This window comes from Suillus fuscotomentosus (assembly GCF_016647785.1).
Source record: "Suillus fuscotomentosus strain FC203 chromosome Unknown F5891scaffold_22, whole genome shotgun sequence".
Lineage (NCBI taxonomy): Eukaryota > Fungi > Basidiomycota > Agaricomycetes > Boletales > Suillaceae > Suillus > Suillus fuscotomentosus.
In genome coordinates this window covers 1-102,299 of record NW_024539534.1, presented here as the reverse complement: position 1 = coordinate 102,299, position 102,299 = coordinate 1, and the positions used below count along the sequence as shown (strand labels likewise).

Genomic DNA, 102,299 nt, shown 5'->3' with positions numbered 1-102,299 from the left:
CTTCGGTTATTAATATTCAAATCATACTAACTACGAATCATGTAGACTAATGTTGGCGTCAAGCACAAAGCTCCTGCGGCTAAGCGGACAAAGTCTTCCGTCACACATACTCGCAGTCTTTCCAGTATCTCGAGTGCTACTTCTGGCGCCGTGTCGAACTCTGTCGAGGTGGAGATTCTCCCCCGTTCTGCTTACAGGATCAAGAACCTTCCTGGAGGTGCTCGGGCAGTGGCTAGATGGAGTGCAGTATTCATCCCCACTCTCATTTTTGCGATCGGAGATCAAGATGAGGTCTGGGCTTGGGCTCTTCCCAAGTTGGAGGCAGTTCTCTGCACTACTGTGCAGGACACCTGGGACGCGGTGTACAAGGACATACCGCACAAGGTGACTACTGATGGGCCTGTCATGGCATTAGTAAGTGATCTTTGATGCAATTCGTATCTGATCGTTCTTGTTTCTTCTTAGGCCACCCAGCGGCTATCAGAATGGCGCAATGGCATGGGCACTACCGCTGTCACCGCACTCACACACTTCATGTCATTACAGGATGATGTCCAGACCGACCAAGACCGCGAAGATTTCGCAAACAACTTACTTTTCAAACTAGGGTTCTTATATGGTAGCATCACGGAGGACGGACAATTCAAGAAACCCTTTCAGTCGGAACTCCTTGTTCAAGTCCTCGTACAGCACAGGTGTGCTACCTGGGGCGCCATTGAGAGCCACAGGAAGGTCACGCATGCGAAGGGCGCTCTTAGCCTCGCCACTGCGGCGGCATGTACATTTACCCCCTCATCATATCGTGACTGACGTATTTATCAGATGGAACGCGCCCTCAAGATTATCGGCCGTGACAAGACGCTCATCAGTGAACTGGAGGTCAACAGTAAAGGCAATGCTGTCAAAGTCCCCCACAGTATGAACAAAGCCTCAGGCAAGATCAGCAACTCTCGAAAGGCCTTTTCCGACACCAACTTTGGTGCGGCAACCAGGGGCTATATGAATTCCATCAATCGCCTCGACGAGTCGATCCTCCAGGACGTCTGGGGCCGCACGAAGGAGATCGCTGCGAGGAGGCGTGGTGCGCCCCCCACTGTGGAAGAAGATTCTGAGGATGAGCGCGCACTCATCTTTGATACCTGGTACTGTCCTTTTCTGTCACTTTCTAGTGTCCCAACTGACGGATTTCGGTGCTACTTTCTGTTTTATAGAGTTGTACTGCCCCTTCCTCTCGTCATTCATCATCGCTGTTCCCTGCTTGTTTGTTCACTGTTGCCCGCCGCGCGCATGTTAAATGTCTCGTTTTCGCTACTTACCAGTACTTTCATATTGCTTTCTCTCCTTTTTGTCTCGCTTAATATACAAATGCAATGATATACGGTTATTTTTGTCTTGAACAAGTGCACAATGAGTGAAATAAGTGAAATAAGTTGCTACAATTTACACTGCTTGCACAACTTGCACTGCTTGTATTGTAGGAATAATTGAAAATAATTGCTCAAAAAGCGAAAATAAAGGTAGAAAAGTAAAATTCAAGAGGAGGCATCTACTTATCCAACTTATATGCCTTGTGGCAAGTGGATGGCAAGTGGGTGTCGCCATTTTTGCGAGTGACTTTTCCGCTCCTTTTTGGGATTTTGACCGGCGGCAAGTCTCGAAAAAGGAAGTTAAGAAATGTGGGAATTTACTGATGCGTCCCCAGAAGTTGGAACACGGTCAGGGTGTACACGGCCACTGATCGTGTCCGTGGAATAAAAAGCAAGCTTTTGCACTGATACCATGAAACTTGGGTACCACAGTTTCAGGACAGACACTATGGAGTATTCTCCTCATCTTGTTGTCTGCCGCAATCCTGGTTGACGGGAGGTTGATATGACCAGGGGGATGGAGTTGCAAGACAAATAGGGGCTGGCACTGCAGTGTAACAGCAATGAAAGAGACTGTTTCAGTAGCAGGATCTTCTTCATCGAGGGGATAATGTAGCCAAATCATATATGGTTCTAATAAGGTCAGATGGAACATGGTGCAGAGAAGTGCGGTGTATGCCCCGCCGTATTCATTCTCATTGGTCGTATCAGCCGGAACATGAGCAAATTTATCAAGCACATGCTGAGGCAACATTGTCGACAACAGAAGATAGTGGGCAAACTGCGATAACGCGTGATGGTTGTGGTAGAACGTTTGAACGTTGAGACAGGGGTCCACGAGCGCGGTAATCTACCAAAATAGATGTAAACATACACAGATGGGTGAACTCGATCAGCGCAATCAAGACCATCTTTCCATGCTGCAAGCGCGGCAAGCTAAAGACGAGCCCCCCACTGAGTCACGGGAAAAGGATGAGTGATCTAAGCGTGAGACATGCATCAACAAGGAATGGCGAAGTACGAAGGAAAATATCAGGCTACTGCCAAAAAACTGATTCGGGTTCCGAAAAGAAGGCCATCCTCATGGCTGCAGCATTCTCGGCTGAACAAAAATAAAGGAATTATTAGAGATTTTGTGTCCATGGGTGCTCATAGGACGCGTACTCATCGGAAATTCTACAACGTGCGTGTACAAAGTGTCTCACAAATGACACGGCTCGAGGACATCACATCTAGTGTTCGTAGTAGAAGAATCAGCCGGTTCTACCTGGTGCATGACAAGTTACAGGGAATCACTGAATCAGATGATCGATCACAGCGAAATATCCAAACTTCCAGTGACCTTCGTCACCTTTAAGTTATGGCCTTCTCTGAGTCGATGTGACTTAGAGCAAGCGCACCTCCTTACCTGTAGCGTAGAAAGAGTTTTCAGTTATACAGCTTGTACCAGATGGATAATCATTTACGATCGCGTAATGCCTGCCGCTGCACTCACCGGACGCCCTGTCTTATCTTTCATAATCAACAATGTCAATGCGAGGCGAGAAGGTCGACGACAAATATGGATGCGACTACTGCCCAGCAGTAGTCCCACGAACATTGTCCAGATGGTCTTTGCATCCAAGGTCGTGACAACTAATTCCAAAACTACCTTATTCACAAGTGTAAAACTCGGTTTTGCGCACCTCAAACTCAGATAATCTTGCAGGTCCTGAATCTATATCACTTGGTAAGATCGGCGCGGCCATGGCGCTATTGGGATGTGAGCAAGAAACCATGGAACGGCGAGTCGGTGCATTCGAACAACGACTAGCTCGGTAGTACTATGTATTAGTAAGACCTTAGTAATACTAGGACCTCTGACACCTCAGATGCCCCTATCTGGAACATTGACTACAAGCCCCTGACCTAGCTTCCTGCGCAACAGGAATGGGTGCCGGTTGACGGAAATGAAGTGTTGGAAGACTAATTCGAAGAATTGGAGCATATTGACCGAGGTCTTCCATCGTTTCGCCACTTCTGCTAGTCGTGCCGGCTTGCAAACAATTCTACCCCAGCACTACCGACAGCCACTGAAATTCCTGTCTTTTCATTCCGAACTTCCATTGGTCTGCACTCTTTACTTAAGTTTTAAATCATTTTAATATGACATCTCGCTCGTAGATCTCTGGAGTCTGGGCCGCCTTCTGTCAAAGTGCGCCACAGTCCCAAACTCGTGTTTGCCCTCAAGGCTGCGACAGCGCTGAGTAGCAGAGTGATTTTCCCTCCTTATCGCGGTGGCCGTACGGTTTGAAATGCAGAGTCGTTTTGTACATGCGAGGTGGTGATGTGATCAAGACAGAATTCCGCGCTGTTGAGGTGAATACTGTAACTAGCGCTTGTTTCTGTGATACTGATAGTTCGACGAAGGAACAAAAAACGGCAACGCTAAGTACGATGGCTCATGCTAAAGAAACCTACACTCATCATGCAATAAATCTGTGCATGAATTTCGTTTGTGTAGCTGAACTACAATATTTGCCATCATAAGCTACATCATGGTCGGGTATACGAATTCCCTGTGATGGTTCCCGGAGACACACCGTGAGTCAAACATGATGCCAGTCGCACATTCTTTTCCTTACGCATACAGAGAAAGGCTGCCAGAATCTTGAAATCTCTCCAAAGATAGTCTACATAAACTTATACACATTCATGTGTTCACAGAGCACATACTAATCGAGATCTTCCGAGTCGCTGGTGCTCCGATCCGCCATGTGTCTGATTCACGTTGGTTGTGGAGATGCCTCTTATAATGTGAAGCCATTCATCCATTTGAACAGAGAAAGTTTCCAACCTCCCCCTCGTCAGCTGATCGCTCCTGAACTAACGGTTCAGTGTCTTGTTTATAATTTTCTGGTGCAATGCTGCCTCCCTCCCCGGCTGAAACGGTGGTCGATCATGAACCCCACATTTATTCTCGTACTCGCAGAATCATCTTACTGTTCCTGTTCTGTCTAGCTCAGTTCTTAGATTCCTTCAATAATTCAGCTCTCTTCTCAGCGATCCCTGCACTCGAGGTATCCATGGGCATGACTGAAAGTCAGTCCACTTGGATCATCAGTGGATTCCAATTGACCTTCGCATCTTTTCTGCTCATCGTGCGTGCTCATTCCATCGATTCTGACCTTGCACTTCAACGTATTGTTTAGAGCGGCCGGATTAGCGACGTATACAACCCAAGTCAGTACTATGCCGTACCTATCAGATAGTCACATTAATGGGCTCGCAGAAACTGCGTTCGTCGGGGGTGTATCTGGTCTCGCTGTCATCTCGCTGTGCGCTGGATTTGTCAATGATACCATTCCGCTCATCGTTCTCAGAGCGTTGACTGGAATAGGTAAACATTTCCGCCAGTCCGACGATTTTGGCTGACGAAGATCGCTTCTCAGCTTCTTCAATGACGATCCCCTCTGCCCTAACACTCCTGGTCAACGTATTTCCCGATCCGCTTGAACAAGCTCGCGCAATAGGCCTATTCGGAGGCTGCGGCTGCGTCGCTAACGGTGAGGATTTCGACTAGCTGATTATCCATGACTAACATCATGGTTCCTTCCGCAGTCCTTGGTCTCATGATTGGTGCAATGTTCGTCGAATGGACATCTTACCATTTCGTGTTCTGGTTTGTGACCATCGTGGCTACGCCAGCCGCTCTGGCATGTGTCTTCGTCATACCGCCAGAAATTTCAAAGACCAAAGGGAATCTTGAGCCTGCAGCAGCGAAATGGAAAAGTCTTGACTTACTCGGCATAACCATCCTGACTGGTTTGAATTTTCAGCATGCCCCGCTTCGCATCACTCACAATTTCCGATAGCTGCCTTAATTTTGTTCATCTTCGCTGTGACATCCGGATCCACTGACGGCTGGGCATCCGTCATGGTGCTGGTCCCGCTGATCATTTCAATCGTGATGGTGATCGGATTTTTCTGCTGGGAAACAATCATACCTGTGGACACAGCTGCAATGTATGCTATCAGAGACGCTTACACCAACTACCAACCATTAGCTGATCTTGTACCAGACCACCTCGGACATGGTTTTACCACAATTTCTCCGTTCTTTTTGGCGTCGCGCTCTTCCCATTCCTGTGGTGGAGCACAGTGTTCAGTATTTTTACCACCCTGTGGCAAAACGTATTTGAGTGGTCGGCGATATCATCGGCTGTACACATGTAAGGTCTTCACTGTCATTCCAAGTTACCCGTTATCAAGACGATTTTTACTTACCAGGCTCCCGATCGGTGTCGCGGCCTTCGCAATAAGTTTCACCGGACCACTTTCTCGCATCTTTAGTCCGAAATGGATTATTCTTACCGGCTTGTCCCTTTGCATGGTCGCGACCGTATTGCTGGCGCTTGGCGGGGGAAAGCCTGACGAATATTGGCCATACATATTCCCAGCATTTTTTGTAGGAAGCGCAGGGGCCATGCTGACGTATACGCACACAAAGTAAGTCCAAATTGTCGTGGTTTTACGAACGTCTTAATTCCTATGATTACAGCATTGCTATCTTTCAAGCCGCGCCTTCGTCCATGGCAGGCACAGTTGGTGCCATATTTAACGGCGCTCTCCAATTTGGATCAGCAATTGGCCTCGCTGGAGTCAGCTCGATAGAGACATCCGTGGAGGCCAGGCATGGGGGCTCACATGAGTATAGCGGACGAGCCGCAACATTTTGGTTCCTCTTTGCAATTATGTCTATCGAATTCATTTCAGTATCAATATTTTATGACCGCAGTACGGACCACAAGCCCCAACCAAAACACGGCGACCCCGGAACTCCTGCTCGACGGAGCACGGACTCTGACGAAAAGATTAACGACGCCATAATCGAAAAAGCTGACCTAGCAGATCTGCCGGTGTAGGGTCTTTCTTTTAATGACCGTTCCTTTAGACGACCATTTCCGTTGATGACACATTTCTTTTTACTATTTTCCCGTTGACGACTTATATACCGTGACCATCTGCAGCGTAGACGTGTTTTTTTATTTCATTATTAGAGGTAGGGTAGACTTCATGCTGCTATACCCGCTACCCATCTGGCCATAGGTATATCAGTAAACTGTATTACATATATGTGTCGGTACTTACTCTGTTCCAGACTCAAACTCGATGTGCACGAAATTCGAGCGTCTGAGAGCTGCGGATGCAAATCAACTTGTGCTAGTGTCCTAGAACCACAGGAAGGGATGGAGCAATGCGACTGCGCGAGGGGACAAGTATCACGACTTATTTGCACTATCTTTCTCCTCGTTTCCTTTTGAAAATAAGCACACACGTGACTGTGCAGTATATAGTTGACCACGAGCAAGGAGATCAGTTCCGGGTTCCAGAACTGTGCGAGCCTGAGAGCGCGAGACCTCGACAGCCATCGAAAGTAGTTGCGTAGCCATGCACCGGGGCTGATATATAGTATCGGGAAGGGTGGATCCAATCGACATCTATTCGTACTTATTGATATGTTAACTTGAAGAAAATATGTTAGATGTCAATTGCTTGTAAACCATCCAGGAATCTTGGAACGAGAACTTTGGAAGTGCCGCCTGCGTCTGCATAAACCTTGATTGACCAATTAATATGGCTGGTAACGATGAAGCAAAATAAATTTCAGTTGTTCCATTTGCTGGAGTAGCGAGCAGAGAGAAGACTCGGAGGCAAACGACGGGTAGTTGTATGTCACGTGAAGTTAGGGCAGTTGCCTGAAGCATCTATGGTCAAGCAAGGTAATTTTCATCCAACATTCATCAAGGATCGCACAAGCGATACCTTAGGCCTCAGGCCTCAGGAGTTCATGCTCTCATGCATTTGAAACGCCAAGCATCAGCTGTCTAGTCCGACGTTGTCTAGCAAGTTTCCATGCTAGTCCATACTATTCCACATCTCAAGAATCCGGCTGTAGGAGACGCGTCAGGTCTTCGATTCGGAGCCATGTCATAGACGCAGTTGAGCTACCTTGAATTCCGAGTGGGCCTTCTGATGTGTCAGACACCACGTTCGGCATCTAGACTCTGGACCCTTGGGCCAGACTGCAGTATGTGGCGCCTCGAGGCGCCTGAGTTGTATAGGCATGTATACATTACCCTGCACGAGAGTATAGCCCTCCTTGCACTCAAGCTAACACTACCAACACTACATTTCCCTCTGAGTCGTCTGCTGCAGTTAGAGTTGGTCGAGTAAATCCACCATCATGAATTTCAAGAGACATGCACAGGAGTCCCAAAGCGAAGCTGTGACAGGCAACGTGGCTTTTCATGCAGTTTGTCATGACTCAACCAAGCTTCCAGGACTCATATTTACTGAATGTATGTTCCAGGATGATGATGAGATCCAGGATATTGTCATATTTGGAACGACGGGCTCAGGAAAGAGCTCCCTTATCAACATACTCTTAGCAAGCCAAGAAGCGCCCGCGTCAAACGATGCAATAGGCTGCACAGCGACGAACAACGGCTACCTCTTCTCAATCGACGAGAGAAAGTATAGAATATGGGATACTCCCGGTCTTAACGAAGGCTCCGAGGGACTCGTCCCTGCGAAAGTGGCTCTCAGAAACCTGAAGTCTTTCGTCAAAGAACTCGTGCGCGACAAAAATCGTGTTCCTCTCTTCATCCTTTGCATTGAAGGATCGCTGGATGTGAAGGCCCAGCTGCGTCATTACAATAGTGTCAAATCTACCATCGGTGCTGCCCCCTTTGCCATCGTAGTCACGGGTATGGACAGGTGCTCGTCAAGGCCTTGGAGCGAGTGGTGGGGCGAGCATTGGGAGGTTTTGCAATCGTTCGGTGTGGCTAGCGTAAACCATGCATGCGTTTGTACATTGTTGGATGGTGATGAGCTGGCTGGTTCTCGGGATGAGCTCATCGAGCTCATTAGGAGAGCTACCCTCCGTCGATCTTCCAAATTTATGCCTGCGAGAATCCGAGTCCAGCGCAATAATGAAGAAATTCATGGACGCCGCGACACAGACCCACTTGTCCCAAAAAGACAACCCGGCTCGAGTCCCAGCGAAGCAGGGTTTGAAGAGGCATTCTTCGACTGGAAGGGGCTTTTGATCTGGAAACGACCATGGACATGGCGCAGAATAGGTGTGCATTCAATATAGTCTGTCCTACAGTTCACAGTCTTATGGAATGATCCGCATTGTTCCAGTAACTTGCGTTTGCCTTGTCGCCACCATCGTCCTGGTTTCCCTTTTTGTGGTCTTCCATGATCGGATAGTGCACGCTTTACAGCCTACAGTGGAGAAGATTCATGAGTGAGTCTATTTCACGTTGAAGCATGTTGATTCCCTAATGCTATTTTACCGAACTGCATAGCTTGAAATTCGGATGGCTCATCCCAATTGCGATGTTCTTTGTAATATCATTCCCTCCAGTGAGTGTACCTTCATACTGAATTACCTCGTTGACTGTAATTTACGCTCTCAGTTATTTGGCCACGAGATATTGGCCGTCCTCTGCGGGCTTGTTTGGGGCGCTATGATTGGTTTTGCCATCACCGCAACTGGCACTTTCATAGGTGAAGTCGCCAACTTCTAGTGAGTTTTACTCGATACTTTCTATGATAAACCCTGAACGTATTTCTCAAGCACTTTCAAACATTTCTGCCAAGCTCGCGGAGATAAGTTGCAAAAAGACAGTGTCATGTATGCCGCCCTGTGCAAGGTGATCCGTGAACGCGGTTTCAAAGTCGCGTTGGTCGCGCGTTACAGTGCTATTCCAGGGCACCGTAAGTTTCTATTATACACATACGTCATTCGTTAATATTTGCTATTTTCAGTGACGACAGCCATGTTCTCAGTGTGTGGAATGGGGATATCTACATTCATGCTGGCGGCTGTGCTCTCTCTTCCAAAACAATTCATTACTGTTTACATTGGTGCAATGCTTGAGAGTGACCCAAACTGTGAGTCGTTACCTGTTTTGTCCATTATGTCGCACCTGCTCACATACTTCACAGCATCTACCAATTCCACTAGGAAGATTATTGCTGATGTAGTTGGTGTTATCACACTTCTGGTGACTGTTGTTGCAATGTGGTATATCAACGAAGCAGTACGCAAAGTGAAGCCACGAGTCATACAGGAGCGTCAAAAGTCCTGGTCAGTGCCTCTTCATACAAAGAGGCGCTTGACCACTCACGACTTCACCTTGCAGCTATCATGATGTCATTGCAGACGATACCTCGCGAGGGGATTCCTCCGCCTTCGACGATATGTCCGATGATGCTCGTGACAACATTTCGCCGTGTGAGGCCCACAATAATGAAAGACATTCTGAAGATGCACGCAGTCATGTGGGCTCCATGCCACTGACCCGTACCCCTACGCTTCCATGCATGCCAGATACCCTGGAAGGTCAACACTATAGGTTCAACGCCTTCTCTGATGATCCGTTCTACGGCCTCTCCGCGTCGCGATTGGTCCCGAGACCATGATGACATCATGTGCTATGCGGGGTTCGTCTGTCTTCTGTGGCTGGATGGAGGGTCCTCCGCAATAGCACCACTGCACAATCGATTAAGCGGGCGCTCCGTTGACGACTTCCCCAACACACGCTGTCGTACAGCATTAAGCCTTAGCGAGCACGTTTTTTGATATTTTTCTTCCAAGTATGGAGTATGCGGCCACCATGTGTATGTACTATTATGCGTGATTTACTACAAGTTTACTAGCTCAATTTTCATTCATAACTGTCTGATGACGTCTACACAACCTGGTCACGGGTGGTATTGCCGAATTACAGAGTTCAAATCTGGTTTGGTACTCAATTTCAAAAGAGCATTTGTTATGCTAGAGAAGGACCATTTCGCCCACAAGAAACTTGAAGTACTAGGTATAGCTTTATGTGCCCTGGGAGCTTCAGGGACTTCCGAAGAGTTCTGATGAACTTGGCTGAACTGGTTTTCCACATCAATATCGGAACCCAAGTAATGGTTAGGCTTCCGGTACTAGCCGGTGCTCCACTTAGGCTTTACGTAACCATATCAGTTTTAGCTACGGTGACTCTCGACTAAGTGCCAGTAAGTACGGCCACGTCGAATGGCACCGCATACTATTCCCCGCATTTTGTGTCAAGATCATGATCACGCGTAATTTCCTACTCAGCGCCTATGCCGCATGGCTGAGGGCTCACGTCAAGACGTTTATTTAAATATGACACACTCCACCATGCACAGCAATACTTCTCTTGCACTTACTCGCCCACAAGAGACGGTCTGGGACGGTCCACGGTTGACTCGACGGCCGTTTACCTTGAAGAGCAGCCCTTACACAAACCTGGCTGTTTGTGTGGACAACCTCCAACTTTTGGGGCACCTTGTGGTCCTTGTCACTGCTGGGCGGTTGAGTGATTCCTGTAAAATTCCCTGACTAGCGTAGTTCAATGGTATGGTGTGCACCTTTCTCACTGATCAGAGATCTGATGATCTCTTTGATACAGATCCCCAATGAAACTATCGCAGTGACACCTTACGTTCCCCAGTTCTTCTGGCGGTTTTGGTTGTCTGATGCGTGAGTGATTCATCGATGACCCCCAGTTTGTTGTTAACAGGAGGTACATACATAGCGATCCATTGAAGCACACCCTCGATGATCACCGTGTCCATGCATATGACGTCTACGACAACGAACTCACTGAAACGCGTCGTGTTCCCGAGCAAGTTCAGACAATCTTCCATAATTTTGACATCCCATCTTTGGATGGAGGTTGCCGGTCTGTCTTGCGCACCGCGGAACAGGCCTTTACCCGTCTGGAAAATGAAGTGGAGCGGATCCTTAGTGATTTGATATTAAAGATCCGCTCTTCACACTCTGGGGAATCACGACCGGACACGAGGCTCGAGCTGCCGATTTCAAGACACTCCCGAGACGCATTGCTCCGGTACTTCGTATTCTTACGGTATCGAAACAGCGACAAGTACGCGAAGACGGTTGCCAGCTTGACGACACGTGTCATCACTGGCAGTGGTGCAGTCGTTAACGCTAGACATGCATGGCATCGGGTTCGCAGACGTGCTACGTTGGGGGGTTTCCATGCTTTCCTGCAGCACGAGAACACCGACAAGAAGGTGTTCCGTCACTTTGAGGGTCTTGACTGCTGGAGGTTCTGCGATGCCGAGATCTGTATAGGTCTGGCGTCCGAAGGTCAACAGTTTGTGCTCCCTGATTCATGCTTTGCCACCCTCGATGAGGAGTTTGCTGGTGATCCGTGAGTCTAAGAAACTGTTATATATCGGGCCATGTTGAACACATGGCTTCACTAGCTCATCGGCTCATCTGCTATTCCCAATCATGCCTACTATTGCTCTCTACGTGCTTGGTACACAACGTGAGGAGCCTCAGACGCATGGTTCAAGCGTAGGAAACCAAGTTATGGGAGCCGCTGCTGCTTGGATTGACGTCGACATTGAGTCGCCGGCCGACGTGCACCTTCGTAACGCTTCCCTTCTCCAGCAACACCCAGCCCGGTTGTACTTCTCTTCCCTTACTTCTATCACCCAAGCTATTGCGCATTACGATAGCTTCCGTTGGGTGACGGAGCACCTGGACTACTCGCGGCTGAAGCAACGTGCCAGGCAAAAGGCAACGTTAGAGCAATTAACGAAGACCCTGGTCGTGAAAGGCAGCGTGTTACTTGTTGACCTCACAGACGAGGTTGAAAAAGTAGGCGACGCACCTGTATCTGGCGGCTCCTTCGCCGACGTTTGGAAGGGAATCTGGACACATTCCCACCATGGGACACGACCAGTAAGAAGCATTGTCTTCTTCCCAATTCAGTATCTTAGTAATGGATTGATAGGTCGCACTCAAATACCTTCGCCAGTACATGCACGTGACAGACGAAATCAAGGAGAAGCTGATGCTGGTGCGTGCACATCTCCAAATTAGTTTACTCGCGCATTAATGAAGCATGACAGCGACTTAAATCAGAGGTTGTTGCCTGGCACCGCCTGCGTCACTCAAATATTGCGCAGCTCTATGGCGTTGCCCAGTCTCTTAACTCCATAGCCATGGTCTCCCCTTGGTGCAATAACGGTACATTGACGCGTTATCTGGAAATGAATCCCGAAGCAGATCGATTTGCATTAGTAAGTCAGGTGGTAGACAGGTGATACAATATCCTCTAACACGAGGTGTAACAGATCCAGCAAATAGCTTCGGCAGTCAGCTATTTGCACAACTGCCAGCCAGTCGTTATCCACCGCGACCTCAAAGGCGTAAGTTTATCTTCATTCATGCTCTTCGGACTCGACATTTATGCTTTAGATCTAGTCCAATATCCTTATCGGCGACAATGGTCAAGCTCTCTTGACAGACTTTGGTTTGTCAAATGTCATCGAAGAGGTCCTTGAATCCGAGCCCAGCATGCGGAATAGTCGTTTCGCAACATCGCTCTTCGCTGGTTCAACTCGTTGGATGGCGCCTGAACTCATCGAAGCGCTCACCAATGATGATGATGCTCAGCCGCCTCCGATATCCACTAGCAGCGATGTATACGCTTTTGCATGCGTTTGTCTCGAGGTTGGCTCGTCCATCTGTCTGTTGTCTCCGTTCGTTGACAATGTCCTGCAGGTCGCAACCGGTTCACTTCCTTTCTCGCATAGAAGTAACGATACTGCAGTCATCTTCGACATCATGAGGGGCGTGAAGCCCTCCCGTGGATGCACTCCTATGAAACTCCAACTTCCGGAGAAGGAGGTGGACCACTTCCGGAAACTCCTCGATAGGTGTTGGAGCCCAGTACCGTTCTTGCGACCCACCATGACCCAAATCAAACAAGAGTTGGCGGCTATTTCGGGTTGCTGCATGTATTCTGCCGAATCATGACGGCATGCATGATACAATATTTTTTCCCTCGATTATTTGCACGCATTATATATTAGCACATGTACAACATTACACACGTATTATTTGCACCTGGAAGTTCAGAATAACAAGACATAGCACTCACCCTTGTACCAGTATCGTACTACAATTCCAAAGTGTTTCACGTCCTCGCCTCACTTGTCATAAAATCCTTCATAATCCCACCCCTCCTCGCGCTGGCCCTCTCTCATCCATCCAAGCGTGTGCGCAGTAAGCATAGCCACGCGAAGGAACAACGTTCCATCCAACTTTCCAAGTCCCATGTCGCGCTCAACATCTTCGAGCTTACTGTTATTTGTGGCTACGCTCGCTTGTTTGCGGGTGGCGAACCATCCCTGTCCTCGCAAGCCGTACAATGATGCAAAATGCGCGAGTGCCCGCTCTACCTTGCACAAATGTTCGTTAGGGTGCACGAGCGTAGTCTGTATTATGGATAGCCAGGAATTTGGCGTCCGCGCTTCAGGAGAATTCTTGTCGGGAAGCGTGTTCTCGAAAGGTGAAGGCTGCGGACCCGGAATGACGTCCAGACCACTGGAAGGCAGAAGCCGTGATGTGTCCCTGTAAAACTTGGCGATATCGAGGGTGGGGCGTCCCCGCGATAAGTAGCGCGCCAGGCTCACTGCGAAAAAGGAACGCAGCAGCAATGCTTGGGCACGGGGATTTTGATAAAGCGAAGTTACGAGGGACGGGAAAAAAAGGGTAGAAGTGACAAGATGCATCAGGAAGAAATCGGCGCTGAACGTATCCTTAGCTATGCCCCCTACTCCATAAATTATCGAGTTAAACCAGGCAAGTTCCTCTACCGCTTTTGCGACGCCCTCCTTATTTGCTACATCGAATTCCCACATTTGAGCGTACGCTCGAAGTGCCTCGTCGTAAGATGAGACGGTCATCGTAAGCATGTCCAAATCGTCCATCATTTTGACGTGCTCAAATCGTTCATCCTTAGCGACAAGTGCGAGAATTGATAGGGCATGCATGGTTCCAGATTTCAAAGGAGAACTGAAATCCGAAGGTGGAAGAAGTGCATGCATCTTCGCAGGATGTACAGCAGTCATAGCCAGACCTTTCTGCAGGTAAGAACCAGCACAATCCGTGAAATAAATGTCACTCTACCTTCTGCCGACATGCCTAGCAATCCAAACTCTGCGCCATAACCAGTGTGAATCATAGGGTGAAGCAATCCACCAATGAAGCGAGACAGCATCTCCGGATGACCATCTTCCGGAGGTGGTTCTGCTAAGTAATTGGCAGAAGGAGCAAATACAAATTCCTCAAAGGTGCGAGCAAACCCTTTCTTCCCGAGTTCAAGAACAAAAAAATCCGAGTAAGCTGAATAAAGCTTGGATGAATTCAGTAATTAACAAACGATGCTGTCGAACATCACTCACCGTTCGTCGCCAAGGTGCTCATTGAAATTATGGCGTGTGATACGGCTTGGTGAGTCAAACGCAGGCCGCTGATACACGCAATGAGTTTCATAAGCAGAAAATATGATCTTGGCGCTTGCGCCCATCGCCCAAATCGCGAGAAGGTGATGGGCTGCATGGCTTCACAACAAAGTTAGTGCTCAACATACACATACGCTTGAAACGGAGCGCACTTATGAAATCCCTTGTAATTAAAGAATATATGCCACCTCGAATGATTGTCCTCTAACACTTTCAAAAGCATCTTGGTACTTTCTGCATCGATTCCTGGCCAGCGCTGGGGGCATGTGGAAGATAGAGGCGGTTGCGGGGTCTGGAACAGAAGAGGTGACACACTGTGCTTTGACTCAGGCTTGGAAGGGAACGAAAACGCTTCCGCTGCCTTAGGAGAATATTGCGCTAGACCATGAGCGTGCATGTGTCCAACTGGGTGTTGAAAAGGTTCGTCACCAGGTCGATGGAATGGTCTGTGAGCGGTTGTGTCGAGTTCAAAGGACATCGTAGTTAGTGCTAGAAACGGGAAAGGGGCTTATACCAGTTGGTTTCATCGGTGACGTTTTGACTCACGTGACCAGTGACCCCGAAGTAGCGGCCAGGTGTCACAGATCCCAAAGGCTTGATACTCGTTTCCAGATATCAGGGATTCTGCATATGTTATAAGGAATAATTACATGTATATGATCAGCTGAGATGGGAGTCAAACAAACAGAAACCGATTACTTCGGATACATGCCCCCATCGCCTATGCATTTATCTTGGCTTCAAGCTCATCTCTCTCCAAAGCCACTCTCTCAAACTCCTGGTAATCCCAGGCACCTGTGTTCGGTTCGCCATCCCTCACCCATCCAAGGGCAGCACCAGTCAACCAAGCTACGCGCAAGAATATGCTCCCATCAAGGAACTCCCACTCTGGAGCTTCGAGTGCCTTGCGCTCATCCTCTGCGAGTTCAAGGCCACCAGGCAACAGTGGTGTGTCAGGACAACTGATCGCCGGACTTGAGGACAGTGCCTCCGACATGAAGCCGGCCTCGCGGTGTCCGTACAGTATGGCAAAGTGCGCAAGCGCACGCTGGCACTTGCAGAGATGCTCATTTGGGTGTACGATTGTGTTCTGTAGAAGGGGGTACCATACGTTGGGCGTCACCGCATGTGGACCGTCCCCGCCGAGTAGTGTACATGCTGCTGGCTGGGGTAGAACGCCAGGGAACGTCGTCGGGTACTTGAAGTGCGCTGGGGAAGGGAGGGGCGCAAGTGGTGCGGCGAAGAACTTGCGCAGAGGGAGAGCAGGGCGTCCACGAACAAGCCACCAGGTGATGCTCGCGAGGAAGTGTGCACGTAGGAGGAGAGACTGGCTTCGGTATGAAAGGTGGGCACAAAGAGACGGGAGGAAGAGGCATGAAGTGACGATGTGCATGGTGAAGAAATCTGCGCGGTACTCCTTGTCCTCGCCGTCCCAGCTACCGACGCCGTACATCAAAGTGCTTGCCCATACAAGCTCCTCGAGGTGGCGATTGAAATCTTCCTGGCTGTTGATCTCGCATGTCCACATCTCTGCGTAAGAGTTGATGAGCTCGCCGTGCGACACGAGCATAGCCTCGAACTCATGCTTTTCGAGGATACGCGTCCAGAAACGGCTATCGACAAGCATCTGCGAGAGGATTGAGACCGCATGCACGTGCGATTTGGGCCTGTACTGAGAGTCCGGGTTTCCAGGGAAAAGTAAACGAGAGACTAAGACGGTTGCTCGTGCAGGATGAACGCTCGCCTGAGCGAGACCTTCAGCCAGCATACCAGGAAGTCCGAATTCTGCACCGTAGCCGGTATGAATGAGGGGGTGGATGAGAATTTCCACGAAACGGTTAAGCATTTCAGGCTGCTGTTTTCCCGATGCGAGAGAATCGTTGATATTGTACTCTGAAGAGAAAATGTACTTTTCAAGGGTGCTTGAGATGGTGGCACCCGGGGCGAGAACTACTTTGTGGTAATAGTCCAGGTATGCATTATAATAACTGGGTCGCGTTTGTGAGTTATTTCGACTGAGATATACTATGGAGGTATTCAGGCTTACTTTTCGTCGCCGAGGTAGTCATGGAAGTTGTCATCTGAGATTACTACACGGTCAGGTGCCTGGAAGGCATCGCGCATATGGTCAAGGTGAGTGTCCTCATATGCAGCTGTGATCAAAGGTCCAGATGCGCCAAGAGCCCAAATGGCTAACAAGTGGTGGGCTGCATGGCTGAATGGAGTGTCAAGGATGTTCTGCTATGTCATTTTATAAGCACATACTTGTGAAAACTGTAGTGGTTGAAGAAGACATGGCTGCGCTCGTGATTATCTTTGAGGGTCTTCAACAGTGCAGCAGTTGGCCCTGGACCGGCATTTGGTTGACGGGCTGGTGCAAGGACCGATGGAGGGGGCGCTGGTGTAGGAAAGAGGCGTGCCAGAACCTCAGCAGAGGATGGTGAAACAGGAATTGGATTGGCGGGAGGAATTGTGTTGACCATGATGAAGTTGATAGTGAAGTGACTGCCTCTGGCCTGGTATTTATGTGAAACCGCAATCAGAGACTCCGAGTCTGCAATGACACCGCATGATCGAGATAGAGCGGCAACGATTTCTTTAGAAAGGTTAGTGGCGAATCAGGCAGTGACACCGGGACTAACGGACACAGCCTATCAGCACTAAGCAACACCTAGTCTGCGGCTTGTTGACTACGACAGCGACCGCACCGCTGCGGCCGCGTGACGCGTGTCCCACGCGTCAGTCAGCAAGATCTCTGCCTACGGACCTCCCAGGACGTCCGACTCAACATGAGTGATTCAGAGCCAGGTTGCAGGCTACTGAATTTGACAGCGCGTTTCATAATAGTTGCACTAGTGCTGCAGTCCAGTGGTGACTCTGGTGAGCGCCTGAGCACTGAGCTGGGCTCAACATCAGGACTCCCTACGACCTCCAGTTCCTCCCAGCCTGTGCACGCACCACCACTTCATTTCATGCATTCGCTGTCTCGCACTGGCCTCAATATTTCCGCACCATATCCACCATACTTTTCCGCTTCACCTCCACATCTGGTGCCGAGTCACGGACTTCACAATTCATCTATGTATCAATACCCACTGGCATGTCTGCATCCATTCCCTCAGCTAAATTTTACACAGCGTTAATAATTCGCATTTAGCTCTACATACATACTGGTATTGCATCAACGTAGTCGTCATCGTCCATGTAAATGTGAGCGTGCCACGTTTTATTGATCAATAGTCTGAGCGACATTTTCTCGGTAGAGGTGAGAACGATATCCTTGCATGTAGGATTGATGCTCCCGATGATCGAGTCCTGGAAGGCAGGTTTCAGAAGGATGCGGGTTTCGAAATCCAGCTCTTCCTCTGATTAACTTTGTCAACTAGATCAATACACCGCCGGAAATGACTATCACTGATTAGACGTTGACGCAACCTCCCGTTCTTTGCCAAGCAAAAGACGAGGCTGATGTAGCGGCCGTCTCGTTCCTCGTGGAAAGGGGTGTCGGACTCATTTATAATTTGTCTGATGATTTGGACATACGGCAGCGAAAAGAGTGCGACAAAGCGAATCCAGGAGATGTGTATTGACACCCTGTGGCATCGAGTCGTCTGTAATAGCCGCAAGTTCTTTTCGAGTGTCCGAAATAAGTCTCAGTGCGGCATACAGGACTCGGGAGGGTTTATATTTGTCGTCGTCGCCATCTTCGTCCATACAACGGATGAGCGCATTGATAAACGACGGTTGCTTGGGAGAGCTCCATAGTCCATGCGTAGAACTCGATGCAAGCAAAGCATCACCTTCCGATTCATGGTTGTCGTCCGCTTTATCCGCCAGATAATCAACAAGCCAGTCGAATTTTCCAGGGTGGGGTTTATCCCCGTTACTGTGAGACCACTGCAGGACACCTCTCCAAGTTAATTCCTCGCTATCCGGAAGTAAAAATCTTTGGTCTAGTCCATGGACAACCACTGTTCTCCGAGGGGTGCTTACATTGGCCTGATGTGAAGCGTCATCGTCGTCTTGTGTCATCTGACGGTAGGCATCTTGGCCAGCCATGAATGCATCGCGATGAAACGACTCCTGCCTCCCAATAATCCCAGCTAAATTTGCTAAGAAGGCTTGGGTCGATCTTCACCGACTGACTGCAGAGATGGGCCATGGCCTGATCATACATCACATAGAGCGCTTCCTTCTTACAGCATGCTCCGAAGTTAGCACGCTGCCGATGAATGAAGAGTTGACAGCTGAGAGTAGACCAGCCTGATGCACCTTGTTAAATTGGTATTGAAACACATTGAAACGAACGCACAAAAGTGAGGATAATATCATCATTCGTCTGGGCCAAGAAGTCGACATCATACTCGTCCGAAACTTTCTTGTATGTCGTTCAGAACTTCGAATTATCGGTATCTTGGCCGTTTTCTTTCACACCAGTAGACCCTGGAGAGACAGCGATGGTATTGGATCTTTGAGACAATGTAGTCAGATATTAAGTGTAACATGCTGATCAGTTAGAACCCACGTTTTCTTAGCGAGGCCCGAGTCCCTCGGTGGACACGAAAAGTTCTTCGCTCGCGACATCCTGCCAGATCATATCCCTGTAACTCCATAAGCACTCTGCCTATGTATTAGCCCATAATGCTCGCTTGTCAGAAAGAAGTTTGGAGGACATCCAGGAAATGGTCACTTTATCATCAGGAGCTTGCTTCGCGAAGAGGTAGGGCATGCCGTAGTATTAGCCACTTGAATTAAAGCGGCTGGGCCGGAGTTGACGAAGCGGCACACTACTAGTAAGACGCGGATAGAGCGGCGGGTTGAACAATATTCTCGGTTAACGTTAAAATATGGTCCAGAAGCATCATATTGGCGCCACGGGTGGTTGTACCCAAGCTATTATGTGTATCACGTCAAGTGGAAAGGGCCGCGCGTGAGTGTACATAGCGGCGGCGCCTATGGCAACGTCTGAAACCTCTTTGCCTCTGCAAATCACGCCAAGTTTTTCGCTATATCACATCCTGCCAATGGACATGATCAGTGTAGTTGGAGGGAATATGATTGGTATGTACTATGGATACATACGTGGGTCTTGTCGTCCTCATTATAAACTTCCATCAAAATACAGACATCTCCTCCGATGGGAGAACTTGGCATTCCAACAGAAGTCAGACAAAAGAAGATCCATCTCTCCTGAACAGCTTCTAGAAGCCAAGGAAGTCGCGCCGACGTCAGGGCTCTGCTATTTGATAGTAACTGATTCACCATTGATGAGCTTGCCCGGGCCTGGCCTGAATTCAAGTTGGACTGGGAGCTACCAACCTTGAGAGTAGAGATTGTTGAAACTCCGTCACAAGACTCACGAGTTCCACAGCTTCCGTGCCTATCGGTCCGTGTTTCTTCCACTGTGTAGCTCCAATGATCCAAATTCTCTCTCACATGCTGTCTTAATTCCTCGGCCATGTAAAGCTGACCAAACCAAACAGGGTTATACTTGAGCTTGAACTCGTGATGTAGTAATGTACTTGCGTGATTGATCGTCATTCCTATCTGTGTTTCGGACACATTCTGTACCACCGCGATACTCAGAACCTTGAATATCATATTTATAGTAGGGCAGTCGGAGTCTCCACGCAAACCCACTTATCTCCCATTCCAACATCAAATTGCGATGGCTCAAGCAAACAAGTGAGTGCCATGTCTCGTTTCAAAGTCTTTCCCAGTGGTTAAATTTTGGTCAAAGGCCCCAGGAATTCGAGACGCTGCAGTTGCATGCTGGTCAAATTCCTGATCCTACAACCAATGCTCGCGCAGTTCCTATTTACGCCTCCACGAGCTTTGTCTTCAACGACTCTAACGTTCGTCACTTTGCACCAAGATTTGATTTAGGGGCTCATCATGACTTTAGCACGGCGCAGAGCTTTTCGGCCTCAAGTCAGTTTCATCGGGTATGACAAGCGAATTGAACTCAACAGAACATCATACAGGGCCTTTGGACACATTTATTCTCGTATTGGCAACCCCACTGTCGTACGTGATTCTTTCATCGATCCTCCTCTACAGCCAAGTACTTCTATTCGTATAGGATGTCTTCGAGACTCGAATGGCTGCCCTCGAAGGTGGTGTTGCAGCCGTCGCAACAGCCTCCGGTCAGTCTGCGCAATTCCTTGCTATTTCCACGATAGCCAGTGCAGGTGACAACATCGTTTCAACGTAAGGCCCAATCTTTCAGGTCCAGATCCCCGATTGACATCTTGGCAACAGATCATATCTCTACGGAGGGGTAAGTCTATTATTTTCAGGAGTCGAGAGATTGTTTTAACTGACGAGGTCGCTTGAAGACATACAACCAGTTCAAAGGTTCGTTTGTCAGTGTCTTAGTAGTATCATGACCCATGAGGTGCGCAGTAACGTTCAAAAAGTTTGGTATCGGCGTGAAGTTCGTGGATGGCGATGATGCGGCGCTGTTCGCAGCCGCCATCGATGAGAACACGAAGGCAATTTACGTCGAGAGCATTGGTAACCCAAAGTACAATGTTGCGCCCATTCCCGAGTTGGCGAAAGTGCGCATGCTAATCATTGTCAATGGAACGCTGCTCATGTTAAGTCAACAGGTTGCACATGATCACGGCATCCCCTTAATCGTGGACAATACGTTTGGAATTGGAGGATACCTCATCAAACCCATCGATTTGGGTGCAGACATTGTTGGTGAGCATATCTCTCACGTAGGTGATCCGCGGCTCATATGGATGGTCATCAGTGCACAGTGCAACCAAGTGGATCGGAGGTCATGGAACGACGATTGCAGGTGTTGTCATCGATTCAGGTGCGTTCACTTCACGATGCTTTCAATCTGCATATCTCATTTTCTGTCAGGCAAATTCAACTGGGCACGCTCCGGGAAGTTCCCGTCGTTCACTTCTCCCTCCGAGGGATACCATGGCCTGATATTTCACGACACATTTGGTGCTGTCGCTTTCGCTATCAAGCTTCGCGTCGAGCTCCTCCGTGATTTGGGACCAGCCCTGAACCCATTCGCCGCATTCTTGCTCATTCAAGGTATTGAAACGCTTAGCTTGAGGGCTCAGAGGCACTCCGAAAACGCTTTAGCGCTTGCTCAGTACGTCGTCATGCACTGATCCGTGCGTAAACGTTTATTGTTTTTAGGTGGCTGTCAAGACATGAGAAAGTCGCATGGGTTTCTTATCTTGGCCTAGAGAATCACTCGTATCACCAAAGGGCGAAGCAGCTTCTCCGCCCAAACGCCTTTGGCGGTGTTCTCAGCTTCGGCGTCAAGGGCGACGTTAGCGTGGCAAGCACGGTTGTCGACGGCCTGAAATTGGCTAGCAATCTCGCAAATGTCGGTGATGCCAAGACTCTTGTCATTCACCCTGCGTCGACGACGCACCAACAGCTGAGTGACGAGGAGCAGCTGTCTTCAGGGGTCACGCCTGATTTGATCCGGGTGCGTGATGCTTCTGATGGAAATGTTCAAATTTGACTGATTATTTGAGCAGGTGTCCGTGGGCATCGAACACATTAACGACATCATCGCGGACTTTGAGCAGGCTTTGAGCCAAGCACCCTGATTTTCAAGAAGGAAAGATATATGTAATAGTACTAGTTCCCTACATAGCATCAATTGGACACGGTCGCCACAAAAGTTACATGCACTGTTATAGAGTCTTACCGACTCACTGATCTGAGGAACGAAATCGCTCAAAATTTACCAGGTGAGTTGATGGCATGAGAGGAAACAAATACGACCAAGTTGATTAAGTAAGATTATAAGTAACATGCAACTTTTCCTGCAACAAGCGATCTACTCACAGCTACCCTATTGTTTTCTTCCTCCCGTTGCGGCCTGCGTCGTTCCCTTCGCGTGCGATGTACTTTAGTTGTCCATTTTTATAGTAGTAAGCTGCTCTGGGTGACCAATATTACCGTTCTCAATACTGTTCACACTGGCGACATCCCGCATATTTTGATACCTAATGCGCAAGCCTCCCGGGCCCAGTGAGCGCGTGCATGTGGCAAACCCATCCTCTCGCGTGTGTTTCTGAGCCTCTTGGATTGAGAATTAAACACCCTTAGAATCTAGGCGGGCGGCTGGCACATCCTCAGACTGGACCTAGACTTTCCGTAAGGCTTCGTTTCACAGTTGAACAATGTTTGTGATGCTGTACCACTGATACTCAGAACCTTGAATATCATATTTATAGCAGGGTAGTCGGAGTCTGCACGCAAACCCACTTATCTCCCATTCCAACATCGAATTGTGATGGCTCAAGCAAACAAGTGAGTTACATTTCTCATTTCAAGGTTTTTCGCAGTGGTTAACTTTTGGTCCAAGGCCCCAGGAATTCGAGACGCTGCAGTTGCACGCTGGTCAGGTTCCTGACCCTACAACCAATGCTCGCGCAGTTCCTATTTACGCCTCAACAAGTTTCGTCTTCAACAGCTTTCAAGTTAGTCACTTCGCACCAAGATTTGATTTAGGGGCTCATCATAACTCCAGCATGGCGCGGATCTTTGCAGCCTCAAGTTAGTTTTATCGAGGAAGGCGAATTGAACCTGATGGAACATCATACAGGGCTTTTGGACACATATATTCCCGTATTGGCAACCCCACTGTCGTACGTGATTCTTTCATCGATCCTCCTCTGCAGCCAAGTACCTACCTCTATTCATGTAGGATGTCTTCGAGACTCGAATGGCTGCCCTTGAAGGTGGTGCTGCGGCCGTCGCAACAGCCTCCGGTCAGTCTGCGCAATTCCTTGCTATTTCCACGATAGCCAGTGCAGGTGACAACATCGTTTCAACGTGAGGCCCAGTCTTTCAGGTCTAGATTCGCGATTGACATCTTGGCAACAGATCATATCTCTACGGAGGGGTAAGCCTATCATTTTAGGGAGTCGAGAGGCTGCTTTAACTAATGAGGTTGCTCGAAGACATACAACCAGTTCAAAGGTTCGTTTGTTTGCGTCTTACTACCGTATCATGACCCTTGCGATGTGCAGTAACGTTCAAAAAGTTTGGTATCGGCGTGAAGTTCGTGAATGGCGATGACCCAGCGCTTTTCGCAGCAGCAATCGATGAGAATACGAAGGCAATTTACGTTGAGAGCATTGGTAACCCAAAGTACAACGTTGCGCCCATTCCCGAGTTGGCGAAAGTGCGCATGCTAATCATTGTCAATGGAACGCTGCTCATGTTAAGTCAACAGGTTGCACATGATCACGGCATCCCCTTAATCGTGGACAATACGTTTGGAATTGGAGGGTACCTCATCCGACCCATCGATTTGGGTGCAGACATTGTTGGTGAGCATATCCTTCATGTAGGTAATCTGTGGCTCATATAAATGGTCATCAGTGCACAGTGCAACCAAGTGGATCGGAGGTCATGGAACGACGATTGCAGGTGTTGTCATCGATTCAGGTGCGTTCACTTCACGATGCTTTCAATCTGCATGTCTCATCTTTCCTGTCAGGCAAATTCAACTGGGCACGCTCCGGAAAGTTCCCGTCGTTCACTTCTCCCTCCGAGTCATACCATGGCCTGATATTTCACGACACATTTGGTGCTGTGGCTTTCGCTATCAAGCTTCGCGTCGAGCTCCTCCGTGATTTGGGTCCGGCCCTGAACCCATTCGCCGCATTCTTGCTGATTCAAGGTATCGAAACGCTTAGCTTGAGGGCTCAGAGGCACTCCGAAAACGCTTTAGCGCTTGCTCAGTACGTCGTCATGCACTGATTCGTGAGGAAACGTTTATTTGTTTTTAGGTGGCTGTCCAAACACGAGAAGGTCGCATGGGTTTCTTATCTTGGCCTAGAGAGTCACCCCTATCACCAAAGGGCGAAGCAGCTTCTCCGCCCAAATGCCTTTGGTGGTGTTCTCAGCTTCGGCGTCAGGGGCGACGTTAGCGTGGCAAGCACGGTTGTCGATGGCCTGAAACTGGCCAGTCATCTCGCAAATGTCGGTGATGCCAAGACCCTTGTCATCCACCCCGCGTCGACGACGCACCAACAACTCAGTGATGAGGAGCAGCTGTCTTCAGGGGTCACGCCTGATTTGATCCGGGTGCGGGATACTTCTGATGGAAATGTTCAAATTTGACTGATTGTTGGGCAGGTGTCCGTGGGCATCGAACACATTAACGACATCATCGCGGACTTTGAGCAGGCATTGAGGCAAGCACCCTGATTTTCAAGAAGGAAAGATATGTAATAGTACTGTTCCCTACATAGTATCAATTGGACACGGCCGGCAAAAAAGCTACATGCACTGTTATAGGATGTCACCGACTCTCACGTCTGCCAAATTAAAGGAACGAAATGGTCGATAAACGCTCAAAAGTGCCATTTCTGGCATCTTTATTTTACGCAACTCTGTACCAGGCGAGTTGTATCTTGAAAAATTAAAAGGCCATGGCCTGAGGACAGCTCGAGTGCCAGTACCGAGTACTGTTTGGGTAAATATCAATACTAGTACTGTGCGTGTGACGTAAATTATGTTGGTGACTGGTGAGGTCCCCAACTAGTGAACCTTAGAAATAATCATGGCGGCCTTTGCCACATCGCTGCCATTCCCTTACCCACCTACTACGTCTCTGGGCTTGATAGTCCAGAACACGACCCACTAGACTTGCATTTGAACACGACCGTCAACGACGACGACCTCAACACGGCGGGAACTATTGTCGTTTTGGTGACCAGCCAATCGGATACCAGTGATACGGTACGCACTGCGACAAGGTCTAGGCACTTTACCATAAATAAGTTCACTATCCTCGTCACTGCGTGAACACAGACGCCGTGTCAGGCATGTATTCAAATGTAGAACTCGTAGGCTCGCGCATCAGCGCAATATGCATTATTTTTGTTGTATCTCTTCTCGGTACGTTACTGGTATCTTCATGAGTAGCACTTGCTCTCTCCGAGTCTTGCGATACTAGTGACTGTTTATTAGCATCATCATTTCCTTTGCTCTCGAAGCGCCTCACGTTTCTTCAAATACCTCGCATCGTCTTTTTTATCGGAAAACACTTTGGAACAGGTGAGATATCACTCAGTTTGGAATATCAGTTTCTGACATTGTATCACCAGGTGTCATCCTGTCCACAGCGTTCGTTCATCTCCTCCAAGACTCTTTCGAGGCTTTGAACAACCCAATTCTACGCTCGCACTCGAAGATAGGGGATTTTACTGGTCTCATCGTGTACGTCACCCTGTCATTTCTCGCCTTCTCTCTGTAACAAATACATCCGTTCTATAGATTGGCCTCGCTTTTGTCTATCTTCTTGATTGAATGTGCGTGTCCTGTATCGCCACAAAAATGAGCGCTCACTGATCGTCTGTCAGATGTATCCACTTCATACGTAGACCGGCTCCATTCATACGGTTCACCGACTTCATCTCCACGATCGACTACCCCGATAACTGCATCGACACCTATCTCTACGACACCTACCCGTCGCGTCGATACGCCTAAGCCACTGGAAAGCTCTGCTTCCCAATCTGAGCGCACGCATCTCGTACATTCTTATTCACCACAAAGCCCTCGACGTACGCGATCGTTCTCGTATGGGTCTACAAGTCAGCCGCACAGGCACGATTCCTACTTCTTCGAAGGACATCATAGACACGAGGCTAGGTGCTCCCATGATACGCACCATGAACGCGGATTCAAGTTATCGTCATCATATGGCCCAGAAGAATTGGAACAGGGTATCGTGGCTGACATAGTTCATGACCGGGTGCTGGATGCTGAGCATGGCCATTCACATACGCTCGATTCTGAAATAAAAGAGGTTCAAGTTGGAAAGAAAAGGCAGGTTGTCGGCATTCTCGTGAGCATTGCACTTGTTCGAAGTCCTCGTAGATTAATTCGCTTTCTAGGTGTTGCAATTAGGCATCATGATACATTCTGTCATCATAGGTCTAACATTAGCGATTACTCAGGGCCCCGAGTTTGGTGCGTAGTTTTATTTACTTACATTGATTCGATATCGAGCTCGAATTCTATCACAGCGTCACTCCTCGTGGCTATCATTTTTCACCAGCTTTTTGAGGGGCTATCGCTCGGCATTCGGATAGCATCTCTTCCTTCGTCGGACGATGGAGGCACTAAATATATGGCCATTTTACGATCTACCCTTATCGTGCTTTTTGCAGTTACCAACCCTGTTGGCATTGTAATTGGTCTTTTGGCATTCAGGCGGGGTCATGACGTCGGTACGTACCACTGTGATATTTCATATCCTTGTAATCTTTTCTGACGCAGCCTCACTTCTCGACAGTGGAAATGCTCCTCATTCAAGGAATCATGTCTGCAATTTCCGCAGGGATGTTGATGTACGCCGCGTGTGTCGAGATGCTTGCGGGAGACTTCGTAATGGACCCGATTTTGTGGCGTAGCGAGCTTTGGAAACAGACGCTTGCGTTGGTAAGCTTGGGCGCAGGAGTGGTGGCTATGGCACTCGTGGGGATGTGATAGTAGTATTGGCAATAGACCGTAGTTGAGAACATCTTGGTCGGTAACCTCCTGTTACCTATCTCTCCATAACTACTTTGACATCTTGCATCATTTTGCTGTATTTACTGTTGGCATGATTGAACACGCGGACATAGACTGTCTGAGCTCAGTTTCTTTATAGGGATATTTGCTTGCAATAATGTGGATGTGGGTCGGACAAACTTCAGCGGTTGGCATTCACTTGTGTAGCTAAAACCTAGCTATAGCGATCCCGCCGTGGAGAAATTTATGCTCTCCTTCCAGCAACCTTCTAGTGTGGCATCCTAGCGCACGTTGAGATTCGTGCCTCACCTCTACTCACAAGCTCCGACTCTCAGACTCCGTTCTACTGGTCGGGATAGCAGCGCCTCATCTACAAAAGCACGCCCAGAATAAGCATCGTGGAATAGGTCTGGATCGTATGCACAGAAGACTGTCAAATAATTCTCCTATTCGTAAGAATTGTTTCAAACATACCGTCTTACTTGCGTGAATGTCAGAGATCTGGCCAGTCTGGGGCTTACTTGCATGCACCAAGACGTATTGCTAGGAAAGGAAAGGGCCAGGTGAAATTGACGCGGCACTGTAACAAATTCCTACGTACAGATCATGTTTACACAACTACATATCGCATTCCAAACACTTTGAATCGTCGTTAATGATCAACATATGAGTGTCTGCCTGCGTACAGGCTCTATAGTGCTGTATTCACCTCTCACCAAATTTACAGTGCTTGTCCTCTGCGTTCATACTACTAGTATGCATCTTGCGCGTCAGTCCTATATTGTTGCATTACCTCTAATTCGTTCATCTATGTTGGTTTTCAGATGCAGTGTCAAATGTTGTCTCACTGCGTCAAGCTTCGACCTCACACTGCCAAGTTTGATCCACTCTCTATACCCTGCACCACCACGTCAGGCCCCAACCATGGCATGTCAGAAGCCTCGTTTAGGCTGCGTCAAGCACTAGTACTCACACCACGACAAGTTCTCCCAAATATCTTCGCAGTCTCTGTATTAATATCAACATCCACACTCTATGCCGCGTCAAGGCCTGCTACAGTGCCGCGTCAAACATAGCACATACCGCGTCAGTTGCCGCGTCACATGCGCGTCAGTGCCGCGTCAAACAAGTTGTGCCGCGTCAGTTGCCGCGTCAAACCTCCTTCATGCCGCGTCACAGGCGCGTCACGCCGCGTCAAACCTCGTCACTGCCGCGTCACCCGCGCGTCACGCCGCGTCACTGCCGTGTCAAACTTCATTCATGCCGCGTCACAAGTAGCACATGCCGCGTCAGACCTCACCACCTCAACTGTCACACTGTCCATATAACTTAGGTATATTTTACTTTACATCTGTCATAATAATTGATATTCTAACAGTGTTCCTTTTCATCCTGACAAAATTAGATGTCGTACACTGTAATTGTCCATAGGCAATAATTTATTTATTTTACTACGCATCGAAGCTCGAAACGAAGAATGGAACGATAGCATGCTGTTGAACATGGCTTGGGCTGATCTCATGATAAGCTATCCTACCAATAGCTTCGTGGCTGACGTCGACATCGAGTGTCTGACCGCACTAGAAGCAAGGATGTTCGAAGATTCCGAAGAAGCAGGACCTGCAGGCAACCAGCAGTGGGGTTTGGATGGTGGCCAACATCACAGGCGATGGAATGTGTATCTCGGAATTCCTGATGAATGGGTTTCTGCAAGAGATTATAGCGGGAGTGAACTTGAAGTGAGGAAGACATTACCTGCTCCGTTCGATAGATATCTAACTTATGTGATTGACAGCGCGGTCCCTTATTCAGTGATAACTACATCTTTGGAGTCTGCAGACGAGCTATCCGAAGCTGTAGTTCCTTCTCTGCCGGCCGAAGAATGTCCGCCCGTTAAACGTCGATGTGCTCCACAGGCTCGAAGGGTCCAGAGAGGGAGGAAAAGAAAATAGACATTGGCTTATGTATACCTAGTTGTACATGGCTCTGAGGCAAATAAGGTAACAAAAGAATGGTCGTGAACTCATCCAACTTGATCTGGAAGTTGAATATAGAATATAGGAATGGCGCGTCAAGGATCGTTAGTGCCGCGTCAAGGCTCGTCAGTGCCGCGTCACATGCGCGTCACGGCCGCGTCACGACCGCGGCAGGCGCGGCAGGACCGCGTCAAAATAGCTACGCCCGAAAGGAAATCACAATGAACAGACGCCTATTGATTTTCGTGTGTTCCTGGTTCCGCTTCTACCCCATTCATCCACCTGCTCTGCATGCCTACCTGGACAATCATCTCACCGTGCGAGAAAGACTATGATCATCCAATGCGCATGAACATATTTAGGGTCATGAAGACTGTCTACCGCATGTCGGACTCATCGAATGAGCCGTCCGCAGTTGACGAAGGAAAACACATCGCGACCCTCGGATACGCGATGTTGCAGGAAAAACCAGGATCTCCTGACCTATCGAGTGTTGTGATGCATTTCCGTCTCTGCACGCAATCTGTTACGCAATTTGTTGTCACCACCAGTCCTATGCAGTTCGTGGATATGGCGCGGAACATATGCATTCTCATCCCGCCGTGCAAACTTACGGTGTCGGCCATGGCAGACATTGACGAATTCGTATTCATGAGGTCGACCTCCTTTCGGGGGTTGAACAACCCAGTGGAGGAGTGTGACCTTGCACGTAGGATATGGCAACAGGTGCAGGCGAAGGTAAGGTCTGATCGTACTCATTCATTGTCATAGTGCGAATTAACTGCTGTAGAGATACCACAGACGGCTTTTACAACAAGAGGTTATTGGTGACATAATAGATTTCGCCTGTTATCGAACACGCTCTCCGCGATGTTCTATATGCGACTCCAATCTTATCTACTGCAACGGCTGTCAGGTCGCATCGTGCGAGTCGGATAACTGTCCGGGATCTTCTGAACCCCCGCTCGCACGGTGCGGCAGGCATCAAAAAGAGGTGTTATGTTTCCCATGTTTTGAAGAGCGGGGGTGCACAGCGGAGCTAGAAAAGTGTCCTGAGTGTAAATCGTGGTGTTGCACGAGGGACATATCATCATGTAACGGTCATCCCATCGACATTCAGCTTATTCCTGGCTTACCCGGGAGCAAGTCCGTACTTCCTAAACTGATCGTCGCATACGCCAAATCCGCACGCGTCCACTCTCCGAAGCGCGGTTGTTGTATGGAATGCGAGCTCCCTGGGTGGCGGAGCTGCAACAGCACGCTATGTTGGTCTAAAACGATCTGCCCAGAGTGCGCAAGCGGTGGTGTGGCATGTCTGTGTCAGGAAGTATGGGCATGCGACCTCTGTGCAGAGTATAGTCCGGGGGTCGTCATTCGCTGTCCGCGCTGCGACCGGCCGTTCTGCCGCTCTTGCTCTTATATCGATGAATGTCAAGACTGCCACCGCGCGCACCTCTGCTATGACTGCGCTGAAGAAGAGTCGGATGTGGACGATGGGGTGATGATGGAACTTCCCAAATTTGTTGCGTCGTGCGGAAGGTGTCAGGCGAAGGTATGCGATCGCTGCGTGTCGCATTCGGCCTTTTCGTGTGCGGGGTGCTCGCAGAGGCTTTGCCCGTCGTGCCGCACGTCGTTGTGTGATGACTGTAAACAGTGGTCTGGGAGTGACGAGGAAAGTGGAACTGGCGGAGACACTGGCGCTGACCTTGACGTTTAAGTACCCCTGTGAACCATCACATTGTGTTATTTAAAAATTTAAAGTGATTTTCAAGCACGTGACCTAGACGCGTTGCGCGTAGCAAACAAAGCATAACAGCTTCTATTTACATGCCTTCTTGCCCTGTCATCCGCCACCCGACCTTTACGATTTCGATAAACCCAGGAGGAATATCACGACTGACGACATCATCCTCATGCCAGCGTCTTTGATAGAGCGGCCAAGACGGATTACGGAGATAGCCGTCTCGGCCATGCTGGCTGCGGCTGGAATGGTCGTATTTAAGATCCCGCAGGCGCTCTTCGAACTTTTGGGCAAGATTTCTTTGTATTCATTTGTCTTAACTTTCCACCTGGCCTTCGTGATCTACCACAGTACTAAACCATCGGGTGACGACGCAAGAGGATCTCGTAAGCCCGAGGAGCCAGCAGTGTCAACTCGCGATTATCGTTTCTCGTCGATCAGGCTCCCGAGTAGTGCTCTTGGCGAATTCGTCTCTTCCAACAATGAGGGAGATACCCCCTTTATCGCTAACATCCCCTATCCACGTTCGAGAAGTTCGACTACCTCTTCCGAGATTGCGAGGCACTCTTCGAGCAACACCTCTGTGGTAACGCTTGTCGAAGTAAGTCTTATAGACATACGAGTAGTTAACGAGGCTAAGTCGAACCTAAAAGACTGATCCGTCGAAGGAAGCCGTAGATGCCTACCCGACAACACTAACCCCCACTAGAAAGCATGGCACCATCTTTCCCGATAGTGAATGGGCCACCATGAATGCTACGCAGATTCGCAGGATTCGTCGGGCGGTAAAGCGCGTTAAATACAAAGCAGAACACCAGCCGCCATCCAGAGATGTCAGAAGCAAGACAAAGAAGAAAGACAAAGATGTCATGGAAAACGACCGGGGACACGAACAGGAAATCAGCAAGGAAGACGAACAAGACGATGTCAAAGAAAGCCTTCTGAAGGACGACAAAGATGACCAGAAATACGTCGAGAGTTACGATGAGGATGCTAAGGACGACGACGAAGGCCTCATGAATGACGTTCCAGTGCACGATAAGGAAGACGGCACGGAAGACGACGATGAAGGCCTGGAAGGCCTTATGGGTGACGTTCCAGTGCACGACAAGGAAGACGACACAGAAGACGACGATGAACTTGAAGGCCTGGAAGGCCTCATTGATGACGTTTTAGTGCACGACAAAGGCATCGAGGAAGATATTATGAAACAAGATGACGGGTGCGTCAAGGAAGGTGCCGCAGTAGGCGACAACGAACTCACAGAGGATGACAATAGAGGCGTCGAGGAACAATTCGAGGGAGAGAACGAAGACATGAAAGAAAAAGTCACAGAGGACGGCAACGTATGCTTGGAGGAAAATTTTATGGAAGACGATAAGAGCGGCGAAGAAGACATGACGAAGATCATCAACGAAGGAGTCGAGGACAATGCTGTGGTATACGACAGCGAAGGTGTCGATGAAGGTGTCAAAGAATGCGAATACGAATGCATCCAAGATGACGTCCTAGAGGAGCATAACGAGGTTGTCATTGATGGAGATGACAACGAAGGTCATACGAAAACCGCAGCAGATGGCGCATGCAAATCCATACATTCAACGTACCACCGTGATCTGCGTCAGCGGAACGACGTCATCATGATTCCCTCGCTCATCAAGGGCTGGCCCCCGGTCTTGCTATCAGAACCCATCATGAATGGGCTGGACCCTATCGATTTCAAGATCATGCAGTTGGAATGCGAATATCACCTATCCCGCGAGGAACCGCACAACGGCCGCTACGTTTGACGTAGAGTATAAGATCCTATCGGTACCCTCGAACATGCTGGAGAAGATACGATCGAAGTAGATCTACGTTGATGCCTATTTATTTGCGAAATGTATTTCTTGACGTATAGTTGATATTTCCTTCTCCGATCGAGCCTGTACAGTATTCGCAGGAGAGCTGTCTCCGAGATTGCACTTCTGTCGGTACATTCGCCATTGGGGTATCTAAAAAAAGAGCTTCCTGCTCAACCTCTGTACGTCGCAACTTAAGAGAATCATTGCCAACAAACAATCATGGGTCTCGTGGTAGATGATCCGCACTAGTGGGCTCTCCGATTATTCCCAAGTGGGCACTCCCCTTCCACGAACGATCTCGACGAGCACTCCGTCACCCTTTGAGTAATTCCGATACCGGCACCCAACTAATGTGAGACTGATGGTTTATTCGTTCTGTGAGGTTTAGGAAGCCTTAATCCTCGTTATCCTTCAGGCATGCCCAATTCTCGTCCCTCTGGAACCATACCAGTCCTTTAGGAAGGATGATGGTCTGTAGGGTTGGGCACGCTTTGCTCCATGCTTCCGCGATGCTTTTTTCATCGTTGAAGGAAGTCGGTATACCTGGCGCCATGAACGTGATGTATTTCAGGGCCTTGAACTGCGCGAGACTCGAGCCGATCTCGAGTAGAATTTCCTGTAAACAATAAGTAAACGAAAAAGACGAAGCCATGCATGAGATGAAAAACCAACATGGGTAGAGTCAGGCGTGAGAACCACGAGATGGAAAGCCTCAAGATGAGGTAGCCGGTCTGCGATGAGAGGAAGGAGTGCGACAGGGGGGTCGCTTTCCAAGATCAGAACCGTGAGCCTCTTTATCGCTGTAGCTGATAACAACAACGTGTCGAGGGATGCACAGACGTCCCCGCGGTGAAGCGACATGGAAACGCTTTCCACAGGTCTACCTCTCAAGACCTCTCCGATAATACTGGGGTAAGACATAACGGTCCTAAAATGTCCCAGCTTAGGGAGCGCCTTAGGTTCCAGCGCAAAGTCATACTCCTTATTGAGCCCTCTCAGGCAAAGCTCCGTTATCTTCGGCTGCGTAGCCAGGAATTTCGCCAACGAGCGGTCGCACCGCATGGATGAGGTGAAGGTCGTGAGCGAGAAGGAACACCCCTGGAACATCCATGCGACATCAGCAGTGTTGTCTGTCTGGGAGAAATTGAGGGTAAGTGCTGTGAGCGATTTGAGTTGCTGGAGCGCGCGATTCAAGAGGCGGAGGATATTGGCGGTGATGAGGTTGTCGGCAAAGTCGAGATCGATAGAACGGACTTGTCGGGAATAGGTGGCATTAGAAGCAAAGGTTTTTATAAGTTTCAAGGCTTTGACTGACGACGTTTCTGAAATGTTACGATAGACCAGACGAAATGCAGTATTGTGGAATATGGAGTTGCTGCTAAGGACTGGGATGAGTTCGCGACGTTCCAGGTAATTGAAGATAAGTTCAAGGATCTCGACAGGTAATACAGAGGATGTCGAGTGGACACCGTCCATGATCAAGACACCGTTCCTTGTGTGTGTGTGAAGTCGATTGACCTGGTAACGAGGGCTGAGGTAAAGAACAGCAGTACTGTCAGTAGTATATGATTATTATAGTTCCACGGCCACACTGGGTTTTCTCCACTCCGCGAGACCAAAAAATCAATTAACTATATATTTATTATTGCATGTCTACGGGTATTGGATGAATGAAATCATGCAAGTGTGTCCATCTTATCACCGCATCTAGATCCATAAACCAATTACTGGACTTTAACGGTCTTTGGGGCAGGCATGCTCCCCTCAGCAATAGCCTCTGCACGTAGACCCTCGGCCTCAATCTCTGCAATGAGATTGCGTTCAGCCTCTTCACGCTCAGACTTGCTCTTGTTCTTCATTGCCGCCTTTTGGGCAGTGATGCGTGCACGATATTCGCGATACTTGTCATCAGTGCCAAAAATACGGTCGCACCACCGGAAAGACGTGGAAAAATTGTTCGTGAAGGCCATGTGGTGGAAATCATGATGCTCGGCACCTGACCAGAAGGGGATGATATGCTGCAGCGACCAGGGGAAGTCTAAGGAAAAAGAACATGTTAGCACTGACGATCAGCTACTATGGATAGCCACCAACCGTAGCCACTGTGAGCATCGATAGCTTGGAAGAGACGAAGCGTAATCCAAATGTAGACCGTAAAAATGTGCAAGTTGCGAGTGTACCAGCAGTACAAGATGGGTCCAGCAATGGTACCAGTACCAAGAATGAAAACTTCAGCAGGGTGGGCATATTCAGCAGCAAGACCGAAAGGGGCCGAATATTTGTGATGAATCTTGTGAATATGCTTGTACAATGGGCCGGTGTGAAGTGCCTGGTGGGCTACGATGATATTATCAGTAAGGAGAGCAGGGACGTCTCAGGATTCACACACCAAAGTAGTGGAACATATCTTCAAAGACAAAGAAAATAGCGATTTGCGGGAACATGGTTGTCCATGAAGGGAAGGGAACCTGCCAGGTACTCATACCAAAGTTCTCTGCCATAGGGTGGAATAACCATATCTTGCAGAGAAAGAATTAGTTTCGAATGTCAGATGCAGAGACTAAGCTCACAGCTGGAAGTTCAATGGTGAAATGCGAGAACAGCACCATTTTCGTACACTCCCACTGCTCTTGGGCAGTGGGAACCTTGTTAGGTTGGAGTTTCCACCGACGGAAGTAAGGAATAGCGTCGATGATAATCCAAGGGATGGAACGTCCAAAGTATACAAACTGAAAACATTGAGCAAATAGTCATGGACTCTGAATGAGAGAGAAAATACCTCGTGGAGCAAGAAACTCATGAGGCCCGTTGCAATGATTGGGTTGTCAATCCAGATGTACCAAGCAGCCCACATCTGCTCAAGCCAACTGAGTTTCGTGAAATCGATGTTTGCATAGAGTTGCTGAGTAGTAGTCTGAGCCACAGCGGCGACGGTCGTCGCGTTGAAAGTCATGATAGTCGAAGCAAAAAAGACAGACACTTAAATTCAACCACACCGCGAGGTTTTGAAGGAAAACAAGTGAAAGTGAAAATCGCGTTCCGAAGAACCACACCACTTTTAAGTAATAATTAATGGCGTGAGCCGTCGGACAACAACTCAACCAATCACAACCGGCTTACCTAACCCATGGTTCATTCCCATTCGGAGTGTCTCTCATACCTGTCTCCCAGTACTGCCTATTTATTCAGACCAATTACAAAGTGACATGCGATTATCCTTCAGTGATACTTTCACAGTCGTGGGTTATGGAGGCTATAGTGTATTACAGAAAATCGCCATCAAGGTATACAAATGTAGCCGAGCAAAGTAAGTATTACAGTGGTAAAACGAAGGAATAATGGTATAACAATTGATAACACATATCTAAGGCAGTTCGATAGCGCGTCTGCCGGGGACATATAGCTCGGGCTCCCCCCGCGAATTTTGGCGCACCCTGTACGGGTCCCTCTCCAATCGGTTCAGTTGAGGCAAATAAGGCGTTGATAGCATGGGTTCATGCTCTAGAGTAAGAGAATTCTCTACCTCGTACTCCTCATCTGTGTCACGGTCTTGGTCGATTGTGTTGACCTGTTTGTTCTCTGGGGGATAGAAGCATCGTGTAGGAATTGGACAAATTTTGGCGACTTTAAACGGTGACGGAGGGGTTTTTTTGATTTTTTTCCGAGGTGAGTCCTCAGGGTTGTTGGTCTCCTCTTCTTCGACCTGAAGTTGTCGTTTGCGGCTCTTATGTGCAGGTGTAAGTTCAGTCCATTTCCTAAAAATGACGCATTAGAAGAAACTGATTGGATTCAAGTAAGTTACGCACCGAGATGTGTCGTCCTCGCCGCTGGAATACTCATCGTCTGAAACATCTCCCCGACGCCAGTCAGGGCTATATGGCTGGTGCGAAATCCCTTGTGGAGAGGAATTAGGACTCTCATCTACGGGCAGAGGCACAGAATTTTCCCTAAACAACACAATCAGAATTTAACAATTCACGCAAGTTGAATCTAGTTACGTACCAAACGTGGGCTTTACCATCGCTGAAAGGCTCGTGGAGGTACTGTTGAGGGTAGTTTGGGCTGCAGCTCGCGGGTGGAGATTGAGACCTTGCGCTAAAAACTGCAGGTCAGAAACTAACACTTGGTGCAAATTTAAGTGAGGTACGTACCGAGAACCATCATCACCGTCACGATCATATTTTTCATCTTCTGCATCTTGCGGGCCCTTCTCACTCTCACCGGCGCCGTCGCCAAGATCCTCCTCTTCCGCATCTTGATGATCCACCTCACCCTCGTTGCTGCCGTTCGAATCTTCATAATCTACGTCTTGTAGTTCCTCTTCATCTTCGTCGTCTAGGTCGTCATCGTGAGTCTTCAGCGACCGCTCGACTTTCCTGATCATCTTGCGCACAAAGTTCTTCCCAGCGACAGATCCCAGGCGGTTCAAGAAATTCTGCATTCTATCCCTCTCGGCCTTGAGTTCGGCCTCTGCGAGAGTTGCATCGGCCAGAGCTTCAGCGGCCTCGGTTCGTGCATACCCAAGTTCAGTGTTGACGTGAGCGCGGCTGCGATGAACGTCGGCGACCATCTGTGCAAACCACGTAGGGTCGTTGGCGAGAGGTGGTGGAGGAGGGTAGTTGAATTCCATGAGAGGCGGATCGAGGGAAGCAGTAGGATTTGGGACGCGTGCATTGCGAGGTTTGTCGCCTGGTGGCGAAGGGAATCGTTCGAAAGGGTATTCGGCCCATGTGTCACCCCCAGATTCTTCAGAGTCGGACATGTCGTCATGAGCAGAATGATCGACTTCCTTCTCCTTGCCTTTACCCTTCATGTCTGAGTTAGCGGCAGTTGGGGTGGCTTGGGTTGGGTTCTGATGTTCAGCGTCGATCGACATTACAGCAATATTCTGTCTTAAGCTTTGTAGGCTAGTAATCAAGTACAGGAGGAGGTACAAATTCAAAGTCAAGAAGCAATGGATCGTTCAAAATACCTATAACAAACCGTCCACAACGTCTTAAAGCCACTTGTGGTGGGCCACAACATCGGGCTATTGTCTAGTTCAAGTCCACAGCCTGCCGCTCGCGGAAACCCCTAGGATCCCCAATAAGTCTGGGTGCTTGTGGGACCGTTACCTTTTGGGGATGTGGTGAGACATAATATCCGACTTGCAGGTTCCCATCAACGCTATTGTGGGCTTCATTTGGTTGTCTATTGTACTTCGTGGGTCAAAGCTACGGGGTCTGTGACTGACGAAGTTCGGGATGGTGTGTACCTTAGACTTTAGTGGTTATTTAATTAGTTCCTAGCTGCACAGCCGCAGCGATTACAACACAAAAACCGGCAATGGCTCTCTCACAGTTCGGATACAGCCTTTAGAAGAATAAAGCAAGACTCGGAGTTCGATCGGGAACGTGGAGCCAATTTCAAAGTGACTAGTGAGTCATAAGATGAGTACTTTTACACACAAGCTCAGCCAATACTCCTGGTTGACGTTTTGTTGGGACAGCATGGCAACGTGATGCCAGTGTGATGGTGGGTACTATCGCAGTAATCGGGAATTTTACATTTAAAAAAGAGTCTATGTCATGTGAAGGCACACACGCGAGGCACGGAGATGTGAGATCGCCAAAGTCAAGACTTAGTCTCAGAGCATACCTAATCAAACAGCAAGACCAGATATGCAATCTGCGCAGAGATGACAAAGTCAGTTCAACAAGTATAGCTAGGAACAGCGAATTGTCCGTGAGCAAGAAATGATCTTTGAGATTCCAAAGAGCCTGTGCCCCCACTCCCGACCTATTGAAGCCATTCCACAAAAATGAAGTCGCAAATGAAGTACCCAGAATTCAGATGTGGAAGACAACATGGGAGCCCTTTGTCTCCACTCCAAGATAAATGAAGTCCCAGAACACGAGGACATCGTTGTTTGTATCCACCTTGATACCTGCGATACCCGACACCAGGCGCGACATTGAAGTCAACTTCAATGTTGCTGTTGAGCTTGAGAGCACCCATGGCTTGGGAGAGGAGGAGTCCAACAATGGGCAAATTCAAATAGATTTGAACCGTGGCAGTCAAAGCATCGGTGTCGACAGAGATGGCTATCTGTGGTGGATGGTGCGAATGATCGTAAGCAATGCATAAACGCGTCCACAACATGAACTGGCCTCGAACGGGCCGATGGCAATCTTCTTAACAATGACGCCGTCAACAGCGGAAGTCTGGAAGATATAGATAACTTGTCCATCATCGAGCTTCACCTTATCGATGCATTCTTTGAAGAACTTTAGATTCACCGCGGGGATGTTAAATTCGTAGCTAATATGCCGTTCAGCGTGCTCACGAATAGTATCTATGAGGTTGCGGAATGAGCAAAGAGCCGAGGTACTTCAAATTCAGAATACAATCACCTTCAGCATTTTTGACTGCACTATCAGTGGCAAAAGATATCTTGCCAGGGGCAATTATCCTCGAAGGGAAGTGAGACTCTACATATTGTATGTGTGCGAGTGTGATGATACTCGGGCTAGAATAGAAAATGAAAACTGCAGTTCAACGTTCACGACTCGCAGACTTTATAGCATGAGCACATCGTGGTTACGGGAGTTATGCTGACAATGGCAATGAGAGTAGCACCGCCCGACGAAAGCCTGGACATGAGGAGCAACCATTATCTTTTCCGCCACGCGTGCACACGCAATAGCACACTGACAGAGAAAGTGCCTCGTACCTTCAAAAATCTGCAGCGGTGTTACCCGATTGGGTCCGTCTCTCGCCATACATGAGAATCTGACAAAATAATGACGAGAAGGGTACAACTTGAAGCCGTTACTAACTTACTAGTAGATTCGATTAACACATCTTCTGTACCTCTTCATTTCGTGCACCAACAGCGTTGTTGATGAGGCTCTACGAGCTACTGTATGTCCTTCGAAGAAAGATACCATCATGATCAGTAGTACTTCCCACTCAGGCTGATGGTCAGTCAGCCTCTTACTACGGGCTGTAAGCAATGGACTAGCGGTCCAAGGACTGCTATTAGCGCACTGTCAGAAGAAGGGGATGCCCTGTACCATCAAATATTTGTTATCCAATTAGGCCTTTCTTTCGCCATACACATTTACCTGACCTGAGAAAGTGGCGAGAAGCTCACAGGCCGTACCAGAATAGGTGGATTCAATCGATTGGTACCTCGGCCACATCTTTCAACGTCCTTGAATCGATTTTGACGTATCGCGGCAGTAATACAGGTTACTTTGCGGCTGCGAGCATTGTCACGGTTGGCTTGGGGAACTCAGGAAACAAACCCATTCTGTCACTTTAGTCAGCACTGTAGTCACGTAAGTAGCAATATATCTATCTTCCATAACAGAACTCTATCCACCACATGATTCACATCAACTGTGACAGAGTCTTCGTCTAGCCCAACAGTAATGTTCAGATAAAACATCGCTCGTCAAACAAGCACAGTGTCGGGGAACTCGTTCAGGTTCGAGATGGGGCGGTCCGGGGAGCTGCATGGTCCCGACGTATTTCTCCTTGATCGTGCCTACGGCGAGCATTGCCGAGCTTAGCTTACATTTCGAACTAGTTGACGGGCAACTGATCCTCTAGAAATTTCAATATAGCTGTCCTAACCTCAGATCTGAGATGACCCCGATCTCTGAAGAACTTGGAACGTGCATGTGGAAGGACAACAAAATTACATCGTATCTTCTGATCATCATACTTGCTATGATCTAGTTTCATAATCTGATTGTTCTGGGCAGCTGATAGACCTTATAGCGAACTTCGAAAGGCACGCAGCAGGCATCGACTAAATATTAAAGGTTTGAACTGCCCTTCTCATCGTTGTCTTGTTACTTCTACTATTAGGTTGTCAGTCGAACGTGCAAGGCGAAGAAGGATACGAAAGGAGGCACCTCCACCGCTAGTGGAATACGGATGTACAGGGCACTCCCCCGTCAATGTCTAGCGTCTACAATTTCCAAGCGCAGCCGAACAAGAACTTGGCTGTTCGGAGCTAATCTGTAGGTCCAGGAAAAGTGGTAGTTGCATACACTGTTCTAGGTCGCACACTGATGAAGTTTGGCGGCCTGGTGGCTTCACTGTGCAATTCTGCTCAGTTACTTCCTCATCAAGGTACCTCCAGTTGTTCGTTGTAATCACCATGCCCTCATGGTATAAAGTCTGCTTATCGTGAACTGTAAACTGCAGTCCCATCGTCTAGCCTGATTACACTCGTACACATAGACATACTTACGATATGCTCAGTCTCACCTTCCCTTCGATGACGATTGCTTCTGGCAAGGTCTTTTCCGCCGCAGACAGCGCATTCAGAAACGCTGAAAGTACTTATCATATTGTTCGAGTACCTCAGGTCAATGCTCATTCTACGGTTTCATAGATATCACTCGTGAGTGTGTCTGATAGCGTGTAGAGCATGAGCTTAATATTCCGCAATGCACCTGAAGTTTTGTAGAGAATGCATTGAGAACGTGAAGCTTGGTGACGGACAAGTCATCTACGTACTTCAGACTTCTGCTGTCGACAGCGTCGTAGTAGTCAGGAAGATTCTCGTTGACCCTTTTGAGGTCAGTCCATGTTATCGGCGGTGTTCATCCATCCCTTAGGACTGGGTTTGTAACCTTCATTTCAGGTTGACATTGCCATCGACACGAATGCCCCGATTGTCGCAGTTCAAATCTATGTAGATTTGCCCATTGTTGGACCCCTCCTTCTCACCCAGACTATGGGTGCTCTCAAGTTCAGCAGCGGCATCAAAATCGACTTCGATGGGACGCCTGGAGACCTGGCGTCTGGGGTCGCTAGTGTCAAAATGGATGCGACCAACAATGTTGTACTATCCTGGGACTTTACATTTCTTGGAGAAGAGACGAAGGGCTCCTATATCATCGTCCACATCTGAACTTCTAGGTACTGCATTCTGCGACATGATTATTATCGGAATGGCTTAAACTTAGTCCAGTCTCCTACAGCTGTGGAGCGCAGCCCTTGCCATGTGGAAGGACATGCTCTCACTAGCAGTGTGCGTAATGCGCTACAGTTGCACTGGCGTTCTAATGTACATCTGGTAAATTGAATCCCGTGGACGGGCAGTGTTAAGTCGGAATGATACCTTTTACGCACCGGGCAATGTCCTTGATTCCATTGTGATAACTGTGCGGGCTACTGCTAAGCATTCAGTGATTGATACCCTTCGAAGATTCAGTTGTAAAAATTGTTGCAAGACTTGGACGCGATCTCACAGCATGCACACAAGGTGTTTTGCTAATATGACCGTCTACGTTAATTCAATTCTTAACACCAAGTAAAATATGGGTGATGCATTTACCAATTTATATTAATGCTGTCCACCCCTTCATCACTTGGCCCACACCACGCACCACGGCGAAGAATTTATAATCAGTCATACGCAACCGGAATGATGAATCGGGGACGAGAACTGCCCATACTCCGCGAGAAACACTCCGCAACGGAAACAGTCGGTGGCCACGGATAAACCGGTATCGATCTTTGTGTACTCAGTTCGATCATGAATTACAGTTCAACAAAGTTTTGTCTGTGCTGTATAATGGTTGACAACTGTGTGAGGGGGTCCATAAGTCGACAAAAAGCTCATAGGACGAGGCAGAGTTGTGAATACAAGACTCACTAACGCACAGCATATGATTTCATTGTATGAAAGGACTGAAGGTATGGCAACGCAACCCTTCTGGTATGTCACAGAGCGTACCCCTTTCAAACTGAAGAAGCAACATATCCATAGCCCCACTTGTCGTGGTCATTGGTAAGCGGCGTACGCCATGAGAGCGGACGCAAGACTGGCAGGATTAAATCAGAAGTACGCTATCCGCCCCTTCAGCCTACACGAGCATTTCAACCTCCCAGAACCATCAAGGACATGCTTGACGAAAGCAGTTCACCTGGTGGTCATTCCTTCCCCTCCAGAATCAGGTGTGTGCTGGGATTTAAGCTGTGTCTACTATAGCAGACGAGACTCTATTTGAGCCTGATCGTAAATGATGATAAGACTGAGATCGCGGTCGCATTTGTTGGGGTGTTTGTGTGTCAAAATACTCAAGATGAGACAATGCGAAGGACGGATGCATCGATGAGCGAATACATACAAGGGCAGCGGGTTGTCATCATGTCTGATATATGATTATTAATGTCGTGAGTCGGTAATTAATGTAACTATGTAAGTTACTTACGATTGTCAGCCTTAGTAGATGAACTTCTTGCACCCCCACGTCGTGACAGCGTCCTGTCAGAGGCTTCCTCATGCCCCAGTCGCCACCGGATAATTCATGCAGGGTTCGTCTGCTGAACACTTCAAGTAGCTGTGTACCAAAAACATCGTTGTTTTGTAAGACCTCAGTATGCCCGTTGAACGTTGAACTCTCGTTACTGAGGGTTCTGAACGATGAGGAGAACTAGTACCTATAAGGTTAGTGTGGCAAGTAATACCAATAAAACCAAACAACGCCAAATTGGCAATATCAAAAGTCGGTAATTTCGCCTCAGCTATTGTCGCCTGTCAGTGCCGTCGTTGTCGTCGAGCAAGAACATAAAGTCAGTCATGTCATCTGCACCAGCACCCTCGTTTGATGGCATTGGTATCGCCAACCTTCCCAACCAGGTGAGGAGTTTGTCTTGACATTTGTCTCATTTTTACTGACCACCGTCTCCTTCCACGCAATCTAGAGGCACAAAATCGTCGCCAAACATGGTGCACACTTCACCATGATGGTTGTTGGTGAGTACAATGCGTTTATAATGAGATAGGCCTTTTAGCTTACCTGTTTACGCGCCAGGCGAGTCGGGTCTCGGGAAAACGACCTTAGTGAACACGCTTTTCACGACTGAGTTGTCTCCTGCTAGGAACTACAGCAGGCGCCACCACAAACAACTCGACAAGCTCACCGAAGTCGAAATCATCAAGGCTGAGCTTGAGGAAAAGCAGTTCAAGGTCAAACTTACCGTCATCGACACCCCCGGTTTTGGTGATTATGTCAACAACCGTGATTCCTGGTCGCCAATTGTTGACTTCATTGATGATCAACACGAGGCATATATGCGCCAGGAGCAGCAGCCTCAGCGCCACGAAAAGATTGACCTCAGAGTTCACGCTTGCCTCTACTTCATCCGACCCACCGGGCACACGTAAGTCGATATAAATTTTTGAATCATTACCAACGCTGACTAGATTCTTAGCCTGAAGCCGCTTGATATCGAAATCATGAAGCGCCTCGGCACGCGTGTGAACCTTATCCCTGTTGTTGCGAAAGCAGACACTCTCACGCAAAATGATCTATTTCTTTTAAACAACGCGTCCGGGAGGTCATCGCCGCTCAGGGAATTCGCATTTACCAACCCCCCGTTGAAAACGATGACGAGACTGCTGCTGAGCATGCGCGCATGCTCACGGACGCTATCCCCTTCTCGATTATTGGCTCAACTGAAGATGTCCAGACTCCTGATGGTCGCCTTGTCAAGGGTCGCGAGTACCTTTGGGGTGTTGCTGAAGTTGAGAATGAAAACCACTGTGATTTCCGCAAGTTGCGCTCTCTACTTATCCGTACGCACATGCTCGACCTCATCTCGACGACGGAGGAGCTGCACTACGAGAACTACAGGCAACAACAGATGGAGACGAGGAAGTTTGGCGAACCCAAGGTCAAGAAAGTGGACAATCCTAAGTTCAAGGAGGAGGAAGAATTGCTCAGGAAGCGCTTTACGGAACAGGTCAAGGCCGAAGAAGCCCGCTTCAGACAATGGGAGCAACACGTGAGTGAATTCTAACCCATTGCGACACTATCTAACGTTCCATAGCTTATCGCCGAACGGGACCGTCTCAACAAGGACCTGGAGATGGCACATAGTGCCATCAAGTCGCTGGAGGCCGAGCTCGACAACCTCCAAGCTGGCTATGGTCGTGGCAGTGCCAGGCGGTGAAAGTCGGATCCCAGTTTGTTTTTGGACAAATCGTCGCTCCGTATACCCTAAGATCTCGCTTGCGTTCGCTTCCACGCTCTCTTCCGCATTGTACCTTCCTTGCTCATAAGACGAACATTCTTCTAGTTGCCTTGTCTTCCCTGATTTTCTTTCTTGATTCGGAAGTTACGTTATATACCTTCTCGTACACACTGCGCTGACATTATCATAATATGATGGCTTTTGTGCCAAATACCTGGATTGAGAGTGATTTTTATGACGTCTATGGAGTTAATTAGCGAACGCATTAGAGTCACTGACGCCGCGACGATTCAGAAATAACGATGAGTATTTCAACCACAAGCAGTAGCGTTACTAGGAGACGCTTTCTGCAGCGATGTATCACGACTTTCGGTATTTCCAGATTCCTCACGTCCTCATTACCTATTGCAATCGAATTTTGAACCGGAGAGATGCACCCGAATTCGACAGGACATGTTTACCTGCATGAAGTCGATTGACACACCTGAGGGAAAATAACACAGATATGAGTACTAGTGTATGACAGTTTTAGATGGGTAAAGGCACTGCAATGCACAAACAGAGACTATTCTCGTAGTGATGAAGTGGATCCCGTCCTGAGCAGGGGTAGGATTGTGCCCAAAAGCGTGAACAGTGACTGGGAGATCAGCATCTGGACTGGCGATGAAAGCACCGTATCGGCAGTACTTTCACTTGCCATTGTGAAAAAAAAACCCGTCCTAAATTCCAAACAATGCCATGTAAAGTGTGTGGACTCGGAGTAGCCATTGTGATGGTCAAGCGCAGAAGGGCATATGCGAGTGGACCAAGAAAACGACCGATACTGGCCCAGGATACTTGATTCAGGGATATGACGATACCAAACTACTGCGGTGAAGCGAGGAACGGCGAGCTTGATGTTAAACAGGCGCATGTGCGTAGCACCGACAAGCCATACAATAGACCCCCTAGAATCTTCGATGTGACTGAAGGGTTCTTCAACGAGTGATCTGTCGAGATCGTTCTACCTTCAATACGTCAGAAGCTTGACAGGTGTGCTCCGCCCGGCGTGACCACTTGACGCTCAGGCTGCACCTTGACAATTTGGGAGGAGCTCTGAACTTCAGATCTGATATCGCTGTCAAGCAACACGAGCGCGATACAGCGATTATTAGCTCGAAAAAATATTGAACTCACGTTCCATAGAGCAAGTCGGTGCTGATACATCTCATACTTGTCATGGTGATATGTGAAGTCACCGTGCCTCGGCCCTTCTCAGTTCCTCAAATTCGCCTATGTTCACATCTCCGAGTACGTCAGCTATCTCGATATTGGATAGCAACTAGTTGATACCAGTTATGGGTTCCTTTGCGATAAGAGGCTAAGTTCGGCTTGGGTTATTTATATTGTCAGCCTCGAGAACCCGACAAAAATATTAATGAGGAACATGCTTTACAAGAAACATTCGAAGACCACTCGTGCCACGTACGTTGTTCGTGATAGAGTCACTGTGTACAACCAGCGCCTTTCCACTGTTCTTATTGACGATATTGTGTTCGAGAATGTAACCTCACTTTCGTTGTAGAGAGGAACCTTGTCACCCACTTCCAGGCATATGGGACTACATTGTTTCGTTGCAAACTTCACGGATAGATCGAGTGGCCAGTGATGACGCTGCTAGCGGAGGTGTCGGATTTGTTTGACTGGTCGAAGGAGAGGAACGAGTACGGGCACAATGTCATTTCCTAGGGTATTTCCAACACTCTTAACGATGTCACGCGGAACAACCTGAAAATTGAACATATCCAAGTAGGTGTGTGTCATGGCATTCATGATTATATATGAGCCTGTAGGAATGGTGACGGACATGTTGGAATACTTGCAATTGAAGAGTACTTAGCTGTAGAAGTTATTAATTGAAGAAGAGACTGCGAAGCGCTTAGTATACGAGCTCGAGCTGGCTTTCAATTGACACGTCACTAAAAGGGATGTGGCTGAAACTTATATTCAGATCTCTAGAGCCTTGCAAAATCACCGACGCCACTGCGATGTCACTTCAACGACCTGAGGCCAAATTTAACCCAGGCCTAGTACTGCAGGAACGCTTTAACTTCATTACCAACGAGATTTTCAGGAACCTGCAGGGCGTAGAATCCTCCCCCATCGGTTTCTTCACCACCATCACAAATGAGAGCATGCTACTGCTCTTCTATCTCGGTGTCCTTCGGTTTGTGGAATTCGATTCCGGGTCGTCTATTGGCATGAACTCGAAGATGACTTCATGAAGCAAACGGTACTGACAGACGCTTGGCCTTATCTTGAGGCCAACCGTTTGCTCTTCAACAAGACGTATGGGTGACATGATCCGGAATCCCGGCATGTTATATCGGCCGGGGTCGTCAGATTCGTCAAGGTGTGTCCTCGTATGCTCGCTTGACGGAACTCTGCATTAATCTCACGCTCAGCCTGCCAATAATGTAGACCTGGACTTGGACTTGGATACCTTACATGACCGCCAGCCCCGTGGGCCGTGACTTGGATATCTTAGAATATCTTGTGTTGAGATTCCCTCGCGCTGAGCAACATATATTGGATTCTCACCACTTCGAGTCGAGGTTGGACATGCTTGTAAACACGTTTTCCCTTGGGCTACACGCCATCAATTCATATCCGACTGGTTTGAATCTCGATTAATTGATAGGGCAACTTCTCCCGAGATACCTACATCCCGCAGGGTGTTAGGAGACTTTAATAAAGTTATCCTTCTTGTATCATTCGACCCTTACCTGAACACCGTGACGCAAAGATGGAAACAGAACGTGGGTCATGAAATTGTTCTCTCCCTGTGAGATGCCTTGGGATGTATCTGTGGTGTAGTAGTCATCGTGCCAGTCAGTGAATCGATTCAGTCCACTAGTAAGCGACTTCACATTTCCATCAAGGCAAATCTCACATCTATGGAAGCCAGGACCATCGCTCTCTACATCAGGCTTCCATATATCAAGTTCGACAACAACCTTCAAGCTTCAACAAGTGCTTACTCGTGGAAGTCATCACTTGTCCGGTGACCCCCAGATCGGAGCATCGCTATATGTTGCATCACCTTGAGCGCAATACGCTAGCACTAAATAGCAGTGGGTGTTTCCCACCTATTTAGCATGTCACGGCTCACATAATTCTGATATTCTCGGATTGTTTATTATCATGTTATTCATTGTCCTTACTTCTCCCTGTGGACTTTCTACATCGCGGTTCGATTTAAAATACCCTTGGGACCGAAACGCCCCTTCAGATTCATTCCACCTTCCCGCTCCTAATGGCTTCAGCAATGTCCTCTGTCAACACAATGCATCGCGCTCTCCTCATCTCTGAAATTCTATCCAACATCATAAGTCATATCAGCGTCGACGAACGTCCTGGCGTCTGGCCATTTGAATATGTCACATCTTCTAAACCCACATTATTCGCACTTGCACTGACTTGTCGCGCATTCTCGGAGCAAGCATTGGATGCTCTGTGGAACAACTTCAAAGGTGTCGAACCCCTCATGCGATGTCCTGGGATTATTCCAGCCCCGCAAAAAAGCCTGCAAGAGGACCAATGCTCCCCCATCGTAAGTCTTTTTCTAGGAGAAATACACATGGCTCATTGTTGTCACAGATCCCAACAGAGACTCAGCTTGCCATTATTGCTCGCCATGGTCATCGTGTCCGGTCTTTAAGAGTGGGTACGAATTATTGGCGGCGTGATTATATCACACAAGCGTTTCTACGAACTATGGCGGGCTCTTTCAAGGTTCTGGTGCCAAACCTACGAAGCTTGGAAATTGGATTTCCATGCGGATTGCTACATCTGGTCCCCCCGCTGCTTGGCCCACGTCTACAGCATTTTTTCATCAACGTCCGCGATTACGAAAAAAATGGCCACCATTTGCACACCGTCCTCCAATGTTTGCCCTCATATTGTCCATCGCTTGAAAGCCTGGTGGTTTTAAAATCCTACCACCTATTTCGCGAACGGGAACCGCCTTTCGTTCTACCAATGTCGCATGCTATCCAAAAAATGCCGAAGCTCCGGACAGTTACCGTGCCAGCCATCACAAAGGATGCGCTAGTTTATCTGGGTGGATTACCATCTGTTACCAACATCAGTTCGCATCTGCCCGCTGGCAGTATCCTCGAAGATATTCTTGGTTCATCCCGCAACCCAAAACTCTTTGAGAACGTTGACAGCGTTGATTGGGAGATCAAAGAATGGCGAGACGTTGAAGTCTTCACATATCTGTGGCCTCATAAACTCACCTCAATTGCACTTCGATCTGAGGTAAAGTTTGATCCAAGCCTACTCCAGGTACTTTGTGACTCGCTCCACGTGCGCGAGGCTTTCAAGAACCTGCAATACATACACTTATCCGAACCCATACCCTGCCGATTGTCATCCAGTATAATCATCACCATCGACACCATACGGTCACTCTTCCACCTCAGCCAACTTCGGGTTGTGGACATTGACACGAGATCATGTCTTAGCATCGGTGCGAATGATCTGGTGGAAATGGCAGAAGCATGGCACTTCCTTGAGGTGTTACTCCTCAACAAGACGGATGGGAGCATGTCTAGCGCGGCACCTATGCCACAGTGGATTACAGTGCCCGAGGTTGTCGGTTTTGTCGAGCTGCGCCCCAGCTTGAAGCGACTTTGCATTGGTATCACGCTCAGTACCATAGATGATGACTATGACATGGACAAGGCAAGCCTACACGCCCTCAGGCCACGTAACTCGGATAGTAGATTGAAAGATCTCACACTGAAGTACCCTCGTGATGAGGAATACATACGACAGGCTTATTCCTCTGATTTTGAGATACTTTTCTCAAAACTTTTCCCTCGGGTGAACCAGCTCCACCCCTTTCAGGAATTCCAAATCCTCCATTCTGACAGCATAGAACCACATATTTAACGCACTTGAACTGAAGGATCGAGCTTGCTATCCCAGTTTCGAAACTGCTCTTGTTGTATATATACGGTGGCCATACTTGTGCAATGTGCACCTTATTTATTATCCATAGTTACTCATTGCATGATCTTGTCAATATACTATATAGTATATACTATCAAGTCTCCATGTACGCCAGCGCTGAAGCCACAATACCTACTTATCTCTGGAGCTGAACAACATCTTGGATTTGATATACTGTAACTTGGTCAGAGCGCCGCACGTGCATAAGCGTTACACCAAAAGGTGAAATGCTCAGTACTGAAGCTTACTGACCCAGTATCCATAATTTGACTCACTGATATCAGTTCAGGACAAATGACTAAAATGACGACCACACTTTAGAATATCATCGCCCACTGGCAGCGAATATCATTTACAATGAATGCATGCGAATGTAAACAAGATTTGAATGGTACTGTAAGAACACAAGTGTGATGATGGGTATGATACAAATACAATCTCTATGACCAGCCGTCTGTAGAGCAACACAACCCATTCCGTTCCCAGCACGACCTTCGCCAACAATCTCGTAACAATCACGAGCCTCCTCTCCACCTTACGCTTCTCCGGCTCCCCTCGTTTCCACAAGCACATCAGAATTGTCTTGCTCTACCGCGTGGGGTCGAAAAAAAGACTCTTGTGCAAGGGTTGGAAGGTATTTGGCGCGAATAGCGCCAACATGGTCTGGCTCGCTTTCGGAGAGCTCTAATGAAGCCTGAGAGTTAATCTCAGGAGCAGGCACAGGCTGCATGAGATGGGTTGGAATCGCCACCTCGCTTGCACGCACAACGGCTGTGGTGTGCAGGCGACGGCCCTTTATGATTGTGGAGTTCTTGTTGTCCACATCACGGGCGCGTTGTCTGCTGATAGCACCCGCAAGGCCCCGTTCAAGACTGGCACTGTCAGAATACTTGAACTCGTCGGCGGGAGTTGGAGGAACGAAGCCGCTCGGGTGTTTCACCGTCCCGTCAGGCTCCCTAATTTCGAAGGGAACCTTATGAGAACGCGGGCGCGTACTCGCCATGGCAGAATGCACATGATCGAAGTCGGATTCGAGGACGCGTTCAGCTACTGAGGCTGTCTGTGCAGCGCGTTCTTCATCCTCATCTCTCGCGTGCTCTTTGGCACGTGCAGCATCACTAGTGCTGGTGTGACCCTTTCCAGGAACGACAAACCCGCTCGGGTGCACAAGAAAGCCATCATTGTCGTAGTGCTCGACAGGGATCTTGCTGACAAGGCGACGTGTGCTGGCCACAAGGTCGTCGCCAAGAATAGAGTCTGAGAGATGTTCCATGAGTGCAGACTCCTCATGCTTGCGTCTCTTCACGGCTTTGGTTTGTCGGGTCGGATCGTGAATAGCTTCTTCAGCAGCTGCAACATCAAGACCAGCGGTATCCGTGGCGGATGGAGAAGTGGTTGACGGTGTGACAGATGATTTCATCAGCTTGTCCACCTGGTGCTTGCGATCTTTTTTGTGCTTGATGTAAAAGTTGGGGACAACGTGTTCTTCGTTGTACGACTCGGAGGGATAGGGGCGACGCGCTGATGAGTGGAAGGCTCGGATTTGTTGCCAAACGGTGTGAGGGACGTAAGCTGCAGGAGAGGGTGTTTCATATGACTTCTTCTGTTCATCGTAGGGGCTATCCTTCGACCAATACAGAGCACGTAAGTCGCGGGAGTGGGTAAAACCTCCCATGTACCTGGTGAAGAGCGGAATAATTAGGATCGAGACAAAAATATGAGCATGATGAGAAAATATATGAGCAAGCGAGGACAAATGGAGACTCAAGGTGGCGCGGGCGATAACGGTTCCAAGAATATCGTTAATGACATCATGGAGCCAAACCAGCAAGCGAGCCTCCATTGGCATGGTAAGGCGTCGTATCCATGGACTTACAGACTGAGGAACAACACAACAAAGATACTCACGTCTTGACTGGAGTCAATGCCATGGTTATGTCCATAGGCTCATCTCTTTCGGCCTTCTCGATGCGACACTTTATGATGCGTGCCTGCTCCTCTGGCGATATGGGTTGATGCTCCGGTGTTACGCCATATACACCCTTTGTACCCTTGCAAGGTTTGTGTTTGACAGTACTAGCATACCGCTTGGAGATTCGCGGAATCATCGTGGTGTCTGCGAAACAAGAAGGACGCCCTAAGATACGGTGAATATGCTGGCCTGTCGTGGTAAGTAGAAGAGTCCTGTGTTGGTCGTCAGCTTTTGGTGTGATCTTTGCAGTATGACCCACCAGCTGATAAGTAACTAATAGTTTGAGAGAGCCAACTCGAAGTGAACTTAAAATATGGGGTGTTTAGGTTTGTTTGGAACATCCGGCCGGGTCTAACGTTAGACGGACTGGTCACGAGTCTAGTCTGACGTAACCGAAGCTCCTATCCCTACGGGTACTCCCCTTGCATACTTTTGCTTTATCTGCATAATACCTGTTTAGATAGGCTGTATACTCTAGAATGCAAATGGATTTATGTAAGAGGGAGACTGACCGTAGCAGGGCAGAATGAAGTGTGCATATGCATTTGACCATCATCAGTATAGTTCAAGCTTGGTTGAATATTTGGGTTTATTTGCCTAGTGGTGGGTCGACTGACTCCTATATTAATTCCTCTCTACAACAAACAAAAATCCAGCAGAAGTCACAAGAATGAGCTATCCAACTCCTCCTATCAATTGCCTGCCAGTAGAACTCCTACAGCAAGTATTTCTGCTCACATTAAACAATGTTCAAAGAAACCCCAATATATTCTCATTTGGAGACACATGCATCTCAGCCATTGTTGCCAGTCCTCCCCTACTCCTCACTCGCGTGTGTCGCCTTTGGCGAGATATTGCACATTCAACAACAGCAATCTGGTCGTGCATCCATGTTGCACTTCCTGGCCGAATTCAACCATTGAAACTATTCCTTCCATCTCTACTGGAGGTTTGGCTCGCCCGCTCAGGATGTCGTCTGCTCAGCCTTAGTATCGTGTCTGAGCAGCTCTGCTACTCACACGATCTGGAAGCCAGATGCTTGCCATGGCTCCACCCATACCAATCAGAGGCGGATTGTCGACTGCTTGAAATATTGCTTTCTGTAAGGGGGCGATGGGAGATGGTGGCTATCATGTCACCTGCCATTTATGACTGGAGTGGTAACATCGATACACCTCGGTTGAGAACATAAAATGTTTTCCATGAGAGTTCAGGAGATTCAATGCACCAAATCTCCATTGCCTACACATCTTCAATCGAAGTGATTTTCCTGCCAAACCTGCTCCTATCTGTAAAGATATAGGTCATCTCCACCTTCAACACACTTCCGTCAACGCTATATGCTTCACTTCTGTGATTTTTCCTCATCTAGAGACCATGATAGTGGATGATTATTCCCTAGGTTCTGGTGATAGAATTGACACTGTTGCACAACCTCGCCTCAAATCAATGACTCTTCCCCTCACATCGGATCGACAGGAATTTATCAACATACTTGATGGGTTTCATCTCCCAATGTTACAAAAATTGACCGTGGTGGTGGAAGAACTGAGACCACTAGAAATTGAATGCATTATGGCGGCTCTGGCAGTGGCAACTTGCCGTGAGTCGACAGTAGACTTGAAGATGGCTACACCGCCAAGCAAAGTTCATATAGATATCATTGAACTGTTGCTCTTGGTCGCGAAGGAAGTTACTGTCTGCGGAAAAGTACTTGGGAAAAGTACTTGAAGATCCTGTTAGAGGGGTATCTGCGTTGTAGTAGCTTCCCCGTACAAGTATAGATTGGCGATGCAAGTATAAAACGAGGGTGCTTGAATTCAAATGAAGGCCACCATCACATGCGTGCCGAAGGTGCGTAGATGGGACTGTTTAATTTCGTGCAGTTGGTGATTGCACAGCATACTAATCGCCAACTTGAGCGTCGAGTCATCTTAGGGTGGCCAGTGCTAGAAACTAGATAAATATCTCTGTGACACCACATTATGTGCAAGCATTTGTTTTGACTGCAAATGCCTGCAACTATAAATGAAGAAGTTGCTACAGTCGCGCTGCTGGTAAGACAATAGAGTACACACCTCGACAGAAATATCAAGCACTATCCCAGAATGTCAGGGAGTTGGACACTCTGGGGCCAAAATCTGGGGCAGACTCTGGGGCCTGACTCTGGGGCCCATCGGCAAGTCCGGCAGAGTACAGCTGAGTTTAAATGCTGTTTGATGACAAGGCCCAGCCTGCTCATTGCTGATCATCAATGATCAGTGTCTCCCACCTGCCCGCCACTGCCTGCCAGTATGCAGCTGTTGTTGGAATACTGCATTCATACTCCGCCCCATGTCTACCTTATGACAATGCCATGCTCACTACTCTCTCTTATCTGCCCCCTTCCTGTGTTTCCTGACCGCCCACCAACCCACCTGCCCTCCAGCCCCTCTTCGATGGAGACATTATGTGGCTGTGGTTGGAGGATATTGTCCTTTAGTAAGTTAGCATGGCGCATGAAACTCGCAAGGTCAACAAATGAGATATGGGTGAGTGCTGGATGCCCTTGGAGTGAGGTCAACAGGTTGCTGATATCTGGGTCAGGTGGCATTATTGACATAGTGGTAGCTGACAGAGATTGTGTCGATGTGGCAGGGTGGCTGTGGTGGTGAGATTGCATCGGTGTGGCTGACGGTGGGGTGGCTGTGATTACGTGTGCATGATGTTAAAACTCCAATTGAAACAAACAGGTGCCCCAGAGTTTGGCCCCAGAGTCCGCCGCAGATTTGGCCCCAGAGTGTCCATTTCCTGGATGTCCTCCACTATCTGTACTGAAATGGCACATTTACTTACAGTCCTTTCTTGACTCACGTGTTTGTGGTGGTTCAAAAATAGTAGAAATGTTGAAAATTCAATTAAATCATTTTCGAGTTGTATACACCTCTGTACGCCTTCAAACACGTCATATCGCACAAGATTCTCACTCAGGCTCACCATGGTCTATCAGAGGATCAGTCCGGATCGAAAAGAACGAGCTCTGTACCTACTTTTGGAGGAAGGGTGGGAGATCGAGTGCATCGCTGATGTTCTTGGAGTGTCATCGAGAAGTATAGAGCAGTGGGAGGCAAATTATAATGAAAATGGATGTGTTAACCCTCACTCACCAATCATGGGCCGCCCTTGCTTGTTGGATCAAATTATGAAGGATGAGATCTGCGAGCTGCGAGCTGAAAACCCATCTCTACCACTTGATGAGATCAGCGAATGGCTTGCCATATATCATGATCAGCCAATATCCATACCAGCTCTTTACCACAACCTCAGGGACCTTGGACTTGCCTACAAATGCTTGAGCAGGATAGTGGCAGAATGTGATGACGGTTTTCGAGCCGATTGGTTGCACAACATGACAGTGAACTATACAGCTGAACAGCTCGTGTTCCTGGACGAGTCAAGTAAAGATGACCGCACCGTACTTCCTAGATATGGTTGGTCTCTCAGTGGACAAGCCCCCTTTGACAGTGTCCGCTTAAACAGGGGCATTTGATACAGTGTGCTGCCAGCTCTCACTATTGATGGCTATCTGACTGTCTGAGTCATTGAGGGATCTGTAGACAGTGCGGAGTTCTACGATTTTGTGGTTAACGATGTAGCAAGTGCATTCTTTTCACTGTCTGAATTTTCGCTGATTGAATCTGCTGTAGTTGCCCAATATGAACCCATTCCCTGGCCCCAACAGTGTAATTGTCCTCAACAACTGTTCCACTCACAAGAGTGACGCTTTACGAGAAGCTGTAGAGGCATCTGGTTTGCTAAATGCTACTTTGCTTTGCCTGCAAGTCTGACACATTCATAGGTTGCTTACTTATTTTTCTACTGCCATACTCCCCAGACTTCAATCCGATTGAGGAGAGCTTTATGTTAAAGGTGAGAACTAGACACGAGCCTCAGTCACGGGTAAAGGGACTCAATTGGTGTACTACTACGAACCTAGACACGAGCCTATGAATATACATAGTGAGTACAATGATATAATGAAGAGAAGGAACCAGCAGTACTCACCTCAGTCACGGGTAAAGGGACTGAGGTGAGTTGATGGGTGCTCGATGTCTTAAGTAGGAATGGAAAGACGGGAAATAACAGGAAAAGGAATCAGGTACTGTAAGATGTCTCTGATATATATATGTCACTTGTCGTGACGTCTGGGTGGTTAGGCGTATGCTGTAAGCTGCTCTTGACACTCCCACTCGTCGGACCAACCGGACGACAAAGTCCCATCTCCTCTCGGTGTCGCACCACGGCTGGGTGAGGCAGTGCCTTCGTGAGGCTATCAGCCAGCATTTCCGACGTTGACTTGTATTCGAGTTTGATCTGGTTAGCGTCGACGAGACTACGGATGAGGTGGTAATGGACGCGGATGTGCTTAGCCTTCTCGTGGAATTTGGGGTTCTTGGACAGGGCAAGACTAGCTTGATTGTCACCATAGAGGAGAGGAGGATCATATAGGTCCGGGTCAACGCGGAAGTCATGCAGTAGTTGGATGAGGTATAGCGCCTCGCGGGAGGCATTTGAGAGTCCAATATACTCTGCTTCTGTCGTGGACGTTGCAACGACGGACTGCTTTTGCGCCTTCCAGCTGATGGGGCCACCAAACAGCTGATAGACATATGCACTGGTAGACTTACTATCATCATGGTCCGCAGCATAGTCTGAGTCAGAGTGGCCGATGAGGCCCTCATCATTTAAGCCAAAGACGAGGGTGAGGTCTGTTGTACCATGGATGTACCGAAGCAGGTGCTTAAGCTGACGGTGATGTTCTATGCCGGGATTCTCCATGTAGCGAGAGAGACAAGACACAGCAAATGCGATGTCAGGACGAGTTGTCCTCATGGCATAGTTAAGCTCACCAATAGTGTGACGGTAGGGAATGGATGCAATGGTGGTTGCCTCGTCTTCAGTGGGGGCTCGAGCGGCCTTCTAGAGTATGGTTCCTGGAGTCATGGGCATGCCAACAGGATTACACTGAGACATTCCTGCGTTTTCCAGGATCTTCTCCAGGTAGGTCTTTTGGCTGATGGAGAGGAGGTGTTTCTCGTGATCATGAGTGATGTGCATGCTGAGGAAGTGTCTGGCGGGACCGAGATCTGCGAGGTCAAAGCGTTGTTTGAGTCATACTTTGAAGGAGTTGAGGTAGTCACGCGAATTCGATGTGGCAAGCATGTCATCGACGTATACGACGAGCCAGATAACTCTGTCTCCTTCATGGAGGACGTACAGGCTGTGATCAGCCTCGCTTCGAATGAATTTAAAACCTTCCTTCTGCAGATACTCATCAAGCATCTGATTCCACTCATAGCCCACCTGCTTCAACCCATATAGTGCCTTTTCCAACTTCCAAACCCAGTCCGGATGCTCCGTGTCCTCGAAGCCAGCTGGCTGCTTGAGGTATATGTCCTCCTTGAGTTCAGCATTAAGGAAAGCTGTATGTACGTCCATTTGATCCAGCTCAAGGTCAAACTTTGCAGCAAGTGCGAGGAGGATTTGGACAGTGTCGTACTTAGCGATGGCTACAAAGGTCTCCGTGTAGTCGATCCCCTCAATCTGAGTGTAGCCTTGTGCAACGAAGCAGGCCTTGTGCCGAGTGATGTTGCCGTCCTCATCAGTCTTCACAGAGAATACCCACCTGGATCCAATGGACTTTCTACCCTCTGGAAGTGGCATCAGGCGGTGAGTCTTCAAGTCCTGCATGGATTGCAGTTCTGACTTGCAGGCGTCTGACCACAATGGCCACTTGGGTAGGGATCGTGCCTTGTCGATGGATGTTGGTATGATGGGTTTGGGAGGTATAGGAGTGGAAGGTGTGTCAGTTGATGTGTGCATTGCAGACTCGTTCGGCTCTGGTATGGACTCTGGGGGTACTGGGACATAGGTCCAGCGCTCGGCTACTGGGATGCGTTTGGTGGGTATTGCCGTGGTGCTGGGTCCGCTCGGATCAGTCTGACGGGCTGGTTGACGTGGGCGTGCACTTCGGCGTGGTGCTGGTGCTGGTGTGTCAGGAGGCAGGGCTGGTGGTGCATCAGGAGGTGGTGCTGGTGGAGTGTCTGCATCTGGTGGGCCATCTCCTCCCACTGACACCTGTGGCACAGCAGTGACAGTAGGGGTCACTGGCGGCTCACCAGATGGAGGAGCGCCTCCCACTGAAGAGCTGACAACAGGCATGGGGTCAGCATCACCCACAAGCAAGTGTAGGGGAGATGAAGTAGGGTCACCATAGAAGATGGACTTGTCAAAGTGGACATGACGGGACCACACAACACGCTTAGCTGACGCGTCCCAGAGGATATAGCCAGCATTCCGCACGTGGCCCAGTAGAAAGCAACGATGAGAGACAAACTCGTACTTGCGGCAGGTGTCATCAGGGATATGGGAGTAAGCAAGGCAGCCGAATGGGTGCAGGTAGGCGATGTCAGGTTTGCGGCCATAGAAGGCCTCAAAAGGAGAACGGCCACCAAGGGCTGAGGAGGGAAGGACATTCTTGATGTGCGCCAAGTTCAGGATCGCCCAACCCCAGAAAGAACGAGGGAACCTGCTCTGGTGGTGGCAGCTGAGAGCACAGTGTAGAAACAACAATACTGAGAGGAACAAATGATGCTCCAAACTGTATCTAAAAAATGTTGTAGGTCGTGCATTGCCTAGTCTGCGTTACTTGAGGAGACAAGCGCGTTCAACCCTAAAGGGAAGCAAGTGCAGCGAAGATCTAGAGGTACGCGCTGAAGTGAGGTGCGAGAAAGCGCAGGTGCGGGAACGCATGCGTGTATTAGCGAAGCGCGGGAAAGCACGCGCGCGTATGCGGAAATGATAGATAGACTAGACTCAAGTGATAATATGATGCAAGAGATGTGAGAGTGCGAGATGTAAAGGAATAGAGTTCTATTGCGACTTTTTTTAGGTAGTAAGTACTAGGTAAAGTGAGAGGTGAAAGTTCAGTGAAAAGTAAGTTGGAAAATTTCCGTACTATGTACTGCTGGCGCTTATATAGCACGCCTAAGCGTGGTCATGCGGAGCCGAAGCGCTACCGAGTAGGTATGTAAAGATATATATGAGTGAGAAACCATGATAAAAATAAAGGTGGAATGATATGCTAATAAAAGAAATGGAAATATACACGCTAGAGGGCTTGGTGGACAGTGGATGGATGCTTCTGGATGGCTGGTGCTATAGGGCGCTCAAGTGCGGGAATGCGCGCGCGCATATACATCGCGAAGCACGGGAAGTGTGCGCGCATGGTGCGCGTTGCGCGGGAAAGCTGCGCCTTGTATAGGCATAGCTGTGGGTAGCGCACAGAGTGACGCTACAAGTTTGTGCTATGTACTCCTTGGTGGAAACTGCCATGTCACGCCATGAGAGGCATGAGTCTCTACAACGGGTCACGACAGTCTGGTGACCGCACTCCACGACACCATTCTGCTGGGGTGTGTAGGGCATTGTCACTTCATGCTCAATCCCCCAATCCACCAAGTACTGAAGGAACTCTCATGACACATACTCCCCGCCATTGTCACTATGAAGGCGTTTAATACGCCCCCCGGACTGCATCTCCATCCAAGGTACGAACTTCTTGAAGAGCTCAAAGACGTTGGATTTTGCCCTCATGAGGTAGACCAGGGAATACCGGGTGTAGTCGTCAGTAAAGACAATGAAGTAAGAGTCGCCTGAGGAGGAGGTGACATTCACGGGACCCCAAATGTCTGAGTGCACGAGTTCAGCAGGGGCAGAAGCGTGTCGCGCAGGAATGGGGAAGGGTGAGTGTTTGTGCTTGCCCATGACACACGACACACAGTGAATGGAGTCGGCACCATCACCAGCATGAAGGAGGGACACAGGATCGATGTAGATGCCATCAGCATGCTCACTGGCCTTCAGGACAGTTGAGAAGCTGGCATGGCCCAATCGTCGATGCCAAGTGTGCAGGGACAAGGCAGCAGAGGACAACTTGACAAGCATCGCGGATGCAGCAGCATTCCCAGTAGTGTATGTAGCATTGAGCATGTACAGTCCATTACGAGGGTGGACATGAGCAAGTGGTGGCCCTTGGCCATCGTTAGCACTAAGCATCCTCCTTTGGAGGTAGAGATGAAGGAAATGCATTCAGAGGTGAGACAAGACACCGAAACGAGGGTGCACCAGAGATCAGGGACATGGAGGAAGTCAAAGTCCCGGTCCGTTGAGGTATCCTCGTACTGCAGGGCAAGCCTTACTGTTCCCCAGCCAGGTGCCATGACTACATGGTTGTCGGCGAGTTTCACACGGATTGGCTCATGCAGCCTCGTATAGTGAGCAAAATGTGATATATCAGGCTCCATATGAGCCGTTGCAGCAGAGTCTACATGTAGGGAGCCTGCAGGTACAGTAAGAGATGATGAAATATTGGCAGAGTGCTCTTTTAGGGAGAGGATGAAAGGAGGGCATGATACGGCATCCGCATTAGGTTGGTCTGCCATAGAGACTTCCATGTTAGTGGTGATAGTGGCAGTGGAAGAAACAGGTGAGGCTGACTTTGGATTCTTCTCCTCCTTTGAGAGGCGTACACGGCACTGTAACCAGATGTGACCTGCCTTGGCACAGTGTCCACATTTTGGACGCCACCCAAGCACCCATCCATCACCCTTCGACTCATCAAATCCTTTAGGAGGGACACGGTCAGTTTTGGAGGGACCGTTCACGGCACCTCGATGTCCAGAGAACATTGCGGCATGTTCAGTGTTGCCGCCGTTCACGGTGCGGTGAAGCTCCTGGGTCTTCAGACGGTTGACGATGTCATTGAAGTTGAGGGGGGTGCTGCTATTGATGAGAGTTTGGCAGAAAGGATCATAGTAGTCAGGGAGTGCACGCAGCAGGATGTGGACAAATATGGCATCCGGGACTTTGTACTCATTTGGACCTGGGGTAGTTGTAGCTGTTGTCATTGGAAGGGTAATGGAAAGCACCCCAAGGTCAGATCTCAGCACAACAAGCCTCTGGAGCATCTCGGCGATTGAGATGCTGTCGTGGGCCTTGGGGATGGTGAAGAGCCGGTCAAGGTACTGGTTGAACCGGATAGCTTTCTGGGGTAAGTACTTTCCAGCTAGGGCATCCCAACCTATGTTCGGGTCCTCCATGTCACAGAGATATACAAAGTCCTGGGTGTCTATGGCAGTAGACAATGCACTAAGGGCAAGCAAGCGGTGCTGCCTGAACAACTTCACTCATTCGTCGTGTTTCTCCTTCCTAAGGACATTCTGGTCTGGATCATTGAGTTGGGCAGGAGGTGAGGGTTCCTTCTCATCTCCGTTGCTGTAGGGCCATAGCCCGAGTCCACCAGCCCACATCTTGAATCCAGTTGCCCATTGAGAGTAATTGGAGCTGTCAAGGGCGAGCTTCTTGTGCGGGTATTTTTCGGTTTTCGGGAGAGAGTCTGAGGATGACGTCATGGTAATATAGTGAAATGAGGAGTGACAGTTGCGATATTGGTTTGAACCAGTCAGGAACTGTGGTGGGTGAACGAACGTTCGAGAATCGAGTGCGAATGGGAGAGATGATAGATAGTGCCGCTATCCTTTAGCCAGGGCTCATAACCTGTTAAAGGTGAGAACTAGACACGAGCCTCAGTCACGGGTAAAGGGACTGAGGTGAGTTGATGGGTGCTCGATGTCTTAAGTGGGAATGGAAAGACGGGAAATAACGGGAAAAGGAATCAGGTACTGTAAGATGTCTCTGATATATATATGTGTGATGAAAAGGCGTAGCCCAAGGACTAGCAGGCTTTTAATTTGGTTATGACGCGCGCCACTGAGAGTCTCGTTCCTTGTTTTCGACCTTGTTTATTCTACCATTGCAGTCTTGTAATCAGCAATCTATCTTGTTCCCATCTATGGGATCGTCATCAGAACTATAACAACAGACTTAGGGTGTTGCTGACATTAGGTCGAAAACCCATCTTAAAGCCAGAAACCATTTTATTGGTCGACCCCTATCATGTCGTCTACCACCAACTCACTTGACACTGACCAGAATATGGCCGCTCCTAATAATGGAGACGCACCAGCCTTGTTCCAACTCCTTGCGCAGCTCGTACAAGGACAACAAGATTTCGGACAAGCGGTGACTCAAATTTTGAATCAGCCAGCGCCAGCACTGCGGACACAACCTGCGGCACCTCCCAAGGCATCAGTCGCAGAGCCTGATGCCTATGATGGAAAATACGACACCTTTGATCCTTTTATGAGCCAGCTCTATCTATTGTTCTCTGCCAAACCAGCCGTCTATGTTAACGACCAGATGAAGATTGTCACTGCCTTATCCTTTATGAAGAATGGCTTTGCAGGAACTTGGATGACCAACGTTACGAAGCAGTTGAGAGAGGGAACTGTTACATTCACAAGCTGGACGGCATTCAAGAGGAAGTTGAAAGAAGTGTTTAATGATCCAAATAAGAAGTAAGCTGCTCAAGTAAAGCTACATGCGCTGAAGAAGAATCCCAAACAATCTGCCGACAAATATTTCGCAGAGTTCGACCAGCTTGTGACTCTTGCAGGATTCAATGATGAAGCCCTGCTTGATGTCTTACAGCAGAACCTTGACAAGCTGACCTTTGACGCGATTGTAGCAGCGCCACAGGTTGACCGAACTCTGGCGGCCTGGAGGGATTATGCGAAGAGGTATGATAGGAACAAGAGGGCCAATGAGAGGAATGAAGGAGAATCTGCAGGTGGGAGGAGGTTTGGTGAAGGATGAGGAGGACCGGGTTGGTTTCGGCCACAAGGAGGTGTAGGACAGGGATCTCCCCATACAGGTACCACTGGAACAAATGGCACCACTATGGATACTGGGGGTCACGCGGGCACAGGCACTGGGGGCACCAATACAGGGGGCTGGCGCACCTTTCCTGGACGAGGGGAACCTATGGATCTTGACCGGCAGCGTGGACAAGCTAACCAGCTCAAATGCTATAACTGTGGAGAGACGGGACACATTGCTCGTGGTTGTCCTAAGCCACGAGGATGGAATACAATGAGGGCAGTTTTCAAGGGACTGACTGAAGAACAAAAGGGAGAAGTAGCAGAGATTTTTAATTTACGAGAGAAGCAGGAGGATTTTTGAAGACGCCGGGAGAGAAGGGTGCTAACTCACTGGCGGATTGTATGATAAGTGCTGAATCAGTCAATGAAACATGTGGTTCGGACTCTCAAGCACCCACTTCTGTAGATCAACCAAAGAGTAAACTACAAAAGAAGAATCAGCGGAGGAAGGAGCGAAAGCAGAATGATAAAAAGGAGGAAACTAGTAAAAGACAGTTGAAGGATGACGAGAAGGCAAAGAAAGGTTCTCTGCTATGGACCATGGAAATGCTTTATTCCGATGATGAAAAGGCATTGAAGACATTACGTCGTTGGACCAATCGTCAGCGCATCTCAGAGGTTGATATTGACCTCCTACTCCGACTTCGACAGCTCGCGCCAATTCAACAAAGGGAGGTTCTCCGAGAGTTGAAACATCCAAGAACCTGGATCCGCAAAATTAATCAAAATTCCGTTGTCACGCCGGTTACTATTGGTACCCTTGATGATCAACACACTTTCCAATTGAACGCTCTTCTGGATTGTGGAGCCACAGGCTGCTACAGTGGCTCAAAAAAGTGTCCTAATGTTTGTAGCTTTTCACGTAATTGCTATATCATGAGTCAAGACGTGGAAATATGACTAAGCTATAGGAAGATGTCGGAAAGGTCTGCTTCTCAGCTTCATTTCGGTTCCCTATACTGTGGGAAAATAATGACATTATGTGAAGATATGAGTATTTTAATTTGATGACTCATTGGGACACTTTTTTGACTGTGAGTTTAACTAATGTAATCTCTATAATTCTAGTACTGTGTGTGACCTCCTTCTGCCCCAATCACTTCTGCCACTCTTCTAGACATATTGTCTATCAATTTTGGGTATTCCTCTTTGGTGATTCCATCATACTCTGCTGTAACACTGTCTCATAGTTGGAATAACCCCTATGGTGAATCTTGATATGCTATAAGTAATTTCTTGAGTGATTCTCAGAGGTATTCAATAGGGTTGATGTCTTGGGTCTATGTTGAACATGATAGAATAGTAATATCATGGTCTGCAGGCTATTGGTGGCTGATTTAGAGGTATACTTAGGGTCATTGTCTTATCACAAAACAGTATCTTCTTCATTAACTTATAACTCCTGCATGCTTCTTAGCAGACATTCCTGTCAAATGAGTATTTACTACTCTGTATTCATCCTCCCCTTTGCTTCATAGAAAATTCCCATTCCATTTTATCTCATATAGTCCTATACCATCAAGTTTTCGTCTTGAAACTTAAGGTGTTTATTTAACTTTTCTTTATCTTAATGATTGTCCTATCTATTTTAATACAAATTCCTTGCCATATGATCTCATCCTATTTATTTTAACCATATCTAACTAGATAAACCTCTTTCGGCTATCAGCAGTCTAATATTTGTACTTGAAAGTAGCATCTTGTCTTTTCTTTTTATAGGTTGGAGACAGAAGAATCTGTTTTTCTTGATTATAGCTTTAAGATGGGCTGTCTTGAGAGTCTGTCTGACTATTTGAGTAGAGATAGTCATAGGAATGATGGAAATAATCAATTTAGTCACTTTATTAACATCAGCAGCCTTTTAAATTAGAATATAGTGATTAAGAGATCTTAAGTCTTATAGAGCAACCTTCTAGATTGGCTACCAAATAACTTAAAGACCATAATATTACTATTCTATCATGTTCAACATAGACCCAAGACATCAACCCTATTGAATACCTCTGAGAATCACTCAAGAAATTACTTATAGCATATCAAGATTCACCATAGGGGTTATTCCAACTATGAGACAGTGTTACAGCAGAGTATGATGGAATCACCAAAGAGGAATACCCAAAATTGATAGACAATATGTCTAGAAGAGTGGCAGAAGTGATTGGGGCAGAAGGAGGTCACACACAGTACTAGAATTATAGAGATTACATTAGTTAAACTCACAGTCAAAAAAGTGTCCCAATGAGTCATCAAATTAAAATACTCATATCTTCACATAATGTCATTATTTTCCCACAGTATAGGGAACCGAAATGAAGCTGAGAAGCAGACCTTTCCGACATCTTCCTATAGCTTAGTCATATTTCCACGTCTTGGCTCATGATATAGCAATTACGTGAAAGGCTACAAACATTGGGACACTTTTTTGAGCCACTGTATATCGATGAGGGATTTGCACGAGCCAAAGGTCTTAATCTCGAATCACTTCCTCGACCCATTCCAGTTTATAACGCGGATGGCTCACACAATGAAGGAGGTCCAATTCGATCTGTGGTGAAGTTGCGTCTCCAGGTACAAGATCACATCGAGGTCTTTAATTTTGCAGTTACCAACATTGGAAAGATGGACCTTATCATTGGTTTCGATTGGCTTCGGAAGCATAATCCCTCTGTTGACTGGCGCACTGGAGATATCACCTTTAATCGCTGCCCACTTGCTTGCCGTGCTACCTTCGGAGGAGAGATATCACACGAGCCAGAAGATGAGCCTTGTAAAGAGAAGCAGAAAGCGGAACAGTTGGAAGATGGAGACCACATCTTTGTCACTAAGTTTGAGGTCGAGACGTTGGAAGAATGGCAGTATTGGGAGAAGGCTAGAGGACGTGAAAAGATTAGGGCTGTGGAAACACGCTCTCAGAAGTTGGCAGAGGAGGCACTCAAGAAGGGAATGAAGATGTCGTTGGAAGAATTACTTCCCAAACACCTTGAAGATTTTACGCCGGTGTTTGAGAAAGCCTCGTTCAATCACTTACCTGACCGACGTCAGTGGGATCATGCTATTGAACTCAAACCAGGCATCGAACCTTTCAATAGCAAGATTTACCCGCTAAGTCTTGTTGAGCAAGCTGAACTCGACAAATTCATTGAAGAACATCTGCGCACAGGACGAATTCGACCTTCAAAATCCCCTATTTCTTCCCCATTCTTCTTCGTCAAGAAGAAAGATGGCTCTCTGCGTCCTGTACAGGACTATCGCAAGTTAAACTCAGCCACCATCAAAAATTGGTATCCCCTTCCTCTGATTTCCGAAGTGATCCACAAACTCCGCAACACGCAATATTTTACCAAGCTCGATGTTCGATGGGGGTATAATAATATCCGCGTCCGTGAGGGAGATGAGTGGAAAGCTGTGTTTACAACCAATCGGGGGCTCTATGAACCACTGGTAATGTTTTTCGGCCTCACAAACTCACCGGCTACCTTTCAGACAATGATTAATGATTTATTCCGAGATCTCATTAGCCGTGGAGTGGTAATTGTTTACATGGACAACATTCTCATCTTTACCGAATCCCTCGAAGAACATCGACGAGTCACATGCGAAGTTCTTCAAATCCTTCGCAACAACCACTTGTATCTGAAGGCCAAGAAGTGTGCCTTTGAACAGACAGAAATCGAATATCTCAGACTCATTATTCGCCATGGCGAGGTTTCTATGGATCCAGTTAAAGTGAAGGGTGTACAAGAATGGCCTCGGCCCACTATGAAACGCAAACTCCAGCAATTTTTAGGATTTGCCAACTATTATCGCTGTTTTATTCAAGGTTTCGCTCATATCGCTCATCCTCTTCACCGCTTGACTGGTAACGAACAATGGCATTGGGGAATAGACGAAGAAAAGGCATTCCAAGGCCTGAAAACTGCTATCACCACGGCACCCGTACTTATTCTGCCCAAAGACAATGCCCCATTTCGTGTCGAAGCTGATAGTTCTGACTATGCTACGGGAGCAGTACTTTCCCAACTCCAATCTGATAATCATTGGCACCCTGTTGCATTCCTTTTGCGTGTGCTATCTGATGTTGAGCGCAACTACAACATCCATGACAAGGAACTGCTTGCTATTATGCGAGCTCTTGCTGAATGGCGACATTATTTGATGGGTGCGCAACAAATCATTGAAATTCTCACTGACCACAAGAATTTGGAGTACTTTACTTCGGCAAAGAAACTGAACCGTCGTCAAGCACATTGGGCCTTGGAACTCGCAGAGTATGACTTCCGACTTACCCATAAGCCAGGAAAATCCCATGGGAAGCCTGATGCCCTCTCGAGGCGATGACCTGCACCAAACCGGTTCGGTGCATGGACGACCAATACTCTCTCATGAGTCAAATACCCTGAAATACCACTATGAAACCCTTTTCCCTTTTATCTGAAGTTGGACTGAGGCTAAGGGAATATTTTTTGCTTTTCTTTTTATTTTTTCAAGTTTATATGCCAGCAGCCTGAATATTTTAGTACATTTAATTCTGCGATGAGTTTTGCTTAGTCAGCCATGGTGATGACCCAGACAGAATCCCACACATGTCAGGTGACTGTGAAAAATATTTCCCACATATGTTGTCCTGGAAAAACATTAGTAAACCCCTAAATACTAGGCTCGCGTCATTCTCACCCTTCCAACAAAGCAAAGCAAAGACAGCCACGCACAGGATTCATATCATGTGACACTTCTTACTCTCCTTCTGGATTTGTCATCAGGGGTTGGACAGGTCACATGACTTAGCAAATACCCAATGACTCACTATGACTCCCTCTGAATATATGACTCACTACGACTCACTCTAGATACTTACTATGACTCACTATGACTCACCTTGCACATATGACTCATTATGACTCTTGATGACTCTTGAATACACTAGTAGCACAGCCACATTTATTGTGTATATAATGACCTCAGTTTTTGAAATAAAAAGCAGATACCAGCAGGTAGTAGGGTGTTTCTCAGCCCAACTAACACTAAGTTGTGAAGTAAGGTGTGATAAGTGTCAGTACCAGTGTCAAGAACTGTTTCAAGACTGAGAGGAACACTCTCAAGAGACAGTAATACTGCAAGCTCATCATACTGAACGACCCGCTGTGAGCTCACTGTGTGCAACAACCAGCAAGCAAGGTACAGCCACACTTTTATTCTGATTTCTATTATTCTTTTTCTTTTCCTTTTACTTTCACTAACCTTTGGTGTTCTTTGTCCAAAAATACTGATCCAAAATATTCGTGTTGTCTCTACGTCCACCTAAGACTCAGTAGTAGCATAGTGGGGAGACTTTAGGAATTGATAGTGAAGCTTGACCTCACTCATCTGAGTAGTGATACTGAGCCAAGATATTCTGTGCCTGCTAGGCTTTAGCCGTTGAAGAGGGGACTTGGTAGTAAACCCAAGGACGTCCGTTCCTGAGTCTGTTTGAATACTCAAAGAAGAGTTCCTTGACAGCAGGTTCAATATTGAGCTAAGAGTTCTACAATAAAGCATTTGACTAGTCTTGACCTTTGATTCTACCTGTTTTGTGCTGAGGGGGTTTATCATTGTAATTCTGCACCATTTCTTTGGAGTATAGTTGGTACGAGGCACTGTTGTTGAAAGGGAACTTGAGGAAGAATCCCGTATATTCTTTTGGTCATTGCCATACTGTCGGGCTGACCATTGTTTGTTTATTTTCCTGTCAAGTCCAAAGATTGGATTGACCATCGTATTACTGATCTTGCAGAAGTATCCTTAGCTGAACATACTTTGGGTAGTATACAACTAGCCACCCACGAACGACCACGTTATCAGTCATTGGTATTTGTCTGAATCGCTGACCGTGGAGATATTTGTTTTATAGGTGTTTATCTATAGATCATCTATCTAAGAAGACATTACTGGAGCCCACCGCGAGGGGTGGTATTTTCAAGTTTGTAACTAACCTAATATATTCAGACCAGTCTTGTTACTGTATCGACATACACACTTTCACATCGCTTGACATCCATTGTCATCATGAGTACCCAACCAGCACATCCAGCTAATCCAGCTAATCCAGCTAATCCTGTTAATCCAGCAAATCCAGCACCTGCCCAGCCTGCGGCTGCGCAACAGGCACTACCTAATCATCCGCCACTCATTCTACCATTGCCAGGAGGCAAACATGCCCCTGCTAAGTTCAAGGGAAAGTATAACCAAGTCAAGAAATTCATTCGTCACTATGAAAGACTATGTGACCAACTTCTAATCACAACCAACCAGGAGATGTGCGAGAATGTTACTTTGTACTGTTCCTCACGCATCACACGACTCATAGAAATATTACCAAGTTACAGAAGAAACAACTGGGCTGACCTAAAGGCAGACTTTATCAGCCTCTTTGATGCAGATCGGGACGCTAAGCGATATAAGGTTCGCAGTTTAGTAACCTTTGTCAACAAGCATCGGTCAGCATCTATCAGAACATTGTCAGATTGGAAGAAGTATATTCGGGATTTTGTAGCTATAGGAGGATGGCTACTAGCCAAGAACAAGATATCAAGCAATGACCATGCTACTTACTTTTGGAAAGGAATTCCTAGAACATTGCGCTCCAGAATCGAAACACGGTTATTGGCAACAACACCCCTAAGAGATATGACAATCCCTTTCACCTTCAATGAGGTATCCCAAGCAGCAGATAAGATTCTGCAGCGTGATCGCTTTGATACGGACCTAGTATATTCAGATACGGATAATTCAGATAGCAGCGACTCAGATAGTTCTAGTGGCACGGACTCAGATACTGAATCAAGTTCAGAATCAGACGAGGATTATGACAGGAAGCTCAAGTCTGCAAAGAGAGCAAAGCATAAGAGGCACTTACCTAGTAAGACCATTATACGTAAGACTCGCTTTGAAGATGGAAGCTCCGATGATGAAACTCCTATTACTAAGACACGAAGAGCAGTTCACAGACAACGGGCTGCTAAGCAAGGCTCACAAGAAGAAGTAGAGAATTTGATTCAACAACTGGGAAGAATGAAAATAGGAGATGCTAACTATAGCACACTTTACTATCAAGCTATAACCTTAGACCCAGCAGTGAAAGATATTGTTGAGAATCCTCTGAGCAGAAGGAGAAGAGAACAGGACATGGGCTTTAGAGACAATAGATTCCCTAGTGCCAGATTCACACCAAGAGACAACGGAACAAATTTCGTAAACAGAAATATTAACAATCAATACAGTACACCTAATAGAACTAGTACTACCCCTAACTACTCTAATACTCTCTACCCTGACAAACCATTCTGTTATGGGTGCGGAGAAGAGGACCATGGGTTAGCAACGTGTCCAAAAATAGAGGAAATGCTTACCAAGGGCGAGTTAGTAAGAGGAAGAAGCGGAAGGTTTATGTTGCCAGGAGAAATACCCCTAAGGAAATGGCCGGGCCAAACAATAATCAATGCGGTGGAAAATTGGCATCGGACGGCAAAGACTCACTTTGTAACGTGGAAAGAAGATCCTGAGAGCGAGAGCGAAAACGAATCAGAAGAGTACCTAGAACATTGTTGGGCTTTAGGATATGATAGTCAGGATGATGACGATGAGGACAAAATAGTAAGAACTTACCCAGCAGTGCGGACGCCGAAGGATGGAATCCGTCGGCGGAATGAAGTTTTTGATGGAGTGTATCCCCCGAAGGGACGAGAGACAAGAGCAGAACTAAAGAAAGAACAAAATCAGCGCTACGAGTTAAGAAAAGAAAGGCAGTACGCACCTATGACACGGCAACAATCTAGCAGAACTTCCGTGGTTGTTCCGCCGAGGATGACAACGCCGGAGAAGGCGTCCGAACCTTCAGAAAGGCCAGTAATGCCCGAAGCGCGTGAATTCAAAGTGTTGGAACCTAGAAAGATATATGAATCAGTAAGAACTCCCCAAGGGAACACAAAGAATGAAAAAGAAAACTTACCTGTAAGGTCTGGAGAGTTTCCAGAAAGAAACAAAACAAAAGAAACGAAAAGCGAACCTTGGAGAAGCGGAGTGTATGAAAGGAACTCACCGACTCCAAGCAAAGAAGAACGGGCGCGGTACGACGCGCATGATGATGACGTCGTCATGGAGGATGATGCCCTGCGAAAGGGAAAGTTTAAAGAGTCAGTAAGAGAACAAGAAAGAGAAAAGAAATGGGACGCACCTAAGGTGAACACGAAGGTTCAAAAGACAGTTGATCTGATTGAACCTAAATCAGGAATGAGAAGATCAGAACTTGCTGATGGCATCAACACCAAATTAGTTCTAAATAGAATTCTGAACGTACCGGTGGAACTTACCGCGGGAGAAATACTTGGAGTATCAAAAGAACTGTCGGGGTTGCTGGCCGAGTCAATAAAGCCTAAAACAGTAAGTAGAAAGGACGTCCACCTGGCATATGACGTGCATAGAGCACATGAACTTGAGGCCGGAAGTTTCCGAGCATCGGACGGTTTCGAGGCGAAGGCAAAAGAAGCATTAATAGAATTACCGATTATGATCAACGGGTGCAATCTCAAAGCGGTAATAGATACCGGCAGTCAACTAAATATAGTCTCGGAAGATACATACGAGAAGTTCATCAAACTTCCTATCAATAGAAGCAAAACACTAACGCTGCATGACGCAAATGGCGGCACAGGTCATCTCAAGGGGCTTGTATCTCAAGTTCCTATTAGAATAGGTTCTGTACTTACTGTTGCAGAAATTTACGTAGGAGCATCGGTTCCATTTGAAATTCTATTGGGAAGACCCTGGCAAATACATAATACAGTATCTATACACGAACGACGTACAGGGACTTGGCTAGAATTTGGGAATAGCCCCACCAATGACGACGTATCCGAAGTTCTAGTGGTACCTTCCAAATTTGGAAAGAACCGAGAAAGCGGGGCAAAGAGCTGGAATATTACATGTTCGGCAATAACCGGTATCAAACCGTTCCATCAAGAAGTATCTAAAAATAGTACTACGTCTTCGGAATCGGTTAATTTAGCGGTACCAAACATGGAAAGTCATGAGGACTGCAGACGTGTGCTCATGGAAATTCAGTCACACATAGTTCAACAAATCGCAAAAATGGTGGATAACTGCATGGACTTAATGAATAGTACAATACAATCTGTAGATACAAGGGAAGGTATAAAAAGAGACGAGACTTTGAGAAAAATGAATAGTCCAAACCCATCAATCACAATGCCCCCTAACCGAGCTGTCACACTTTTTCAACCGAATCCGGAAATGTTGCAGTATGCCGGAACTACGCATGACGTCAGATTCACGCATCCCGGACATCACGCGTTTAGGCACACCGCCAATATCTTAAACGCACATTCTATTAAAGGAAACCACGAGGCCGATTTCCTAGTTCTAAATAGTTCGCAGTACAAGGAACTGCAGGAAGAAGCTAGGCACGTGGGAGAATTTATTCCTAGTATAGTAGTTTCGGCTAAATTCGCTGAGCCGGACCTCATTTCCCATTATGGAAATATTACCATACCAGCGGTTGAGCTTCCCGTTGATGCCCGATCAATTCGATCACCTACCCCACTTGCGTTCGCCAAACGCAATTCAAACGGCGCCTTTCTTAAGAATTACGACGGTGACTTCCGTCGTTTCCACAACCTCTGCCTCCCTCTCCCCACCATCGACTTTAGTGACCTCGTCCATATGACGGACGAGGACATTATTACACTACCGGAAATTCCCGCTGATTCCGAAATACCGGTAAGTCCCATATCAATACCCGATACTGCTACCTACAATTTTTTCAAGCAGCGCAACATCACCAACCGCGCTACGTTCTTCCTCCAATTCTGTCCCTCATCTAACCCACTTTACACTTTAGAAGAAGTCGCCGCGCTTCGCACAGCGTCGGGCCTCTTCCGGTTCTATGGGAGTTTCCAGCTCGCCGACGCTATCGACGACCTCCTCACACTCTCCCTCCCTGACGAAGACACTGTCCACCAACTCTTACAGAATTATTCCCTCGACGACCTCCGTGGTACTGGCGTTACGGCCAACGCCAGCCTCAACTACCTCCTGCACGTTGCAGAGTCCCAACATGAGCGCTGCTTCAATGCGCAACGCGAAGGCCCATACTTCTTGGAATAGGGCGGGTCAGTCATTTTTTTTTCGTTTATCCTTATACCCGGCTCATGTTTCTTTCTATTCACACTCTAGTTCTCATCTTCTATACTTAGAAATAGCTTTTTTTTCATACATACATTGCCCTTACGTATACGTAGACTCATATCCCTACAGAAGTGTTTTGCTTGTGCTGTTTTGTACTTTGATCCGTTCTGAAAGTCTGCATCCGTTTGAGTGAGTCTATTTTTGGCATCATAACTAGAAAATACAAATATAACGATCGAGTTTGTACTTATATGTCACGTGACCAGTTCTTTTTGGTATTCATTTACTTTGGACGTGGGAAATCATTGTTTGATATGAAGGAAGTTCTCGTTCGAAGACCCCTAGGTACCTGATATTAACACACATATGTATATAATGAATCTAAAATTGGTTCATTGAAAGAATCTTCGATCGAAGGCCTAGAACTATTAGGACGGAAAATTCACTAAGTCCCTAAAACATTCAAGTAATTCAATAAGTCCCATTATCAATATACAATCCCAACTAAATCAACATTAACCATAATATCAACCAAATCAAATCACTTTAGTCTAAGAAACTACTCTTTACTGGCTCAAGCTTTGCAAATCTTCCACAAATACATACAAAATACACAAAGAAAACACATTGCCAAGAATTTACCAAAAGCAAAACAGAGACCACCGGCCCGCGAGCCTAGAACATATTGCAACACTTAACCTTGCCTGACAACCTAGTCTCACGCAGTCATAACCCTAGCAACAAGTCACACGTATATATACCAGAACCGGTTCAGGGAACCGATGTCACTCCAAATGCAAAATTTGGAAACCATGCAACTAAGCCACGGGCTCTATGCACGAGCCAGCAATACTCTTGACGAATATGAAGATTTTGGGGAAGGACGTGCAGAACTATACGACTCTGCAACCATAGATGAGTTTGCAAGTAAGGATGAAGAGACGGTAACCATGTGGACCGATAGTGTAGAGAATCATTTCGAGCCTGGAGATTCAATATGGGCAATGACCCTTGATGGACATGAGAATGAAGGGATGTTTTGGACCCCTGAGAGCTCTTTCAATTACCCATTAGCCAGTGCAGATAATGCCAAGTCGTTCACAATGTATAAGCGAGTTGACAAGAAAGTACGCCCAGTTCCAGGAGTATTTCCCCAGGAAGCAAAAGTGGTGAGACAATTCCCAAATGACCCTTTAGACACTCTTGTACCCTTATCCCCTAACCCCCCAGAGGTAATTCCCACCCGGAAAATTACTGCAGAACGACTTGACGCTTTGAATATCAATTCCAAAGGATTCTTACGATCAGAAGAAGAGAAGTTGTTTCGATATATTATGTGGCTGCACCAGGATGCATTAGCCTTTGAAGATACAGACAGGGGTACTTTGAAAGAATCCTACTTCTCTCCCTATATTATTCCTACTGTTCCACATATCCCATGGGAATATAAGAATATCCCAATTCCACCTGGAATACGAAGCAAGGTTATAGATGTATTGAAGCTGAAAATCGATGCAGGAGTCTATGAAGCTAGTCAATCAGCATATAGATCGCGATGGTTTTGTGTAGTTAAGAAGAACGGAAAGCTTAGGATAGTCCATGATTTGCAGCCTTTGAACAAGGTCACAATTCGAGACGCTGGACTACCACCCATTCTTGATGACTTTGTAGAACCTTTTGCAGGAGCCCAATGTTACACAGTATTTGATTTATTTTGGGGATTTGATGCTAGAAAGCTGCACCCATTAAGTCGAGATCTTACTGCATTCCTAACTCCCCTAGGACTACTTCGCATTACATCGCTTCCAACCGGATTTACCAACTCTCCTGCAGAATTTCAGAAATGTATGACATTTGTACTCAAAGATGAAATCCCGGATAAAGCCAACATATTCATAGATGACCTTCCCATCAAAGGCCCTACTACTATATTTCCAGATGAACATGGTCAGCCTATTGTTTTAACAGAGAATCCAGGAATACGCAAATTCATTTGGCTTCATGCCCTAGATGTTCACCGAATTATGCATCGTGTCAAGGAAGCTGGTGCTACATTCTCAGCACTTAAGATTCAACTGTGCCTCCCAGAAGTCTTGATTGTCGGACAAACCTGTACCCCTGAAGGACGAATCCCTGATAAGACCAAGGTAGATAAGATTCTGAACTGGCCAGATTTAACAACTCCAAAGGAAGCTAGAGCATTTCTAGGATTATGTGGTACTGTACGTATATGGATCCCAGGCTATTCCACCCTAGCAAGACCCTTGAGTGAGCTATGGAGAAAGGATGCAGAATTTGTTTGGGATGAAAGACGTACAGAAGCTTTTGAAACTTTGAAGAAACTAGTTGCTTCAGCACCTGCCTTGAGGTCAATTGACTATACTTCAGACTTGCCAGTAATATTATCAGTGGATTCTAGCTATATGGCAGCAGGAATTATCTTATCTCAGATTGATGAGAATGGACGTAAGCGCCCAGCGAGATATGGATCATTACCATTTAATGAAGTAGAAGCCCGCTATTCACAACCAAAGCTGGAGCTATATGGACTTTACCGAGCACTTCGTCATTTCCGTCTTTACATCATCGGGGTGAAAGTTCTCCATGTAGAAGTTGATGCCAAGTATATCAAGGGAATGTTAAATGAGCCCGACCTTCAGCCGAATGCAGCTATCAATCGCTGGATCCAAGGAATCCTTTTGTTTGATTTCAAACTCATCCATGTTCCAGCTACCAAATTCAAAGGACCAGATGCTCTGTCTAGAAGAGGTCTAGGTGAAGGAGAAATCATCGAGGTTCAGGATGATTCTTGGTTGGATGAATTAGCATTATATACGGGAAGTATCTCAAGCATGTTTCCGGACTACCGTATTATACCAGGACGAGACGGTATCTCCCTCCACAGTATTCATGGGAACAGGTTTGCAGGAACAGAACCTTAAGGATATTTTCAAATTTCTAACTACCCTAGAAGCACCATCATTCTCAAGTATTTCAGCAAAGAAGAGGTTCCTGAAGAAAGCTGTCAAATTCTTTGTACAGAATGGAAAAATGTATAAGAGGATGCAGGCTAGACCACCCCTATTAGTAGTCTTTGATCCGGAAAAGCGTGCAATTATTCTGAATCAGGCACATGAAGAGCTTGGACACAGGGGCGAAGTTGCCACGTGGGACACAGTACGGCTCAGGTTCTTCTGGCCCTACTTATTCTCAGATGTACGGCATCATGTACAGTCATGCCACCCTTGTCAAATTCGAAGCACTACCAAAATGCATATTCCTATTACAGTTTCTACCCCATCTACGATATTCATGAAAGTCTACATTGACATTATGCACATGCCTCCAGCCCAAGGATTCAAATACATTGTGTTGGCTAGGGACGACTTATCACGATATGTAGAAGGACGACCTCTGAGAGCACCTAATGCCAAGGCCCTTAGCAAATTTTTTTGGGAAGACCTCTATTGCAGATATGGAGCTATTGGGCAAATAACTACCGACAACGGACCAGAAGTGCAAGGAGCATTTTCAGCCCTTATGCGGAAAGTGAATATTCCACATGTCACAATTTCACCAAACAACTCTCAGGCTAACGGAGTAGTTGAAAGAGGGCATTTCATATTACGAGAAGCATTAATAAAGGCATGCAATGAAAACATTACACAATGGCCTCAGAAGATCCCCCAAACTCTATTTGCGGACCGAGTTACCACTAGTCGGGTGACAGGATTTTCTGCATTCTATTTAGTTCACGGAGTACACCCAGTTTTGCCATTTGATTTAGCAGAAGCTACATTCATGGTAGATGGATTTAAGAGCGGAATGACTTCAGTGGATTTACTAGCACTTAGAATACGCCAGCTTGAAAGACGTCCCGAAGACCTAGAGCAAGCAGCAGAAACCCTAAAGAAAGCTCGGTTCAAATCAAAAGAGCAGTTTGAGAAGAAGTATTCAAAGCGATTAAGACGGGAAGCTTATCAACCAGGAGATCTGGTACTGGTACGTAACACTCGGATAGAAAAGGAACTAAACCGAAAGACTAAACCCCGTTATCTTGGCCCTTATAAAGTAGAACGGCGAACTCAGGGAGGATCATATGTACTAAGTGAAATGGACGGTATAATATCCCGTCGTGGAGTCGCTGCCTTTAGACTGTTGCCATACATATCAAGAAACTCGCACCAATTTTGGAGACTTTCTCAAGGAATTGAGGAACTTGAAAAGGAACATCTTCTCCCTGATTCTGATGGACCAGTGGAATAGCGAAAGAAAAGCCAGCTACTCCCCACAGCAGCTAAAGATGTGGCGCCAGAAAGCCTGCGCTAACTTGCTTCGCATTACAGCCGTTTGGATCGGCCACGTGCTAGAGAAACATACACACTCAGAAGGAACTAGTGACATTTTGTTAGAACCTGGGAACGCGTACCTTACAGAACCATTAAGCCCAGAAGAACGGGATACATTATCAAATTTTCCCAACTGGATTTGCCCAATCTGCGCTACCTTAGAACAACGGGCCCAGAACGTAGAAGCTCACCTGAAGGAAATTGAAAGAATAGAAGTTCAGTCGTGGGTAACATTTTCTTTAGATTAGTTTTCCCTAGTTTCCCCTCCCCAAAGTTTTTTTTTTCTAATGAATAGCGTACCTGCTGAGGAACGCTTATTGCATGAAACACAAGCAGCCTGCCTTGTTTTATTTGTACATCACATACACTGTTCACATGCCACTCTATTTTCCGGATATTTACTTACTATAACTGTACTATGGGATTTGGGATACAAACGATTGGTAAAGAGACATTGCCCCACATGCTATTTGTTGATTCACTGGTTACTGCGCGCTGAAGGACAATCAATTGAGCCGGAACCTAAATTAATGACGGAACCCTAATTTCGGCAACAGGAAGAATGCAAACCTTAAATAACTTAAAACCCTAGCGGCATTAATAAAACAGACAGCGCCTTTTTCATTCACAAATTCATTTAGGGGTTAGATCGCAGGGACTTTCAATTTTGCCTAGTATAGTAATACTTTAAATCCCTGAAGACCCTTGTACAACTTTCATATATAGGACGCCAAAATTTGAAGGCGTTCCTCAGTTTTCCGCTGGCACACAACAGCGCTACTCAATATCACTCTTTTTCTGGCTGCAAATCACTCCTCTCTTTCTTTAACTATGCTCTTCCGCCGCCATCCCAAGTCATTTGTCGACCTGACTCATCGGCACCCTATCATCGAAACCAAACCAGATGCATACACTTCCGCACCGGACCGCTGCTGGACGTACCACCAAATTTGCTGCACCTATCACGCCACTTTTGCCCTCGGCCAAATTGTGCGCCTAGAGGACCAGTCCAAATTCCACCAGATCTTCACTGGCCGAGTTTCGGAAGTAGTGGAGCACTACAAGGACGTCTTTGTTGTACATGTCACTCCATTGGACTATGAACCCACTAATCCACTCGCTCCACCGCCCGTTCGTCTTACCCTGTCTACTCACGTCCTTTCCCTTCCCAAACACCTTCGCTTTCTACGCTGGTGCAAGAAGCGCACCAAGTGTCTCAGGAAATTCAAGGCCACAGAGCCGGACGCAATTATGCGGTCCCTTGACGACTTTCAGAAGCAATTGGACGGAATGGATAGCTTTGGGAATAGTGTTGTGGAATTCGGAAGTGAAATTTTGGTACGAAGCTCTCAGGATCGCCGCTATGATGAAATATTAAGCCTTGTTAGGGGTCTGGATCCACTGCCTGATTTCTTCTAATTGACAAGTACACTCCTTTCATAGCTGATTAGTTAGTCTTTTTCTTGGTAGTATACATCATTCCGTTACGGTCTGCATTTCCATATACTACGTTCGGCAGTCTTTCGTCTCCGCAAATCAAACACGTACCATAACTGTAGTCAACTATGCGAGTCTTGGAACTCATTTTGTACACTATCTACGCCCTTGCTCTATACATCCTAGCAAGCAAACATACGGGTTACGTAGAAATTATTGAGGACGATATCTGTGCAAGTACCACAATCTGTCTTGGAGAACAATGAATCGCGCAACACGAATTGAGCAAGGCTTGGAGGTAAATCCTCAGCCTGAACCCGGGTTCTTACCCACCCAATACCTTCGTCTTGGTCAAATATATTCAAATGAAGAACATTTCCAAAGCCAGCTGACTATAGCTGAAAGTCAGATTGATCGGTTAGGAAGTTCGTTTACATGGCACGCAGGAGAAATGCATCCACATGGAGATCTACATTATCAGGTAGATGTACGACCCTATCGTGGAAGAATAAGGGGTGCATACCTTCTCCGGTGGCGGTGCCCTACATGTGAATACATATTCATAACAGCACAGGACTTGAACCGTGCACTTGATGAGATAGAAGAAAGATTACGGGTTACCCAGCAAGAAGATTTTCAGGCAGAACTTCCACCCCTGCCTCAAAACCATATCATGACCAACCCATTACGATACCCTTTTCCTAACACAGAAGATGAACCCAGCCTAGCTAGGGCTTGAACACCCTTCCCCCTTCAGAGTTTGCAATCGGGGACGATTGATTTCTCAGTTTCCACTAGATGACCTGCACCAAACCGGTTCGGTGCATGGACGACCAATACTCTCTCATGAGTCAAATACCCTGAAATACCACTATGAAACCCTTTTCCCTTTTATCTGAAGTTGGACTGAGGCTAAGGGAATATTTTTTGCTTTTCTTTTTATTTTTTCAAGTTTATATGCCAGCAGCCTGAATATTTTAGTACATTTAATTCTGCGATGAGTTTTGCTTAGTCAGCCATGGTGATGACCCAGACAGAATCCCACACATGTCAGGTGACTGTGAAAAATATTTCCCACATATGTTGTCCTGGAAAAACATTAGTAAACCCCTAAATACTAGGCTCGCGTCATTCTCACCCTTCCAACAAAGCAAAGCAAAGACAGCCACGCACAGGATTCATATCATGTGACACTTCTTACTCTCCTTCTGGATTTGTCATCAGGGGTTGGACAGGTCACATGACTTAGCAAATACCCAATGACTCACTATGACTCCCTCTGAATATATGACTCACTACGACTCACTCTAGATACTTACTATGACTCACTATGACTCACCTTGCACATATGACTCATTATGACTCTTGATGACTCTTGAATACACTAGTAGCACAGCCACATTTATTGTGTATATAATGACCTCAGTTTTTGAAATAAAAAGCAGATACCAGCAGGTAGTAGGGTGTTTCTCAGCCCAACTAACACTAAGTTGTGAAGTAAGGTGTGATAAGTGTCAGTACCAGTGTCAAGAACTGTTTCAAGACTGAGAGGAACACTCTCAAGAGACAGTAATACTGCAAGCTCATCATACTGAACGACCCGCTGTGAGCTCACTGTGTGCAACAACCAGCAAGCAAGGTACAGCCACACTTTTATTCTGATTTCTATTATTCTTTTTCTTTTCCTTTTACTTTCACTAACCTTTGGTGTTCTTTGTCCAAAAATACTGATCCAAAATATTCGTGTTGTCTCTACGTCCACCTAAGACTCAGTAGTAGCATAGTGGGGAGACTTTAGGAATTGATAGTGAAGCTTGACCTCACTCATCTGAGTAGTGATACTGAGCCAAGATATTCTGTGCCTGCTAGGCTTTAGCCGTTGAAGAGGGGACTTGGTAGTAAACCCAAGGACGTCCGTTCCTGAGTCTGTTTGAATACTCAAAGAAGAGTTCCTTGACAGCAGGTTCAATATTGAGCTAAGAGTTCTACAATAAAGCATTTGACTAGTCTTGACCTTTGATTCTACCTGTTTTGTGCTGAGGGGGTTTATCATTGTAATTCTGCACCATTTCTTTGGAGTATAGTTGGTACGAGGCACTGTTGTTGAAAGGGAACTTGAGGAAGAATCCCGTATATTCTTTTGGTCATTGCCATACTGTCGGGCTGACCATTGTTTGTTTATTTTCCTGTCAAGTCCAAAGATTGGATTGACCATCGTATTACTGATCTTGCAGAAGTATCCTTAGCTGAACATACTTTGGGTAGTATACAACTAGCCACCCACGAACGACCACGTTATCAGTCATTGGTATTTGTCTGAATCGCTGACCGTGGAGATATTTGTTTTATAGGTGTTTATCTATAGATCATCTATCTAAGAAGACAGCGAGCGGACCATGGACGGGGGGAGGAAGATAACGAAGACCGAGTTTTATTGAAAGAGGAATGGTTCCGAGCAGTAACAACGGAGGTAGAGATGGAGGGTGACGAAATCTTGTGGAAGATTCGCGCATCGAAGAGGGTTGAGAGGTTCGTAAGAGAGGCAATAAAGAAAGGCGAGAGAGGCTGGAAGGAAGAGAACGGATTGAGGTTGTGGAAGAATCATATTTATGTGCCGAATGAACAATCCCTCTGAGATCAGATCATCCACTCTCACCATGACCTACCTGTGTCTGGTCATCCAGGACGCTACAAAACAGCAGAGTTAATCTTGCGGACATATTGGTGGCCACGAGTCCATGCGGATGTAACGCGTTATGTGAGTGGCTGCGAGAAATGTCAGCGCACTAAGACCTTTCCCGCAAAGCCATTCGGACTACTCGCGCCTAATCCAGTACCAGAGCATAACTGGCAATTTGTATCAGTGGATCTCATAACTCAACTTCCCCAGAGTAAGGGAAGTGACGCCATTCTCGTTATTGTGGACCGACTGTCCAAGATGATATGTCTCACGCCGACAAATGGAGAGTTGACTTCCGAAGGTCTTGCACATTTGTACCGAGATCGAGTATGGCAGGATTTCGGTATTCCTGAACGCATCATCAGTGATCGTGGCTCTCAGTTCGTGTCTAGCTTTATGCACGACCTCAATCAGTTGCTTGGGATCCAAACCAATCTATCCACAGCATATCATCCACAAACAGATGGTCAGACCGAACGGATAAACCAAGAAATCGAGCAATATCTTCATTTATTCACCAATTACCGTCAGAACGACTGGGCAGAGTGGTTACCCCTCGCTCAATTTAACTATAATGACAAGGTGCAAACCTCCACTAGATATTCCCCCTTCTTCCTAAACTACGGCCGTCATCCTCGCAAAGGAATTGAACCCTGTTCTAACATGAGGGCGGAAAGCGCTGACGTCTTCGCCTCGCGAATGCATCATCTTGCGCAGGAAGCCACTAGCACCTTGACAAAAGCAGCGAGTGACATGAAACATTATTATGATGAACACCGTCGCAAGGCTCCTGAATACCAACCGGGAAATTTAGTTTACTTGGAGGCCACCAACCTTAAATCTGACCGCCCTTCAAAGAAGCTCGATGATCGTCGTTTTGGTCCTTTCAAAATCATTCAGAAGGTTGGAGAGCGAACCTACAAATTGGATTTACCTCGCACTTGGAAGTGAATCCATCTGGTGTTCCACACTGTTCTTCTTCGTCCCTACACACCACCAACCTCCCCATTGCAGCAATCGCCGCCACCACCACCACCAGTAGATCTCGGAGGAACCCCGGAATATGAAGTTGAGGGTATATTGGATAGTCGAGAGAGATGTGGAAAAAGGGAATATTTGGTGAAATGGAGAGGACAACCAAGAGAAGAGAATACTTGGGAACCAGAGCAGAATTTGAAGAATGAGTATGGCACCAACGAGGCATTCAAAACCTTCCTGGCGCGTGAACGAGAACGCCTCAAAATTCGTATACCACCTGGAGGAGAATGGAGATATGCGATGCCAAATCAAGGAGTGTATGATTGGAGGATAGAGACATTTAGAGAGATCGTCGATGAAGACATCGACCTTGGGAGAGGATAATGTGATGAAAAGGCGTAGCCCGAGGACTAGTGGGCTTTTAATTTGGTTATGACGCGTGCCACCGAGAGTCTCGTTCCTTGTTTTCGACCTTGTTTATTCTACCATCGCAGTCTTGTAATCAGCAATCTATCTTGTTCCCATCTACGGGATCGTCATCAGAACTATAACAACAGACTTAGGGTGTTGCTGACAATATGTCACTTGTCGTGATGTCTGGGTGGTTAGGCGTATGCTGTAAGCTGCTCTTGACACTTTAGTTGCTGTATGTTCAGACATGTTTCATTCTATTCTGTCACTCACACTTTCTCTATAGTGAAGAAGTGGCTTCGAAGGCATTCTAGGGAACTCCGACACAGCCAGTTCCCTGAGCAGGACCTTCGTGATAGTGCTGCCGAAGTCCGGTTCGGTTCGGTTCTTGGGGCAAATTTTCCGAACGCCGAACCGAACCATAGGTTCGGTTCAGCCATTTGGTCGAACCCTGGACCGAACGTCACCGAACGCGTTCGGGAGGGTCCGGTTCGTGTTCGAACCAGGTTCGACTAAGCTTGGACCATCTGTGGTTGTATAGGCTCGAGACCATGAGTTGTCATGTAATTCGAGTCGGACAGACAACGAAAAGACTCTAACGCAAGGAGAACTTCTTTGTACAAAGATTGAATTCAAGTTTCTAAAATAAACACATTTTATTTGCCCGGTGCACATAGTTCCCTGATCACATTCTCATCGATCCTCTTCTCTAAACATATCTCAAACGCAGCAGCATGTACGGTTGCAGTATTCGAGATTGCAAGCGTGTCAATCTTCGCTGCAGGATTCTCTGAAAGGCGGAAAGCCCAGAGAATAACAGCCGTATTGATGAAGATGGACCGATTCGCGACATGTTGACCAGGACACACTCTAGTATTTTCAAGTAAGGCATGAGAAAAGGTGGAAAGATGAACGATACCACTCACCGGCGGCCAAAACCAAAAGTGAAAAACTTGAGATCAGTGATCACCGCGCACACGACCTGCATCGTCGCGCGATGCGCAAAGCCTGTAGTGAAAGGTGGTCGTCCATTATCGCATCATCACAACTGAAATAAGACGTACCTCCAATAGCAGCCACTGTGACACTAATCCCATCAGCTACCCCTGACAGGTCTCCACCTGAGACCCTCGAGGATGAACACGGTAACTTGCGGCATAGCTTGAGCTCGAACGAAGACCGACAGACTCACGAACTGCGAACGGTGGGCAACGACTTGTATCAGCATGGCTGTTGCTCGAACGAGGATCGACACACTCACGACCTGCGAACGGTGGCCAACGTCTTGGATCAGCACGGCTCTTGTTCGAACGAGGAACGGTGGCCTGGTCCGCCAACGATTTGGATCAGAATGGTTCGAGCTCGAAAATCTTGACATACTCACTTCCTGCGAACAATAAGCAACGACTTTGATCAGCATGGCTCATAACATTCCCAAGTAGTACTTACCTATATTAATCATTAGCAAGAGTTCAAAGTGTTTGGAATTCATATAGCGACATAAGATACCTAGTGTTTGAACATGTTGTGACGGTGCAGTACTGTGTCACAGCGCGTCACGACTGCGGCAGGCGCGACAGAGGACCGCGTCAATTTCACCCGGCTCAAACCTGCGCGGGTTGCAGACACATGCATTTGCATATATTGACACATAGTAAATACTTACATCTTTTTAAAAAAGTGTAAAGCGTACAAAAATTGAGAGGTTCGAACCCGTTCGAACCTATTCACTACCAGCCCGAACCCCGAACCTCTGGAAAGGTTCGGTTCTGAGTCTTGGCCGAACCTTGGACCGGACCATGCGTCCGGTTCGGAAAGGTTCAGGTTCGAACCGAGGTTCGGAACCGGACTGCGGCAGCACTACTTCGTGAAGCTTGCTTCAGGGCTGTGAATGCCGAAAATGCACGAGGCTGGTATAGGCATAGTGGCTATCTGTAGTATGATGGATGTATCAACTGTGGTATGGGAAATATTACTAGTATGTGTAGAGTGGAATAGCTAGTAGCTGTATTTGATGTATGGAGATGAATATAATCTACAAACATGAACAGTAAACGTGCAAAGAAATGGCATGGTCATCGCTTTGTGGTTCCTGAGAAGACCTAAAGGAAAGGGCTCGCCACTTGCTGGTGGCATCCATCCAGAATGTGTAGAATATGCTAAGACTTACTACCTCCCATCGCTCTATACGCTCTATACGCTCTATACTTTCAAGAACAGCAGCATGTGCTCAATTTCCAATCCTTCCTCCAGATGCAGGTACAAAGTTCATTTTTTTCAGTCAGGACTGATCCTCTGGCAGACCATAGGGAGTCTGAGTAGGAAATAGGTGCGAGATGGCGTGTTTGAAGCCGTTCAGAGGCCTACAAAACTCGAAACTGATTTAAATGAATTTTCACTATTTTTGAACTGCCACAAACACGTGAGTCAAGACTTTCGAAAAGGACTGTAATTCCACTACTAAATGCAGGCTCCAACTCGAACTTTAATAACACCAGACCTAACTTGAGGAGACCGCTGTATAATTCGATTTTGGAGCAGGCCGAGCGCAGTGCACGGGGAATAACCTGCCGCTATGAACCGATGGGCATCAGTGCACTTGTGTGGCTGAATGGTTGGCGCTTGAAGTCAACGTGCTGGCTATGCTTCGGAGTTCTGGCATCTGTCCAAGGATGAGACGCCCATTTCCTTCTCACACTCAATACCCAACCGTTTCTCTCACACCGATCCAAGGACCAAAACTACAGCCACTCGCGATGAGTGAAGACCTTAGACCAGACATCGATCCTCCTCCAGGAACCTCCAGATCCAACCAGGCAAATGTTATTGAAAGCTTGGTACGTGGTAGTCTCTCGAAATCCATCGCTGCCCTTATGCGTTATTCGCCCAGAACCAATCTTGTGGAGGATAGTGTCAGTCCCTGCGGAAATTGAAGAATGGGTTAAAATTCCTGTGCGTGGACGTCAATATTGTTTGTCCTAGATATGGCTGAGACTGTATAGAAACGCTCTAAGCGAACACGCAACCGCACCACTGCAGTCCAGAACATCGAAACTGAAGGGGCTTCATCTAGTCAGAAAGTTGAGGTAAGTGCTCAAACTTGCTATCCTAGTCCTTCGGTATTCTTAGAGGCCCCCAGGACATGCTGCATCTTCATCCTTCCAACGACAATAAGCATCCTACCACATCTGAGATTCCCAGTGACTCCATGAACCAAGGGTTGTCTGATGAACCTGCTTCACAGGTATGTTCGTCAAATACATTCATTTTCTTCTCTAATGTTTGTGGTCCCACAGGTTCAGGCCGCTCCTTCTGACAAGGACAAAGGACCTGATCCCCAATTAGTTGATGCTGAACTTCAGGGTGCCTATGATGGTACACAAAACATATTACTCGGAAAACGTGATTCTATGGCATCCGCCGCCGACAATGCCCCAGCGGGTTTTGCCACTGCGGATGATTTTGAGACGACGTATCTTCAGCCGCTAAAGATTATTGACGGTGTCCTTGAGAAGATTGCGGATGTATGGGCTATTATTGTTGGTTGGAAGCGAACTAATTAAATTGTATAGATACATCCGTATGCAAAGATGGCGCTGGGTGTGCTGTCCGCTGCATCTAAAGTATGTTTGGTTTCTCCCAGAGTTCAGTCTCCTGCTAGAAGTCATAATGTCTTATAGATTATAGTCGCTCAAGCAGAGCGCAACAAATCGATCTATAGTCTTCTCAAGCAACTAGCTGAAATTTACCGCTTCATGACTCAAGATGACAATCTTAGTAAGATTGAGTCGATGCGCAGTATCGTTGGAAATATCGTTCAGCAGACTCTTTGAGTGCGCACATTTCATCAGGGACTACTCGGAGACAGAACTTTTGTGAGTCACCAAGCTATCGCACTTTGCACCCGAATCTTATACTATTGTCGTAGACTCGGGAAAAACGTTTTTTCGGAAACTGATGACATCATCAAACGGTACAGCGACACTTTGGACGACCTTGTACGACAATTCCGGGACCAAGTTGATCGGGACATGGCCGTCTTCGTCCAACATACGGGTAAGGATTCTGACATACTTCTGTCTTTACATTCACTTACACTCTTTCAGGCGATACCCTGGATCTCGGGTATCGCTTATGCAAAGGGCGCAGGACTAAATACCATGAAACAATGCCTACCAGGGACGCGCAAAGAGGTTCCTTCCCAGATTACGGACTGGATCAACGGCAGTGGAGATGCTGCTCAACGTGTGCTGTGGCTATCTGGCCCTGCAGGCACAGGTAAACCAGTCATCGCTCAAACGATTGCCAAGGCGTTCAATGACATGGGAGTGCTCGGTTCATGTTTGCGCTTCGACAAGGCCGAGAAACGCCATGAAATTTTTTTCTCTAGCATCGTTCGTGATCTAGCTGACCGTGATCCGGAGATGAGACGAGCATTGGCGAGTGCGGTCAAAAATTCCACTTCACTCAAGAACTCAAAGGATATTTTCCAGCAGTGAGAGAAGCTTCTCATGGATCCACTGAAAAAGTTGCCTACGTCAAGTGTGGGACCTGTCTTGATCGTGATCGAAGCGCTGGACGAGAGTGGCGGAGTGGAGACGCGGCGGGACCTTCTCCGCATACTTGCGGGTAAACTTCAGAACAAGGATCTTTCCCAAATCACAAGACTCCCATCTACCTTTCGTATCCTCGTTACCTCTCACCCACTTCATGATATCGAAGATGCATTTCACGGCACTCGGCATATCCTATGGTCATCCATGGACAAGATTCCAGCCAGTGGCGGAGCACAACATCCACACGTTCGTATCTGAGGAGCTGAAGGGGTTGTCGGATTTTCACTACAAAGAGTTCGCAAGTCTTGCTGCGAAAGCTGATGGACTCTTCGAGTGGGCGCGTCTCGCCTGCGAATACATCAAAGATACCCCTCCAGGTGTACATCAAATGCCCCGTTTCAATGCTCTCGTGAACCGCCGTGCAGGAAAGCAGAAAAACCTGTTGTATGATATGTATTTGGTTATTTTGGAAGAAATTATGAAAAGAGATCAATATGATGACGACGAGTACGAAGAAGCACTAGCAGCGAATCACTGCCAAAAAAAAATTATTGCAATTTATGGTTTTTTGACCTACTTGTACGCTAAAAATGTAAAAGTTTCCTTATCGCACCAAGATTGAGTCCACAACAGAGACGGTGTCTGCACGGTCAAACGAAGCGCCACCCGGTGCCGCGCCGATCGTGCCGATGATGAAATTTAAATCTGTACGCTGTAGCACAGCGAGTTCTCCCGGTTATCATGATAATTTGATGCTTAACGCAAAATATGTTTATCCCGGCTGACGAGGTTCATCAACGCTGGACAGCAGCCGGTGCTTCTAACTGAATTCGATTGGGTATCTTGTTGCTGTAATCGTTGATGGTTTCTGGTGCCTATCAATGATTTGGATGTCAGAGTCGCGCGTGCATGCAAGGAGTGTGTATTATAACCAACGAATCATCAGAACACCATGACGATAACGATAATAGCGATCATAATAGTGTGTGCTATGCCATGGGGAATAGAAAGAATATTGTCACCAAGTACAGATATTCTTTCTATTCTCCATGGCAGAGTGAAATTTCGTCACATTTCGATGACTACGAAATGTAGCGAGTTTTCACTATTGTCATCCTCTTCTTGTAGGAATCACGTCTCGTATACCTAATCACTACAACATTAATGATGAGATGCGTCGATCATAAGAGTTGGGGTACGCACGACTTGTAACAAACAGAGTTCTCTTTGTTCCAAATCGTGCGTATCTTTAAATCTATTTAGTTTGGGGCCTAGGTGTTTTCCTGATCACGGTAGTTGTCAGGTCCGATTATTTTGCCACCCATGGAACCCAAGGTTTGAGAGTGCAACCTCATGTATATCTTCAAGATATACAACGACCCGATGTTTTAGTTTTCTTGGCCTTACGGCGTTCGCGGACTTTCGCGACGCGACCTGGTGCTTGGGGAAGAGACGAGGAAGCAGAGCCCATTGAGAGCTCAGGCCCGTGATGCTATTGAAGATTCCTTGGTGCGGGATGGGTACCACCCATCCCGCACCAAGGAATCCGCAGTAAGGGTTCGCACCTCCCGGAATAGATGGGAAGGGTTGATGATAGAGGCTGCGCGCAGATGGGTCTTGTGGGGGATCAGCGCTCAGCAGCATTTAAGTAGCGGTGAACATGAGTGGCGTGCGAGAAATCGCCCAGTAACCATTTTGTCCCACACGGCACGCAGCACCCGCACCATAATCAACAAATCACCAGATCACCATGACAATAACAATACAATACGATAGCGATAATAGCAATCATAATAGTGTGTGCTAAGCCTATGCCATAGAGAATAGAAAGAATATCTGTACTTAGTGATATGACAGCAAACAATAAAACAATGAAAATAGTCAGTAGTAGAAGTGAAATTTAGTTGCATTCCGTAGTCATCCATTAGCCTCCCAAAAATCATCCTCATCCTCCTCCTTCTCCTCCTCCTCCTCCCTTGGAATGCGTGGCGCGCAACTCCAGCACCCGCACCAAACGAAGGATGGGGGCGCGGGACCACGCGTCCAATGAGGCGGCACACCGTACAGATGGTAGGTGGCGTAGCCTGGATGGGGAATGCATGCGGACTCGGGCCCGGGTAATTGACCCATATGCATGTCAGTATTTGGTATGTGAACATATCACATAGGAAACACTGACATACATATGCATCAGAAGAATCTGAACCGTGCGGTGAGGAGGCATGGGGGGAGGATTGGGTCATCTGGAGGTGAAAAGTAGATATAGTTAGAAAGCACAGGTGTTGAAGCTGGAGAGAACCGTACCTGGGCTACCATATAGTGATTTGGAATATTAAGGCTGTTTGTACCCGTTCGCAGTGATAGTAAGTTCAGTAGATGATGAATAGAGGATGAAGGCCACCGTGGCCTTTGTCTTTGGAGCGCCATTGTTCACTAAATGGACGGTGGTCGTGTTGTTCGATGCGTCAGTTTCAAAAACTGACGCATCGAACAACACGACCACCGTTTGCTTCTACACTCAGCCTTGTTTCAAGTGTGCGATGATAAGGAAAGAAGTGGGCTGTGGATGAACCGTGGAATGTTTGTATTCAACAATCTGATTGTGGCATCACAACTTATGTTTCTGGCTCCGCGAATAGTTGAATAATCGTAAGTCCGTGGCCGATTCGCATGGGTGACAAGACTAATCAGGTCTCCCTCTGACCAGTCACCAAGCTAGAGAACCGACCAAAATTTTATTTTCCTATCTTCAAATCTACACAGTCGGGTTGAAGGAAATCGCCGCCTTGCAATATTAGTCGATTGAGGTAAAGGTGTGTCTTTGCCACCCAACTGAGAGCCTAGAACCGATCGCTTTTTAGTGTTTGTACGAAGAGCAAGACAACATAATTTGCAAGGAATAACCTCCTGGCCCCGAACGACGGGTGATACGTGAGCGGTAAAGGAGTAAAATTCACTTACCCATGACATCGACTCAAGGGAGTACCAAAAAACGCCTTCACCGTTGGACAGACATCTCTTACATTGCTTTGAACCGCTACAGCTCGTAAACACAGCACAGAAGCGACATCCGCATGTCGTGATGCCCAGAATCTGGATCGGATGGAGCGACAGCATGTGCACGAAATAACTGGCAATCAAGATGAAACGGCATTATTGCTGGGCAGAAAGTCGTACCTGAGGACACGGGGTATCTTTGACAACTGCAATGTACGACCAGCGCATTGGTATAGACTTTCGAAGTGCGACCAAACGTCGACCAGGTGATATTTCCGGTCGCGATCATTCATGGTTCAGAGGCTTCAATACTGATGTTTCGACCACGGCGAAGATCGGTTGTCATTTGGTTGTCATATAACCTTCCTATCCTCCTCCTGCCAGTGCGCCTTACAGCTTGCGGTGCGTGTCAAAGATCCTCTGCGTCATTTTTGATGGGCCTACTCTCTGAGGCCGCACTCGCATCAACTTTGCAATGGTTTCGGATATACCGCCAGAGGTGCATACACGCATTTGAATGAATTTTAGACGGTCGTCAACTTGGTGCAACAAAATTTGCTGTTCGCATGAAGAGAAGGAATACTGTTGGTTGACCTCTGAGTCGGTCCTCGGATTCTAAGCGTCACATCCGAATCCCGATAGCTGGGTTAATTCTAATAGGCATCGATCGGCGAGCGGCAGCCAGTATTGGGCAAAGACACTGTACACAGCGATGGCGCTACCTCTCAACAAGACTCGATTACTGTACTTGGAAGCACAACCGCACACCAGCGCCGAATATTTGAATCCCGGCGATCACATCGGGACAGTCGTTCAGGTCACCATCAAAAGCAGAAACCCAAGGTAACAAGACAACCAGTGCTGGGGATAACTTCAGTCTCATCTCCAGATGTTTAACCACATCCTGTTTCTAGTCCTTCGAAGGTGGAACTGGCCATATTCGCTATAGAGCAGCATGATATCACGGTAAGCGCGCGTCAACCGTGACGCATCCTGTCAAGCTCAGCCAGATCTACATATTCAATTGATGTTTTTGCAGACGGCTATAGAGACGCTACTACTTGGACATGTCAATGGTTCCGACTCGGAGAAGCTTCCAAAGCGCGTGGTCATTCGAGAGGACAGGCTGCTGGGGTACGTTCTTGTTGGCGGTAAGGAGCTGCATTGTCTGTTTTGTTGATTTATCTCGTTACAAAAACTTTCAAGTTCACTATTGAGCTAATTTTGTTCGTCGATGACTTCTAGAGCGACGGAAATGGACGTACGGACAACGCAAACAATTCTACTGGGGCAGATATCCGTTAAGGAGTAGCGAAGATAAATGGATATTCTACTTCGAGACCACGAAATTGCCGGTTAGCTATACAGGGCGTCGAGTATGAAAAAGGTACTGTCAGCTTTGTATTCCACCATGTTGTTCATACAAACTGTATCCATACATTCCCCATATTTACGCAGCCAATTCCTGAAAAAAATGCCTATAAGAACATCAGTGAATTCATGAGTCCGTGATATTATAGCCGTGGGAACTATAATTGTTGACTCTCACGTTTGCATACTACAGGCTACAGCACACTACTTGGCCTACGAGAACGCGACTCAACGCGAAGCTGGTTGAATCTAGCGAGTTTGAAAATGAAGTCAAACGTGAGCCCTACGCACACCGTAGATGCGTCCAAATGGCAAATACTAATATCATCGTTGTCTCACTCATTTCTTCTTTCGAAGGAAAATCGAGTCTTACCCGGATAACACGCTCAGTGACTTGGCGGAAACAACTGGCCATTCTGGTTTTGCTGTCTTTGTTCGGACGTATGACGCTTGTGGATTTAGCAACACCAAAAACCTCTTTGGACGGGTGCACAATCACAGTGTTTGTAGAACAGTCACTTTGTATCATGATGGGACCCATCTTCCAACAGTCAGCCGACAGCTCATTTTTGTTGCTGAAATTGTTCACGAAAAAAACTCACCCTGGAAATCGGAGAACGGTTGGAGAGATAATATTGCGAGGCCATAATTTGTAAAATGCTGGTAAATGCTCTGGCGATGTATTCCAGTTGCACGAAAGACACGACACCAACGACATTATTTGACATACTAATATAGCCCAGAGGCAGATCAGGCATAACTGCTCCTCCTCACCACTACTCTTTCACCAGGCCAGAGTCGACCCGTGCTACTCGAATCTCGGACATGTGCAGCGATCTGCAGCAAGGTAATATTTGTGTTGAGAATGTGACGCGAATTTACAGGTATGCTCGTGATACTAGAGGAAATACCGATCGGACAAGTCGCGGCAAATCGAATCGTAACAGGCTATCGTCCACCGGGCCCGTCTATCGGCAGCGCTTCAAGTGGCTTAAACTATTCAATCGTCTTATATTGGAGACGAGCAGCTGAAACTCAAGTACCTCTTATCGCGGAGGTAAAGCGGTACGAACGCGTTATCCTATATTCTTATTCGACACAATTGCCCTCGCTGACTTTTCTAGTACCCAAAGTTGACGCCTAGAACATCCCCACTGCGAGATACTTCTATTCTTGACTACAATGGTGCATTCGGACGAACTCGGATCAAAGCAACTGCAAAAGGTTAAGAGTTGTTCGTGGGGAGTCCCTCTTCAAAATACCACGGTACACGTATCGTCCACATCCCCCAACCCCCTTTGGGTAACCATTGAGATCACGGAACACTCGACTACTAGTCGATCATAACAAGTGAATTATACGGTCTCGACTAGTCATGGGTTATTCATAATCGTCTAGTGACATATACTTCAGGCTGTTTTTTTTTGGCAATTCTTTCCACAGAAAATACTAGCACTGCCTCTCACCTGACAGGCCCCAAAACAGTTTACAGCGTGGTATAACACGCGGTCGGTCTGCTTTGAAGGACTCAAAACAATTTCCATTACTTTGCCCTTGTTACAGGAGTATTCATCGATTAAGGACCGGAGGAGTCCACTTGACAATACCTAGCAAAAAAGTAAAACAACCATGATGATGTCCCACTTAGTTGCTTAGTTTGTTCGGATCCAATGGTTTTGCCAAACAAACGCCTTGAATTACTGCACTAGGCGCGAAATTACAATCTTCTTCAAGATCAAAACTACATCTTCACAATGCCCGTCATACAGTACCAGTACTACTAGTAATTAGTGAGCCCCGTTGAAAAGAACATGTATCGTGCACAAATCTGTTTCATTCCCTTCGTTCGTATTCATACATCCGAGTCGTCATAACACGGTGCTGCTATTTCATTCTTACTTACTAACAGAGGCCCTCACCATGCTCTTCTCGTACCATTCCCTCTCAAACTCAATCGCCTTCTTGATCGTCTCTGAGGTGCGCCACCCATGCTGTTCACCATCGAAGAAGTGCGCCTCAACATGCCCCTTGTTTTTAATGACCCCATCAATTATAGTCCACGATTGTGCGGGCGGAACAACTTCATCATCATTGCCTTGAAGGACCTGTTGGAAACATGATCTACCCATCAGAACGCACTTTCATCAGCACAAAAACTTACGAGTAACGGTGTCTCAATTCTCGCGGAAAAATACACTGGACTACGGTCATGATAGACATGTGGTATCTCTTCCTTCGTACCACCGAGAAGCTTTGTCATGTACATAAGTTCGAACTTGTGGGTATCGTCTGCAAGTAGCTCCAGGTTTGAGATCCCGAAGTTGCTCGTGGCACTCGCGAAAAACTTGGTTTTACTTGCTGCAGAGGAGGCGAGGGAAATGGAGGCAAGGACAGTATATCCACCTGAGCTCCCGCCACGGATCGCAGTGCGCTTGGTATCGATGAGGGAACGGAGTTCGGGCGATTGGACTGCTTCGATGCAGTCGCTTACGTCGATGATACCCCAGTTCCCTTTAAGGCGCTCCCTAGTCACATCGTCAGTGCTGCTCCATGTAAATGATGATGAGAAACATTTACATACACATATGTTCGTCCGTAGCACGAAGAACCACTGTAGTTTATATCCAACCTGCAATTGATGAGCACGATGATCCTACAGAGTGCGCCGAGACCTACCAAGCATATCCTCTGCTTGTGAAATACTGCTTCAACCAGTTCAAATTCTGTGTTTCTAATCCTGTGGGTCCGCCGTGTACGCCAAGCACACAGGGAGGCTTTTCGTTTGGAATGCTTGAACCCGCATACGCCGGGTTGTTTGGAGCATAATACACAGCATACACAATATTGTCGCCCGCCAGCTTAAGTTCAAGAGGGATTGGAAGCGAAATGATACCCTCAGGAAACGGTGCAGCGGATGTCGATGCGGTAGATCTGAGTACCTGAAAATCAGGCATGAACGATGGTCCGATAAGAGTACAGAGCATGGCTGCGCCAGGGGCGTTGCTTCGCAATCCCGTGAAGACAAAAGTATAGTCCGACACGCGCCGGACATGTTCGACAACTACAAAGTCGAAAGATTCGTCTTTAATCTCCTTGTAGGACCCTGTGGTGATATCAACAACATAGAGGACGCTTCGGCCACCTCGCCACGCAACACAAATGGCTTTTGTGCCACTATCGTCCAGGAACGCGAATGGGTAATTTCCAAGCGTCCAAGGTGGCATGCAGAAGTCTTGCTGCACAACAGACGAGAGGACCGGTTTTGTGCACGCCTGAGTGCACTCCCACAGGTTTGCGAACCTGTTTCCCTCCTCGCCTTCGTCAGATGTAAAGAGAAGCTTGTCGTTGGAAGCCCACAAGGGATAACACGCGCTGATTGTACTAGCGCTACCAGCTACCATTTTCGTGTTGCTTAGGCTAAGTGTATGGGTATTGGGGTTGTAGTGGACGTCAGCCACGTAGAGCCGTCCTCCTTCCCAAGGCATATCTGGGTGCTCCCAGAATTGCCATGCGAGCCTATCGCCAGAGGGGGAGAAGGTCGGCGCTGCATAAAATTCTCTTTGTGCATTCTCAGTGCAAACCAAGGACGTGACAGTCGTAGCTGCGGAGTTGATAACGCAAAGAGAGCTGCGTACAGTTTGGGGTGTGTCGTGGGTATGGTCTTCTAAGACTGCGACGAGTAGGTCAGTGTGGACTGGGTGTACAGAGAAATCTGCGTAGCGATAGATCTTCTTCGGATCCTCTGTGCACGGAACGTTAGTACGGCGTTGTAGTCCGGGATATCAACACAGGCACCTGGTGTGATTGGTTTAATCTTCCCATCTTTCGCGGCATAGACAAGGAAGTCCGCAAAATTTGAAGAGTAGACAGTCCCGTTATATGCAATCGCAGCAGCTCCACCATACTCGTGAACGCGCGTGCGTACATTGAAGTCTTTGGCGAAGACTTCATTTTGAGTCTGGTTGCTCAGAAGCACGTATCGACCACCTTCTGATGCACGCTGTTCGATGTAGTAGATATCTTTCGTGACTGGGTCTACGAATATGTCGCTCATAGAGACGCTCTACAGTGCAGATCAGTTTCAGATACTATCAAGCGATCTGAAACGATTTTTTAAACATACATCTTCAGCGATAGCATCAGCTGTGATGGGGGACTCCCAAAGGCCGTATGGAGCATATTCTCGAGACATCGCAATAATCGTTGAGAGAGTTAGCAGCTTGGACACAGGTTGTGTGGGAGGAAGAGAGATGGAATCCACGGTACCTGTTACATCAATTGATGACTAGGCACAACATTGATGTACATGCACTTTGCAGCATTTGAGAGCAGAAGAATCATCGCCAGACTTCCGGCCACTTCGAAAAGTACGCAGAAGTACATTTTGTGCCAGGGTTCAACGTTCAAGCCGTGATGTTTGGTTCTAAGGGTTTTGACAAACAACCACTTCTCGATCGTCTACAAACGGATTCTTTGCGGATTTTTCATTTTTGGATTTCTGATGTCATTCCGCCCGACGCTTCCTTTGCACAAAAAGTCGAGCACAGCATGGCTAGCACGACAATCCCGTGACCCTTTTGTCAAAGCGCGCCTCTCCTCACCATCATCCTATCGTTCACGCGCTGCCTACAAGCTCATCGAGCTTAATAACAAGTGGGGATGCTTCCTCTCACGTCCTAGCCTGCGCAGTGTCGTGGACCTTGGTGCAGCTCCAGGCGGCTGGAGCCAGGTTGTCGCGGAAAACTTTGGGTGGACCCATGAAGCGGCAGACAATGAGGAAGACTTTGGGTTACGCGAAGAAACGAAGGTGCAGAAACGCGGTTCTTGGAGCACCGAACCTATGAACAAGACTACCAGGCGAGGAAAAATTGTTGCACTAGATCTGCTACCGATTATGCCAATACCAGGCGTGCAGACGCTGCAGATGGACTTTCTAGCTCCGAGTTCGGCGCGTATAGTACGGGATGCGCTGAAGAGTCCACGAAATCCTGAGGGTACAGCGGATATCGTGCTGAGTGACATGGCTGCGAATTTTTCGGGAAGTAAAATTCGAGACTCACAAATGAGTTTGGATATCTGTCATGCGGTCTTCGATTTTGCAAAAGGTGCATTAACTGTTAGGACAGTAGATGAACGAGGGAAGGCGTCCTGCGGCGGGATACTGCTGTATGTCCTTCATTGTCCGGAAGACGAGTTGCTCATATCTAACATATATATTCTAGGTTGAAACATTTTGCTCATCCATTACTGCAAGAGTTCAGAAAGGAACATCTAGAACCTAACTTCCACCTCGTACATTATATCAAACCGGAGTCAAGCCGAGCTGACTCTGCAGAAGGTTACTGGCTGTGTCGCGGCTGGCTGGGTAGGACTTAATCGGTATCCTTGGGCAGGCAAACCCGCTTTCGACTAACATTATTACGCTCTATCAGTCCTTTATCACAAGTCAGGTACATGGGCACGTATTTGCATAACAAGCAGACTGTACAAGTACCGCAACTCTGTTCAGCCTATGGGGCCGAATATTTAACATTGACATCTCTTGCAAATCTGACTCGATTCACTACTTCCAAACTCCTTTACCTCTTTTTTACTCCTACATAAAGTCCCTTGTGTTCCCATTGCAAAGACAAGCTCCATAATCGAACTGACACTTTTACTTGACCCATATCTAAATTATGCAGGCGATTCGCAGTCAACAGTACACTCCACCAGTTAGTTTGCATACTTCTGGTCACTGTCAAATACATGGCATGAGTGCTTCTACGACAGGAATAGTGTACATCATATTGTAGACCTAGCGAGTAACATTGAGCTGCAGTAACATATCACGCAAATCCTACACCAGAAACGAGCGCTATCGTTGATCACCACCAACTGGTAACTCCCGCTCAACAAATCGAAACCGCACAAGAATAAATATAAAAGGCTTATGCCCCAAAGCCGTAGAGCGTGCGACCGGAGCGCTTAAGAGCATACACAACATCAAGCGCCGTCACGGTTTTCCTGACAAATAGCCAACCGTCAGCGTGAGAACTAACACTGGCCACAGCAGTTAGATCCTTACCTTTTGGCGTGCTCAGTGTATGTAACCGAGTCACGAATAACCTACAGGGGGTCAGCTGACGGCTCCGCAATCAGTAGTCGGGGTGACTCACGTTCTCAAGGAAGATTTTCAAAACACCACGAGTCTCTTCATAGATGAGGCCCGAGATACGCTTCACACCTCCACGGCGGGCAAGGCGACGAATAGCCTGCGGAATATCAGACACGTGTTGGCTGTGCATCAGAGAAAGGACATACGGGCTTGGTAATACCCTGAATGTTATCACGCAGAATCTTGCGGTGACGCTTGGCACCGCCCCTACACAAGCTCAGTTAGATATCACTCACTAAGAAATATCGTTGATACTTACTTTCCGAGACCCTTTCCACCTTTGCCGCGTCCAGACATTATAGTTTATGGTATGTGTGCGTGGTGTGTTAGATGAATAGAAGATGATCGCACTTGGTGGTGGTAGTGGTAAGAGGGTGAATAACGCGACTTCTTTGTTGATTGGCGTGTTTATATGTAGGTACAGGTCACGTGACCTCATCATGCTGTATTCACATCGGGGTGAACGATATTTAAAAGAGGTTTATATGTTGTACAAAATGTGAAAACAATATTTGATATTTAAACTAACATAAAGATGGGTGCACGACTTCAAATTTTGGTGGTGTTTTGTGTGTCATCCAAAATATCAAATATTCACAACCATATTCCCACAGACAATATGTCAACAAATATAATAAATATAATCAGATTTTCCATGTCTGCTTCAATTTAAAGTTTGATTCTTACATAAAACTTTGGAGAAAACTTGAAGTTTTGCCAAAGCTTGACATTTAAATCGAGTTTTAATGTTATGTCATCTGTAAAACTTCAAGTTTTCTCCAAAGTTTTACATGGAAATTGAACTTTAAGTTGAAGCAGACATGAAAAATCTGACTATATTTCTTATGTTTGTTGACATATTGTCTGTGGGAATATGGTTGTGAATATTTGATATTTTGGATTACACACAAAACACCACCAAAATTTGAAGTCGTGCACCCATCTTTATGTTAGTTTAAATATTAAATACTGTCTTCACATTTTGTACAACATATAAACCTCTTTTAAATATTGTTCACCCCGATGTGATTGTCTTTATCCTAGTTCTCTTGGGCCTGTGGCCTAAGCACGGACCACCTTGAAAACTCGAAGTGCACACCCCTACAATGTCCGGTACTCATTAGGCCCGATCACGGACCATTTTGAGCACAAAGACTCGAAGTGATGGATTCAAACGAAGCCTCTACGATAATTACAGAAATCTCAATGAGTTGACTGCCTAGGCTTTTATACACAATCCTCGCGTCTGCCATGGCCACTTCCTTTCATTTGAGTTGGTCACCTTGCTGATTGGATATGGTGGATACGTGAATGTGACTACATCACTGATAGGTCGTTCGACAGACTCGGGGGTGTAACAGGCCACCGTGACAGTCGCAGTATTTTTCGGAAGACGTAGTGGGGTGCAGAAAACCGAAGAAACAGCACGTGTCACCTGCCGAACCAGCGGCTGGTTTGAAACCCGTAGGATCCGTCTCCGGCTTGAGTCTTGAACCAGAACTTCTTCCTGTGTTTCACTCATTCGATACTCCGAGTTGATTTTTCGGATCTTCTTGTCGTGACAGTGGACTGGCTCATCGCTGGCGGTGTACAGCTTGATGTGGGACACGAACCGACTGATATGACGCGTGCGAGTGCTTGTCGCGGAATCGAGGTGCACGTTTGAGTCTTCACGAGTCAGAGGGGCTATACATGACGCCAATGATACAGCAGACTACGTCTTATCAGATGATTTGGTCGCCAGAGGTATGGAGAAATATATTACCAGTTGCAACTCCAGGGACTGTGACGGATGCTGTCAGATCTGAGGGCCCAGAAGAACAGGATATGGTGCTTACTGAGGAGATGTTCCGACAAATTCCATCATCGAGAGGATTTTCTCTGTTTCCTTCGTTGACTGATATATCGGCCTCCAACCTCTCTGAGTCAGTCTGAGTATGTAAGCTCCTGTTTGTATTCTTCATTTGACAGTTGTGTTTCTTGAAGTACCTGTACGCGTTGAGGGCGAGCTGGATAAAGACGATCGCAATGAATATCGTTGCATTCAGAGGCGTTTTGAAAATGGCGAGCGAGCCTTTGAACCAGCGCCGCACGGAGCGCTCCAAGGATGTTGAGAGGGTGACCGTGTACACAAAGAGGCGTCCCGCGCGATTGGGTTGAGATGCAGAAATGACTGTAAGCATAATGCTAAATTGTGAAAGATTATTTTGTACCGATATATGTGGGTAGGATGTATAGTGGGCAATCCTACCAGGGAGTAGGAGAAAGGTCGAAGTTAAGCGTGAGTTAATTTGCGACTTGAACGCGCCGTGATCACGTGCCCGTTAACTTTGGTCCCTCTCGATCCAGGGCGAGCTTCAACTTGAAGCTTTGATGCTTCAAGTCTTGTCATTTACTATCAGCTTTCATCATGACATGATTTACCACGATCTGCAAAAAAAAATGCGACGATGTTCTATGTTCTCGATTTATCTACACTATTAATTCAAAATATAGATTTTGAAGTGGCTGAGGCTTAGTATGCATCACACCTTCACTTCCGGGTCAATACTACATCAGGAAACCGACGCGAAAATGATAAAATTTGAGAAAGCTTTATCTGAAGTACAATTTGTATAATATGCATCATAATTGTATTTCGTTTGAGAAAGCTTTGTATACCTGGACTAAGTTGGATACAACCCGCCAAATACACATTTGTGACGGTTTTATTACATTTATCTACCAGCTGATCATCAAGATGGCCTATATTGTAACACCCACCAGCATGACAAAGGAATATTATGTTGTTAAAATACCGCACAATCACCTAGTTGAGTATTACTTGTCGTACACTACAATTTTGCCCTGCCCTGGTCATGGCATGTAACTTTCGGCATTTTATTTTTTCTTCACAATCTCTAGATGAACGCGAACGTCAGATAAAGCTATATATGGCTGGACTACGTGGGATCAACGCTGCCAAGTGTCCAAGGATGTGGAACCATGATAGTGCGTTACCATGTTGTCTCAATACGGCTGTCGCATGCAAGCCATCGTAATCTCGACAAAGCCTTCCTCATCGTTGCTGTGGAATATATAGTTATAACGCTAGATTGGATGGGATAACTTCGCTGAGTACACAATGTGAGTAACCAATGACAGTGTGCTGTCATCCTTCCCAATCTTGACGACATATGTTCATCGTATATAATGTTGGCTTACTATTTTGTCCTGCACAGAGACTCCATAATTGCCAGCGCCGAATAATGTCTTACAAGAGTAGGCTGTCTCGGCTCGAGCGGCCTTCGACTCAAGGGTGCGGAGCGATGGTATTGCGGTACCGTACTGCAGCAACCGCCGAGGTCTGGTCATCAGTTGCAAGGTGAGCGAGTTTGTGCTGTCTCCGCAAACTCTCCATGGATGTCGACGCCAGGTGATATCTCACAAGGGCAGGCTGTCTCGGTTCGAGCGGCCTTCGACTCGAGCGTGCAGAGCGATGGTATTGCATTACCATACTGCAGCAACCGCCGAGGTCTGGCCATCCGTTGCAAGGTGAGGGAGTTTGTGCTGTCTCCGAAAAGTCTCCATAGATGCCGGTGCCAGGTGATCTCTTACAAGGGCAGGCTGTCTCGGTTCGAGCGGCCTTCGACTCGAGCGTGCGGAGCGATGGTATTGCATTACCATACTGCAGCAACCGCCGAGGTCTGGCCATCCGTTGCAAGGTGAGCGAGTTTGTGCTGTCTCCGCAAACTCCCCATAGATGCCGACGCCAGGTGATATCTTACAAGGGCAGGCTGTCTCGGTTCGAGCGGCCTTCGACTCGAGCGTGCGGAGCGATGGTATTGCAGTACCATACTGCAGCAACCGCCGAGGTCTGGCCATCCGTTGCAAGGTGAGCGAGTTTGTGCTGTCTCCGCAAACTCTCCATAGATGCCGACGCCAGGTGATATCTTACAAGGGCAGGCTGTCTCGGTTCGAGCGGCCTTCGACTCGAGCGTGCGGAGCGATGGTATTGCAGTACCATACTGCAGCAACCGCCGAGGTCTGGCCATCCGTTGCAATTTAAGTGAGCTTGTGCTTTCCCCACAGACTCTGTTATTTTTGTTCTCTTCAGCATGTTAACTTGGTTGCGAGGGCCAAAACATATTGGTATTAGGTTGTGTTTGTATTTAGTACATAATAAAGTGCTTAAACAAAGACTATGTGGAGGCTACAGTTACATTTGAATCAGAGGTGTTTTTGGCCGCAAGGCGTTTGATTCGGATTTTGGATAAGGCACTATTGGCGCTAATAGGCCGTTTAGCTGCAGAGGATGTAGGGAAAACCTGGCTGGGTACATAGTAATGAGCTCAGCGAAATGTCGAAGAGTTAAAATAATACCGATTCCACCATGTCAGTAGCTCGTCGACTTCCTTGGATTCGTCCGGGTCTTCGAAAAGGTCAAGGAGGCTGTGGTAAAATGTCTCAGAGTCTGTGGATGTGTCGGTTCGTGAGAATACCGAGGATGAGCTTAGGGCAAATCGGACCTGGAGTTGTATGTACGTCAAGATTATCGAGCTATAAAGATATGCTATTACGAACCTGAGTAGCAATGTAAGCTATGGAGGCAACGGTGACGCGGTTCATG

General features: G+C 47.2%; 32 protein-coding genes across 32 annotated transcripts; 20 read left to right on the top strand and 12 right to left on the bottom strand.

Moving 5' to 3' along the window:
* Nucleotides 1-822: 822 nt before the first annotated feature.
* F5891DRAFT_907426 (uncharacterized protein) lies at nucleotides 823-1,131 on the top strand (the record flags this gene model as incomplete). The annotated part of the gene is made up of 1 exon (XM_041373568.1): nucleotides 823-1,131. A coding segment is annotated over one exon (309 nt), but the record flags the coding sequence as incomplete, so codon positions are not given.
* A 3,139-nt stretch (nucleotides 1,132-4,270) lies between these two features.
* On the top strand, nucleotides 4,271-6,271 carry F5891DRAFT_1128070 (major facilitator superfamily-domain-containing protein; the record flags this gene model as incomplete). Its single annotated transcript, XM_041364245.1, has 9 exons — nucleotides 4,271-4,507; nucleotides 4,559-4,589; nucleotides 4,639-4,746; nucleotides 4,799-4,912; nucleotides 4,968-5,171; nucleotides 5,222-5,372; nucleotides 5,429-5,578; nucleotides 5,637-5,855; nucleotides 5,908-6,271. 9 exons carry the CDS (start codon nucleotides 4,271-4,273, stop codon nucleotides 6,269-6,271), a joined length of 1,578 nt encoding a protein of 525 aa, XP_041226859.1.
* Nucleotides 6,272-7,737: 1,466 nt separating this feature from the next.
* On the top strand, nucleotides 7,738-8,223 carry F5891DRAFT_907725 (P-loop containing nucleoside triphosphate hydrolase protein; the record flags this gene model as incomplete). Its single annotated transcript, XM_041373576.1, has 1 exon — nucleotides 7,738-8,223. A coding segment is annotated over one exon (486 nt), but the record flags the coding sequence as incomplete, so codon positions are not given.
* Nucleotides 8,224-8,310: 87 nt separating this feature from the next.
* Nucleotides 8,311-9,571, top strand: F5891DRAFT_950563 (snare associated Golgi protein-domain-containing protein; the record flags this gene model as incomplete). The annotated part of the gene is made up of 7 exons (XM_041374979.1): nucleotides 8,311-8,491; nucleotides 8,556-8,661; nucleotides 8,723-8,780; nucleotides 8,834-8,943; nucleotides 8,995-9,134; nucleotides 9,186-9,311; nucleotides 9,366-9,571. 7 exons carry the CDS (start codon nucleotides 8,311-8,313, stop codon nucleotides 9,569-9,571), a joined length of 927 nt encoding a protein of 308 aa, XP_041226857.1.
* An 840-nt stretch (nucleotides 9,572-10,411) lies between these two features.
* On the top strand, nucleotides 10,412-13,404 carry F5891DRAFT_1028748 (kinase-like domain-containing protein). The gene is made up of 9 exons (XM_041361499.1): nucleotides 10,412-10,792; nucleotides 10,847-10,917; nucleotides 10,973-11,614; nucleotides 11,670-12,153; nucleotides 12,206-12,271; nucleotides 12,324-12,494; nucleotides 12,549-12,623; nucleotides 12,679-12,927; nucleotides 12,979-13,404. Exons 1-9 carry the CDS (start codon nucleotides 10,790-10,792, stop codon nucleotides 13,231-13,233), a joined length of 2,016 nt encoding a protein of 671 aa, XP_041226856.1. The 5' UTR covers nucleotides 10,412-10,789; the 3' UTR covers nucleotides 13,234-13,404.
* Nucleotides 13,405-15,245, bottom strand: F5891DRAFT_1028745 (uncharacterized protein; the record flags this gene model as incomplete). The annotated part of the gene is made up of 4 exons (XM_041361498.1): nucleotides 14,876-15,245; nucleotides 14,707-14,822; nucleotides 14,389-14,604; nucleotides 13,405-14,338 (listed from the first exon to the last, which is right to left on the bottom strand). Exons 1-4 carry the CDS (start codon nucleotides 15,199-15,201, stop codon nucleotides 13,407-13,409), a joined length of 1,590 nt encoding a protein of 529 aa, XP_041226855.1. The 5' UTR covers nucleotides 15,202-15,245.
* F5891DRAFT_249739 (uncharacterized protein) lies at nucleotides 15,159-17,382 on the bottom strand. The gene is made up of 4 exons (XM_041371068.1): nucleotides 17,366-17,382; nucleotides 16,989-17,319; nucleotides 16,771-16,938; nucleotides 15,159-16,711 (listed from the first exon to the last, which is right to left on the bottom strand). Exons 2-4 carry the CDS (start codon nucleotides 17,204-17,206, stop codon nucleotides 15,445-15,447), a joined length of 1,653 nt encoding a protein of 550 aa, XP_041226854.1. The 5' UTR covers nucleotides 17,207-17,319; nucleotides 17,366-17,382; the 3' UTR covers nucleotides 15,159-15,444.
* On the top strand, nucleotides 17,379-18,143 carry F5891DRAFT_249950 (uncharacterized protein). The gene is made up of 5 exons (XM_041371069.1): nucleotides 17,379-17,603; nucleotides 17,669-17,825; nucleotides 17,881-17,933; nucleotides 17,987-18,045; nucleotides 18,110-18,143. Coding segments are annotated over exons 1-4 (303 nt in total). The 5' UTR covers nucleotides 17,379-17,512; the 3' UTR covers nucleotides 17,989-18,045; nucleotides 18,110-18,143.
* A 1,927-nt stretch (nucleotides 18,144-20,070) lies between these two features.
* On the top strand, nucleotides 20,071-22,424 carry F5891DRAFT_1028740 (Cys/Met metabolism PLP-dependent enzyme-domain-containing protein). Its single transcript, XM_041361497.1, has 13 exons — nucleotides 20,071-20,408; nucleotides 20,464-20,578; nucleotides 20,629-20,654; nucleotides 20,708-20,750; nucleotides 20,806-20,933; nucleotides 20,985-21,003; nucleotides 21,062-21,080; nucleotides 21,129-21,283; nucleotides 21,335-21,431; nucleotides 21,484-21,549; nucleotides 21,600-21,843; nucleotides 21,891-22,188; nucleotides 22,241-22,424. The coding sequence occupies exons 1-13, from the start codon at nucleotides 20,392-20,394 to the stop codon at nucleotides 22,310-22,312; spliced, it is 1,299 nt and encodes a 432-aa protein (XP_041226852.1). The 5' UTR covers nucleotides 20,071-20,391; the 3' UTR covers nucleotides 22,313-22,424.
* A 489-nt stretch (nucleotides 22,425-22,913) lies between these two features.
* F5891DRAFT_1028737 (Cys/Met metabolism PLP-dependent enzyme-domain-containing protein) lies at nucleotides 22,914-24,945 on the top strand. The gene is made up of 12 exons (XM_041361496.1): nucleotides 22,914-23,021; nucleotides 23,077-23,191; nucleotides 23,242-23,267; nucleotides 23,317-23,359; nucleotides 23,419-23,546; nucleotides 23,598-23,616; nucleotides 23,758-23,898; nucleotides 23,950-24,046; nucleotides 24,099-24,164; nucleotides 24,217-24,460; nucleotides 24,509-24,806; nucleotides 24,858-24,945. The coding sequence occupies exons 1-12, from the start codon at nucleotides 23,005-23,007 to the stop codon at nucleotides 24,927-24,929; spliced, it is 1,266 nt and encodes a 421-aa protein (XP_041226851.1). The 5' UTR covers nucleotides 22,914-23,004; the 3' UTR covers nucleotides 24,930-24,945.
* A 349-nt stretch (nucleotides 24,946-25,294) lies between these two features.
* Nucleotides 25,295-27,212, top strand: F5891DRAFT_1108060 (zinc iron permease; the record flags this gene model as incomplete). Its single annotated transcript, XM_041363682.1, has 8 exons — nucleotides 25,295-25,622; nucleotides 25,695-25,781; nucleotides 25,832-25,943; nucleotides 26,001-26,035; nucleotides 26,087-26,574; nucleotides 26,624-26,699; nucleotides 26,756-26,955; nucleotides 27,009-27,212. Coding segments are annotated over exons 1-8 (1,275 nt in total), but the record flags the coding sequence as incomplete, so codon positions are not given.
* A 1,325-nt stretch (nucleotides 27,213-28,537) lies between these two features.
* On the top strand, nucleotides 28,538-29,273 carry F5891DRAFT_1028715 (uncharacterized protein). The gene is made up of 2 exons (XM_041361495.1): nucleotides 28,538-28,560; nucleotides 28,835-29,273. The coding sequence occupies exon 2, from the start codon at nucleotides 28,835-28,837 to the stop codon at nucleotides 29,192-29,194; it is 360 nt and encodes a 119-aa protein (XP_041226849.1). The 5' UTR covers nucleotides 28,538-28,560; the 3' UTR covers nucleotides 29,195-29,273.
* A 207-nt stretch (nucleotides 29,274-29,480) lies between these two features.
* Nucleotides 29,481-30,945, top strand: F5891DRAFT_1028712 (uncharacterized protein). Its single transcript, XM_041361494.1, has 2 exons — nucleotides 29,481-29,956; nucleotides 30,009-30,945. Exons 1-2 carry the CDS (start codon nucleotides 29,510-29,512, stop codon nucleotides 30,933-30,935), a joined length of 1,374 nt encoding a protein of 457 aa, XP_041226848.1. The 5' UTR covers nucleotides 29,481-29,509; the 3' UTR covers nucleotides 30,936-30,945.
* Nucleotides 30,946-31,047: 102 nt separating this feature from the next.
* On the top strand, nucleotides 31,048-33,060 carry F5891DRAFT_249535 (uncharacterized protein). The gene is made up of 3 exons (XM_041371067.1): nucleotides 31,048-31,560; nucleotides 31,613-32,181; nucleotides 32,239-33,060. The coding sequence occupies exons 1-3, from the start codon at nucleotides 31,132-31,134 to the stop codon at nucleotides 32,747-32,749; spliced, it is 1,509 nt and encodes a 502-aa protein (XP_041226847.1). The 5' UTR covers nucleotides 31,048-31,131; the 3' UTR covers nucleotides 32,750-33,060.
* F5891DRAFT_1222506 (uncharacterized protein) lies at nucleotides 32,974-34,279 on the bottom strand (the record flags this gene model as incomplete). The annotated part of the gene is made up of 2 exons (XM_041369446.1): nucleotides 32,974-33,419; nucleotides 33,476-34,279. The coding sequence occupies 2 exons, from the start codon at nucleotides 34,277-34,279 to the stop codon at nucleotides 33,198-33,200; spliced, it is 1,026 nt and encodes a 341-aa protein (XP_041226846.1). The 3' UTR covers nucleotides 32,974-33,197.
* A 105-nt stretch (nucleotides 34,280-34,384) lies between these two features.
* Nucleotides 34,385-35,848, bottom strand: F5891DRAFT_1028709 (uncharacterized protein). The gene is made up of 5 exons (XM_041361493.1): nucleotides 35,583-35,848; nucleotides 35,374-35,532; nucleotides 35,193-35,322; nucleotides 34,898-35,140; nucleotides 34,385-34,841 (listed from the first exon to the last, which is right to left on the bottom strand). Exons 1-5 carry the CDS (start codon nucleotides 35,754-35,756, stop codon nucleotides 34,528-34,530), a joined length of 1,020 nt encoding a protein of 339 aa, XP_041226845.1. The 5' UTR covers nucleotides 35,757-35,848; the 3' UTR covers nucleotides 34,385-34,527.
* A 91-nt stretch (nucleotides 35,849-35,939) lies between these two features.
* On the bottom strand, nucleotides 35,940-37,854 carry F5891DRAFT_1028706 (uncharacterized protein). The gene is made up of 5 exons (XM_041361492.1): nucleotides 36,955-37,854; nucleotides 36,806-36,898; nucleotides 36,610-36,750; nucleotides 36,174-36,558; nucleotides 35,940-36,111 (listed from the first exon to the last, which is right to left on the bottom strand). Exons 1-5 carry the CDS (start codon nucleotides 37,677-37,679, stop codon nucleotides 36,067-36,069), a joined length of 1,389 nt encoding a protein of 462 aa, XP_041226844.1. The 5' UTR covers nucleotides 37,680-37,854; the 3' UTR covers nucleotides 35,940-36,066.
* Nucleotides 37,855-38,581: 727 nt separating this feature from the next.
* F5891DRAFT_1187548 (uncharacterized protein) lies at nucleotides 38,582-39,443 on the bottom strand (the record flags this gene model as incomplete). The annotated part of the gene is made up of 4 exons (XM_041366866.1): nucleotides 38,582-38,886; nucleotides 38,949-39,137; nucleotides 39,196-39,311; nucleotides 39,376-39,443. The coding sequence occupies 4 exons, from the start codon at nucleotides 39,441-39,443 to the stop codon at nucleotides 38,582-38,584; spliced, it is 678 nt and encodes a 225-aa protein (XP_041226843.1).
* Nucleotides 39,444-43,388: 3,945 nt separating this feature from the next.
* On the top strand, nucleotides 43,389-44,764 carry F5891DRAFT_1128063 (Septin-domain-containing protein; the record flags this gene model as incomplete). The annotated part of the gene is made up of 6 exons (XM_041364244.1): nucleotides 43,389-43,448; nucleotides 43,514-43,565; nucleotides 43,624-43,972; nucleotides 44,024-44,087; nucleotides 44,150-44,596; nucleotides 44,642-44,764. The coding sequence occupies 6 exons, from the start codon at nucleotides 43,389-43,391 to the stop codon at nucleotides 44,762-44,764; spliced, it is 1,095 nt and encodes a 364-aa protein (XP_041226842.1).
* Nucleotides 44,765-47,793: 3,029 nt separating this feature from the next.
* F5891DRAFT_249299 (uncharacterized protein) lies at nucleotides 47,794-49,792 on the top strand. Its single transcript, XM_041371066.1, has 2 exons — nucleotides 47,794-48,377; nucleotides 48,425-49,792. Exons 1-2 carry the CDS (start codon nucleotides 48,081-48,083, stop codon nucleotides 49,721-49,723), a joined length of 1,596 nt encoding a protein of 531 aa, XP_041226841.1. The 5' UTR covers nucleotides 47,794-48,080; the 3' UTR covers nucleotides 49,724-49,792.
* A 307-nt stretch (nucleotides 49,793-50,099) lies between these two features.
* On the bottom strand, nucleotides 50,100-52,020 carry F5891DRAFT_1028683 (uncharacterized protein). Its single transcript, XM_041361491.1, has one exon. It carries the CDS (start codon nucleotides 51,630-51,632, stop codon nucleotides 50,319-50,321), a length of 1,314 nt encoding a protein of 437 aa, XP_041226840.1. The 5' UTR covers nucleotides 51,633-52,020; the 3' UTR covers nucleotides 50,100-50,318.
* Nucleotides 52,021-54,732: 2,712 nt separating this feature from the next.
* Nucleotides 54,733-55,582, top strand: F5891DRAFT_950847 (uncharacterized protein; the record flags this gene model as incomplete). The annotated part of the gene is made up of 3 exons (XM_041374995.1): nucleotides 54,733-55,225; nucleotides 55,334-55,386; nucleotides 55,442-55,582. The coding sequence occupies 3 exons, from the start codon at nucleotides 54,733-54,735 to the stop codon at nucleotides 55,580-55,582; spliced, it is 687 nt and encodes a 228-aa protein (XP_041226839.1).
* Nucleotides 55,583-61,937: 6,355 nt separating this feature from the next.
* F5891DRAFT_893453 (uncharacterized protein) lies at nucleotides 61,938-62,195 on the top strand (the record flags this gene model as incomplete). The annotated part of the gene is made up of 1 exon (XM_041373331.1): nucleotides 61,938-62,195. A coding segment is annotated over one exon (258 nt), but the record flags the coding sequence as incomplete, so codon positions are not given.
* Nucleotides 62,196-83,297: 21,102 nt separating this feature from the next.
* F5891DRAFT_1028665 (uncharacterized protein) lies at nucleotides 83,298-83,593 on the bottom strand (the record flags this gene model as incomplete). Its single annotated transcript, XM_041361490.1, is given in 3 exon segments — nucleotides 83,298-83,480; nucleotides 83,524-83,525; nucleotides 83,539-83,593. Coding segments are annotated over 3 exon segments (184 nt in total), but the record flags the coding sequence as incomplete, so codon positions are not given.
* Nucleotides 83,594-85,365: 1,772 nt separating this feature from the next.
* On the top strand, nucleotides 85,366-87,423 carry F5891DRAFT_979464 (uncharacterized protein; the record flags this gene model as incomplete). Its single annotated transcript, XM_041376894.1, has 9 exons — nucleotides 85,366-85,446; nucleotides 85,612-85,695; nucleotides 85,722-85,853; nucleotides 85,906-86,148; nucleotides 86,182-86,232; nucleotides 86,290-86,386; nucleotides 86,409-86,484; nucleotides 86,538-87,104; nucleotides 87,153-87,423. 9 exons carry the CDS (start codon nucleotides 85,366-85,368, stop codon nucleotides 87,421-87,423), a joined length of 1,602 nt encoding a protein of 533 aa, XP_041226836.1.
* Nucleotides 87,424-90,663: 3,240 nt separating this feature from the next.
* On the top strand, nucleotides 90,664-91,638 carry F5891DRAFT_249162 (uncharacterized protein). The gene is made up of 4 exons (XM_041371065.1): nucleotides 90,664-91,005; nucleotides 91,077-91,128; nucleotides 91,202-91,313; nucleotides 91,408-91,638. The coding sequence occupies exons 1-4, from the start codon at nucleotides 90,875-90,877 to the stop codon at nucleotides 91,542-91,544; spliced, it is 432 nt and encodes a 143-aa protein (XP_041226835.1). The 5' UTR covers nucleotides 90,664-90,874; the 3' UTR covers nucleotides 91,545-91,638.
* A 1,710-nt stretch (nucleotides 91,639-93,348) lies between these two features.
* Nucleotides 93,349-95,985, bottom strand: F5891DRAFT_1108049 (Alpha/Beta hydrolase protein). Its single transcript, XM_041363681.1, has 6 exons — nucleotides 95,657-95,985; nucleotides 95,329-95,596; nucleotides 94,210-95,275; nucleotides 94,115-94,162; nucleotides 93,695-94,058; nucleotides 93,349-93,638 (listed from the first exon to the last, which is right to left on the bottom strand). The coding sequence occupies exons 1-6, from the start codon at nucleotides 95,723-95,725 to the stop codon at nucleotides 93,429-93,431; spliced, it is 2,025 nt and encodes a 674-aa protein (XP_041226834.1). The 5' UTR covers nucleotides 95,726-95,985; the 3' UTR covers nucleotides 93,349-93,428.
* F5891DRAFT_1172571 (ribosomal RNA methyltransferase FtsJ domain-containing protein) lies at nucleotides 95,968-97,200 on the top strand. Its single transcript, XM_041365598.1, has 2 exons — nucleotides 95,968-96,699; nucleotides 96,756-97,200. Exons 1-2 carry the CDS (start codon nucleotides 96,035-96,037, stop codon nucleotides 96,907-96,909), a joined length of 819 nt encoding a protein of 272 aa, XP_041226833.1. The 5' UTR covers nucleotides 95,968-96,034; the 3' UTR covers nucleotides 96,910-97,200.
* F5891DRAFT_1028643 (histone-fold-containing protein) lies at nucleotides 97,201-98,204 on the bottom strand. The gene is made up of 5 exons (XM_041361489.1): nucleotides 97,950-98,204; nucleotides 97,837-97,897; nucleotides 97,692-97,787; nucleotides 97,601-97,641; nucleotides 97,201-97,539 (listed from the first exon to the last, which is right to left on the bottom strand). The coding sequence occupies exons 1-5, from the start codon at nucleotides 97,985-97,987 to the stop codon at nucleotides 97,464-97,466; spliced, it is 312 nt and encodes a 103-aa protein (XP_041226832.1). The 5' UTR covers nucleotides 97,988-98,204; the 3' UTR covers nucleotides 97,201-97,463.
* Nucleotides 98,205-98,845: 641 nt separating this feature from the next.
* F5891DRAFT_1277636 (uncharacterized protein) lies at nucleotides 98,846-99,961 on the bottom strand. Its single transcript, XM_041370275.1, has 3 exons — nucleotides 99,529-99,961; nucleotides 99,456-99,473; nucleotides 98,846-99,404 (listed from the first exon to the last, which is right to left on the bottom strand). The coding sequence occupies exons 1-3, from the start codon at nucleotides 99,871-99,873 to the stop codon at nucleotides 98,910-98,912; spliced, it is 858 nt and encodes a 285-aa protein (XP_041226831.1). The 5' UTR covers nucleotides 99,874-99,961; the 3' UTR covers nucleotides 98,846-98,909.
* Nucleotides 99,962-100,675: 714 nt separating this feature from the next.
* On the top strand, nucleotides 100,676-101,738 carry F5891DRAFT_979458 (uncharacterized protein; the record flags this gene model as incomplete). Its single annotated transcript, XM_041376893.1, has 7 exons — nucleotides 100,676-100,681; nucleotides 100,785-100,816; nucleotides 100,951-101,054; nucleotides 101,106-101,224; nucleotides 101,263-101,394; nucleotides 101,433-101,564; nucleotides 101,616-101,738. 7 exons carry the CDS (start codon nucleotides 100,676-100,678, stop codon nucleotides 101,736-101,738), a joined length of 648 nt encoding a protein of 215 aa, XP_041226830.1.
* A 283-nt stretch (nucleotides 101,739-102,021) lies between these two features.
* On the bottom strand, nucleotides 102,022-102,298 carry F5891DRAFT_950795 (uncharacterized protein; the record flags this gene model as incomplete). The annotated part of the gene is made up of 2 exons (XM_041374993.1): nucleotides 102,022-102,198; nucleotides 102,254-102,298. The coding sequence occupies 2 exons, from the start codon at nucleotides 102,296-102,298 to the stop codon at nucleotides 102,022-102,024; spliced, it is 222 nt and encodes a 73-aa protein (XP_041226829.1).
* Nucleotide 102,299: the final 1 nt, after the last annotated feature.

What these genes read in the sequence shown, in the direction of transcription:
- F5891DRAFT_1028748 (XM_041361499.1), top strand. An exon ending in AAGCAGATCGATTTGCATTA is followed by an intron (nt 12,495 to 12,548) that starts GTAAGTCAGGTG and finishes GAGGTGTAACAG; the next exon opens with ATCCAGCAAATAGCTTCGGC. An exon ending in TCCACCGCGACCTCAAAGGC is followed by an intron (nt 12,624 to 12,678) that starts GTAAGTTTATCT and finishes CTTTAGATCTAG; the next exon opens with TCCAATATCCTTATCGGCGA.
- F5891DRAFT_249739 (XM_041371068.1), bottom strand. Translation starts at nt 17,206, where the DNA reads ATGGTCAACACAATTCCTCCCGCCAATCCAATTCCTGTTTCACCATCC. An exon ending in AACCACTACAGTTTTCACAA is followed by an intron (nt 16,939 to 16,988) that starts GTATGTGCTTAT and finishes CACTCCATTCAG; the next exon opens with CCATGCAGCCCACCACTTGT. An exon ending in GACTACCTCGGCGACGAAAA is followed by an intron (nt 16,712 to 16,770) that starts GTAAGCCTGAAT and finishes AACGCGACCCAG; the next exon opens with TTATTATAATGCATACCTGG.
- F5891DRAFT_249950 (XM_041371069.1), top strand. Translation starts at nt 17,513, where the DNA reads ATGAGTGATTCAGAGCCAGGTTGCAGGCTACTGAATTTGACAGCGCGT. An exon ending in GCAGTCCAGTGGTGACTCTG is followed by an intron (nt 17,604 to 17,668) that starts GTGAGCGCCTGA and finishes AGTTCCTCCCAG; the next exon opens with CCTGTGCACGCACCACCACT. An exon ending in GTATCAATACCCACTGGCAT is followed by an intron (nt 17,826 to 17,880) that starts GTCTGCATCCAT and finishes ATTCGCATTTAG; the next exon opens with CTCTACATACATACTGGTAT.
- F5891DRAFT_1028740 (XM_041361497.1), top strand. An exon ending in TTGTCTTCAACGACTCTAAC is followed by an intron (nt 20,579 to 20,628) that starts GTTCGTCACTTT and finishes TCATGACTTTAG; the next exon opens with CACGGCGCAGAGCTTTTCGG. An exon ending in GCAGAGCTTTTCGGCCTCAA is followed by an intron (nt 20,655 to 20,707) that starts GTCAGTTTCATC and finishes AACATCATACAG; the next exon opens with GGCCTTTGGACACATTTATT.
- F5891DRAFT_1028737 (XM_041361496.1), top strand. An exon ending in AGGTGTTGTCATCGATTCAG is followed by an intron (nt 24,165 to 24,216) that starts GTGCGTTCACTT and finishes CTTTCCTGTCAG; the next exon opens with GCAAATTCAACTGGGCACGC. An exon ending in TCACGCCTGATTTGATCCGG is followed by an intron (nt 24,807 to 24,857) that starts GTGCGGGATACT and finishes ATTGTTGGGCAG; the next exon opens with GTGTCCGTGGGCATCGAACA.
- F5891DRAFT_1028715 (XM_041361495.1), top strand. Translation starts at nt 28,835, where the DNA reads ATGTTCGAAGATTCCGAAGAAGCAGGACCTGCAGGCAACCAGCAGTGG.
- F5891DRAFT_1028712 (XM_041361494.1), top strand. Translation starts at nt 29,510, where the DNA reads ATGCCTACCTGGACAATCATCTCACCGTGCGAGAAAGACTATGATCAT. An exon ending in GGCAACAGGTGCAGGCGAAG is followed by an intron (nt 29,957 to 30,008) that starts GTAAGGTCTGAT and finishes TAACTGCTGTAG; the next exon opens with AGATACCACAGACGGCTTTT.
- F5891DRAFT_249535 (XM_041371067.1), top strand. Translation starts at nt 31,132, where the DNA reads ATGCCAGCGTCTTTGATAGAGCGGCCAAGACGGATTACGGAGATAGCC. An exon ending in CTGTGGTAACGCTTGTCGAA is followed by an intron (nt 31,561 to 31,612) that starts GTAAGTCTTATA and finishes CGAACCTAAAAG; the next exon opens with ACTGATCCGTCGAAGGAAGC. An exon ending in ATTATGAAACAAGATGACGG is followed by an intron (nt 32,182 to 32,238) that starts GTGCGTCAAGGA and finishes GGATGACAATAG; the next exon opens with AGGCGTCGAGGAACAATTCG.
- F5891DRAFT_1028709 (XM_041361493.1), bottom strand. Translation starts at nt 35,756, where the DNA reads ATGACTTTCAACGCGACGACCGTCGCCGCTGTGGCTCAGACTACTACT. An exon ending in TCACCATTGAACTTCCAGCT is followed by an intron (nt 35,323 to 35,373) that starts GTGAGCTTAGTC and finishes TTTCTCTGCAAG; the next exon opens with ATATGGTTATTCCACCCTAT. An exon ending in CGATGCTCACAGTGGCTACG is followed by an intron (nt 34,842 to 34,897) that starts GTTGGTGGCTAT and finishes CTTTTTCCTTAG; the next exon opens with ACTTCCCCTGGTCGCTGCAG.
- F5891DRAFT_1028706 (XM_041361492.1), bottom strand. Translation starts at nt 37,679, where the DNA reads ATGTCGATCGACGCTGAACATCAGAACCCAACCCAAGCCACCCCAACT. An exon ending in GACGGTGATGATGGTTCTCG is followed by an intron (nt 36,899 to 36,954) that starts GTACGTACCTCA and finishes TGCAGTTTTTAG; the next exon opens with CGCAAGGTCTCAATCTCCAC. An exon ending in GCAGACGCGCTATCGAACTG is followed by an intron (nt 36,112 to 36,173) that starts CCTTAGATATGT and finishes CTGTAATACTTA; the next exon opens with CTTTGCTCGGCTACATTTGT.
- F5891DRAFT_249299 (XM_041371066.1), top strand. Translation starts at nt 48,081, where the DNA reads ATGGCTTCAGCAATGTCCTCTGTCAACACAATGCATCGCGCTCTCCTC. An exon ending in AGGACCAATGCTCCCCCATC is followed by an intron (nt 48,378 to 48,424) that starts GTAAGTCTTTTT and finishes TTGTTGTCACAG; the next exon opens with ATCCCAACAGAGACTCAGCT.
- F5891DRAFT_1028683 (XM_041361491.1), bottom strand. Translation starts at nt 51,632, where the DNA reads ATGCCAATGGAGGCTCGCTTGCTGGTTTGGCTCCATGATGTCATTAAC.
- F5891DRAFT_249162 (XM_041371065.1), top strand. Translation starts at nt 90,875, where the DNA reads ATGGCGCTACCTCTCAACAAGACTCGATTACTGTACTTGGAAGCACAA. An exon ending in ATCAAAAGCAGAAACCCAAG is followed by an intron (nt 91,006 to 91,076) that starts GTAACAAGACAA and finishes TCCTGTTTCTAG; the next exon opens with TCCTTCGAAGGTGGAACTGG. An exon ending in GGGGTACGTTCTTGTTGGCG is followed by an intron (nt 91,314 to 91,407) that starts GTAAGGAGCTGC and finishes GATGACTTCTAG; the next exon opens with AGCGACGGAAATGGACGTAC.
- F5891DRAFT_1108049 (XM_041363681.1), bottom strand. Translation starts at nt 95,725, where the DNA reads ATGTCTCGAGAATATGCTCCATACGGCCTTTGGGAGTCCCCCATCACA. An exon ending in CTGATGCTATCGCTGAAGAT is followed by an intron (nt 95,597 to 95,656) that starts GTATGTTTAAAA and finishes TCTGCACTGTAG; the next exon opens with AGCGTCTCTATGAGCGACAT. An exon ending in GATTAAACCAATCACACCAG is followed by an intron (nt 95,276 to 95,328) that starts GTGCCTGTGTTG and finishes TTCCGTGCACAG; the next exon opens with AGGATCCGAAGAAGATCTAT.
- F5891DRAFT_1172571 (XM_041365598.1), top strand. Translation starts at nt 96,035, where the DNA reads ATGTCATTCCGCCCGACGCTTCCTTTGCACAAAAAGTCGAGCACAGCA. An exon ending in TCCTGCGGCGGGATACTGCT is followed by an intron (nt 96,700 to 96,755) that starts GTATGTCCTTCA and finishes TATATATTCTAG; the next exon opens with GTTGAAACATTTTGCTCATC.
- F5891DRAFT_1028643 (XM_041361489.1), bottom strand. Translation starts at nt 97,987, where the DNA reads ATGTCTGGACGCGGCAAAGGTGGAAAGGGTCTCGGAAA. An exon ending in GGTGGAAAGGGTCTCGGAAA is followed by an intron (nt 97,898 to 97,949) that starts GTAAGTATCAAC and finishes GAGCTTGTGTAG; the next exon opens with GGGCGGTGCCAAGCGTCACC. An exon ending in TTCAGGGTATTACCAAGCCC is followed by an intron (nt 97,788 to 97,836) that starts GTATGTCCTTTC and finishes GATATTCCGCAG; the next exon opens with GCTATTCGTCGCCTTGCCCG.
- F5891DRAFT_1277636 (XM_041370275.1), bottom strand. Translation starts at nt 99,873, where the DNA reads ATGCTTACAGTCATTTCTGCATCTCAACCCAATCGCGCGGGACGCCTC.